Source organism: Sceloporus occidentalis, unplaced genomic scaffold, assembly GCF_023333645.1.
Source record: "Sceloporus occidentalis isolate IW3139 unplaced genomic scaffold, rSceOcc1.0.p SCAF_63, whole genome shotgun sequence".
Lineage (NCBI taxonomy): Eukaryota > Metazoa > Chordata > Lepidosauria > Squamata > Phrynosomatidae > Sceloporus > Sceloporus occidentalis.
Genome location: NW_028317043.1, coordinates 2,828,319 through 2,972,497, shown reverse-complemented (window position 1 = coordinate 2,972,497; position 144,179 = coordinate 2,828,319). Strand labels below are relative to the sequence as shown.

Here is a 144,179-nt window from a genome sequence, read left to right as displayed (position 1 = left end):
ATCCTGTTTCCATCTTCCCCTGGGTTTCTATGGCCAGACTCAACTGCACAGTTCAAAAGTGCAACCTTATGAGACTGGAGACAGCTTTCACATCCCAACGGTGGTTTATCACACCAGACTTAGTGACAAGATCTCTGATACTTGGGCACTATCACCAATTTCCCCTCTTTTTCTATGAATCTCATTATTTCTCAAAGAAGATAATACCCTTGTTCCTTTTATCCCAGAAAAAGGGCTCCTCTATGTCAAACTGTTTTTCTCTCTATACAAATATTTAATCATCTCCAATCTGCCCTTCTGCGCTGCCTGTTGGTTCCTGTGGATGTAACCACTCTGTTTGTTTTAAGTTTTTAATAAATGATGCAAAATTTTGATAACATTTTTTACATGAAAGCTTTTAATGGCTGATTTATTTTCTCTTTTTTTACGAGATGAATACCGAGACAATAACATATTTTGATAAACTTTAGGTCACTTTATTTTTTTTAGTAATGGAATGTATTTTAATGACATTCTAAGGTTCAATTCATTTTAATAACAGAGCTTATATTAGGAAACAATGTTCCATGATAACATTGTTAGTTCTAATATGAATATGCAACAGCGAATTCAAGAGTTTATTCAATGACTTGTCCAAACCATAATTGGTATTAACGGTGAATAAAAAAAAAAAGCATGATTTGCGATTGCATTCAAATATGCAGAATCAAATTCTAGACTTAAATAAAAGTCCTACATTGAAAGCAAAAGAAAACCAAAAGCGCCGCAATTAAGGCGGAAATTCACCTTAGGGCAAAATTTGAAGTCCTCTCCCCCTAATGGAGGATCAGGGAGAGGACGTTACAGTAAGTGCCGTCATTTCAGGTGAACATTCTGGTGCTTTTGGTTACGTCCTCTACGCAATTGGAGGATCGGGGGAGAGGATGTCACAGGAAGCACTTCCATTTTACCCTAAGTGTTTAGTGTTAGTGTGTGTGTGTGTGTGGGTGAATGTAGCATATGGTGTTAGAGTGAGTGTGTGTGATGCTAGAGTGTGTATAAGTGTGCAGTGTAAGAGTAAGTGCGTGTTATAACCAGGTTTGCATAGGGATGGGCATACCAATTTCAATTATACCCTTTGAACGTATGTACTGTAAGATGCACTGCATAAACAACCTACTAATAATATTGTTTACTATTAATTCTATAATCCTCTGTATATCTCTTAATGAGTAAGAATGTAAGAAAGCAAAAGTACAGAATAGGCTAGTTAATATATATTATTAATCTGTGTGCAAAGGATTCATAGTTTACTCATCAACTACATTTTCTTACTTATTACAGGAAGGGTGACTAGTATAAGTTTGTAAATTTTCATAACAACATCTGAGCAAGTAAGACTGATTTACTCCAACCCTGCTCTCTGCAGACATGTATACTTCCAATATGTTTTTGTAACCGTACTGATTACTTTACTGGAGGAAAACAAACTCTTAATTTTAACAACATAAGTAAATTCTTCATAATATCTTTCTTTGAATTTAGTTTCTAAAAGTATTTTGAGTCCATGACATTCCATCGCTTTTAATTTATATTCCTCAATAAAAAAATGTAATGGCCCACATGCTTGCAAGTTAATGTATGTAAACATTGTTTAATTCCATTCTTCGTTTGTTTATCCAGCATTCTTAACAGCCTCCCTAAAAATGGATAGAGTAATAATTATGGTTAAGCATTTTACTTGATGGAGAGGTTCATGTCTACACTTCTAAATATCTAAGTAGCACTTTAATTAGGTAATCACGTTTGAGCTGGTAGCAAGATCTTCCTTAGTGGGTGGCCCATGAGCCATTTGGGAATACGTGACTCTCTTGATGAGCCCCACGGAAGCCTTTAGGGAATTTCCTAAGGAAATATTTAGTTTGTGACTCATGTTTAGAGACGCAGTCTGCTTAAACTGTTGGGTGTAAAGAAATTCGTGAACCAGACTTTACCAAGTGGCAAAGCACACTTTTTGACATTAACATATATTTACTCTATAGCATGAGTGGGAATTCTACAGAGCTTCCTTCAATGCAAATAACTATAATTCACTAAGTGAATCGCAGTCAAAGTCCCTCGTACAGTAGATTAATCTGGCTTCAATGTTGAAACAACCAGTAATTAATTAAATGTGATGCTAAACAATAGATTTGGTATTTAAACAGGGTATTGTCGCTTAACTGGCCCAAGCTGAATTTTTCATAAACAAACATTAGAAAATTACCATAGTTGTAATTTTTTATATTATTACATATTAGCATTTAAACTTCCATTTGTCAACATTAAAATAATGTTGTGTACAAATGCTTATGACCATTTCTTGAAGCTGCCTAAAAATCCTCTGGTAGTAAAATAATAGTAAATTATGCAAGCACCAATTTCTTTCTGTAATAGTTATTGCATACAATACCTGCCAGCAAACTCCAATTTAAGTAGTCAAGTATTTTGTTCCCACATAATGGGAAAAGGGAAGTTCAAATGTTGGTAAGTAAGTTGAATACATTTTACAGACATCGTAGGTTATTTCAGGAGACGTATATATTTGTATAGTATATTTTTGTACATGCTTTGTACATTTTTTCTACGACCATTAGTTGAGTTGTAACTTAGTCTGTGAGTTTAATAATCTTTCATTTATACTTTTAATGTGCTATAGCAAAGAGAACATTTAAAAAAAAAAAATTAAGTTTTTAATTAATCATTTTTTTAATAATTCCACAAATGTGGGCATGACAAGGTAAAATATTCAGATTTCCAAGAGGCTTCCAGGTCATGAGAACTAGCTGCATAAATAACAAGGGAATAGGGTATGCCTACGGGAAGCATAGAAAGAAATGATGAAGTCACTGTTTTCCCCAAAAATATTACAAAAATATTCCTTAGCTCAGTACCTGAGGGATTTAATGAATCCTTTAATGAATAACTATATATATATATATATATTTCATTTGACTTCATCAGCTGAGTAAATGTACCATTATTTCAGTTATACTCAATTGAGAGAACTTCTGCAAAGCCTTATGCTCCATCTAACTTATGTTTCAGAGTTCCTCACCTTAGAACCTAGTTTCTATCTTTCAATGTATGTACTTTAAGAAGCGCTGCGTAAATCCTTGGCTTTATATAAATAAAAGATAGTAGTAATAATAATAATATGTGTCTCCAACTGTTACTAGATTACAACTCTCATAAACCTCTGGATGCTGAGTGTGCAGCTGAGGTTTGGGAGGTCCATGTTTGTCTGTCACTGATCTATCATACAATTTATAAACTTGGAAACGTTTCACTCACACCAAGTTATAACTCTTTTGCATATTAAACTTTAGCAGCGTGTGAACAACAACATACAAGAGGACGTAGGGTGTATATTTAATGTGCTCTTTGCATTTTGCATCACTTCGTTTTTTACTGTTTATGAGATACATTTGTTGTTATTCTTCTTCCTGAAGGTCAATTTTCACAGATGATGTAATGGTCTTTGAGGACATGTTTGAGAACCACTGATTTGCTACTATACTATCTCAATTAATTTAATTTCATTTAGTACCAACTATTATTATTAGGATGCAATCACTTAGTAACGGTTAAACGCTGTTTGAGACACTGTGTTCTTTGACACACTCCACTTGTTTCATCCTTTCTGAAACAAAACATACACCTTGACAACACATTATAAACGTCAAGTGCGTAGCTCGTAAACTGACTCATTCTCAGCATATAAAACTACGTTTTAATGGAAACAGGGAGAGTAGCTGTGAAAAGTTAAATTTTAGTGATCTGGTCTTCATCATCCTCATAGTCTTCCTTCCTTTGAATTTTATAATCCATTTTCCAAACATATATAAATCAAGTAGGTTGGGACACATAGTACTTTCCTGTGTACATTGGGAGATATGTTTGCTAATAAAATATTTCATGCATGGAATTAATACTTTAGAGGCCATAAAATGGTAGTGTTTTTATGTTCTGAGTCTCTGTTTGATATGTTTAATTATTTCATAACACACTTTAAGTTGTGGGAATTGTTTGATGCCATCGTCTACATATTGCCCTATAGATGGTATTTATAAGACCCATAATTCCAAGGGAAAATGAAGGATGTAAAAGGGATCCTAAAATCTAGTTTCCATACAAACCGGGAAATTACCTAGCAGCACCCTATATCAAGAATATTGGTATGTGTTCACCCCACGGCACACCAAGAGCATAACTTCCATGGGGCAAGAGGGGCAGCTGGGGCTGATATACCAAGGTAAGGTGAATATGGTATGGACCAGGGGAGGGACCCCTGACGCTGCCCCAGGCACCTGGAGCCATAGGTATGGATGCAAATACATCCAACTGGCATATGGAGTAGTGACATTTCGCAGAGCCTGATCACCATGGCAGTATGCATGAATATTCCCTTTTTAAAATGCATCCTTTTCTATGAGTTGCTCAGGCAGTGAGCTAAAAGGTTTCCCTGATAAGAACATTTACAAAGGTCAAAGCATATATGTCACCTTTCCTGACTTCAGTTCAGCTTACTAAAGATACTTGCGTCATTGGGTTTATGGACTAAAATAACCTATGTATGTCTTTTTAGGTACTCTCCTTACATACACTATATGGACAAAATATTGGGACACCTGACCATTACACCAGCAGGGACTTTGATGTCATTCCATTCTAAATACATAGACATTAATATGTAGTTGGTCCTTCCTTTGCAGCTATAACAGCTTCCACTCTTCTGGGAAGGCTTTCCTTAAAACTTTGGAGTGTTTCTTTGGGAATTTTCACCCGTTCATCCAGTAGAGCGTTTGTGAGGTCAGGCACTCATGTTGGACGAGACACCCGGCTCACAATCTCCATTCCAGTTCATCCCAAAAGTGTTCGATGGGGTTGAGGTCAGGTCTCTGTGAGGCTGGTCAAGATCTTCCACACCAAACTCATCCAACCATGTACCTTGCTTTGTGCTCTGGGGCACGGTCATGCTGGAATAGAAAAGGTTCTTCCCCAAACTGTTCCCACAAAGTTGGAAGCATAGCGTTGGCCAAAATGTCTTGGTATGTCCACTTCAGCATACCAAAACATTTTGGAAAATGCTATGCTTCCAACTTTGTGGCAACAATTTGGGTAGTATCTCAGTGGTAGTATCTCCCAAAGCTTCTGCTTTAGTGTAGTAATAATAACACTGATTAATCACATTGACAGGCTTATGTTTAGAATTGTGCTAGAAAAATATGTGTTTTATTTTGTATTCAGATCATACCATCTACAACCTAATTAGCACTATAATGAAAATACTCAATTAAATTTTGCCTTTACAAAACACACAATGTAAAAGTTTATTTAAGATCAATATTGATATGGCTATCGAAGTGAGATATTTTCCTACGGTTTTGTGGGAGACGAAAGAGCAATAAAACTCTGTTTTAATTTCTAGACAATTTAAATTTCCCAAAACATATTTTCCTCAGTCCGTGGGAACAAAACGACCGTCTCGACAAACAGTCAATGATATCACAAAGAAACATCCCTAGAAAGGAATTCAATCAACACTTGTGTGCCAGGCTTTTTTAATCTCCGTTATTGTAGACAAAGGGGGAAAAAAGAAGAGTACAACGTTTTGTTGAATAACAGTACATCATTCACTGGAAAAACACCAAGATAAATGGGCTGGGGCTTCGATTAGATGCATAAATAGGTTCTGTTATTAAGTAGTATTACCTATGTTGGTATCAGAGACCTTTAAATGGACCTTCAAATGATTCACTAGGTATACAAATGTGTTCATGCTGTATATGATAAGCTTGCAGCCTTCATTTAAGTGCTAATAAAAAACAACTTGATGGAGCTAGTTCTTCACTTATTTCATGGTTGATCCTGGTGTGTCTAGCTCTTAAGGCAACCAGGGTATGGCAAGTCCCAACAATTGGCCCCTGTTGTGGGTGTTCCAGGCCTGCTTCAATCAATACGCATCCTTTAACACCCTTCACTCGATTTGCATCAGGTTTGGAGGAATAATTGACAGGCCAGTGATGATTTTTTTTTTATATAATGCCCAGCAGCAAGGTTAGGGCTATACTATGTTTAATTTCCACCAGGCGTTGTGATGTCAGGAATGGTGCTTACAATAAAATGAGCCATAAAATTGGCATATAAATTGGTTTTCTGAGCTATGAGATCCACCAGGCTGTCTGTCCCACAGGTTAGAAAATATTTTGGCTTATAAACGGCATTTGTGACAACTTGGCTACTTAAACAAGGTGTTGCCGTAAAAGGGGGCAAATTGGGTACTTTTATTTTGGCAAGGCTCATCATGCTCTGGTGGACTGACTTCTTCATTGGAAGTGACACTAGAGATATGACATATAGGGTCAAGGTCTAAGGCAGTCATCAGACAGACTGTCAGACTCTGACTCTATAAATGAAGTCTATGCTTACTCGGCAGTATACAATTTAGCCATTTTATAGTAAAATAGTTTTTTTTTTATTCCTACTAAATATCTAGTAACAAACTAAACCAATTCCCTCCCAGTTTACCACAAGTTTTTTTTAAAAAAATATTTAATTTTTTTTTACATTTTCTTATTTTTCTCCTTACTTACCTACTAACAAACTAAACTACCCCAATTCCTCCTAATATTCCCTACCTATACACAAATTAAATTCCCAATTCCCTACAAATGAATTAATATATATATGGCGTGCCATCGCTGACCTAGTGTGGCATGCATTGGATTTTTTACATATTGTATCATTGTTGTTGTTATCATTTCTGCCTTTACATTACATTTTCCTCATATACCTCTTAAAGTCCATCTTCTCTTTCTGACATCCCAGTATAGGAAATCCCAGCATAGGAAATCTTTTTTTCTACCCTGTGCCATTTAATGCGGTTGGTTATCATGTAGCTTAAATTAAATTTTGAGGATGGGGAAACTGATAAATAAAGTGAATATATATTAATAATATAACAGCTGTGTAAACAGTAGTGAGAAATCTTAAAATTGCCAAGCGGCTGAGTACTTGAAGATAAATTAATGTGAAAATGGGTATAAACGCGTACATTAGAAAAATTGTAAATAACTCCGTGCCAGCCAGCATGCCATTTCATGCAAATTTGGTAGTTTGCTCAAGTTTTGTGGATTCAACAGTCCGTAAAATAATTTACAAACTTTGCAACTGAATTACACAGAACCGCATGGAAAGTAGGCCTTCCCTCCTGTTCCTTTCTAAAGTGTTTCAAAATCACAGTAATTTTTATGTAAACATCATGATTTAAAAAAAAAATTAATTAGTGAACAGTATTGTTCTTCTAAATTCCGTCCTCAATATATAAATAGTTATCAATATGTCACAAAGTCACATAGAAATTCTTGGTTAAGTCTTGCACCCCTAGACATGCCGATAACTATACCTCCCGAGTGTCCAAGATATGCAAGATTTGAGACTTTTTTCACCCCAGCACCTGTTAAGTGATATCGCGTCATCATCTCTTCCTTGCTCAGGAAACATGCGCTTCACATTGCATTGTACAGAAAGCCATACACTATATACTACAATAACAAAAGAAAGGTTTAAGTATCTTCTTATCTGATCTACTCGGCTCAGCCTTCACAACCCTAAAACATTTATCATATCCTGAAAAACGATACATCTTTCAGCTTGATAAGTCTAACATAAATAGATATGTTGGACAAAGCTAAATTCTACAGCATAATGTTACTCTTGGCTCATTATAACAGCATGTGGTTTTCTCCAGATAAAATCCAGATTGCCACAAATGCTAAAGTACAATTTATATGGCCAAAAGATTTTTATCAGAGCTGAGTGATATTTTGACTCAGACAGGCATAGGCTTTCTAGGCCCAGCTCAGGCTGCAAAACAAAACTGTTCTCAATTTTCCTTGTCGTGCGTACTCACGAACATCATTTCGGCAAAACATAAGCTGGGTGAATTTTGCTTTTAAAGGAACAGTCATGTCTAATTAAATATACCCTCGAAGATAGGGTCAGACCCTGTATTTCTAGCTTCTTCTAGTGCCCCAGATAAACTGTGTCTCCACACCCTTAACATACGCACTTGCTTGACAGCATAGTAATAAATATTACATGGCGGCACCCTTCCTTACAGCTCAAGGCACCAAGAAGCCGCCTAGTTTGACCATTTATTAGAGGCGACCCTGCTCCAGCTTCCCCACCCTCCGCAGGCGCACATAGAAACAAAGTTTCACAGCAGGTAAGAACCATTGGGCACATCTAGTCTGCTGGTTTTTCCCCACTGTAAAGACCTTAAACCTTAAAGTCCTTGGTCTCGCCTTATATTCAGGATAGCCTTATGCCTATCCCATGCATGTTTACATTTCTTCGCCGTATTTACCTCAACCATGTCTCCTGGGAGGCTCTTCTACTTATCTGCCAGATTTCCTTACATGACATCTATACTTCTGACCCTCTAGTTATAGATGATGTTTGGACCTTAGACCAGTTTTTATTTCATTTTCTCTTAACTTGCAGAGCATGATTAGCATTGATCACAGGAGAGGTCAATCCGGACTTCCCCACTAAAATGTTAATAAAAACATGTGGGAGTTAGCAGCTATACCTGTACATTGATACATTCATGAATGTGTATGATAGGTAAGTGGTCCATTTAATTTTTAATTTAGTCCATGCACGCACATGGTGTGATTCTTCTTTTCCCCAACCCCCGCTTACTTGCCATGCAGGAGACGTGTTCAGCAGTACACATCTCGTGACACATGGCATACTTATTCCCTGCAGGCTTGCTCAGTGAAACTCCAGGGGTCTACCAAAAAAAAGCACGTGGGCACATGCAGAAAGCGCTTCTATTCATTTCAATGCTTCAAGCAACCAACAAGTGTCACGAAGCACCAAATAGGCGCTACTAAGGAGGCCTTTTTCCTACAGCTCTGGAGCTGCAGCTTCTCATGACGGTAAGTGTTCATGGGGTATTTTTCCATGGGATTTGAAGAATGCATGTTTAATATCCTCCCAGGACACTGGAGTGTCCCTTTTAGAGAAAATAGAGATGAAGATGTGTTCTCTTTGAAGTCGTGCTGTAGTCAGTTTGGAGTCTGTATTCATACGGGGATCGCTATTAAAAGTGAAGAGTGAGTATACAGTTCCTAGTATGTGGTAGAACATTAAAACCCCCATCAAAAGCATCCTTTCATTTTTGTTCCGCTATTGAAAACTGACTTCCAGTGTTGCAACTACTGAGACATTGTTGGTCTGTTATTGTGAAGCATACTTGTACATAAATCCTTCCTTTCAACTGCCCCAAACCCTTATTTGCTAAAATACTTAAATGCAACTAGAAAGTGGGTGGTTTTTGAAGTCCGACTTCCTGTTTCTTGTCAAAATGTTTTTTCATTTTTGAGAGACGTGGTTAGTTTTGCCGTTACTAGAGCCATTTACTGCTTGATCAAACAGACTAAACTACAGAAGCTTTCATTCAGCGTATACTACAGGAAACTAATGGGATCTAAGACTGGCCGGTTATGCACACTGCTCTATGTCTTTCATATAAAACACTGAAAAAAATATATATATAAACTCGCCGCAAGCTCCGTGATTGAAATGCATAAAATAGACTAAGACAGACTGTAATATATCCGTTTTCAAGAAACGCGGTGTCTTGTGTCTAGCGAAGCAAAGCAAGACAAATTTTATAAACAAGAGCCTTAAAAAAATCAAAGCCGATTAAGAAAAATTTATATTTGAGTTTTACATAAAGCATGCATGGAGTGATGGTTGTATTTTGTCTTTCCTTTCTTCGTACTGGGAAAATTACATAAAACAATACAATGATTGACTTTATTTCTTTTCTTGTTCTAGAATGTTAAAGCAATGTGCTGAGCTGATACTCACACAATCAAGAAAAATGGCGTCAACAAATGATGGAACTCCTCAAGTAATCGTGGTGCACAATGTATCTTCCTACTCGGATCCTCTAGGTAGGGAGACTTAGTATGGGTAACTCTAGGAGATAAATGATGGACCAGATCCAACTCAAACTAACAGGTTGTTGATTTCTCCTGTGCTCTCCATCTGTGTTTTTAAGATTTGTAACCTGGATTACAACAAAGAGGTCACATTGAAGCATAGAATTGAAACATAGAATTGGATGGCAGATGAGAACCATCCGGTCCATCTAGTATGCCCACTTTTCTCGATGTAAAGGCTCAAACTTTAATCGGCCGATCTCGTCTTATATTCATATACCAATCCCATACATCTGTAAACTCCCTTACTGTATTAAACTCTATTACTTCTGATGAGAGTCTGCCCTACCTATCTACTACCCTTCCAGTAAAGTAAAAACATCCTTACATTGCGCCTAAGCCTCTAATCCTCTAGTTTTAGATCACTACCTCTTGTTCCAAAATCAGTGGCGTCTCCAGCTTTCATATTTAGAGGGGGCACATGGGGGGCCAGGGACCAAAGTAGGGGGGCCAATTATAAAACGGTACATATACACTATATATATATATATATATATATATATATATATATACACACACACGTTAGACGTGCATTTTTAACTACATAATATGCACTTATCTCTTTGAAGTTAGCCCCTGCTGCCGATATATAGAAATATTACACCCTGCTTCTGATATATATTAATATTAACCCCTGCTGGGGATATATGTTGATATTAGCCCCTGCTGGGGATATATGTTGATATTAGCCCCTGCTGCGGATATATACTTATATTATACCCTGCTGCTGATATACAAAAAAATTATACCCTGCTGCTGATATATATATAAATATTTGACCTGCTACCAGTATATATTAATATTAGCCCCTACTGCCAATATATATTATTAGTCACTGCAGCCAATATATATAATTAGCCCCTGCAGCCAATATATATTAATATTAACCCCTGCTGCCGATATGAATATAAATACTAGACCCTGCTGCCAATATATGTTAATATTAGCTCCTGCTGCCAATATATGTTAATATTAGCTCCTGCTGCCAATATATATTAGCCCCTGCTGCCAATATATATATTAATATTAGCCCCTGCTGCTGGTATATATTAATATTGGACCCTGCTGCCGATATATATTAATATTAGACCCTGCTGCCGATATATATAGTATTGGTCCCTGCTTCCTATATATATTAATATTAGCCCCTGCAGCCAATATATATATATTAATATTAGACCCTGTTGCCAATATATAAATATTAGCCCCTGCTGCCAAAACATATATAAATATTTGCCCCTGCTACCAATATATTTTATAGTGAAAAAATATCCAAGCATTTCCTTGGGCCCCGCTCAACGCTTCCTTGCATGCAATCACTCCCTCCGCTACCACAACAAAAAAAAGAAATATTTCCCACACTGACTGCAGATCAGGGAAAGACCGTGAGAGTCAGTCCTGCACCGTGACATTGAGAGGTCCTCTCCCCTGTAATCATCCCCAGAGTCCCTTTATCCCCTCATTCACTAAACCATACCGCTCTTTTACTTACACCCTGTAGTTCAGGTATAGATCAAATAAACAACACATGGAAACAGCACATGCAACTAAATGAGATATAAAAAAAACAACTTGTATTTGCAGGTATACATAAATAATGTATGGAAACATAGCATTGCAGTTATAAACCAACAGAACACACAAACCCAGCATTGCAGGTATAGATCAACTGGAAATCACATGTACACTCAGCACTGAAGGTATAGATCAAATAAACAACACATGGAAACAGCACTCCAGGTATTGATCAACTGAATAAGACATACAAATCCTATATTTGCAGGTAAACATAAATAATGTATGGAAATATAGCCGATACAGATGAACAGAATGACACAAAACCCAGCTTTGCAGGTATATATCAATTGGAAATTACATATAAACTCTGCATTAAAGGTATAGATAAAACACCCTAAATTACAGGCATAGATCACTGGTCACACACCCCAAAGCCAGCCCTGGTGTCCACACTGCCCACATAAAACCCGACCAGCACCCAAATTACATATTGTGTCAACTTTGTCCCCAAACAGCTGAACGTACGCCAAGTTTGTCCCATAAACACCTCTCCCTCCTAATCTATCCTATCTACCCCCTCTCCCTCCCAATCTATCCTATCTACCCCCTCTCCCTCCCAATCTATCCTATCTACCCCCTCTTCCTCCCTATCTACCACCTCTGCCTCCCTATATACCTACTCTCCCTCCCAATCTATCCTATGTACCCCCTCTCCCTCCCAATCTATCCCATCTACCCCCTCTCCCTCCCAATCTATCCCATCTACCCCCTCTCCCTCCCTATCTATCTCATCTACCCCATCTCCCTCCCAATCTATCCCATCTACCCCCATCTCCCTCCCTATCTATCATATCTATCCCATCTACCCCCTCTCCCTCCCAATCTATCCTATCTATCCCCTCTCCCTCCCAATCTATACCTATCTACCTCTTCTGACTCTCTAACCCCCTCCTAACTTTCTACCCCCCTTTGAAGTTCACTTACCTTGGGCTTGTCCAGCGGTGAGATCGCGAGGTCTCTGTATCCCTGGTTCTGCAGTGTGCGCGGCTTCACTGCCGGGCGCCGGATATGACGACATATACCGGCGCCCGGCTTGAAATGCCGGCACTGCGACCAAGGCAGAGGCCTCGCGGTCGCGGAGAAGAGTGAGAGGCGCCGAACGGTTGCTGAGAACTTAATCCTCAGCAACCGCTCGGCGCCTCTCTTTCTCTCCTCCGGGTCTATTAAAAAAAAAAGCCGGCGTTTCAATTGGGGGGGCACACCGGGGGGCACAGCATGATGTTGGGGGGCCATGGCCCCCTCTGGCCCCCCCCTGCCGACGCCACTGTCCAAAATTCCTCCTCCTTTGGAATAAACCTTCCTCCTGTCCTTCCTTATATCCCTTTATGTATTTAAATGTTTCTATCACACCCCGTCTCTCTTCTTCTTTCCTCCAAGCTATACATATCGATATCCTTTCGCCTTTGGCAATATTTTGTATTCTGCAAACTATTAAGCCACCCAAAACAGTGGTAATTGCAAATCGTAAGAATATGCGAGAATATCCTGGACTATATAAAAAGAACCATAATCAGTGGAAGCGCTCTAGGGAAATGTGATGCATGTTTGACAACTTTACGGGCTGGTCTAAATCGGATATTAATGTTTTTCTTTTAGTCTTTCGAGAGCAACCCACACAAAATTATCTAGAAATCTAAAGGGTTTTTATTTAATGGGACTATTGTTTCGAAAAGCACTGGGGATTCTACTGAGAATTAGGCTGTATTTTTTTTAATGAAATTTAAAGTGATAATAATAACATCTACTCTGCCCACACAATCGTAATTCACACAGCAGAATGGGTGTGTACATTTTTTTTAATGTTAATTAAATCCAGATGCATTTTTAATCTAAGTTACGAACCTAAAATGACTTATTGGGATTCTTTTTCTTTCAATTGAAAAAACACAGTAACTAAAGAAACATATTAATTACTACACAATATAATAATAAAATGGACCTGAGAGAATATTAGGCCAAGTGCACAAAAATAATTTAAAATATATATAGTCAAATATCCCAAAAAAGGGACATTTTTTTGGTGGGTGTAAGTAAAGATATGGCCAGAAGGTGGGGATGTATTTTATTTACACAATTTAATTTTTAAACCCATTTTGTAGTGTTTCCGACCAGAAATCACTGCCTGGCACCTAGGGTTTTGGGGAGTGCTGTCAAATTGTGTGATGTGCATTTCGCCAGCTCCATTAACACTACTGGTACAGCTAGGGCCCACAGCCCCAGCATTGTGTATGTGTGTGTGTCACTTTGTGTGTCTCTTACTCAGTGTGTGTCTGTGTTTAAGTATATTACTGTGTGTTAATTATGTTAGTATTTTGGAATAAAAACCAGGCCCCTACATTTTTGGCTGGCTCCTGGAGCCAAACCAAATTTTTGGACCCCTGCTAATATCTTTGCAAAAGATGGCAAACAGGAAAGGAAAGAAGGGCAGAGGAATTTGAGTCCCAAAGGCGGACTATCTGTGCTATAGAGAGGCTCTGGAGAAATGCCATCAGCATTAATATAGAAACTGATTACCATAAGAAAGAAGCACAAGTGTGAACGCATTAAAGAAGCTAAAACATTTTTTTAAAAATATATATATTTTTTTTTTATTATTATTGCCTGACTAAAAATTTAAATTTTGCAAAATAAGGGAAAAACATATATTAAAAAATAGTGTATCAACATAGACATGCTAAGATTTCCCAAGAAGTTTCAAGAACTGTGCTGACATGGCCACCATATTTCTTTAATATACTATATTTTATCGCACTCAATTCTTCTGCCTCCTCTGCCTACCATTTCTAGTCTCAAATAGTCTTCTGTAAAAAATATACCTTGTTGGCCTGTTTTGATTGCCCTCATGCAACTTGTACATACGAAGATATTTGTTATACTGTAGAGACACCTCATGGTGGATGATGGGTACTGTTACACCTGGCTCTTGGTGGTGGAGACATAGTGAACAGGGTGTCATCTCAAATGTTTCCTACGGAATATAAAGTAATCTAAGGAGGAAGTGTCATGTATGGGAACATTACACTAATTAATAACTCACATTTTATTATAATTGGTTAACGCTAAATATATTCTTCCCAAATTCCATATAGTTATATATTATATTATATTCAATAAAAAAAGTTTATAATTATGCTGATTATTGTAGAAATAGGATACTTTAAGTATATTTAAATATGTGAAAAAAGTGGACGGCGCTCTGATTTTAATAAATTGCAACCCAAAATTTGGGATTTATCTAAATACATTTTACTATAACAAAAAAAATAAAGTAAAAACAACCATTAAGTAAATAATTAATATAAAATACATACAACTATATTGGCAGAATATTAATGGCAATCTATTGCAAAAGGAATAACCAAATAAACTCACTTACACTTCTGAAGATATTATTATGATCCATGTCGGGAACACCATAGAACACTTGAATAGGTGAATGAATGAATTAATGAATTGAGTAAGTATGTGAGCCAGCAAACTAAAGTATAAGTGTTTAGGGGCAAAAATGGGACAGGTAGGCTGTTAAGGGGGATGAGGAGGCACAGGCAAGCTGTTTCAGGAGCAGAGGCCTACCATGTCAACGTTTGGCTTAGTTAATAATTGTTTTTCAGATTTCTAGTTTTTTTTCCTGTTGACATAGAGTTTACAAATTTGTGAAATAAATATTCTTAACATTAATTTTCCTGTGAATTTTTGTGTGAGTGTCTTTACATAAAGGATCTGCCCCGGGTGCCAAATACTCTGGGTATGCCGGTGGGGATAGGCATAAAGCTATTCTGAATCTAAGACAGAGTCAAGGACTGATTAAAGTCCGAATCTTTACATGAGGAAAAATAGGCGGACTAGATGAGCCAAATGGTTATCTGCTGTCAAATTCTGAGTTTCTATCTGCAGTCGGGCCCATTGGTGGCTCACAAGAGACTTCCAGAAGGTCTAAGGAGACCTCTGCAGGTGCATGTGGATTTGGCACCCCCAATAATATCAAAGTGATCAGAGGAGGCAGTGCGCTAGAGCATTCTAAACAGGTTGAGTAGTTTCGCCCCCAAGTTAAAAAAGGCATATTTAAATTCTTACTAATTACTTTGATCATGTGTGAGGCTGTTTGGGGAAGTAGATTGTTACTTTAAGGTGCTGGAGTAATTGGTGTGCTATTCAGCTGCTAGAGGGCCCCAGTGTATCTAAAACCTATGCATTGCATAACCAAACATTTCAATGATTTGGAATTCTAGGCACTTTGCCAAGCCTAGTAGAAGTAGAAGAGTTGCACCGTGTTAGCCAAGGGAATACAGGAAAGAAATAGAGTCAAGGTGATACCTTTATTGCAAGCAATTTCCTTCCTTTTTTCAGAAGTCTCAGTCTCCTTCATGCCCGTCTTTGTTAATGCTGCGCCTATTATTTGCCCTCCTATATGGCAGCTGCCTGTCTTTGAGCAGGGGTGAAGCTCATACCTCATACACACACGCTAACACCATATACTCACACACACGCTAACACCACACACACATAATCTGGAAGCCTCCTGGAGATTGTAACACTACAATGAATTTGTCACATGCCACATACCATGCAACACAATAGCGTATATATATATATATATATACGCATAATATTAAATGGCGCTCAACTTCCCATATGGAAGCAGTGTATTGCTGATCAGGCCACAAAATGCATGGCTTTATGTATGGGGCTTCTGCCACCAGTGGAGGATAGTATCACCCCTTTTAGTCTGACTGGGAGAAGTGACGCTGGTGCGATGTGAAGAAATAAGTTACAGCAGCTTGTACACATGAGCAAAGCAAGAACTAAGCACACCCCTGCAGTGAATTTTCATGCTCACTGTCTCGCCTAACACCTACCTACAAAACACACATTACTAGACACCCTACCAACTACATAACTATACCAAATAAAAAAACAAAACAAAAAATTTCCCATTTTTTGAACTGCAACTTTCGTATGTTTGTATTTTAAGGGAAAGGTCAATGTTTATCTTTATATTCATGAAATGATGATAAAAATTATTGTGAGACAGATAATTTATCTACTGTATCTATTTATAAGAGAGGAACCTCTGTCATTTTTAGTATGAAACAAAAAGTTTATTGTAACGGAATGAGATAAAACCAGAATTTTGTCAATACTAACGTACATTACTGTAAACTGGGTTTTAAGCTATTGTTGAGGCCATTTTTTTCCTTTTAGACTTTGGCAACTCTATTTCCCATAAACGTTAAATAAATATTGTTAAATAAAAAATGTGTAACCACTACCAGATCACTTGCACTTGACAAGTTTAGGCCACTGACATTGATTGGTAAACCTTTCGTGTTCGTTTTCATGTTCGCCCGAATACAAAGTCTAGTAATTATCCTGTGTACAAATAAATATACGCGCTTGAATGTACCTCTGCAAAACCTGAAATTTCAACGCATTGCCATGGCTTAGGATAAATTAGGGAGAGTTTATATGATCACATCCAAAACCATAAGATAAAGTAAGATAAACCATAATTATTCAATGGGTGAAGTCAAGAAGCTAAAACACAACTCTCCTTGGATAGACCTCTTTGAGAATAAAATAGTGCCCTTCATGCATTTTCAGAAATTAATTTAATTTAAGAATTGAATATTTCTTTGAGGAGTCCAATGAAAATCCAGTCTGAACTCTGGGAAATCCCTGAAACTAAAACGCATCTGTTAAAATTAGAGAGATTACTCCATCTCGCTTTTTCATAGTCCAAAGAGACAGCTTTTATCTGTAATTGTGCAAATGTATTTTTATTATGTCGTCATTAATTTATTGTGGCAGGTGCTTGTTTTGAAAATATAGAAACCGCTGCGATAGATACTCTCCACACCCATCATCTCACGTTTGGGCGGCCCGCTCTCGAAATAGTACATTGAACGTCTCAGGTTGGGCAGCACCAGTCACTCGTCTCTGCAACACCTTTACGTCAAACCCACGCTTTACTTGGCAGAGGTTACTATACAGAAAAACCAAAGGTGGAAATACTTATAGCAATAATTTCCCGCTTTCACGTCACACAGGTAGTGTTATTATCCGGTAAATCTACATAACCAGAGAAATGGTAAGACTCATTGTTTTCTACAGTTACATTACATGGGGAATTCTCAGGGGAACGGGGTAACTTCTCAGCATCACACAGTCTGAGGCCGATTCCTTCATATTCTACTCTAATCCTACCCCAATTGGCACTTTTATTACTGGTATATGATGGGCAAGGCGCTTGGGGCCTTGAAGCACTTAACAAGCTCCTCTTTTCTTGCTTCCAACTATATTCCGTATCAACACAAATAAGTAATGTAAAAAAAGGAAAACAGGTTATTGCAGATTGCTATGCATTCCCTTATGCTGTCACACCCTGTTCATAATACTCGTTGGCAGGAGACGAGTCAGCTCGGCACCGGATTAATCAGGTGATGAACATAACATACGTACATACCTGCTGTAGAGCGGCTCCTCTCTGCTGCTGTCGGACGACCCGCCACATGAATCCGGAGCTCACAGGCGGCGCAGGTTATGGCAGCAGCGGAGCGGCTCAGGCTACTACCACTCTGGAACAATTGCTTCATGCACCCCTTAGTTAAACTGGCCTTGATCATGGGCAAAAAATCAGAGCTTGAATAAAGGTGACTTAATCGGTAGAATCTTTACCTCGTAATAAATTATGGTTTTCATGAGGACTGTCATTTAAGCAATTTAGTTACCGTCATTTGGGAGTGACTGCAATAAAACATTTGTGATCGACTATTAAATGATTGCTAAGTCATCTTATTTATAAAGTTCCCAGGATGTTTATCTGGTAGTTATCTGTTTCCATGGATTCTATGACAGAAGCTACTTTGACATCTTCAATCAGTGGCAAGAATCATCAGACCACTAAAGAGGTGGGCAGTAGAGCCCTGCGTGGGACTGCTTTTTTAATCCTCTCCCGCTGATTTTTTGTCCAATCCCGTCTGCTCCCACAATGTGTGTGTTCCACTCCCGCAACACGTGTCCAATCCCGCCCGCTCCCACCACATATGTGGTCAATCACGCCCACCTCCTTACCCGAACTGCAGATTTCCCGCGCAGTCCCGCAAGTTTGCCTCCGCGTTGCTCCCTCACAGCATCTCTTCTCTTGTTCCACCCAGGAACACAGCGGAGTCGCAGGAAGTGACGTCACATCACGTGACTCCGCTTTGTTCCTGGGCGGAGCAAGAGAAGAGGGAGCAGCGCAAAGGCAGCCTTGCGAGACTGCGCGGGAATACCAGGATCCGCAGGTACAGTGCCTGACCGCCCGCAACACCTGCGCCCGGTACCCGCATCCCAATGCAGTCCTCTAGTGGGCAGCTGCAAGGCTGCAGTTTCTCCTTAGGTAAGTGTAAGGATGCATATTGAAGACTTACAGAGTACTTTAATATGCTTTCTTCTTTTTCAGGGGGTGTCAGGGACAGTAAGCTTTACCTTTTAACTTAACTGGAATCTAAATCCACATAACATGTATTAATAAAAAAATATCTTCCAAGCAGAACTGAATTGCACATCACTGCTGATTAAATATTTACTCAGGTTATTCATACAAAATCATGTCATAAATATGCCAAGAGGAAATAATATCATAACAAAGTCCTTTTACATGAAAAACAAACATTTACATAAAAAGTGTTTCCTTGTAGAGGCAGGACATTGATAATGAAAGCGTACACAGAGAACCATCATTTGCAAAAAAATGTATTTCACAAACATAAAGGTTATGTACATTGAAGTTTAACTCTTCAAATTGTTTGAATAAACCATCATAAACCATCTCGAGTGTCATTTGTCGCGCATACACAGTATGCAGTATTTAGCTCCTAGCACACATGGTGCATTTTATATACATATCCGTCAGACCTTCCCGAACAATAGAAAATGAACACACTGTTCTTATTTTTTTTATTTACTGGGCTTTATTCGCTAAAGGGGGAGTTTGCGGGAGAGTCAAGTCGCAACTTACTCATTATTCACTATTCATTCTGAAAGGCAGTCCTGCTAAGTCTGTCTAGCATAAGGGCAAAGTTGGCCCCGTAGACCTTTCTATACATTATACAGGCTTACCAAGATCTTCTTCCAGTAGAAGCTTGGTGTAGTTGGCTTTTGGTAATACACAGTATCACCGGGAGTTTAAATGCTCAACTTTTCTATGAAGTCCAATTTTGGTGAATAAATCTTTTTTTTTGGGTACAGGGTCACAGGCAGATAAAGGCCATGAAACTTTCTTATCATACAAAAATAATCCTTCACAGTACCAAAAGCAAGCAGCAAGGAGAATCCAGTGTTTGGAAAACACATCTAGTTCAATACCATTCTGACTCACACCTCATGTCAGTTCTTCTACTTTATGGTCCGGCATCAACGGTTTATGACATCACATGCTATTAATCTCGCCCCCCTGCTTCCAGGGGCAACAGTATAACAACCCTTATGATACACATCTCCACTCACACAATGTACAAGCAATGCACATATATAACGCCCCATTCATTCAACCCTTAATAAAACGCATTGTAACTTTTGCGTAGAGCCCTCTAACTTGGTTGGTTTTTCTTGGTCTGTCAACTAAGTTAGACTTTCTAATATACTATAATGATTGCTCCCCTTGACATAAATCTCTGGTTCAGTCTGCTGGATCAAGAAAACCAGGGCAACCAAAAACCAGGGCTACCGGGGGTTAAATAATGTTTTAGACCTCATAATTCATCCGTCAGGATGTACACAACAACATGGGTATGTTACACAGATACAAGAACAACATGAACTACAGTGCATTTCCATAGGAACATAATAACTTTCTCCAAATGTATTTAAAATATATGCGAACCTTCTAAAATGAGAGATTTTCTCCTAAAAAATAACATGGGTGTTCCCAAGGACCATTTGATGCATAAGTAGGATAATACACAATATTACAAACTATTTCATTGTGAATGCTCCAAATTAACAAATCAAATAGATCTAATATAATTGCAATCAACAGAAAGATGTGGTATATCATTAGAATTACACCAGTTCACAAATGGTAGCTTTGTGGAACCACCACGGACCAGAATTTCGCAGAGATGTCCCTCCCAGTAATAAAGATGAAGAATGAAATGCGTCGGTGAAAGTTGGTGCCAGCAATGCTGAGACTTAGCTTATTCTGCAAAGTTTTTCATTACAGACAGTCATATTCTGAAGTAGTTGGTCCGCTGACAATGTTAAAATAGCCAGCGAGAGCTCCAAGGTCAAGGGACAGGGAACGCTGTCTCCTGAGCACCTCTGAATCTTCACTCATGTACAGAGAAGTGTCTGTGGGAAGAAAAATCAGTCTGCTTTAATACTAGAAAAATGAAAATATTAGAACAGAACGAAATTAAGTCTGTATACTTTGACACCCTTTTATAACTGATACCTTTCATTGAGCCAACATAGGAAAAGACCTAATGTTAGTTAGAATATTTGTTTAAATCACCATGTTAGTTATGAAGAATTAGGAAAACCAAAATAAAATGAAATGTGGGGAAACATGAATGAGCGTTGTTGTAGGCATTTTGTGAAACCTCATTCTGTCACATTGGATTTTCCAAATGCAGCCTGGTGACACAAGGGATAGAGCTTTCGGAAACAAAGAGCTGGCTACATTCAGAATCAAGTGCTTTAATCAGCAGGAGGAACGATCAAAGCCCACATGCAATCAGAGGAAGTAACAGCTATAGACTAAAATTCCCCTTTTTTTCCCATGTTTCACTCAATAATTCCTAATTTCTGTAAATAAGTAATATTCAGGCAGTCTGAACTTTTTTAGGGCCCTTGATTGTCCAAGGACCATATCTACAAAATATGCACTTTGTTAATTGATACACCATGTAGTCCTCACACCGCACCATCCACTCAATGGATGCTGCAACAGATTGATCTGATACAATATTGCAGAATATGCAGATAATATAGCATTGTATTATAAGCTAATTATCATTAAGTGAAAGCACAATAATTATCGTAAGTATTCTGCTCCTTATAACACATCTGGAAAATAAAATTTCAGTCCTCTATGCATATTTATATAATTGTATAAAACTAAAATTAGTGCAAAAATATAATATAAGGTATAGAATTGTGTGGATTATCAAGAAAACAAAATGTCAATTAAAATAGCAAACCCCAAATTTGCACAAATTCAAGTCAGTAAGCCATGGCTTCTGAAATACTACATTATGTGCCTTTCTACATTGAGTCCTACAGATGCGTTCCTTCCTGGCTAAAGTTGAAAATAAAGATTGTTCGTGGCTTCTACAAAAACATTACATAAACTGAAAAATACAGGTAAAAGGTCAATAAAAAAGGTTTGTACCTGCAATATTTTCTGGCAGCTCTACTTCTTTCTTGAGCAATCGCTTTCGCTCGAGAAGAGCCGTGTCGAGGCTCTGGCAGCGCGGTTGGTCCTCCGGAGGAGGGTGCAAAGCCTCGTGTTTCAGGAGTTCAGCGGCAGAGAGACGCTTATTGGGGTTCCTTTCTAGTAATTCTGTGAGAAAGGACCTCATGGCAGGACTGCAGTCTTCTGCGATATCTTCTAATGGCGGGGCTTGCTTGTGTATCTGTAGAATTAAAATAGTCCACTGTTACCGAAATAAAAAACTAAAATCATAAAAACCTTTATTTTTTTTTACAAACCTACTTTTGTACCTATGTTAGCATAAAAATTTGCACTAACTGGTCTGAAGAACCACTTATGTTTCAGTGTTCAATAACATGTTACTAGGTAACACAATTTAAACACAAGGTTCATTTACAAGGAAACCAATTAGGTTGGCATGTAAAAAAAGATAAACCTACTATATAGAGGTATGACGGAAATGCCGAGCGTGGGTATCTCTTCACCCATGGAGGATTCCCAGTCTGCATGTGAATAATTGTTGCCCCCATGCTGTAAATATCAGACTTGGTTGAGTGCCCTCTGCACAGAACCACTTCTGGGCTCATATACAACTGCAACCAAACACACACAAAAAAAATTACAAACAGTGAAATCTGTACCCAAGTTAACCTAGTTTTTAAGCAAAGTTCTAAAAATCTACATTGCATCACAATGGCAAACAATCAATGTAACTTTGGTCAATCTAAATGACATTGACAGTGATCATTCACATATGTGGGTTTATTACAATTTTTATATTTTGTCACTTTAAATTTTTGTAATGCTGTCAAATATGTAGCTGAAAAGAATAAAAGTTAGAAAAGTATGATATTTTGGGAACAGTGCATTTATGTTTTTTGGGGGGCTTTATTTTAGCAACAAATCGGATATTGCTGAAGAATAGCATTTAACTTTCTTTCTTAATTTCTTAAAGCACCAATGTGGAGAATATTCAACTAGCAAAATATTTAAAAACTTAAATCCCTTAATTGTGTTTTTTCTTTCAAGAAATTATTCTTAAAGTGCATTCATGGTGATCCTCTCAATTCTGGAAATATATTGAGTATTAATTGATTGCAAGCTTTTCTCTTTTATGCCATCCACACCTGACCGCATTATTGTTCTACGTTAAGGCTGTGCTTTGGGGGTAATGGCACTTTAAGAACAAAAACGACATTGTAAATCAGTTGAAAAAAAAATCTGGATTAATGATCCCTTATATCTCAATTTATTAAATTGGTGAAAACCTCAATAAAAATACCTGTCATGAGGAAGTAGGATAAAATATATTAACACTGGCTAACATTGCTTCCTTCTCTAATTAATAGGACAGAGTGTCCTTCTGGCTTTTAGTTCTGCAATTGCCAAAGCCTTTCAATAGCTTTTGTGTTCAAACCAGGAATTCCGAACAATTGATTATGTAATTATTACCTCAGTTCCCCTCAAGTCCTTTGGATAATACACATCTCCAGTCATCTGGACGCTGAGTCCAAAGTCCACTAAAACGGCTTTTGTTGACATGAACACAATGTTGCTGGCTACAAAGAGATGGTTAGATACGTATAACTTATGGGGCTTTTGTTTTAAATGGCTACACTACTACTACATCTAATGTTACATGGCCTAGGCCAGAATACGCCTCTGTACATACTGATCATCTATGAACCTAAACATCCTCATGTGAACGCTGCTATTCTTATACAGTATTATCAGCAAAGGGGAGTCAGGAACATTACATGATTAGCTAGAAAGAACATAGAAATTGGGTAAAAACAACTATTTTTCTGTAGATTAATCCGCGGTACGTTCCAGAGACTTACGTTTGATGTCATGGTGGATGACATTTTTGGAGTGCAGGAAATCAAGCCCTTTAAGAATATGTTTGGTCACCCATATTATTTCAAACTCCCGCAAAGGACCACAGCTTTCAAGTTTCTCCATGACAGAGCCTCCTTCACCGGCCTCCATGTAAAGATGCACCATATTGTCACATAATATGGCCGCATACAACTCGGCTATATTCTCATGGCAAAACTGTACTTGAATCTCCACATCTGCTGGCTTGAACTGTTCCACCGGAATCTGAGGTGAGGAGAGAAGACAATCACATAGTTAGAGTCATGTGGAGAGTAGTCTTGGAGGACGGCAGCTTTATTCTATACTAACCAAATATCAACCCATAGGTGTGCTTCTAAAAGTAATAATTTGTCTGTTTGGTAAAATGCATTTAATGCAAATTAGGTCAAAATTACTATGGTGGAACCGTGAAACTTAGTATCATGAAACATACAGGGTCAGACTAAACAGATGAGTTAAACTCAAAAACCAGTAGCGCCTATCTTACTGAAGCTGAACTTTTCATTTGAAGAACTGAGTTTCCTTAGATCTTTAGATACTTAGCTTTAATAAATATCTAAGAAATCACAAAGGACAGCCACTAAAAGATAATGCTGATCGTTCCAACTAACTGCTTTATTTTTCTCATTTTATGAATGGAATTATGAATGGATTTAACAAATTCACAATCACTTTCAAATATAATTGAGTTTGCTTTTTAATTTCTGTGTGTTACATCTACTTAATGTCTATGTTTTGGCCAAGTCACGTCATTATGTGTTAAACCAATTAGTGGAAATCTAAGCGCCAACAGTGCTTTTGGTGTGTTGTATTTTTTAGCGCTTTGGCTTGGCTTGCGGCCTGGACTAAAAGTTGAGAGCCAGTCCCTATGACTATTTACAACGTCCCTATATTTCCATAGAGAAACACATTCTCAAATGAACATACCAGCTTGCATGCCATGCGATTTCTGGTTTCCAGATCTTGTGCCAAATGTACTTTTCCAAAAGCTCCACTGGGAACAAATTCAGAGCCAATATTTTTGTAGGTCATCTTCCAGGGAAATAACAGCACGTCCATGTCTTTTTGGTAGCGACCACCTTTAACCGTTAGCTTCTGAAAGGCAAAGGAACCAAAGAATTATTAAGCACAAGGAACAAATGTCAAACCTCTAAGCCAAAGTGCTTATGAGTTGCCGATTATATGCAACACATGATATAAAACTCACAATACTAACATAATTTAGTATTAAAAAAAGTAATTTCATGAACCAGTTGTGCTAATGGGCAAAGGATCTTGGTGCAGTGACATTTTGGTTCCTACAGAGAAGATTGTTCTGCGTAGACGAGTCTCGATGTAGAAATAGCTTGACACATGAAAACTAATAAAAGGTTACCAGAGGAAGTAAATTCCATTAGCAGAGATCTTTCTGATAAAGAAAAAGTATTAATAACAAAAGGTATGACACAATGCTTTGTAGTTTAATAGGGTGGCAGTAATGGAACATTTTACTCATATAATTATAATGAGAAACATGGAAAGGGAAATTTGCATACGTTAAAACAAGAGACGTCATTGAGAAACCTAAAGCTACGTTAGGTAATTATGAATCAGTGTTTTTCACGTTTCCTTCGTTTTCCTCCACGTCTAAATATTGTTATTGTGGTACAAAGTTTTTTCATATTATTTCAAAGCTATAATTTCAGAAAAATCATACAGAAAACACTAGTGCGTTTATTTATTAAAATAAAGTTTGCATGCGGGTTGAAATTGGGTAAATCAAGTGAGCATTATGGGCTGAGCTGGCCCATAATAAGGTATGGTTGAATAAGAGGTGACTTTCAATAAAGCTCCCCACATTACCCATGCATTATACAGGGCACCTCCGTCCTCCTTGCTGAAGATGTTGACTGGCACTAGCCCTTCAGAATTCATAGTGAAGTCAGTAAGTTGAAATGTTAAAATCTTTTGCAAACGCCCTGTTTCTTAAGAGTCCTGCCTCTAAACCCAAGACTATATCAGCCACAAACTGACCTAATTTATCAACTGGCAAAAACACCATTTCCTTCTGACTTTCAGAAAATGAAACCAAAACCAACAATTCTCTGCGCCATGCCCACTCTATATGGACAAAAGTATTGGGACACCTGACCATTACACCAACAGAAACTTTTACGACATTGCATTCTAAATACATAGACATTAATAAGAATTTAGTCTCCCTTTTTGCAGCTATAACCGCTTCCACTCTACTAGGAAGGCTTTCCACAAGATTTTGGTGTTTCTGTGGGAATTTTTTGTGGGGTTGAGGTCAGGGCTCTGTGCGGCCGGTCAAGTTCTTCCACACCAAACTCATCCAACCATGTCTTTATGGACCCTCTATGTCTAATTTATTTATTTATTTTAGGAATAAAAAAAAAAGATAAAAAAGATTTTCTCACCTTATTCAATACGATTCCACACTCCTGCTGGACATACATATGTAAATGACTTTTTGCATCCGACACCTGATTTACAAAGCTTTGTAAGTCCTTTGTAGTTCCATATTTGACAGACATCAAGAAGGAGGATTCTTGACCACTAAGAATGAGAGATTCTGACCTTTCCTCGTACTGGTAGTCTTCATGACGCACTGTAACTGTACTTTCTGAGTCAGCACAAGATTCCCTGTCCAGATACAAAGTTTCCATAATGCTAACAACATCAGACACATTCAAATAATTCAGTAATAAATCAGCATCCTCCTTCTGGTCACCGGTGGTACTCATATAATCCATGTTTTCCGCAAAAGTACCTGTCATACAAAACAAAATCTCAGTTATTCGAATGGTTTTATAATACTTTTTATACACACAATGCTACAACTGATTTTAAGTCCTTGACCTAATTTGCATGCGCCTACCCAGAATCCCCTGTTGTTGTGGCAGCACCATGAGATTTTTGAGGGAAAAAACTAGCCTTCTGGCTTGTCTGGTGTCTGTAGATGAGTGTTTAATAATACTTCTACTACCCCCTTAAATTTAAGTGGAAGGGTTTTCCATCACCTTTACCCACCATAACTTAGTCCTTGACCAAAAGGGGTTGCAAAATCCAGCAGTGGTAGAGTTACTCATGGAAACGTGGAATGAATAGAAATTCCGTTAAAGATGAACAGAAACGATACTTCAGATTGTACCTGTGTCATTAAATAACTCGATGCATTTCAACAGGGAGTTGGATTCCTTTATATAATTCATTATCCTCAAGGCAGGAAATTTTATACTTGGCAGATGCTGAAAGATACATTGCTGGACAATTGCCTACAGCGGGTTCACAGAGGAACGTTTTCTAGATCAAACAGATTTATAAAACCATATGCTGGTAAAAATCTGAATGAATAAAAAAAATGTTCAAAATTAACAGAACCAGTGGCCTCACTGGAGTGAAGGAAAGGGTCATATATCAGTACGGCCCCCAAAGATGAAAATCGGGAGATCCCGTTACCATTGTAGCCCTTATATACACAATGTGAATTTATTCATTTATGAACTGTAAATAAGACATGTTTTAATTAATGATAGATCAGACAGGTCTATCCACTCTATGGAAACAGCCACATGCATGTAGAGAGAACCTTTAAACCATGTGTAGACTCATGGGTCTACATAACATGTGGTCCCAAACAGGGCTACACTGACCAAGAAAAGTCATGGAAGATGAAGGTCATCCACAGCTGGGGTGCTACAATGTTTAGTCTAGAAACACACAGAAACATAGAAAGTACCGGCGGATAAAAATCTCATCCAGTCTCCCCAACAATACATAAAAAACCTTGAATTGAATGGCTACTAGTCCAGAAAAAATAGTGAAATCTGTAAGCGCGAGCAAGGAAGGAACACAACACGCATTGCATGTGCATGGCCATCAAAAAGTATTCTGCCCATTTGTAGCAGCTGTCAGCTGCATAGTCACACAGCTCCTGGACACGTCTCCGGCCAACAGCCCTACCTTTGTCAGGCCAACACCGTCCCTGGTCCCCGTTGTTGAGAGGCAAGCATCTGATTTGGTCAGTATAGTTATACAAAGGAACCCATGCCAAGCAAATGATGTCTTAAGCATTAAGTCAGAATAATGTAATATGAATAGAATACAATGTTTTTTTTGCTAGGTATAAAAGGTCCTGACCTTTCTAGGAAATGTATGTACCAACATCATAAGATCTAGACAGATCGGGGCTCCATTCATTACAAAAATTGGTCAAATTTTGACTAGCATTGCACAAGACTTCTCAGACATTTCCCATCAAATCAAACATTTCAGTAAGTACTGGCATGCAACCAAGACTTACAAGAAATGTCGAATAAAATAATCGCACGTTCTAAAAATATTTTTTTTTTGCTGAACATATTTGGAATCTTGGCCCATTTAACATTTTGAGTGTTGTTTTCTTTTTGTACCATGGCTAAATAACTGACTTTCTCTCTGCCTTATTTACTTTACAAAATGTTTTTACGCCACCTTTAAGAAGTTTTGTTTCTTAGATCCTAAAATAAGAAAGGCCAAACACTAGCCGGCCAATTCAAGAGAAGAACTTTAACATCATAAGCCTTATTTTTTTTAAAAACAATGATGGCATTGTATCCAAAGGGCAATCACCATGGCAACCTCCGATTTCTCTACAGTTGGCATATTCCTCCAGAACAATAAAAGGGATGATTAGCAGGCATTTAGAGAGAATACACAGAATAGAAAGTGTATACTTGTCAGCTATATCATTATACCCTTCTCACAAATTTAGAGTGTCTTCAAAAAGTAGTCTTCGGGTTCCTTTTGATATATTGTTTAGACGGGTGTTTTGGATTTGAATGTGACTTCAACGTTCAGACCTTTGTGGTTCAGGCGCTGATTATAACTGGGAATTCTGCAATCATACAATGGTTTCTCGTATGGGAGCGGAAATCCCAGTTTGGGTGAGGAGTCCCATTTGAGGCAGACCTGGATGGTCTATAAGGCCAACTAAAGTGTCTTCTGAGAGCACCCAGCTTCAATATGAGGTCAACCGTGTCAACATTTGCCTCAATCACCCAAAAAAACTGAATTGGGGATATGATTAGCTCCTATTACGTCAGCATTTACAGAGGTGTTAGAATTATTAGAGATGTTATAATTGGGAGTTTTTTCTAATGGACTACCACACCAAATCTTCAAGGGACTCTCCAGCCATCACATGCCCTTTAATGCATATAATAGCTGCATGGCCCCCTGTAAAATCTTCACATTGTTGCTTTTTTACAAATTCAGAACCCCCCCCATGCATTTGCCTTCATTTTCAATGACCACTTTCCAATAAAAGACACGCTAAACCAAAATGACACACATTCCCTACACACCAACCACGTAACTGCTCTGTGTAATAATTAAATGTGGCCGGTGACATCATATAGCTTGGTATGCAGACTACATAACAACCTGCAACTGTTCTGTACTCGGTCACAGAGCGCCAGATAGAAATAGCACCATACAATGTGAATCATTAGTGAATCACGTCTCGCACTGCCCCCCGCCCAACAATCCCCATGACTGTGTTGAAACCCCTTTCTACTAAACTGCTGAGCAGGATCTTATGACTTCCTGCAATTTTGCCATTCCCTGAAACGTGTTTATTCTCTCAATCATCCAAAAGACAGGACGATGTCATTTAGCAAGGCTTTGCATTTTTAAGGTTTATATATACATGAAAACTACTTTTGTATTGCCAACAGATTCTGTAGCGCAGTAAAATACGCAGTTGGGAAAGGTGTCCTGTAACTGTATAGATGAAACATACTGACATGACAACATGAAACCCGTGATGAACGCCAGCGTCCAAGAGCAGGACCCTCTTCTCTTTCTGTACCAGTATGTCTTAACGTGTGTTAATCTTAATGTCAAATTGTGTATTGCCAGTTGTATGTTATTGTTACTCTTTGCTGTCCCCCTATAGTAATAGCACCTCTGGAGTGCTATAGATACATGTAATGTATGTATAACCAAACCTATCCTTTAAGCCTACACAATTAAAGCCTTATTCTGGGGAGCCATGATCTTAATCCTGATCTGCTTCCATGATAACTTCTGTCTGTAGTGCAGGTGTGATGTCACCGCTTACATCACAGCCTAGTCTATTGAATAAGAAAGATAGTTTACAATAATTACCCACATTACATTGGGAAAGACCAGCACAATATCAATACCCATGTCTGCTATTTAAACATACATTTTGTGGCAGAAATATCTTGTCATTGATAACTTAATGTGCAGATAGTTTGCCATCATCGGTGATCAGCAACCTGGGACTACATTTCCAACAAGCTTTTAAAAACTGGAGCAACTGAGGACAACAACTCCCACCATGCACATCAAGGTATTGAGTACTTCTAACCAGTTTCCTGCAATCCCCCATCCCAGTTCTTTCTCACACATGGTGGCAACCATATAGAAAATGCTAGCCTTGGCATGTATTTGGGTCGCCCCTGTTGTGCCAGGACCCATATCTACATTAAGGTGTCCAGATTGCCCCTTTAAATAAGAATGGGGAATGTATACTGGACAGCCTTGTAGAAGGGGGAATCTGGCCACCCCATTCCACATGCCAGCCCGTGGCTTACCTTCCATATCCCATTTATGATCAGGCATGGCTCCTGGAAGTCACGTTCTGTCCATTGAAGAGACAGGGCAGAGCGCAGGGGCATACATGCAAACAGTCCAGTAGTCCGCGTGAACTGCCCGTGATCTGCGCTGTGCACGAGATCTGGAAACTCCAGAGCAGGAAGTTTTCTCGAGAAACTGGGAGGACACTTTCAGGAAATGATGAGAACGAAACATCGGGGCAGGAGCTTCAGTAAACAAGGGCTTTAACCCTTACAGCACCGGCGTTCACAGGGAAAGATCAACATAACCTCCCAAAAAACAACCTAAAAATGTGAGTGTGCCCGAGAAACTGCCCCAGATCGGGCAGAAGCGTCTGCTGTCAGGGCAGGATCGGTATATCTCGCCCCAGAAAACAGGCTCCAGAGACTGGAAGAAATGTGAGACATACATCGGAGAAGTGAACCGGGAGATGACATAAACTTCCAATTAGAATGAAATGGAAAGTGTAAACAAAAAGAGCAAATCCGATCATAGTATAACGTGTGAACGAAAAACGAATTCAAGCTTTCATTCCGAACATAAAGCACCGGCTCGTGTGTAATATATACACGATGTGTGACGTTTGCAGACATGCAGGTTTTATGATGTTTAAAGGGATTATTAAAGACACTTTCATATCTCTGCCCATCCACCTATCTCTGTCTACACTGATCACTGCTAACCCATACCTCCCAACTGTCCTTCATTAGGATAGACAGTCCCTCTTTTCACCTAGAAGCCCCTCCTCTTCCCCCTCTCCTGGTGTTTCAGGGTACTACAGCCCTAAAGCTTACAATAATTTGTATAAAAAAACAGCAAAAAATGTGGTTATAAATTACATTTTACTTCTAAGTGTCATTTCTAAAAAGTCTTGTAAAGCCCTGCCCTTAGCCACGCCTCTAACCACACCCCTAAAACAACTTAAAAAAAATTACATGTTGCTGACCACCTTCTTTTTAGTGCCTTTCTGCATTATTGGGGATGTATATGTTTGCTAGTAGGACTGCCTTGTAAACAAACAAAGGACAATCACATGCAAACCCTGCACTGCAGGTATAGATCAAATGAGAAACAAATGGATTAACAGAAATGACTATAACATTTTTTTTATAAATATCCTAACAAGATCTACAATTTTATAATAATAAAAAATGTGCGCATGTTTAAGTGTATAGTGTATGTAGAGAGTATGTATATGTGCAGGTAATTATGCGCAGGTGTATGGAGTTGGAATGATTGTGTGTGTGCGTATGTATAGATTATGTGTATTTGTGTGTGTGTGTGTGTGTGTGTGTGTGTATGTATGGTTGCATATGTGTGTATGCACGTGTATTTATTTGTGGAGAGCTGCCCCTGACCATCAACACACATCTTAATATAAGTCATACCACTCAACCACCATATTCATATCTGCCACCATCAACATAATATTCCTCCCCACTATGATTTCCACCCCCTATCATTAGTACCAAAATCGCCCTCCATCTCTATAGTCAGCATTATTCCCCCTTCATACCCTCCCCCAGCACACCCCGATTCATATTTTTGGATGCGAGTTAATCCCCTTTCCTCCCTGAGTCTGTCAGTCTGCCTGCGGGTCTGCGGTGCGGTCTTGCTCTGCAGATCTGCTCACCAGATATGATGTCATAACGGTGCGGAGCTGACTGGCAGACGCGCAGAGGATGGGAGATCAGTCGGCACAGATCTCTTTCATGGCCGTGGGGCAGTTATCCCGGGTAGGCCACCCTGGCCCTGTTTATTTCTGAATGCAGGCTTTATCTGTGGCTCTGTATCAGACGATCGTAATTACCCCTGCACTTAACCACAACCTTCCCAAGCCCTGGTCCTGTGCCGCTACAAAGAACATGAGAGATTGTGATCATGCCATGGAACGCTCCGTCACACAGTGGCTGTTGTGTTTGCTTGTTGCTATGTCCCGTGCTTTAGTAAATATGTTTAAGCCACATTATTGACGAGCAAATGTCCTGCTACAAATGTAACGCTGCTTACGGCTTACCCTGATTTATGTTGCCCAAATCAGATGAGGGAAGGGAAAGGCCTGTGATAAGGATTGATTATCGGGTTGAAGATGCTGTTCCACTAACACAAACATTAAAGGGGTGCGCCATTTAAGTGCATCTGATAGCTGTGAGGTTCCTCAGCACAGCCGCCATAGACTGCAATAGAAGATGCGGCACTCATTTAAGACACGGAATGCCACAAAATCACTTCATATCCCGGCACTCTGTGACGTAAATGCAGTGAAGATGCAAAGAATAAGGTACATATTTTCTCTTTTCCTCTTTTTTTATCAGTTTGTTATTGTGTGCGATTTTAAATGATTCTACTGACTCTCCTGTAACAGCGCTATGGAATCTGCTGGCGCCATATAAATAAATGTAATGTAAAAACAGGGCTGGTGTTTCAGCCTAAGCCCTGTTTGTCTCACCGATGCCCCTTTAATGCTATGAAATAGGTGTCTGCTTCTGTAACTGTTTCTTTCTCAAAGTATATATCAGAAGGAAGTTCTTATCTACTCAACTATAACGTGCCTGGTTCAAGTATGTTCCCAGATAAGACGGCTACATTTTTCTTTCTTACCAGACAATTTAAATATTGTCTTGTATTTCAAAAATGTTCTCCCTGCCCACGTCACTGATTGACAGTCATTTTATACAGCTCTCTGGTAATTGCAATACAAAAAAAGTAAAGACTGTAAAAATTATTATATATATTTTTTTTTTTTTTAAAGTCCCCAAAATGTTGTCCCTGTAGAAACGTTGAATAAAAATAAAGCATTTGTTGCCCATCAACCCAAAATGTAATTTAAAAATGTAAGATTATATTTTAAAATAAAATAATATTGGGCGAAGATCTGACACATCCTGAAGGAAATGATCAGCATAGGGGTTTTTGCTTAATTTCTTAAGAAAACAGTTGTGCAAACTTTACATTTACTATAAGGAAGATAAAATTACTACTTTAAATCCGGTGTGAAGTATAATTGTGCCTTACAAGCATTATGTATGTATGGATTTACTAATAACAATAGAATTGCATAATGCAGTGATGCGGATAGTTCACATTCCAGGTATGAATACTCTTGGGTTCCATCCATTGAGTTTCTCCAGAGTCATACCTGGGAACTCACTGGGTATGCCCCAATCAAACTAAATTACCACATCTTCAGGGCAACCTTCGAATATTACTGAGGGGTCCAAACTCTACCTGCTCCCCACCTAGTTCCCGTATGGCCCTGAGCTTGTGCTGCCCGTACTCAGGTAGGCATGCCTCGTCTAGTGTGACCTGCTCCCAACTCTTGAAGGAGAAGTTAGGGAGAAGCCTCAGGGGAGTAAACCTAAGAAATTCTCTAGTTAAGATCACTCATCCTCAAAAATCACCACTGAGCTGTAGCTTCATGATATGTTCAGCCAAATAGTGATTTTTGACACATAAGAAAGCACTAGAGTGTTCCAAGTCTTCTTATATGACTTGTAGGATTGTAGGAGGTTCATGTAGCTCTGTAGGACCCATATAGAAGAACTCAGGGGAATGAAGGTCTTTTTATGGTGGACCAACCTGTTATACTGGGTGATTTCTGGGTATCACAGCTTATGACCTGGCCTCCAGGGCAGCTTTTTGATCTCCAAGTGGACATGTGGTGTTTAGCTCAAGTCGCTTGCAACCTTTACTGTTGATACCCTGGTAGTTCCCATGTTAGGTAATGCCCTTTTTGGCCAGTGAACCTTATGGTGTACACATCAACGCGCTAATTTTTGTGAATAAAGGCAGAAAGTCGTGTTGTTTTGGTCGTGTTGTTTTCCGAAGTGCCACATGTTCTTGTTCCCCTATTGTTTCAAAGGCTGGTCTTCAATTTTAGAGATTACTTCAGAAAGGAAAACATTGCAAAAGCCAACCGAGTGACGTTGGCAGCGCAGACTTGCTGATCTTTCCGAGAACCAGGTCAGTTCAACAAATAGCATCTGGTTGATATTAAGGTTCAGTGAGCAAACACGCTCTGAATATTGCCGTGTGCAGGAAATAGTTCTGGGTACTGAACAACAGATACCTGTTCAGAGTAATCTAGAATTTAACCCGTGCACTGCCACCACACTTCATAGACATGAAAATATTCTAAAGATACTCAATAAACAAGCACTGATTTTGTTAAAGTTAAATTAAATACCTTTAAAAAAGGGTGTTTTTTCACTTTGTAACCCATATTACATATATGGAAACATATTAAATCCAAAAAAAAGGGACGTGAAATGGGTCACTATGACAGCTGTTTAGCACTAGTATTAGTGTTTCATTACATAGGAGCGATAGGTGTTAGAACAGTCATACCAGGCATGTTTCGGGAGATCAGGTTCTGGCAGCTGATTGTTGACTGATCCATAGCACTCCATTGATCTGGGTTAAGCTTTTGGCTTCGCCTACTCCCCACCTGGTTCTACCCAGATGTAAACAGCAAAATATTTTGTGCCAGACATGCCCAAATGACTTCTGTAAGCCTTATCATAGATGCTTGTGTCCATGTACTGTCTCCCTGGTTTCACTTCTCCTTTCATCAGGTTCCACCCTTCTGCACTTGAAATGCTTTGGGAAACTTAAGTAGCAGCTTCTTAGATACGAGAAGAGGGTATAGCCAACATGCTGCAGATGTCATAAGTCCTAGGAATATTCTTCCGTTAATCTGGAATGTGACTCTGATTTTAACTACTGAACAAAGACAGGAGGGTCCAAGCCTTTTCATTTGTAGAGCCGTTCATGTAACAGTGTCCAACATCCTACAAACACAGAAATGTCTTTGGCTGTATACGGCCATCCAGATGACTAACCCTGTTCTATACAGACCCTACTAACAAAGATAATTTGATCACGTATCGCTTTAAAGTCGGAAGCCAGCCGTTGTAAGGCTACATAATTTAAGGAAGTAATCAAATACCATTTGCAAGAACTGACCAAGATACTGAACGAGTATAGATATGAAGGGATTTCTCAATAACCAGAGGGAGGTTAATGGGCTCCCCGTGGTTTAAGAAGGCTTACTTCTTTCTGAATTAGCACGCCTCTACACAATTAATTCGATGTACTGACTTTTACGATCTTGCTCGTGTTTTAGCCTTTGTTTCATTGTATGTGGATATGGAGTGGAGTTAGAAAGAGGGGCCAGCTTTTCTGATATGCTGCCAGTAATTTGACTAATAAACCGTTAGATCATGTGTATAACTTTTTATAACACCAAACATGTTTAAAAAGACACAAATGAATCTAAGATGTTAACCAAAAACATGCCAAGCTTGTTTCAAACACATTACACTAGAAGGGAACTCCAGATGGGCAGTGGACCCCTTACTCTCCATGTCACAAACTTCACAACTTTATTAAAATTGACATTGTACAGCTTGACAATAAGATAAACACACTATACTGAGAAGAAGGCCTACATCTTGTAAGCTTACTACATACTAGGACTGGAGTTATATAGTAAAAAATAAAACTGTATCTACATGTACCGAGTGCTGACCCTTCACAGAATGATTTAGCATGTTGGTACTTCTACTAAATCTTCTTACAGCTTTCATGTAACCATAATGTTGCTGTTTTGTGGTAGACCCCAGAGAGTCAGACAACCTTTGCTACTTCCTTAACGTCAGGCTGATATGTATATATGCAAACACAATCTATGTGTCTATCTATCTAAATCTGCAATCCAAGAATGAAATCAACTCCAAAATATGAAACATTAAAGAGTCCATAGGTATATCGACCATGGGCCAGAACATTTTATATTTTTGCCGGGCAATAAAACCAGAGGCTGCATATACTTGAATTGAAGCTCGGCGAGGCACACTTGCAGGTAAGCCCATTACTCTGGTTTATGCAAAGGACTTTCGGCAAAACGTGTGGCTGTCACTGGGGATATTTACTTAAATCGCTGCTACTACCTCTCCTTTTATTATTATTATTACTATTATTACCAGGGAATAATAGAATGAAGGTTCCTACTACTGGTCTTAGAGGTCAGTAGATTATATATATATATATATATATATGTGTAGGTCTTTATGACCTAGTTAAGCTAAGATTTGTATTTATTTTTTGCTAAAAGTTTCAAGGGGCAGCTAAAATAACCTGTATATTTATTAAAAAATGTTTACACTCACTTAATATATGCCAACTTACAGTTAGTCACAGGGGTCCCAAGTAAGTACTATAATTACACATGTACATTTTCACCCCACACAGAGAGACATCAGATGCATTCACACAAAATTCTAACATGCTACACATCCAGGGTGGGGGCATACACTGTGATAGCGCAATACAGCGCCCTCTAGTGGCTAAAAGTTAATTCATCAACACAGCAGCACTACTTCAGCTTTTCACCCCCCTAACATTCATCCACCCAGCATCAAAGTCATCATCAGGTCTGGGACCACTTCTCTTTCCCAGTCCCATATTTCCCAGTCCCCTTTTTCCCAGTGCCCTTTTTCCATCTAGAGTCCACCCCCTTGTGCCCATCCCTCTTGTGCCAATACCTCCTGGTCCCCAACATCTTTCTGCATACCCCTCTGCCATAGACCTGGTGTGCTTACCTGGAGAACGCATGGCACCAGGATGCATCCATGGATTTCGCACCTCGCAACTTACAGGACTTAAAGGATCTATTGCGAAGGTCTTGGTGCAGATACAACAGCACACCTTCAGAGTAGAGGACTGCATTGGAAGGCGGGTCCCGCGGGACCCACCAAAAAACTTGCGGGCGCGGGCAGTCTTTCTGGGGCTGCGGGCGGGAGCGGGCGGTCAGGCACTGTACCTGCGGGTCCCGGTGATCCTGCGCAGGCCCCCAAGGATGCCTTCTCGCTGCTCCATTACATTGTCTCCTATCTTGCTCCGCCCATGAACAAGGCGGAGTCACATAAGTTGACGTCGCCTTGTTCCTGGGCGGAGCAAGAGAAGAGACGCTGTGAGGAAACAACTCGAGGGCAGCCTTGCGGGACTGCGCGGGAAATCAGGTAAGGAGGCGGGCGTGATTGGCCACAAATGTGGCGGGAGCGGAACACCCACATTGCGGGAGCGGGATTCAAAACAGCGGGAGTGGGATTAAAAAAGCAGTCCCGCGCAAGGCTCTACGTCAGAGGTCTAGTAGAGTCCACGCCTCAATGGGTCAGGGCAGTTTTGGCAGCAAAAGGGACCCTTAACAATATTGGTCAGGTGGTCATAATGTTATGGCTGAACAGGCAAGTATTCCAGCATTAGATCTTTTACCAACAAATTTATCGTTTACTTGAACCAGTGTTTAGTTAATAAACCCTTAGACTTTAAATAGGCAAATCAGGAAAGATTTAAAAAGGGAACTTCCATAGATTTAAGGTGAAGAATGGAAAATCAAGCACATCAATGGAAAACAGAAGTGCTAAAGATATAAAAGAAGCCACCTTACCAAAAGGGAACTTCCAGGAGATGCGTGCCAGGAGGAAACGGGAACACAAAATAAATGTCCTTCAGAATGACCGGAAGAAAAAGGACTTATGTGGCATTATCTTTTTGATTCAATATTGTACTTTAGTCACGTGCACATTTTTCCTTTAAGTACAACAAGGGCTCGCTCTGAGCACACTATACATGGCTTTTCCACATATACCGTATATATTGATAAAAGACTAATTGCATTATACACTGCTCTATGCATAAAGGGTTACACTGTATACAGCTGTATAAAGGGACTGTTCGTTCAGCCACGGGGAAGGCACCTGCTGTAGCACGCTGTGCTGCTATACACCAAATGCAAACACTAGGTTGCCAATAGATATGTGGAAAAGGCCATATGTTCATATGTGTATGTAATATATATATATATATATATATATATATTTATATAATGTGATACAAGTGATCCTAACACCAACTGATAAAACAATACTTGGAAAGTAAAGAAATATGACATCATTGAAATATTTTAATATGATCAATGGTCTATTTCATTTTATAAGTAATTAGATGAGTTGCATTGTAAATGGCACCGCTAGATCCATGTACCAGTAACAGCAATGATTGTATGTAACTTTCCATACACTGGCTGCTCCTAGGCGCACTCGTATCACACACATACGCAACGCTAGAACACTGGAGTAGTTTGGTAACGCCGGGATGCCGTAGCTGGTAGTGTGACCGCGCATGCGCGGTTCTGCTTGTTGCCCCCCTGTCATGGCGGCCTGCGTGAGAATCCGCTCTCTGGCAAGGGTCACCAGCCGAGCTCTGAGCACCGCCGGCGGAAGACAGCAAAAAGCGTTGGCAGAGGAGGCGACAGGTGAGGCCTGGAAACAGCGTACAGATTACGGTAACCTGGTGTTATTTTATGGCCATATAGGGTTAAAAAGGGAAGTGCTGCTCCCTCTCACATCACGTGTGTGTGTTCGTCGGTGACATTTAACGCTGAACTATATCAGAGTCTTTTGTAAAAAACAAGAATTGTCACCCAATGCAAGTATTCCACTTCCGGTATCCACAATTGTATTTTTTCCTGTCTTAACACGATTATTGTGCATCTACACAATTTCATGTATAAGCAGACCTTCTGATTTGCCTTGGACTATAAGCATTATTGTGATACATTCATACCCTTAGAAGCAAGGGACACCAGGGGAGGAAGAGGGAGCTGTTGGGGTTTTGGTCCTAATCTGGCCATCTGCTCTGGCTCGGGTAGCCCAGGGTCTGCCACATCTGCTGTGTCACCCAAGATTCAGGCAGCTGTTAAGCGCTGTCTGCTGCCTACATCTCATACTTGGTGGTAGAGGAAGGACATGGGCCGGTTGGATGAGATGTGGGCTTTTACTGTTACACCCAACAAGTAATGGTTTGAGGAGACGGATGGGCCCTGTGACAAATACAAGCAGCGGATAAATGGCGTTGATATTCAGATCGTCCGTGAGGTCTTCCCTGGGATTGGTAAATTATGCAGATTAATTCCATGATGTCATGTTTGTAGAAATGTAAAGGTACTGCAGAATAACAGTATGGTTATTCTGCAATATTCCATTATGAACGTTAAATGGGAAATAAAGTCCTGAGCTGAGAGCCGTACGCTGCTATTTATTGAGCTGCTCTGTAACTATCGCCACAGTTTATCGCCGTGGAAGTGGGTGCTTTGTATGCGGCCTCTAAAGTGGCCAGTAAACTAATGGGGGAATACAAAGGTGTATTACATCATCTCAAATCGTGCATATCTTTACCTAACTGCTTTTATCAACACACCTTAACCAAGCTCATACAGCAATGTATAAGCACACGTGGCTAAACTAAGCGTCTACAGGGCTGTGATTACCTGTGATGGGTAATTATCGATGCTCTGCTTTAATAATGCAGAGCATCGATATTACTCTTTACTACCCTTAACCATCTATTCTTACTTTTCTGTTGAAATGGTATGCAGTATGTACTTTCTCTTTGAATCCTGGGCTTCTGATGTCTATATAGTATCAATACAGTAGTAGTTTTCATCTGTGGTTGGCAGAAAGATTTCTTGTTTTCATCGGTTTGTGTCTATACGGCACTATCTGCCTTCGCGTTTCTGTCACCTACAGTAGTAAATATTATTTTTTTTTCCTTTTGATTATTTTTAGATCATGAAGAGGCAAGAAAAACTTTCACAGATCTTCAAAAAGAAAGACAAGAGCAGGCGGAACACACGGTGTTAATTAGCTGCCCTCCTAATATTAACGAAAATAAATTCTTGAAGTATTTATCGCAATATGGAAATGTAGCCAGTCACTTCTTTTATGAAAGCTATGTAAGTATCAGCAAGATAAAAATTAAAATACAATTCTAAATACCCATTTAGAAAAACAGCCCTGCTTAAATGTAACGTGTATTTTGCTCATTGGTGCAAATCTGCCCATATTGTCTTAACGTAACTTTATAAGAGACACTTAGGGATTTATTCACTTTTATTTAGTTGATTTAAAATTTTTCTTTATATTCACTTAATGCATAATGAAGGGCCTGCATAATATACTGTTAAAAGTGATCTTCCAGCCATCACGATAGAGTGGTTCATCAACATAGTGTTTGTGAAAATTTAACTGGCAGTGAGTATCGAATAGTTAATGCAGGAAGAAGAAGTTCATCATCTTGTTTTTACTCACTGTGTAGGAAATAAACCCTATTAGATATATTTAATTCCATTCTATTTCGCCGTCGGTACACCTCTCTCCTTAAAGTACACGTCAGAGCAGGCATTACAACAACTGCAGTGCGCGTCTATCCCGGAATAATCCCGCTATACTTGTATATCTTCAAGCTTGCTCTTTTTGTTCCTGTTGCGCAATGTTCCAGTGATACTGATACTGGGTTTGCTTGTACGTCACGATTGATTACATCACGGAACGCATACTGCACTTTATTACAGCCTTTTATGCTGATACAGGGTAATATAGTCTGTTGTGCAGATGTGAGTATGTGTCTCTTTGTCAGTTTGGTGTTAATGTGCTAATCATAGCAGTTTCTTCCTTTTAAAGGGAGAGTTGAGGTCATCACTCCCTCACATCAGAGTTCATTATGAGGGGCCAACACTAGCAAGTTTCTCCAGTGTGCCGTGATGAGCTGGCCCTGTATAATGCTTAATTCAGTGTGGTTGGAGATGTCTCACTGGTTTAACTATAGATTATACAGGGCTGGCCAAGTTCTTCCTGCAGCAGAAGCTCACTGCTGTTGGGCCTTCAAGTGAAGGATCTGAAAAGCAACTCTCTCGCAAACACACTATATACTCTCTTAGTGAATAAACTCCATTGTATGTAATTTCCCGCGTCTTTCATGTTTTTTTTCTATTATATGGTTTTGTTTGTTGCACCTATAATCGAGTTGACAATCTTTTAAATATGTTCTTTGTATTGGTCAAGGGTACCCATGCGGTGGTAGAATTTTTGGAAAAAGAAAGCGTAGAATCATTACGCGCTGCAACCAATGTCCCACGCGCCGACGACGAATGCATTGTACCGTTCAAATCCCGACTTTTCGTTTTCAAATCAGAGCGTGCGATGGATCGTGTCCCGGTCCACTGCCTTAAGCAAGCTGCGGTTCCTGTAAATGAATTAATTCAGAAGTTATGTAAAGCTGAAAACGTGAGTGATGCACCCCCATATCTGCTGCTGAATTTTTAGTTACAGGTAAACATAGAAACATAGAAAGTGACGGCAGATAAGAACCAGTAGGCCCATCCAGTCTGCCCAACCTCTGAGTACTTTCCTTTAGTACCTGCCCTTATCCTATATCTAGCTTGGCCTTATGCCTATCCCATGCTTGCTTAAATGCCTTTACTGTATTAACATCTACCACTTCTGCTGGAAGGCTATTCCATGCGTCCACTACCCTTTCCGTAAAGTAATATTTTCTGACGTTACCATTAAACCTTTTCCCCTCTAGTTTATGGTAGATGTTTTTGTTTTTGTTGCCATTTGTTCTGTAATTCAGATTTCAGGAGAAGTAATGAATCGTCTTTGCTGTTTAAGGAAAAAGAAATACAATGAATCTTAAATCACTAAATCATTATACTGTTCTAATGTTACTAGTAGGGAAGGTACATTAAAAGGAGCAGTTTAATGGCACTGACTCCTCCTCTATGGAAAAATGCATATTATACTTATCTTTTAATATTCATTTTTCTTAAATATAAAAAAAAAAAAAAAAACACACAAAAGATGCCGCTCAGCTACAGCAGCTCTCCTCCTTCATGGTCTGACTATTCTTGCCATTGATTGGCTGCTTGAAGCACCCAATCAGTGGCAGGAAATTGCTCCTACTGAAGTCAACCGGATCACTTTCCACACATTAGCATTGGGATCTTAACAGACCCAGCTCATACCGTTCACTAAGCTAACCCTGTAGCTAACTGGAGGTGAGCAGATCACATGCAGGGGGAAATGTTCAGCTGAACACATCTCCTACCAAGGCATTTAGCTGCAGGAGCGGAAGGGGCAGATTTAAATGGAAGCATTCTGCAGAATTCCTCCATCCACGTGAAAAAGTGAAGGGACCATATGATGGCTGTGTCCCTTTAATTACAGCAAGGGCAGCCAAAAGGGAATTATGTGCCGTGTAACTTCAGTTCTGTTAATGAAAGGGACATCTTTAAACAAGAAAGGCATCATGGGAGTTGTAGTTACACAGTTGGCTTCCTCCGATCTTCTACAATTGACACGCACGTAATTTTCTAACTAATTTATGCAAAATGTAGATGCCAGTTTGATAATTTTAGGGAGTCTTGATTTGAATGCCTAGATAAAAATCATTATATGTTGCGAAATATACTGCATTTATAAATATCAGTATATGGCACTCAGTTTTACCTCTCGTTCTTAACTTGTGCTGTAGCACTCATGATCATGAACTTAATTTTTATTTCCCATTCAGGTGAATGAACAGGCACAGGCACTCATGGAGGAATACCAGCTAACAGACGAGAATATACGTCTCCGCTTCCTCGTGTCTTCACTCATAAGGCATGTAGCCGCTGCCTACTTTCCAGAAGCCACAGTAAATCCCTATGGGTCCACGGTGAATTCTTTTGGCAAACTGGGCTGTGACTTGGATCTGTTTTTAGATTTGGATACCATTGGGAAAAGCGGGACTGGAAAGGTAAGCAGCAGGCTTGCTTAACTCTTTAATGTTTTGGCTTTGCTTTTCATTGAAAGCTCATACATAACCTTGTGGCAGATCTGCTTTAAGTGTTTGATATTCTGTTGGTTCATCCCAATTTATTTTAAATTAAAGTTTGGTATATTTTGTGCTCTTTCGCCGCTCATAATGAATTCAAAGCGTGTGATGTACGTCACCTTAAGAGTTATTTGCCTTTCAGGTTTCATGTCATCCGTTCAGGTCTAGTAAGTGACTAATGTGTTTAGATGTAATGTAGCAACTTCCGTTTGAAAGAATAAAGCTTCCTTAAAGTGTGTTGTGTTAAGGATGTTAAGTGTTCTAATGCCAATGTGCTAGGTACGCTATCCAGCACACAAGGGATTTATTGCTAATCTCTTATAATCATCAACACAGACAATCAGGTTCTTCATCACATGGTAACTGAGACACTTCCTCTGTATTTTGTTTAGCATTTTTTTTCTGAAACATGTACATTAACGTATGCTTTTTGCGTTCACCAATCCTACTGAGGATTGCAGTTATACGATTCCAGACTTGTATACATAAGTGCTGCCTACTGTTGGCATATAATGTTTTATGGTTGAAAGGATAGTGAAGCTGTAAGACACAATTCACTGTAGTTTTCAAAACTTAAAGAACAGATTTTTTTGTGTAATTCATCCTTTCTGTACTTGATGAACCTGCACAAATTTCACATCTTCTTGGCTCAGGTTTTAAGGACTTACCGATACGTCCTAAGGCAACTGAATGGGTCAAGTCTTCAGGGTATCTGTGAGGTCCGTGTTTTCCTGCCCGATATACAACATAAACACAAGGCTTCTATCAAATTGCCTTGTGGTCTTAATCACCCAGTCTATGAGGAAAAGGGACCTTCTTAACATAAGCAGGACATAATTAGCACAACCGTAAAGAATCTGTTCTCTGTGATGTTTGGGTTTGTAATGGAACCAAAATATCAGAGCTACCTGCAATGGCACCCTACAAGTCTATGCATACAAAAGCCACCCCCCAAGAGACTTCCCCTTAAACCCCAAAGGTAAATTAATAAGGCAGTTACCCGTCGTATATCATGAAGACCGATAGGGGAGGTTGTCTTTCACTTTTTACTTTACAATAGCAATGACATCAAAACAGGAACTGCAATTACTTTATGGTACTCTTCTATCATGGAAGCGCCATGTAACATTATAATAGAAAAATAACATTGTAATAATAAAATAACATTTTGATAAAAACTTTTATAATTTTCTTTTCTATTGTTGTGCTTCAGTCAGCAGGACCTTTTACCTCGGAGTATTTGATGAAGCGCGTTCCGTCTGGGAGAGTAATGACGCAGAGGATCCTCTCTGTCATCGGAGAATGTGTAGACAATTTTGGCCCAGGATGTACGGGGGTTCAGAAAATATTAAACGCACGTTGTCCTTTAGTGCGGTTTACGCATCAGCCTGCGGGACTTCAATGTGATCTCACAGCAGACAACAGGTAACGCAAACTAGTCGGTCGTGATCTCATTCCTCTGTCGATAATGTAGCAAATCGTTTTGACATTGTTTGTATTTTTGACGCATTCCACATAGTTTTTTTGCACTGCTCATTGGTGCAAATGAATGTCACCAATATATTATATTTACAAATGATTAAATGAAATACAAATAAGCTTTTTCTGCGGTTGAAAATGTATATGTTGGTGTTCTGAGCAGACATTGGAGAATACGGGGGCTAAATCGCTCTTTACATTGTGACCAGGGCGTGAGATGCAAAGGGATCTTTACTAGGTATTTAGCTGGTCCCTAAAGTTAGGATTTAGTTTACGAATGCTTTAAAGCAGATTAGCTTTTTTTATTGTATTTTTGTGTTGGGGTTTTTATAAGACATAATAAGTTTTGTTGTATGAAATATTTTGCTTGAATAGATTGGAGATATTTCTTTATGTGTGAATATTCAGTTGAATTGTTTGGGCAAGTCATAGAATAATGGCGTATTTGTTACTGCAATTCATACTCCATCAGCGATAGAGCTGCCAATTACTTTAACCCACAGACTTATCTTGCATTGTTTTTCTTTTTACCTTAGAATTGCCTTGAGAAGTTCCGAGCTGCTTTACTTATATGGCCGTTGCGACCACAGAGTTAGACCTCTAGTCTTCACATTACGATGCTGGGCTCGTGTCCATGGAGTAACAAGTGCCATTCCAGGGGCATGGATAACAAATTTCTCTCTTACCACCATGATCTTATTTTTCCTCCAGAAAAGGCGTCCCCCCATTATACCAACACTGGACCAACTAAAAAACCTTTCAGGCAAGTGAAAACTTCAAAATTTCACCTAGAATCTCCCCAAAACAAAGCACAGTAAGGTGCTAAGAGATATTCTATTGCTTGCCCTGATGATTAGAGGGGCGGGGGGGGCATGATGACTCCAGCCTGATGTCAGACTTTTGCCCTGCTTTCCCCCCCTTAACTGGGTCTTTGCACATTTCCTTAACTATGGACTTGAGAACCTGCATCATCAGGGGCAAATCAGCTCTTTTACCTATGTTTTGTCAGATTTTGTCCTTCATACAGGGAACTAAACACTATGGCTTGCTATAGGAGCCAAGCTATTGGATTGCAGTGCCTAGGGACCAATGGTGTAATGCTACGTCCCCGTAGAACCATCCCTTAAGTCATATAGATGTAGTAATACATCCTAAAGTCTTCTGCATCAGAAGGGGGATCGGCAGTCGATTGACATCCTAATCTCATCACTTTTACCTGCAAACAGCTGTGATGTCTGGTAGCTGATAAAAGTACTTTAGGATCACTTTGTAACAACGTAAGCAGCTGAATGGTTGAACTGGCAGTGCTGGCATCCCTGGTATTGTGTTTTGCTACTATGCCAGTACTGACACACGCAGGAAAGATCTCTCGTGTTGACAAAAACCATACAAATGCAACAGATATAAATAATAAACAGAAATGAAAACCAGGTGAAATAAGTTTATCAGACATAATTAATTCAAAGTGAAGTATGGAAGTGAAAATAATGTAATTAAAGCGTAACGACACACTAAACGTAAAGATATATACCGTATTGGCTCGGATATAGGCCACACTTTTCCCCCACTTTAAGTCTTTAAAGTGGGGGTGCGGCCTATATTCGGGGTCTAGCGCCCGACGCCCGGGACATGCAGTCCCGGGCGCCGGGCAGGCAGCGGGGTTAGGATACAGATCCCCCGCAGCGGTGCAGGGGACCTGCATCCTACTCCCCGATACGCTCAGACAGCCTCCCCTGCCAGCACTTCCCAAGGGGGGGGTACCGGCACGGGAGGTTGTCTAAGCGCATCGTGCGGTTGTCTAACCGCACGATGCGTTTTACCTCTGGCCCCCCGCCTGACTTACCGGAGCAGACTTGCGGGGCCGGCGGGGGACATCTACGCAATACGCGTATACAACTTCCGGTGCCGGCACATCCGGCACCGGAAGTTGTATACGCGTATTGCGTAGATGTCCCCCGCCGGCCTCGCAAGACACCCGGGAGTCAGCTCCGGTAAGTCAGTCGGGGGGCAGAGGAGGACAGTGGCAGCATATCTCGGGGAGGGAGGAGGACAGTGGCAGCATATCTCGGGGGGGGGCAGAGTGGCAGTATGTTTTTTGGTGCTTTTTTAAAGAAAAAAACTTTTTCTTTAAAAAAGCACCAAACTTTTAGGGTGCGGCCTATATACGGGGGCGGCCTATATCCGAGCCAATACGGTATATATATATTTATCTCTCATCATCTCCCATTGCTGAAGTGGTAGAATTGCCTTTAAATCACCTAGATTATCTGCTTTTTAAAAACCTATCCTTTTGTAGTGTGTGTGTGTGTGTGTGTGTGTGTGTGTGTGTGTGTGTGTGTGTGTATATAATGTCTAGTGTGTGCGTGAGATCCATATTTTATAAGCGTAACTGGCTTCCTAATTTTCCATTTAATTTATTTGGTTGTTATGGAAATGTGATAATGGTTGCATTAATTAATACATTACAGGTTTAGACGTCCAGGTTCCATGGTTTAGATTCTAGTCTACCATATTTAAAAAAAATAATGTTTTTTGTTTATTTTAGGTAAAGAAGACAAGCATATTGTTGATGGTCATGATTGTACATTTGTCAGCAATCTTAACAAGATCAAACCATCTGAAAACTCAGAATCTGTAGGCAAGTACTTGATTTGTAAAAGTCTACTTTTTATTGTTTTATTGCAAGACTAAACCTAATGAATTACTTTATTTTTTCTTAGATTTACTGCTCAGCGAATTCTTTGAATTTTATGGAAACTTCGATTTTACTAAGAATTGCATCAATATCCGAAAGGTAAAATCTGTACTTCTTTTCTCTTCCCATGTAGTCATGTCTCACGAACCTTTTGATTAAATTTATTACATTGTGCCACTGAGAGGCTGATCTGTGTTTCAGTGTTAGCACAGGAGTTTTTTTCCAGGTGAAAGGCTATAGTACTATGAGAACCTATCACTTTCTTGAATTCTCATTACTGTAGACAATGCACCCACAGGTAGGCTGTGTGTATTCTTCCCCAAGTGCATCTTAAAATTGGTGCCACTTACTTTAATCCTGAATCCATGCCCCCTTTTTTTTTTTTTTTTTTTTTTAGGATGCTCAAAACTGGAATAGCTATCTAAAAATACATTATGCTCCCAGGGAGGTTAAGATATTTATTCCAATTTATTTAAGCATGTGCACCTTAATGAAGTCTATTCAGAATAAAACCTTTAAACTCGGTGACGTTGTGTGTATCGTGAAGGGCCAGCTTTGATGATGTCTTGCAGGATTGGCATAACTATCCCTGCTTAGTTGAATTAATGTGATGTAATTCATGAACTACTCTTAACTTAGTGGGTTCGTCCTGCAAGGATGGAGATTGCTACAAAGTTTGGACCTTGACAATGCATAGTGTAGGTTGTAATGCTTCATGATTCTCATTCATCAACTTGCCCATAAACCCAAAAATATTCCAGGGTCAGCTGGATGTAAATCCTATATTCTCTTAATTTGTCTGCAGGGAAAGGAACAAAACAAGCCTGATTCTTCGCCTTTATACATCCAGAATCCGTTTGAACAGACACTAAACATAAGCAAGAACGTTAACCAAACCCAGTTGGAAAGGTTTGTCGCTATAACACGAGAAAGTGTCTGGATTTCACAAGAACAATTGAACCGTCCTTCGGAAAGAGACAATCATCCTTGGGGTTTGGCTGCGTTGCTGCTGCCTTCACTGTCTCAGGGCATTGGGAAGGGAAAGAGGAAACGGAAGAAAGGCATGGCGAGCGACAGAGTCAAAAGTCTTCTGGAGTCTTTGAAGACTGATGGGAAAGCTAGGTAGCTGCCTGTAAGGAAATCCGATGGTACACTAAACTCTGAGATGTTGATTTATTATGATGACTCTGCCCAAACTTCAGATGTCCAACTGTCCAAATGAACCTGAAGTCTTCAAAAACACTTTTTTTGTAAACAGACGTGGTGTTGAATTAGTGTGTATAAAATAATTAATGACTCCTTTCATATGTAACTCATTTTTATATTGGGACCCAACAAAATGTTGGACAAATCTAATAAAATTGTTGGGTTATTGTTCAGAAGTACGTGTGTTAAAAATGCATAAGCCTTCTATCCACATGGTTGAAATTTGTGGCATCCTTGCTGGTAGAATTAGTATAGAAGTGCCTTCCTTGTCCATATTTGATGGCGCTATATAAAACAATAAATAATAATATAGAATTTTCTCCGCATGACATGAATTTGACATCGGATAAGAACCATTCAGCCCATTTAGTCTGCAGTTTTTCCTCAGCAGTTTGATAAACTGACCCAAACAACAAATCAGACTTGTTTTGGGTCATCATCCAAACATGACACCTATGAACATGGGGCTTCTGTGTGCTGGCGTGTTTAGGCAGTCAGCATATACTATATGACATCCACGGTGATGTAGCAATGTATGGAAATCAGTGGTGAAATTACCATAGTAACTTTTTTTACCGTTTTCCCGGAAACACTGATTTTTAGAGTTTGTGTGTAATGTGTACAAAGAATGGCACAAACACGTACACATGTTTGAACCTTCAATGTTTTTCTTCGTAATGAATAACTCTGTTAATTTAGCTAATTGTTTTGGATGTGTATCCCCTCTCCCCGCTCCAAAAAAAATATTGCTGTTTTTTTTTAGGCATTGAATTTCTTCTTTAATTTTTAATGCGTTAATACAAATCATGCGGTGTCTTTTTCAAGGCCATGTTTTTTTTCCGCTGGCTTTCTTCTGTCCGATCTCATATAACAGCTTTGCATTTTTAAACGCCAATCAGGCATTCCCTTCCGCGTTGCGTCACTGCTGACATCACCCAGAAGGTCATCGGAGGACAGGATATCCCCTGCAGGGTCTGACCACACTCTGCAGCGATATCCAATCCAATGAGGCACAGACACTGTATAGAGATTGGTGCAGGGGATTGCAGGGAGGGGAGTAAGAAACCATGTTTCTCACCCTCCTCCCATGCTGAAAAATTAAACAGAGAAAAAAAAATGGTTAGTGATTTAAACAGTGAGCTAAGTGATGTAATTGTGGCATTAATAACATGTTCACGAGGTCCCTAAGAGGACCTCTAACCATTTAAAAAAAATATATATATGTATAAAAAAATATATAAAAAAGATACCAATACCTTACATTGCCCTAACACAACATCTACCCAGTATACCCCCCCTGCCTCCGTTCACAACCCCCAAACTTGTTAAGCCATAAGCATAAAAATTCTACGAATAATGTACACCTTATAGTATTTTCCCTATAAGTGCTGGGAAAGTATGGAAAATCTATATAAATTAGGACACCTGAATTGATATGCTTGGGGGGGGGATTTTCCATCACTTTACCTAATTTTGTAAGGGAAAATGTATACAAAAATTAGGTGTAAGAGAATAATTGCCGACAAAGCACAAAAATGGCAAAATTGCTCCGGGATTTGAGGTACCAAAAACCCCTGGGATTGAAGGGGTTAAGGAACTTGGAAGGTAGGTTGTTCCAAACATCTTGGAGAACTAACCACAGTTCTAGTGTGGAGCCTCAGGCAAATAAAAGGAAATGAAAACAAGAAATGCATTTTTCTCAATCATCATTTTTATTAAATATGAAAAAATAGTTTACATGTGAATTAATATTTACTAGTAAAACTTTTTTCCTATAGGGTAGTCTTATATTCAGGCTTTTTCATTTTTTTTCTAAATTAATATTCATATTTCGGGGGGTCGTCTTATAATCGAGCAACTATGGTAGTTAATGACTGTGGCTGTATGTTCCCTTGCATTGCATTATGTTAAATGATAAAATGATAAACTATTAACATGTCTGTTATTAAAAAGATTCTTACTTTACAGCACCTTTTCTCAGCTGCATAAAAGTTTTGCTTTTTAGCTGTAATGAACATTTTTATCAGCAGGGGGTGCTAGAACACTGCAATAATATTTACAGAACTGTTACTATAATCCACTGTTTCAGAAATTCTAAGTTTCTTCTGAAAAAAATACATGATATGCAGACAAAAAAATAGATTTTTAATACCATATTCTTATAGGTATTTAGAGAAAAAAAATCAGTTGCCTTTTCTTTATTAGTTTTCAGTAAAAAATAATCTTTTTTACTTTAGTAGCTTATTTATATAGCATCAACAATACTTTTCAATGTGAGATATACATAACAATGACATATTTAAGAAAGAGAGAAAGTAAATATAGTGCTTGGGTTTCCAAAAGCTACTATATATTTCTGTTCTGTATGATTTGTCTTCTGAAACAGAATGTATAATGCTGAGGGATTATTACTTTTGTTGGATAATGGTTGCGGTGCCATCCTGAGCTAATGTGTTTGGCTCGATCAGCATGATGAGAGTTACAATCCAAGGAGCATTGCACAAGTTAGCTACCATTGAATCCATTTTAACAAATAGGTTACGTAGATACAAAACGAAGGTTTGGGTTTTGTTCAGACCCCGTGTGCGCATGTACAGAAACTATTCCCATCGATTTTCAATAGGAACACTTTCCCGTCACTGGTTGGCTGCTCCAAGCTCTAGTGCTGTAGCTTCTCCTTAAGGCAAGTAATATTTTTCTTAGGTTGAATGAATGCGTATGAAGTTACTTACAAAGTACATTCAGATGTGAAATAGGAGCGTCCTCTGAAACTTAAATATTTAACATTTTTGCACATCAGGAGTAGTTTTGACAATTCAACAATCTAATTAAAATTCACCATAATCAGACTGTGCAGATGGAACCGTTTAGTTTTTGAACCAAATATAGTTTCAGAAATGGGCAGATCAAAGCTACTGCACCAAAAAAGCATTAGGAGGGGAAGTTTTTTGTTTTTAAAGTAAACAGTCCAGTGCAAAGACTTCATATTATTGTAAGAGGCAGCGGCTAAACTCTGCAAAAAGGGTGTCAGGGTCAGTGCAATGGGAAGTGATTTTCTTTTTTTTTTCTCTCTACAGTAAGAGATATTTCAACTGAATGTTTCAAAGGAAGAACACATGAAATTTTACTATATATTGCCAGATAACGTGGCGGCCATCCACGTCACTTGACAGAGGAACAAAGAATTTCATGGCAGATACATCCCATTCGACCCATTACTTTCCCCATTGTTTCTTCTGTAAAGACAAATGCCAATCCCATGAATGTTTTCATTCCCTCACCCTATTAACTTCTATCACTTCTGATGGAATGCTATTCCATTTATCTACTACCCTCTCAGTAAAGTATTACTTCCTCACATTACATCTTACAATATCCCCCGGATATAAATATACACACAGTCTATATATTCCAGTAATCACAACGTGCGTACACTCCCCAGATAATCTCACCCCGTAAATACATTCCATACATCTCAAGCATTCCTCTCGCTTTCTGCGTCCTCAATATTTCTCCGCTGTATGAAATCCTTTTGTGGAAATCCTTAAAGGGAAACTGCTGCCATGACTAAACCTAAATCAGATGATTTATTATTTAAAATGTTATATTGCATTTTCAATCAGTATAAATGTCTTTTTGGAAAGAGTTTTTTGCGTTCTATTATCAATGTCCTGTCTGCACCAAAGTTTCCTACTCTTTATAGTCTTAGGCTGCAGAACCATACCTGGGAGCTCTCCAGCTCTTGCTCTGAGATGCTGGGTGAAGTGCCCCTTCTCTGGCCCCACTTCCTGCCTATTTACCCTCCTACCCCTTCCAAGTATTGTGTGTTTTGGGACTATGTAAAGAGTCAATGTAAGAAGGAGGAGGAACAGTGCAAGCTACACGGATAATGAGAGAGGGAGCGCATGTGTGTTTGTATGAGTGTGTAAGTGTATGTATGTGTAAGTGTATGCTTTTAGAGTGAACCAATGTATATGTATGCTTGTATTTATGTCTAAGTATGTGCATATATATTTAAGTGTATGGTGTTAGTAGGTTTTTGTACACATGTATGTATGTGTAAGCGAATAGTCTTAAATTGAGTGTGTGCGTGCATGTACGTGTAAGTGTATGATGTTAGTGTCTATATATGTGTGTATATGTATGTTTAGGAGTATGGTGTTACAGTGAGTGAAAGTGTGGCGTTAGCATGAATGTGTGTTAACATATAGTGTTAGAGTGCTTGTGTATTTTAGTGTATGGTGTTGGTGTGAGTTTGTGTGTCAGTGTATAATGTCTGTCATGTTACAGAGCAGGATAAATTCCCTACTTCCATAATTTCCATTAATTTCCAAAAAAATATAGGAAGCAATTATTTGTTAAGCAAAGAAGTTGAGTGATATATGGAGCTAAACCCATAGAAAATCCGTGGTGGGAGCTGAAGGTTTGAGTTGCCAAACGTCGGCCTCAAAACCTTTATGACTTGGCGAGGATCTGAGTGGGACAAAATCCCTGAGATGTGTACAACCCTGGTGTCCAACTTCAAGAAACGTCTGACCTCTGACTGCCAACGAGGGTTTTGCCACCAAGTACTAAGTCATGTTTTGCAAAGGGGTCAAATCAATTTATAACTTATTTGAAATGCGTTATTCTGGATTTTTTTGTTGTTATTCTGTATCTCAAACTTACAAAAAAAGCAGGGGATCCTTCACTGTACAAAAAAACCCCATTCATTTGTGTCATACAAAAAAGTGGTGCTCATTGGTTTGATATCTATGGTCTGTGCTCTTCCAAAGAGTAATTGGCCACTTTGCCCTCCATTATCCCAAATGTGCAGGGATATTTTTGTTATTATTAAAGCATAGTATGGGAATATGGGGGGTTGTGAATGATCTCTTGTCTTCCTTAGGGACTCCCCTTAGCTTTTCATGCTTTTTTTTATTTAATAATTTATTTTTAAAAACGTTTTCTTTTATGTATTGCTGTGGACAGGGTTGCTGACTGACAAATCACTTAATTTCCCTCTGAGGATGCAAGGTGAAACTTATGAGTTAGAACTTTGTTCCAACTCCCAAGAGTAAGCCGGTTCATGAATGTGTGAATTGTTAGCTTTTTTTCCAAACTGGATTAAGTCAACTCTCCTGCAGCTTAATGTATGCAAATTGAATGTCAATTTCTGCAACTGCTAATGCAAGGGGACAATAGTAAATTTGCGAGTTCGATTTTAGTTCGTCTTCTGCAAATTTGCTGTTCCAAACTTTTTTTTGCCAACTTGCTTACGTTTAATTAATAATTTAGTTTAAACTTTGCAGCATGATGTCCCCTTTCTTTCATTAAGATCTCTATGGATCTAGTGTCTCTCAACACAGATTATCCTAGCTGTTACTCTTCCGATTTTTTTTAATTAAACAAAATTGGATTATTTGGCATTAAAAACCTGTAGTTTATGTCTCTGTCCCCATACTGCATATATAAGCAGCAGTCGGGATGAGGTAGTATAACTCAACATACAGAAACACTGCTTGAGGAACTGTGTGATGTTCTCTTTGTCGCGCTCTACGCTGTAACAGTATTTTCATTAATTAATATTGTAATCAGCTTTTAAAAACAAACTATCCCCTAAGTAAAGCTCAATCTATTAAAGCCTTACATCTTCAAAATAACTTTTATAAAACACACCGCATGAAGTTAATATGTGTATTATTTTGCATACTATTCCGAAAGTTTATAAATTTTTTCTTGCATACGTTGCAATAGTTTTCCAGATTTTTCCCGGATTTTAAATAAAAAAAACCCACAAAAATAATGAATTACCAGGCCTCTTGATACATTGCATCTGCAACTAAAGAAAGAGCTATTTTAAGTCTTGTACTTTGAGGTGTCTGTAGCAATCACTTATTATGCAAGTGGAACAGAGCTCCAACAGCTTGGAAGTTCAACAATATCTGCAAACTTAAATCAAGTGTTGAAGACCTACAACTTGCATGAAACATCTGCTATTTTATCATGTCAAGTTATTGGGTTATATCAAGGTCAATATTTAAATGGTGAATGGCTTTTGTAAAATGTAACCAGATGTTTTTGAGATATCTGTCTGGAGTTGATCCCTCTGGGAACTGAAGAAGATAGATTTTCCTTCATAAACATTTCCTAGTTGCGCATAATTATAATTTCTTTTGTTTCCATGAATTATCAGGTGTTGTGCTTTTTCCATCACATGCGGCAAACTGGGAATTAAAAGGCTCCCTAAAATAGATGAAGTCTTGTGTTTACAGCTAACGTGCTGTATGAATTCTGTTTCATAATTGGGAATCAGTATACTTACATTGTTTTATCGTGTCCATAAAGTCATACAGAAATCATTTCTAAAGTAGATATTGATTATTTGATGAGCCTGTGCTGCAGTATGTGCTGCTTTGATTTGTTTTATTGTCTATAAATATATGTTGTCTGTCTTGACCATTGACAAGCCTTATTGACTATGAATATTTTCTACCTGTCCCGACTCTTGTCATGTTTCCTGATCATGTACTGCCTGCCCTCACCTTCATCCTTTGCTTCATATCATGGCGTTGCCTGTCTTGACCCTTGCCCTTTCTGTTTTATAATCTTAAGCTTCCTTCCATGACCGTTGGTCTTTCTGCGTAATAATCTTGTGCTGTCTGTCTTGAACTTTGTTGTGTTTTGTCATTTTATAACTATGTGATGGATGTCTTGGATTTCCTTATCATTTTTAAATCTGTCGTAAACTGTACTGCCTGTCTTGACCTTTGCTTGTCAGATAGTTGGGCTCCTGCCTAGACCCTTGCTTGTACTATCATGTACCCCTTGTAATGTCTAGACTCCTGGCTTACTTATTGCACCCCTTGAGATAAGTATTCCTGTCAGGGGCAGGCACTTCAAGGCTTTGTAGCAGTCATATGACTAAATCGTCTTGGATGCTAGTGTCCATCTATGGACACCTTGCCTATCCCTGGTTCCTGTGAATCTTCTAAGGTCTATTAACTCATAACCATGAGGGGGATGGCCATCTGGTGAAGAACATCACCCAGGTATTCAGGGATCTCTTGCCAATTCCATTTAACCTGGATTGATACAGCTGTGGGGACATCATTTCAGTTTTGTTCTAAAGTTCCCCATCTTGGGTTTTGCTGAAGGTCGTGGAAGCGTTTCTATTTTCTAGGAAGTATCATATCACGTCAAAAGAGCAGAAGGCTGTTTCTGCACTTTAAAGGAATACTCCAGCCATTTTCCTGTTGTCCCTATTGCAAATGCATGGAGGTGGGTTTGCAAAATCCAACTTTCTGGGAACAATTTGAGGTGACATCCAATGCCTGATCCTCCAATCAGGGGAGATGATATCCCTGAATGTACCACCCTATTGCCCTGAGTTCACCTAAGGGCAAAATAATGGCATTTTCAGTGATGCCCCCCCTCAATTGGAGGATTGGGGTGAGACCATAGAGACCCTGCTGCCAGGATGTCAATAAACTGAAAAGGCAAGTCCATATTTTTCAAAAAATGGGCTCCCAGTTTGATAGCGATTTATTCGTTCTACCTGGGATTTATTTCCCCATTGGAGCTAAAGCAGTGAATGTTGGCGATCAATCAATCTTATTGTGCAATTTAAATAGTGGACAGAAAATAGTTTTTTGCTTCTACTATTTACATAATCTGTTAGTCTTGGCTAATAAATAATCTTAGAAACCATTCATATTCTAATAACTCTTTTTTTTACTCTACATTCCAAGGTGTTCCAAGAATGAAACATAATTATATTATTAACATGTTTTGGTTTAAGTAGTATGACGAGTTAGTCTTGTAACTATACATTGAGTATTTGCTCTTGAAAGTGTTATAGTCAAAATAAATGTGAAATATAAATCACATTCACAGGTGCACCCAATAACCCAAATTCCACAAACTTGGAATAATATTCTCTCCTTTCTATTTACAGTGTCTGGTTTGGTTTGGAATTCCAATCATACTTTCTTCTTATTACGGAACACTGGGCTGTGTTATCTCTCTTCCCTGGAATTTTCCTCACTTAGTTGGAAAGCTTGTGGGTTTGGGTGTGTAGATGTTGGTGCAATCTTAATAAAAATCTGTCTCAGCACTTTTTAGCTATGCAGATTACAAAATAGTGCTAATATCAGGGTACCAAGTCCTAATACTAGTATTCTATTATTGCATCTCTGTGGGGTTTGTGCTGCTAAAGAGAGATTATCAGTCCTTGCTACTTTTCACAAAATCATTATGATTGTCTAAGGCAGGGGTGGCCAAATTTGGTTAAAGTAAGATCCACATATGATAGTCTTTAGATGTTTGAGAGCCGCCAGACATGCATATTGTGTTACAAAATTTATAATATTCTTCATTCATATGTAGTTTACAGACTTGTGCATTCAGATTCGTATGAATTGCAAATTTACCAACATTTGCTGATTCGTACAAATTACCTGAAAGGAGACCAAACCCCACGTTAAATGGCAAAAATTAAGCAAAAAGCTCAAGAGTTTCATCTGAAATCCTTGGGTTCTTTCACTCCCACTGTCTCACAGTCTCTGTATGTCCTCCTACCTTCTCTGCCAACACTTCCGCTTCCGTGTCTCGTATCTTCTTCTTTTCTCTCTTCTTTCTTTGTCCGCATCTCCGCAGACATGACCTCCAGGGGAACTTCCGCCAAAATGTTGATGCTCCCAGTGACATCCTCTCCCCTGATTGGAGTATCAGGGGAGAGGACATCACTGGAAGCTTTATAATTTTTCCTTAAGATAACCTTGTGTGAACTTCTGCCAAAGAGGATGTCACCAGATGCTTTGTCATTTTCGCTACCTTTGCAGGAAGGTTATGTACGCAGAGATGCGGCTGGAGAAAGATAGAAGAAAGGTGAAAGTGAGTGAAGAGAAGTTAGAGAAGAGATTAAAAAAGAACAAGAGGAGGACCTGCGAGGTGCAAAAGCGTAAGTGGTCAGCAGAGAAGGTAGGGAGCATTCAAAGAGTGTGAGAGAATGGGAGTGAAAGAGCCCATGGATTTCAGAAAACATTTTTTGCTTTGTTTTTGTCTGTTTCATTTGGGGTATGGACTTGTTTTCAGAGATTCATACGAATTCATGGCAAAATCTGCAAATTTGGTTAACTTTGCAATTAATTCATACAAATCTAAATGCAAGTCTAGTGCTGGGGTAAGTTCTTTGTGTGCAATCTGGATGCTTGGCAAGTCCCGTGTGCGTAATTTGGATGCCAGGGCTGGGCTTTAGGGTTCATGACCTATGATCTATCCCTGTAATTTAGGGTTTACGTGCATTATGTGTTGTTTATTTGATCTATACCTGAATTACATGGGGGAGGAAAAGACAGGTGTGGCACAGTGAAAGAGGGGACAAAGGGACTCGTACAGGACACCTAAACACCTAAGGCTAGCCTTTATGTTTTAGTTGCTATACATTATTATTATTATTATTATTATTAAGGATTTCCCCATTTATGCTATTCTACCTTGTAGGCAATTGGCTGCTGCTACTTCCACTGATTTGCTGCGGAGCATGCCCAAGAATTGTGCTTCTTGCTTATGCTGCCTGGTTTCAGTAGAGGCAGCCAGACGAGAGGACAGAGATTAAATGATTCAGAAATCATATGACTAAATGACACAGAAGTCTTGTTTACAATAACTAAAGAATGCATACACAGATTTGCATGCAGTAACGTGCATTGGCGTCCATGCGAAAATGGACACAACAGTCATTAAAATATAAAAACACGGGCACTAGACTGCTTCTTTAATTTTTATGTGAAGCAAGCACAGACAGGTTCTTGCCACAGAAACTGGAGGAGGTGCCTTATGTGATCAAACCTTTAGATCAGCTGAGGTTTATTTGTGTAACATACTAGAGAGTCGAGACTGTAATTAATGTTTTATCTGGTGGGATAGTCTTTACCCCCAGATTCTCTCATCTCTTTCCCCCATGAACGAGTGTCAGCTCTGTGAATCAGTAGGCCCAGGTGCAGTGTACAACTACTTGATTTTATACAGTGAATTATGTGAGTTTCTGCACACAATGCTGCTAAACATCTGCAGATTTTAATCTTGCCTTTTTGGAACAAGATTAAAAGCTTGATTTAGTTTTTGTTGAGTGACTCTAGAGGATTGTCTATTAACCGCCGCTTCCAACTGTAATTTGTGGGTCTTATGTCTATGGTGGATTGGACGTCTGCTTTAAGTATATGGGATTCGTCATATATTGATTAATTATAAGTTTTTCTGTTGATTTATGAACGTGTGTTACATCCTTCTTTTTTTTTTCTAGTTACGGATGTGCAACTGAGCTTTAATGAGTCACTACCCCACAGTAAGGTTGAATAAGAGACACACCAAGTTACGGGGTTTGTGCAGCATTTTAATGGGGTTTATTCACTATAACTGGCCTTGACACGAGGGTGGTGGATTTAACTCACTATACATAATTAAGGACCAACAACAGTCAGCTTCTGCTGCAAGAAGGGCTAAATTGGCCCTGCATAACGGGCAAGGAATCTTTCAAGAAATCAGCTTTAATTATATTACTGGGCCAACCATACTTGTCATATGTTGGTCTGAAGAATCTTTTACACAATATATTAAGTCATATAATAAGAACTTTGATGTGAGTTTAAATTTTTCTTGGATAATAAACCTCTCTATACTATATGTCTTGTAATTAGACGAAGCCATAACTTTTCATGGAGATCAAGCAAAGATACAATGTTTTTTCCCCGTAGACAAAAAAACCATTAACAATTATAAAGGTGGCCTACCCAGTCGCATTGTTGCTGCATATTGTTGTGGCATTTGTAAACACTGGAACATATCAGATAAAACAGACCATGTAATTAAGGCAATTTCACATAAACAGAGTTGTAGCAAGTTGAGTTTTCCCTAATCGGTAAAAATGATGAGAACATTTAGTCTTCTTTTCTAGAAAAAAAACTTCACTGTCCCTTAAATTACTAGAACATTCTACGCGTATTGTTGTATAATCACTAGCTTTATTGTGATAACTTAAATCGGGTTATTATTATGAGCGCTGGATGTAATTTTTCAGGAAGTTATGTTATTTCACTAGTAGGAAAGTCACTGTGATTTTGTTAGTGGAGTTTCTGCTCCAGGTGATTTTTTTATTTTCTTAAAAATAAATATCCAGATTTAGACAAAGGATATATAAAATGTAACATTTAATTAATCAGTTCAAACAGCCAGCCTCCCTGGCTTCTTCCCAGTGTAACATGCGTTGGGTTTTCGTTTGATCACTATAGTTCAAGAGGCTGATTAACCCGTTAGGGAAGTGGCGCATCACTATTTTCTGATGATAGCTAGCTGTACCGCTAATTAGCATTACAGCCTTCAGTATATAGCTTTGCTTTTTAGGTAGGGCAGGTACGGCTTTCTGGGGTAAATGCAACCCTTACCGATACTAGGTATTAACTCCTCCTACCCCATGTTTTATATCATTTTTTTGGTTACCCCTACTTTGTTCCTTATTTTGCCTCCTAGACTTTATTGGTGAAAGGTGATAGTAGGAATGGATTTGGGTATTTTGCTTTCTTTTTTTCAGCTGACTGTTTCCCTCAGAGTTTTACCTGATTAATTAAATATTACATTATATATATCCTTTTGCTCAATTTGTCTGTTGATTTAGCCGTGTGTGGGAAAAGGCTGACAGCTCTTTATCAGCAGATTTAGGTAAAGCCTAACCCCAATCTACTAACATTACCAGCTGGATTTTTGTTAAAAATATTTAAGAACATTAAACATATGAAAGAGACATGTACTCAAGATGAGTTTCTCCCCCCTGTGGGTCTTCCTTGGCAAGAATTTCATTAAACCAGACATAGAAAGAAGATACAAGGAGCCGTGGGCGGAGGAAGAAGACAGAAGAACAAGAAGATGCAAGAGAAGAAGTGGATATGCAGGGAAAGAAGATAAGGAGACATTCATAGAGAGCGTAAAAGAGTGACTGAGAATGTAAGAGAACGTGAATGAGAGTGTAAGAGAGAGTGGGTACGTTTGTGAGAGCATGAGTGAAAGAACTTAATTTAAACATAAATTCTGAGCTATTTGCTTGTTTTTATTTGTTTTGTGTGTGGGGGGGTCCCTGTTTGTTTTCAAAGGTTCATATGAATTGACCAAAATTGGAAATTTTGTTAAAATTTTAATTTGTACAAATCCCAATGCATGAGTCTACTAATTAAGGTCTGAGTTTTTATTTGTTTTGTGGGGGGGTCCCTGTTTGTTTTCAAAGGTTCATATGAATTGACGAAAATTGGAAATTTTGTTAAAATTTTAATTTGTACAAATCCCAATGCACGAGTCTACTAATTAAGGTCTGAGTCTTAACATCAGGAAAAATGGGCAGAATAGATGCGTTGGATCCAGAGGAGAGCTGTCCCTCCCGGTAACTAACATACATTTTGGCACACATATTTACACACACTCCTGCCCTAATATGCAGTCATCTGCACCGGGAACCATTGGGTAGCAGTGTGCACAACCGCTACTTGTTCCATCCCATTATGATGGTTTTAAGGGGTTAAAATACATAATATACGCAATATGAATTCTAACGTGTTAAAATATATTTCGGTTTGGCACTGGAACGTCTCTGTAAGCTAGTTCAACTGGATTTGATCTCATTTTGCTTTTGTAAATTATTTAAATAATATCAAATATGTGTCAGATAGAGAGGACCAGACATTGGTAAGGTTAAGAACACATAATGAGACTAAATGTAATCACACGCACAACAAAAATAGGTTTTAATAGCTGTGACTTTACAATATGGAATTATGTGATTCCTTTGCAGGGTGGAGATTGTTGAGTGGGCTGAAGGAACAATAGGAACACCTAAATATGATTATTCTAAATGTCACTGAGCATTACGTACAATGTTTTAGTACAAAGAAAAAAAAGCCAAAATGATTCTTTGGAGTGTTTTGAAAATCGTATGATCCAAAAAGTAGATTGTTATAGGAACTACAATAAGAATGTGTATGATTATAGTGAAGTGGAAACGGTTAAACAGAACAGAGATAAGCAAGTACTCAAAAACCAGCCCTGGAAATAATTGAATACAAGCCCTGAAAATAATTCAATGCCAGCCAGCCCCAGCTGGGCCACTCCAAAATTAAAAAAATGGCTGGTTCTTCTTAGACCGTTCTGCTGCAGAGACGAGTTACATAACACGATATTAAGTGACCTTGGGGTAAAAGTGCTTTACGCACACAATGTGTAAACAGTGAGGAAAAAACATCCGCTAAGGTAAATGGTTGAGGGGAGGGAGGGTAAGGGATAGAGGCCCGGAGAGAATAAAAGAGAGAGCACGCAAGGGAGCAAGAGCAGCATGTTAGAGTGTATGTGTAAGTGTGTATGTTTTAGCATGAAAGTGTAGGTGTGTCATAGAGGGAGTGTGTGGCAGCATGAGTGTGTATGTGTAAGTGTTTTTGCATATGTACAGTATTAGTGTGTGTTTGCACAGTGGGTGTTAGCATGTGTGTGTGATAATTGTGTTAGCTTGAGTGTTGTATGTGTGTTGTGTATGAATGTGTTAGTGTTTATTAAAATAAATTACAGATTTTTTTTTAAACACAGAAATCACTTTCACAAAAAAATAACAAACAGTGAAAAAAAGCATGTAGTTCTCCCACGAAAATATTTAGAAAGAATGTGAGCTGCATGGATGGTCAAAGAGAGTGTATGTATGTATGTACAGTATGTATGTATGTACAGTATGTATGTGTAAGTATTTGTTGTTGGAGTGGCTGTGTGTGTGTATGTATGTATTTGTATTGTATTATAGTGAGTGTGTGTGAATGTGGCTTTGTGCATGTATGTATGTACGTATGTATATATGTGTAAGTGTAGAGCTGCCCCTGACCATCATCATACCCACCCATATCATAATAAATTCGTACCCCCCCACAACCATTATCCCCAACCACCATGTTTATACCTGCCACCATTGTTTCCATCTACTACCATTATCGCCCCAATCTGCACCACAATCTTCATACCCCCAACATAACTTCTCATCATCTCCAAACCCACCCAGCATTATTTCTCCATCATCTTCATACCCTCTCCCAGTATGTCACTCTGCACATGAATCTCCTCAACTACTGGTGGTCCAGTCTTGCTCTGTGCTTTTGCTAGTCAGCGAGGCACCGTATATGACATCATATCCAGTGCAGTGCCATCATCATTCAGTGGGATTTTGGATTGTGATTGCGGCTGAAGAGGTGGCTGCGGCCACACATATTATCAAATCAAACGCAGGGGAGGGCTGGCATCTTCTGGCCCAGTGGGGGGGATAAAGCCAAGCCAATATTTACATATTCTCGCACTAACACATACAGCACTGTGCAAAAGTTTTAGGCAGGTATGAAAAATGCAGGAAATTATGAATACTATCAAAAATAGTCATGTTAATAATTTATTTTTATAATTTAACAAAATGCAAAGTGAGTGAACAGAAGAATTTTTTTTTTTCAAACATCTTGAGGAACCATCCAAAGTTCTTCTGTAGATTTAGGCCACCTCAGTTACATCTATATCTTCAAATCCTAAATCCTAATGTCTTCTAAACCTAAATGTTCCCAATCTGAGTATCTTTTAAACTAGAATCTAACCCTAAATTGTTATAATTTAAGTAAACTTTACATAAATAAATGGGGTCCTGCTTTTATAGAATAATTAATGAGGTCTGCGAGTTTAAGCTTTCTTTCTTCCAATGCAATTTCTTTCCAAAGAAATCTGTTCTAAATCAGTAAAACACAAAAGTTATTCCCATTTAGTGCTATTTAAAGTCCACCTGGACGTTTTATTTTCTTGTGGGACAATAAACTATTTACATATAAGATAGTATTAGGTAACTGGTTTGGGATGTTTAATGACAATGCCAGATTGTCAATGAGGTGGTTTAAGAAATGTTTATGTCCACAAAGATATTAAAACTATTTAGGATCATTACATGGTTTTGTAAAATGTGATTTACAGCCACCGTGGGGATAATGCATGACACTGATCCATGGAGCGGAGCATGTTACATGTTACATGCAAGGGTGCACACAAAGAAGCCATTCCAATTTACCTATAAAGGTATTTAGGCATATTATTAAATATTTTTGCTTTTGCAAACAAAATGGTTAAATTCAATAACATATACTACATGATGGTGGACACTTTAATAGTAAAAGTTTAATTAGTGACGAAACCTTTTCCTCATTTTCTTCCAACATATAGGCCGCCATTGTTGTCAGTCAACAGGCAGTATGATCAGGAGTGAGGGTGTTTGTATAATAGATTGGGCTAACATAACACAGCTAGAACACATACAAATGGCTAATATGCGGCTATCTGAAAACATTCTAGTAATACAATTTCGTGGTTATTATTATTATCTTTTATTTATATAGCGCCAACAATTTATGCAGCGCTTAATACGATACATATATTCAAGGGGTCTGACAAGACAAGAATTGACAGACTAAGACAAACCGATACATTAGGTGGAGAGAGCCTACAAGTGTTATGCTCTATGGCTCACACCTGGACCTGTTGATATTCACTTTGCAGCTCAGCCTGACTCCTAAGTCACACCATGATATATTCAACCCTTTCCCGAACACAGCTCTATATACTCAGCTCTACGTTCTTCCTGATCCATGGGAAGGCCGTGCCCTAGGCGCTACAGTAGAAGACCATGTTTCTACTGAATTGTAATTGAGCTGTGTGTGGTCCCAGCCACAGACCTCTATTACTAAGAGGCAACTGCTGAATGTAATCTAACTAGCTATTTGGTTGTTTTAATCAGTGTTTGGAAGAGATATGTTGTTCTAAACTTACGCATTCTCTGTTTTGTTTTTTGTTTTTTCCTTGTGGGTCAGAGAGAAGAAACCTTTTGTCCAATTCTGCAGGAGGAAGCCAAGTGAAATAAACCTAACCCCTGCAAGAAATTGATTATTTAGAAGGGCTCTTTCGCCAAGATATAACATTAACTACACTCCGGTATTTTAAACAAATAAACATTACCATATCTATTTTATTATCCCATCTTAAGGTTTACTCAAATTAAAAAAAAAAATAAAAAAACAGTTTTAGTTTTTATTTTAACAGACAGTTTCTGCTTTTGTGTGATATGACATTTAAGGGGAACCTGCACCAATACTAGTATCAGATTAAACAAGAAGGAGGCCGACACGATTCCACTGGTCTTCGCATCTGGAAAAGTGACGGAGACTTTACTATTGCCAGCATCAAACTCCTTAAACTCCATTCATGGCACACATCTCTTGCAGAGCATCCTCGTATCCACATGACACCTATCCGTGCAAAACAGCCTCACCCCTAATGGAATGAGCTTGTGTTATTTGGTCAAAATACAAATCCAGTGCTAAAGTCTCATGTTTATTGGAAGTATGTATTCGTTGGTTCAGATTCGAGTGCTAGTAATCTCTTCTTCTTTGTTCAAGCAACCCAATGGCCCAATCAATAAGAATCTATAGCGATACTCACTTTATAATATATGTAACACAGCCAGTTTTATATGCAACCAAAATGTATGATTATTTGGCATGATGTTGGATAACCGCATAACTCAAGTTCTGTATCCTCTCTGGGGCAAAGGAGCCACACGCAGGTGTTTTACGCTTACAATGCCGTTTGCTTTGTTTCCTTAAGATGCAGGTGTTTCCTCCGCTTACTTTACTTACATATCTGTACAGAGATATCCCTAAGGTACAGCCCTAGACAATCACTTTCCTTGTAGCCTTACACTTAAAGCAGCCATAGAAAATCATTTCCTACTGGCTGCTTTCCTAAACAAGTCTTTATTATTATCTGTAATTAATGAATTATATATAATATGAAAATCAACTATATGTACATAAGCTGGGAACTTTCTTTCTGGAAAATAATAACTGCACATTGTTTTTATGAAATGCATCTGTTGCATCAATGCAGTGCATATGATGTATTTAACATGTGCCACAGAGAACAAAGATGAAAAAATAATAAAAAATTGAATTCTACATCTGGTGCTAGTTAAACATAGAAAATCTTAATCATTTGCCTTTTAATGTAGATGGCTGGAATCAGATTACATATCTTGCCAAATAAATGGCAGTGTAAATGATTGTATTATTTTGGTTGAATATAAATGTGAAAAAACATGTGCTCTGAGATACAATCCATGGTGGGTGGCAAAATAAATAGTAGCCTTCTAGATAACATTGCTCACTATACATACTTATACCCAGGCATAAAATATTATTCCTTATAATGGAATGCTTTGCCACTTTCTAGGTTGGCTCATAAGATGGGGTAGAGCTTTGTTAAAGAGAATGCATGGAACACACGAGTGCAAGCTTGGCCGTTTTTTACAGGGGTGTCCATCCTGCGGCCCTTCAGCTGCTGCGGGACTACATCTCCCATAATGCTAAGGGGCTGACTGGGGCGTATGGGAGATGTAGTGTCCAACCTGTGTCCCTCCAGCTTATTACATTAAAAAATGGGAACTAGGTGTGGGCTGAATTTGGCAAGAAGTGGGCATTACTAAATGCTTCTTTACAACCTATAAAAAAAATAGCTACTCTGAACCCTATGTAGCTCCTCTGTAAATTTGTATCCAAAGCCTTTACGGGCACTTACTCCCAATTTTACTCAACATAGTTGACTTATATTGTTGGATTGATATTAAAAAAAACATTTGGTTTAGGGTCAGTGACATGTTAGTGAGAGGTTATCACACTACCATCATGGCTTTGTTTCAGGTAGCCTTAAAGACCAAGTAGAAGCATTGATTATGATGGACTGGATCTAATTGTCCCCAACACCCTTTGTTTTTCATTGAAGTGCTATGAATTCCTTAGAATTTCTTTAATATAGAAACCATCCACACTGTGGATACATTACATGCGCCCTTCTTAAAAGTGCAATTAAATACGGAATACCAAAAACATCTCTGCTAACACTTAAATACTTCATACATGTGAACCAAATTAATAACCTATAAAAAGCTGCGTGCTTATTCTTTTGTGATAGTAAGAGTAAGTTTACAACTTTCCTTCTAAAATAAAAGCATATGGGATACAAATGCAAAGTTATGGAATGTGGTTCTAATATGAAGGTGGGGAAAAAAATGTATACTTTGCCAAAATAAGGTCATTTTGTTTTTCATAAATATTAAACAGATGTTAATGCTACAAAAATGTAGATGGCCAATAAAAAGTTAAGGAGACATTTTAGTACTTGGTGAAATTGGGAATTCTATATCACGGATTGATAATGAGGAGATTAGGTATTGGAATTTGAGAACCTTCACCATATGCGGCTTCCTGATGGTCTTTGACAATAACTTTTGAGTATCTAACCAACTTTCACGGGAGGACAGTAATTGTTTTCCAGCTACGGCCCTCACTAGTCTGTTCTTAAAGAGAACTGGGTTGTCAAAGTGATGCAGCCCATGTCCCAAATCAAAACTTCACAAGTTGCTGCCAAATTCACCGTGGCCTTGGATTTTAAACCGAATTGAATAGGAAGATGCTACTTGCTCATTAGCTACAAGTTCCTAAAACATTTTGTTGATCTCAGCAGCTCTCTGTAGAATCAATTGTGAAGTTACTATGGTTCAAGCAGAGGCCAGGTGGATCGCAGCCAAGTTTGCTTTGCTGAAACCGGCAATGGTCAATGTATCAATGCATACCTCCCAACAGTCCTGGGCACACTGCCTTGGATAGCCCCACTGTCTTATCTTTGCAAGGAGGCTTTCCTAGTTGCCCTATCTCTTGTCACCCTCCCCACCAATACAGCAGGCCTGATTTTGGGGATACGACAACGTTTTTTGTATGGACACAACTAGAAAGAGGGTAAAGAAATTATTGAGCTGAGTTAAACTCATGTGATTCTTGAACCATGGAAGGTGAGTCTAAGCTGGCCCAAAGTGGAAAGAACGGAGGTTGTTTATATATTAAGATGAAAAAACTTTCTGTGACACCCTCTGATATGTCTTACTTTTGGAGTTCGGAATACCCTACTGCATGTTCTCAATGTTTTTTTCTTTTAACCCTTCCCTTCCAGTGACATCATTAACAAATGAGTAGTTGCCTTTTGGCTTGTTTTGTTTAGTATATGTGTAGCCAGTTTTGATACAGAGAGAGTTATTTCCAGTCTGTATGAATGTTTTTGGGGTTTTTTTTCTTCATTTAGGGGTCTCTTTCACAAATTCCCATGTTCCTATAGTATTTATATCACTTGATGTCCATATGAAAAGATGCGGATGCACGATGCAGTAAAGCCGGTGCCCTGAGAGCTTAAACTGTCTCCTGATATTTTATTGAACCGTTTTTGTGTGAGAAAATGCTTTGTCTCCGTGATCATTTCCACAGCCCCAATAGCAGCGCATGTCTTGCAGGACGACACTGCCTCTGCTACTCTTTGAACTGAAGCCGGTGTCTGTTGTCAGGGAAAAAATCTAATCTTCCGACTCAAGTCACTCCCTTCTGTCCATCTGCTCGGAATGCTAATTTTCAAAGACTCCTACATAGTATATATTTTTGTAGTTCCTGTATATCGTCCCTTTCATGTGGGTTTAACCCCCTAGTCATTGACATACATATATCATTTTATTAGGGCCTTCCTAGCCACAGTTCATGTGTAAGAGAATCGGGGGGGGGGGGGGTAGATTTCCAAATCCAATATGAAAAAAGCTACACAGGTTTTGTTTGCAAAACCATATGTATACGGCCTGATTTATTTTTACCTGCTGAACAAATGCAAGAGCCATGTGTCTCGCACAAGTATGATCATCCAGCAGCAAAATCACAAATGCATCCCAGTATATATGAAATGCGAATGGAATACTATCGAGAAACACAAGTAAATATGGTAAAATTTGTAGGCCCCGGCTCGTGTCCATAGATGCACTATATAGACAAAAGTATTGGGACACCAACACCTCCAGGACATTGTATTCTAAATACATAGACATTAATATGAAGTTGGTCCCTCCTTTGAAGCTATAACGGCTTCCACTCTTCTGGGAAGGCTTTCCACAAGATTTTGGGGCATTTCTGTGGGAATTTTTGCCCATTCATCCAGGAGAGCATTTGTGAGGTTAGGCTCTGATGTTGGTCGAGAAGGCCCGGCTCTCAATCTCTGTTCCAGATCATCTCAAAGGTGTTGGATGGGGTTGAGGTCAGAGCCAGTAGGTTGGTGGACGTGCCTTCAGTTCTACCTAGTTCTGGTCCTGCCCTCTCTGCCTCTTGCAATACCCCCCAAAACAGGTGTGCCAGTTTTGACACCTAAAATGCTGGCAGGCATGCAATGGTGGCTGCAGAAATTTCTCGTGATCAAATTTCCATGCAGGTGCTATGGGCAAATTTCTAGTGGGGAAAGTGAATCAAGAAAAATACTATTTCTTAAAAACTATTACTTCCTCTTTATTACACCTTTACATGATAATCTAAAACCTCACTAATCTCAAATTCTATCTATATTTCATTTATTGACTTTTTGTGTCCGGTTTAAACTATTGAGTTCAGTGTGTAAGCGCCATATTAAACAATAAAACCATCAGCTCTCTCTAGCATTTTATTCATAATCACAGAACACACCTCTCCACCTCCCACATATACTTGTCCAAAAATATCACAAATGCTTTATTCTCTCCACAGGCAAATGCTGTATTACAGAGTCAACGGAAAATATTTTCCATTTTTTTACCAAACAGAAAACATATTTTATCCACTATATGTGAATTGCTGAGATTGAACCGTAAATAATTTATGTATGATAGAGATAACAATTGTGTTTACAACAGAATTCAGAATATGCATGGGAAAAAAATGTACACTAATTATTAAAAAGAAATAACGCATTAAAAAAGCTTGCAGGGCTCCAGGCCGCTATTGGAGGAATGTCTGCTTCAAAAAATTCTAAATGATTTTGTTGTTATGTCAGGCTTAATGATGTTTGATGTGTCCAGTGTCATTGTCCATTCTTAGTGTTGGGTTTAGTCTAGATTGACCATATTTCCCCATTTTCAAAGAGCTGCCCCCCTGAAACCTAATGCTAATATTTTAAAAATATCTTGTGTTTACCTTTCAAATGATATTTAGTGTCATTAAAAAAAAAAATAATAAGGAATGATAAAACTCATAAAAAGCACATCTCACTAAATAAATAAAAATTTTTGTGAATTTAGCTGAAGAGACAGAAGCCTCAGGACCCCGGTGCGAGAATCTGTTAAGGGCCCCCCCCACCCAATCTACCCTCCTCTCACACCATCTACCCCCTCTCCCCCCCTTCTCAGGCTATCTACCCTATCCCTACCCCCTTCTATCTACTTTTTTGTTTTTGTTTTTATTTCCTTTTATTCGCCAACCTGACCCCTCCAGTTATGCACATCTGCCCCAGGCTTGCCACTCTGCCCCCTGATATGCCTTTTAACACCCTATATGCCTCTCTGCCTCCAGAAATGCCTTATACCCCTATACGCCACCCTGGTTAAAAGGCATATAATGGGACAGAGTGGCATATAAGGGGGTATAAGGCATTTCTGGAGGCAGAGTGGCATATAGGGGGTTAAAAGGCATTTATAGAGACAGAGTGGTATATAGGGGTTAAAAGGCATTTATAGAGGCAGAGTGGTATATAGGGGTTAAAAGGCATTTCTGGAGACAGAGTGGCATAAAGGGGGTTAAAAGGCATATCATGGGGCACTCTGCCTCCAGAAAAGCCTTATGCCCCACTATATGCTACTCTGCCTTCCTGATATGCTTTATACCCTCCTATATGCCACTCTGCCCCATGATATGCCTTTTAATCCCCTATATGCCACTCTGCCTCCAGATATGCCTTTTGACCCCCTATATGTCACTCTGCATCCAGAAATGCCTTATACCCCTATATGCCACTCTGGCAGAGTGGCATATAGGGGGGTATAAGGCATTTCTGGAGGCAGAGTGGCATATAGGGGGACACACTTACATACACACACATGCCTATTTTTTGTTTTTAACAAATACAAAAAAATATTATAGTTTGTACAAAAAATACATTAGTTTACTGACCTTCTACTTCTCTTGACTTCCTGGTAGCTGCACACTGTTCTCCTCTATGCTGACAGGATGCCACTGACCTGATATCCGGTGCTGCAGCAGTCTGAGTGCGAGGGGGCGGAGCTTCCACCTCACGCTGCTCCCATCACTATGCAGCCATCAGACTGCTGGGAATGTAATCTAAACGGCCGATGCGTGCTGATGCCGCCGGCCGGAGCTACTTTAACACTTTTTTTTTATTTATATGGTAAGCTGGATCGGCTTGCCATATAAAGTAAAAAAAAAAGTATTAAAGCAGAACCAGCCGGCGGCATCAGCACGCATCGGCCGTTTAGATTACATTCCCAGCAATCTGATGGCCGCATAGTGATGGGAGCAGCGTGAGGGGTGAAAGGTCAGTGCGAGGGGGCGGAGCTTTCACCCTTCACGCTGCTCCCATCACTAGGCGGCCATCGCACACGGCTGCTGGGTGCTGATGCCGCCGGCCGGCGCTGCTTTAATAAATTTTTAAAATTTAATATGGCAATCCGGACCAGCTTGCCATATTAAATTAAAAAAACAAGTATTATAGTAGCGCCGGCCGGCCACATCAGCACCCAGCAGCCGTGTGCGATGGCCGCTTAGATTAGATTTAGGGCAGCCTGGGGGCCATTGTCCCCCTGCCTAGCCCGCCCCTGGCGCCGGAGGCGGCTTCCAATCCCGCTCCGCCGGCCGAATCTGCGGGCCCACCGGGAAATTTCCCGGTATCCCGGTGGGCCAGTCCGGCCCTGCTTGGGCCCCCTTGAGTGGCAGAACTCCAGGGCCCGGTCGCAGTCGCGACCCCTGTGACCCCGGTAGTTCCGCCACTGTGAAGAGATAGCTTAGCCCTTATCCGCATAGGCATAAGAGCTATTAATATGTACATATGCCCACAATTCTCTCTGGATGGTATTCTGTAACAAAATAACAAAACATTATAGACTTGCATGTTGACACCCTGGGCATACATGGCCAGCTATATTGGCACCTACAAAGTTCAGTTAAGTACAGCTTTGTATACATACATTTGTTAGTGATTTGTGGCCAACAGTATTTTTGTATAGATATCTCCTTAATGTCCATGGACCTAATTTAAATAATCTGGTTAGTTGTATTCACTTTACAGTTGGTTGTCATGTTATGATGAAAGATTTGATGTCACCAACTAATATTAGTTGCAATGCGTATGGCCAGTGATGTAATGTGTTCTGGCACAAGGGCTAGACCCCGGATTACCAGGGAACTCTGCTGGCTAGCCATGCATGGGGTAGGGCCAGGGCCAGTGCCAATTAGCCTTCAAAGGCCAGAAAAAAATATAGGACCTGGGCAGAGTGGGCACTTGGTATAAACTATCATAAGTTTCAAAGTTAGAATAGTTTTTCAGAAAAAAATGTCTACTTTGTGTGCACAAACAGATGAAATATAATAGCATAACTTAAAGAATGTACTCGATATGAAAACAAACAACTCAATTAACTTGAATGGAGGGTGTAATACAGGCTTAAAACACTGGGGGGGCACTAGTCACAGGTGTATATAAACACTGTGCAGATGAAGATGGATTTTTTTTTTCTTTAGGTTTTTCTTTTTGGTGGTCTTTAGAAATGGCCAGAATTAATATTTTAGAGCTTCTTGACCCAAGGACAAATAACTTTCCTTAGGCAATACAGGGCCTGTAGGGGAATAACACAGAAGCCATATGTGACTTGGAGAAAGGAAAGACAATATGGCCACGATTGTTGGATGTCCCAGTTTAAGCACAGACTTTACAATGAAAATTGTAATAACAATTTGCGGCCCTCAAGAACTGGGGCTGTGCAGTCCTGGTTGCTGTAGATTAAGAGCCTCAAATATGTGAACTGTGTAAATTTCCATGGTAGATGCAGATGGTAAATTATTATAGGAGAATTTCAAAACTCTAAAAAAAGTATAAACAACGGCCCAATACCTGTTATACTTATTTAAAAGAAATCCTAAGCAAATTTGCAGGTTTTTTTCTTTTTTTGATGCACATTTTGTGTATACACTACTACACTAAGATTTATATATATTGTTAGCGGGACCTAGTCAACAACCGTGGCCTGCTGATTGCGTATATGTACGTCAGTGTAACAACAAAGAAAAGTTGTTTTAACTTTCATGCATCTTTGTCTGTGGTTCCATTCCTTTCCCCTTAAGTATTATTCCTTGGAATGCTACTGACTAGAGCGTTGGCGTCTCAGGCTGAGCGGTGCTTTTACTGTCTAGGCGTGAATTTAAAAAGTTCCCGAATTGTCGAAGGAAATTGTAGTAATCCTACTGAGCAGCCAATGTCTGGCCAATACAACGTACTATCTTTACATCATTTGGCCTTAGTAGAAACCTCTATATATTTAGTATGTTACTAAAAATAAAATGTTTAAAATGGTCTATTTTAAAGGTCTTTTATGAGTCCATTACACAGGGCCTAGGCCTGTGAGACTTGGCAGCATCCCCCATCCTTTTGGGGGAACCTTGCAACAGTGTTGCAGGCTCTAAGGGTTTAAAGAGTATCTGTAGGTACAGTTCAAGCTTTCCCACCCGCTCTCGCCCTGTTTTGGGTCAAATGTAATTTGTTGAGGTTTGGTTGGTTGCTCCCTGTGTTTAGTGTTGTTTCTCGTTTGTATTGTCACCGCGGGGGTGTTTCCCCCCCTGGCTAGTGCTTATAAGGTTTATGATCCTGGTGTTTTGGTGTTTGACCAAAGGACTTGGGGGGGGGCATGACCTGGAGATGGCTAACGGCCTCGGATGGACTAGGACCCTTGGGCAGCTGGCAGGTTGTTTGGGTCATGATTGTATCATGTTGTATTAAGTTATGTTATGTTTTGCTGGTCAAAAAGGGGCTATGAATAAAGCTGTGGCCTAAAGTCCCACCCAAACCAATTTGGCTACTGTGTCCTTATTGCATAAGTGTAAAATGAGTAGGTCAATGCTATATGCCTAATTCACTCCATAGGCTCAAAAAGTCACAGACGTTGCATGCAAACTGCTTTATTATCTGAAAATTCTTATCTTTTTTACTTTTAAAACAGTGTTTTGGTTTCAGAAAGCAAGATGATTAAGTTGCTCTGTGTTACTGATTCCTGGGTGGTGCTACCATGTAATGTAACACAATAGGGAGGATAATAATGCTGTTTTGGATAGCTTAATTCTTTCATTAGTAATCACACAACTCTCCGACCAGTCATCACCCCATTTCAGACCAGTTTCCTGACTAAAGAGAGAGCGTGGCCCCTACAGGCCTCATCACCTGGCATCTGATGAGTTAAAGATGGCTCAGTATCCTGTCATAACAGAGATGCCAGGCTGTGTTTCTCTATCATTATGTGACTGCATGAAACAGAACCTTCCAATTTTCCATTGTCCTCTAATGATTGCATTGCAAAAACACAATCCTCGCCGCTAGACAATAACGGTGGACCATTTTTCACACCAGAAAATTTATTTTTGTGCTTAAAAACTCATCCAGAAAACAGGGTGGTCACAATCAATGTCGACTTGCAAACAGGAATTACAATATCACTTGCCTTGAATAGAAGTATATATATATATATATATATATATATATATATATATATATATATATATATATATATATACCGGTATATATATATATATATACATATATATATATATATATACATATATATATATATATAAATATATATATATATAGTGTTAGCGAAAATAGTTATATAAACATAACTAAACTAAATGGTGGTTATGGGTTTCATATACCAAATATGTCGACGCTCCAAGAGTATTGAAGTCAAAGTCTTCAAAGAAATGTGTTGGTTAAATATTTTTTGGAAAAAAAAATATTTTTAACATTGCAGCATAATAATGTATTTTATGAGCATATGCTTTGCACGTGTATGCAACTTAAATACCTGATTCTTCTCAGTAATATTTTTACGACTGTTAAGAATGTTTCCCAACAGGGAGGGACAGATATACACGACGCATAATCTCAAGAGTTAGGGTTCATTTATCATATATCTAATATATTAAGCCTATAATACACTACAGCCTATAGGATTATTAGGCAGGTGGGGCACAGGGTATAGTAACCCTTGAGGGTCAACTAGTGTATTATCGTTTAAGGACAATATATTGTATATGCTACAGAGGTGTCTTGCCCAATTAGAAGTAGTGTATCACATAATAACAATATTGACTTACAGGAACAGAAGGTATGGAGGGCCATTCTCAAACAAGTTTAGCGTTTAGTGCCACTCTTAGCAATAAACCAGCCATGTAAGTGTAACCCAGTATAAACACTAGTTGAACAAATAAAAAAATAATAATAAATACCACTTTCCATTACCAATAAGGGGTTAAATAATACCAAAAGAAATCTCAAAGTCTGGATAAATCTAAAAAAAACCACCTGAAACAGCTTTATAAAATGTGACAGGCCTTCTAAAGGCTGACACAGGAGATGACACTAACAAGAATGGTCTTTTCCGATATAGAAAATTAATACACATGAAAGCAAGAATATATTCCCTTTGAAAGCTAAGCTTTAAGCTAGAAATTTACACATGCTTTAGCCTTTCTAGAGCCAATGACTATCACAACAGCCTTGCATGTTGTATCCAGATGTGCAGGTGAAAGGAATTGCAAAACATTCATTTGAACCAATATTTACGGTAATATGTATTTGTGCTAAAAAGAAAAAAGAAAAAAACAATGCAATCACACAAAATTCCCAAAGCATAAGAAAAAAGTACTACAGAGTCATTAAAAAGTTTGAATAGTTTCGTTAAAACACTTAGTAGTTTCTATGACCTTGTTTGTTAAAGGATTAAACTTTGAAGGTCATGTTTTTGAGGAAGGCTGTACACTAACAAGAAATTTTAATCCCTTTCATAAGCTACCTCACATGGTGAAATGCTCTGCTAGGTGCCAATGAAGCCAGATCCCATGTAATTACTGGTTATAGCCCACTGGTGATTGGGTATATTATCTGGTATAAAAAATGTTAAGAAAACCAAAGGATAATGAAACACACATCAAAAACAGGATAAAAATGAGGGGAAAAGACAGAATTCTGTGTCTAGGTTATAAACTAGTTTCCGGAAGTCCCAATTGTTATGTTACCTACTAGTTATATCCAGTTTACTTACCATTTCTGATGAGAGGCTCTTTTACTTTTCTACTACCCTCTAAGTAAAATAAAACTTCTTTACATTACATTTTAATGTGCAACTCTCCAGTTTTAGTCTATGGCCTCTTGTTCTAACATTACTCCTCTCAAAAAACCTTCCCTCCTGTACTTTAAAAGTATTTAAATGTTTCTATCCCATCTCCTCTCTCTTCTTTCCTCTGAAAGATCCATATATTAATATGTCTTTCTTGATAATTGATAATTTTTATCCTTCTCCTCTGAACTCCTTCCAGTAAATAAATAATAATATTAATAAAGTCAATGCATGATGAGGATACTACAAAAAATATGGTATGATGCAAAATCGGTTAGAACAAAGTCAAGGCAGAAGAAAGTTTGGAAAAGTATAAGTCAGGGCAGGCGGCAGCTAAAGGTTATGAAAAAATGGACTACAACAACGAAGAAGACGCTTACTCGCATTTCCATGAAAAGAAACAAATCTGATGTTGTATGACCTGTTTATATGGCTTTTTATATAAATCATTGTTTTAACAGCCTTGTGTGGCTGCCTTCTTGCAGTTTCTCTTTTTTAGGGGTAACAGTGGGGTTCCCCAAAATGCTCGGGTTTTTGGGGTTCGGGGCTCATCACCCTTCATAAGAGGTACTTCTGGTTCAGGTAATCTTGAACAACAAATTCAGCTAGGAGCAAGTGGTAAAAAAGGATTATTGGAAAAGGGAATAAATTCATGAGCCAGATACCAAAACACTGAAACACGGTTCTTGAATGTTTGCATAATGTTTTGGTATCAATTGCAATTTTTTTAAGCTCTGAGGCTCCACGCATCCATGTGACCCCCCCCCAACTGTGAACAGTTTCCACAAAGTAAACCAGATCTTCTGGTCTTCATCTTCAGAGGTTGCACTCCTTGAAAGGATATGCAAACCCTTCTTCCATCCCACAGGCTGAAAGCCTCCATGAGAACTTCTTGGTTCTTCTCCTTAGAGAAGTTGTCTAGAGAAGGGGTGTCCAACAAGGGGCAGCACACCTCCCTCACCAAAAAAAGGAGCTTTCCCACACTGCTGCTGACAACGGGCAGTTTCCTTCTCTTCTGTTGATTAGACATAATTATGTATTTAATGTCAATAAATCTTCAGGTCATCATGTACTAAACCTACCAGGACAAAGAACAAGAATGGAAATCAATGCACAGTGTGTGCCGGGAATGACAGGGGCGCCTTTGATCTTTGTGCTGTGGGGTACCAGCTATGTAAATCCAGCATCGGCACTGCTGGTGGGCTCCTTGTTAACCTGTGATCCACTGGCCAGTTCATAAACCCAGCAAATGGCCACCAATATCTCATGCAGGTCCATCATTCACAGGTATAAGATACTGTATTGACAAGTTGTTGTTAAAATATCAAAGACTATATTATACAGCGAAGCTTTAGGTTGCTCAGAGACGAGTAAAATAATCAACATGGTAATTAGCATTTTCCTACAACAGCAACATAATTATGGCCCTCAGTGTCCAAGCTATTTTGTTGGCAACAACATATAGGGTGCTGGGTCAATAGAACCCCAGCTCTGTTACGTTAGCTATTGTGGGCTATTCCCTCATGTTGGCTGAGCATAATTGGAGTTATAGCCTACAACCGCTTGACTCTAATAACATCACTTCCCGATCCATGACTTTTAGAAACTGACATAATGGCACTAGGAATGAGGAAAACCAATAATCAATTCTGGATGAGTGTGATGGGAGTGAGCTGGTGTGGCATAGCATACATATGCCTAAGGGGTAATCAGCTCAGCTTTTGGTTCAATAAAGCAAAATATTGACGCATTCAGCTGTGCATAATGGGAGTTGCAGTCCAATGCAGCTTCTGTGGCAGCCACTATCTATTCCTGTCCTGGATTCTATGTCTTCCTTTTTAAACCCAGGGAAAATAAAGCAAGGTTTTGAAACAATGTAACAGGAATCATTTGTAAAAAAAAAACAACAAAAAAAAACTCCCATTATAATTTTTTTTAAAAACATTGTCTCATTATATGGGAAATCCTAAAGTTCAGTGTTTGCACCTTTAAAACTTTCCTGCTGTCTGCAAAATCATTAGGTTGCTGAGGGAAGCTTATCCTCTCCTAGTTCCTTTCCAAGTGGCTGCTTCTACTAGGCATGCCCAGCTGAAGCTTCATGCAGTGCAGTATTTACAATTCTGGAGCTGCTGCACAGCAAGTAGACATCTGAAAGCATGGGGAACTCACAAGGTAAGCCCTTAACCTTCCTCAACATCTGCAAATGCAGACCAAGTTCTATGGGGGCAGAGATGCCCAAAGGAGAATTGTTTATTCCCTCTGAATACCAACCTCTGGAATAGAAAAAAAACCCCAGCTCAGTGTTACTAGGGGAAGGCAGCCAGTCAGGAGCTGCCTGCAGCTCTTAAGTTTCTCTCTGGATTTTGGGCTTGATTCACATGTAACAGTGGGCTGTGTGGACTGTATGTTGGCAGATGGGTGTCACACAGCCTCTGGTGGCTGTCTCTTTGCATGGACACATGTGTTTGTGTTCTACATCTGTGTGTGTACGCGTGTGTGTGTGTCTCTGGAGGTAACCTTCTCCAGAAACCACTGACTGTTTGAAGGACTGAGACAGTGTCTGAGTCGTGGCTGACAGAGACAATCTAAGGCAGAGGAACTCAAAAAGCAATCTGGATTCTACCTCCACCCACACCTTTGGTATTCTGCAGAATTATTATTATTTAGTCTGCTTTATTATTATTGTTGTTGTTGTTAAAAAACATTCTAAAATTGTCACCTTTTGTGGGCAAAGTCCTGGGAGGAATTATAGATTTAAAAAAAAATAATAGAATTATGCCTCTTATTTTGCAGATCATTTCACTACCCAAAAAAAAAAAAGAGAATATATTGAAAGGGCAGGGATACAATATAATCATCATAATCTAGCTGGATTTATGCATCCTTGGCAATGAAGTTTATATACACAGTAGGTTATAAATGGACACAAAGTTCTCGCTGATCTGATACGCTGGCACAAAATGACCTTGTAATGTATTTTCATGCATTGGTTGTATTTAAAAAAATAAAAATTCTGATTGGAGGTAATCACATGTGCGCTTGGGTTAAAAGGGGTTAAAGCGTTCATTTATTTTTTAACAACCGCTTGGGATTTATTCAATAATTTAGGATCAGAATTTTTTTTTTTGGAACTAAGGCAGAGCTCATTGGTTCTGCTTAACCAGGGATTTTCAGTGTGTTTCACTTTCAAATGCTGGCACACTGCAGACAGTCTGTCCTGCTGACTCCATGCTGTATGCTCCTGGTGGATGGGTGTAAGGGATCTGCAATTCGTTACCTGGAAGCCCGAAAAGCACATATGGGTGTTTCAGTGCCGGTGTTTGTTGTTCTAGATGCCTCCTCCTACAGGATTTCGCTTATTCCAATATATATGTATATGTATATATATATATATATATATATATATATATATGTATATGTGTGTATAGTTAATCTATTCTGCTCCACGGTTTGTGGTAGAAGAAACAAATTCACTTTTATGCCCCCTCCCTAAACAATTTTAGCAAAATGTCTGCAGAGTTGCATGCTAGCGGTATCTAACACAGTGGTGTGCTCCTGCATCATAAAAAAAATTGCCTGGAACATCAGAGAGATGAAGGTTTCAAAAGGCAGCCTTTCTTAGGAACGTTGCAGGCATTTAAAAAGTCCTCCATGTACGGGGAATGAAACACATCGGCTATTTATCTCGGTTAAATGGGATCTTGGTAATTGCTGCCTGGGGATTTTAAATGTTTTGAGATGTCACATCTGACTATTGCAGCCACTTGCTGTAGTTTTTATCTTGCTTGGATAATCTCTGAGGCATAGGTTGCCACCTAACTGCACCAAGATTTCCATCACACACACACACACTCACACACACACACTCACACACATACACTCATACACAAAGCAGTAGGCAGCGAAGGCATATTCATGTTTAATGGGAAACAAAGTTGCAATCGTGCATAGTTTCTGTGTTTTAATTGTTTTTTAGGTGAGTTGCAGCGGGACGTAAGATTTTATCTCACAGGTTTAATAAGGTGTTATGAAGGGTAGGCGCTAGCAAGTATCTTCTGTGCGAGAGGCCGGGTGGGCCTTGTTAGATAAGCTCCTAGATGGAACTACATCTTTAATCAGATCTGCTCTTCGTATTGGCAGACACTTTCAGGTTTACCCCTTCATAATGCAGGGTTAGGGCAGAAAATTACAACCACTCCACCTATCTAGTCTGAATATTTTCCTGCTGTAAAAACTTTATTTGATCCTTGGCCTTGTTTTATGGTCATGATAGCCTTATGTCTACCCCAAGCGTGTTAACATTTTACCACTGTACTAACTGCTACCACTTCTCATGGGAGGCTGCTCAATTTATCTACCGCCCTCTGAATTAAGTAGGACTGCCTTACATTATATTTAGGCCTCCGACCCTTTAGTGTCTTCTCTAGTCCTTCTGTCCTCTCCATAATGGGCTGCATAGGCTTCTCTTGTCCTCGTAAAGAATTGTTTGTTGTCTACAAAAAAGTTTTGTTTTTGATGTGTTTTATTTGTTAGTTGTGTATGTAAAGTAAACAATTGTATGTATTAGTATAGTACTTATACATATAAGTAAGCAACTGCATGCACATGTATTGTGGGTAGGGAAGTGGCATTTATGGGGTTTATTCACTAAGTGGAAGTTGACAGGGGAGGGCCACTCTGAAAGAATGGCTGAGTTGGTCCTATATAATCATTCATTTAGTATTTGATGCATTTGATCATAAATAAAAGATAATAATAATGGCTCCTATCTGCTGCCATATTGTATGTGTCATTGCCTTGGCCCCTTCTGCCCCACCTATAATTACTTTTGTTTAGTTTTTCAAATATTTTTTCTTACTTTAGGCCCTGAGAACAACAGCCTTTGGGACGCCCTAAATGCACCCAAAACCTCTGCAACTCTTCTCATGCGCCTATGTGCGGGGAGTCTGCCGGCCCCCGATCGCTCAGTATTACAGTATCGATTTACTTATTTTTGTCCGCTGTCGATATAAACTTAATACAGAGATTATTTTGGTATTTAATGATAAACCTCTAGGGGGAACCGTTATAACCCATGTAGCATCCGAATGACTGCTGATAATCGTATCGGAGCTCAGAGAGAAGGAGATGTGTTAATGTGCCACTCCTGGACTGCTGCTTGCAGGACACAAAAGCATCATATAATACATTTTATCGCTGGCCGTAAGTCATCCAGGAATAGTGCAGCCGTTTACTGGGTAACCCTGGTGCTGCGCCACGTACTCTGTATTAGAAACATCAGTACAGTTCCATGTCCAAAGCCTTCCCAGAAATACATCTTTAATAGTCTAATTCATATTATTTTACTAAAAATGCTTAGCTGTGAATTGACAAAAAAAAAATCAGGCAGCGATAGGTTGTTTCCATAGAAACTAAAAACGCCTCTTTAAAGTTTCTGTGTTTTGATGTGATTAATCTTACATAGGAAAGAATACAATACAAATGCTAAAATGTACTTGGTTACCATACTAAAGAGAGTGAATAATGTTTTAAGTGCATTAAGTCATCCAGGTCTGTCCAAGAACTTACCGACCAACTATATAGCTTCCTTATTTCGCTTTCACTTATGAGATCGTTTTAGATCTGTTTTGGGCAGAAGCCTCGGATCCTCCAAAAGCAAGAACACTTTACTGTCTATGAACGGTTGAGTTAAACTCAGCTGATGCCAGGTGAAATTATTCATCTGAGTTTCTCATGGAACCCAACTGACAAACCCGACTCAATAAATATTACCGTAATATTAATAATCTTCTTAGATCACCAGTGTGGGTATCCAACACAATAAACCAGAACATATGGCTGATGGTGACGTATGGTGGTACAAGGGCCATTACTTTAGCCATTCATTCATTTTATATATATATATATATATATATATATATATATATATATATATATATATATAATATATTATTTATTTATATATATAGCGCCATCAGATTCGGGAGTGCTGTACAAATCTATCTATCTATCTATCTATCTATCCATCTATCTATCTATCACTCTATCAATCACTCTATCAATCTATGTATCTATCAATCTATCTATGTATCTATATATCTATATACATAAGTACACTTTTATATACTCACGTTGACAAGTGATCTGTTAGTATGGCACATAACTAACTCAAACTACACTGCTTTTTTTTTTAAGGAGACCTCGGGAAGTTCCTTTAAAGTCTTCTCTTCCTGCTTTGTCACAGGAGCCTGCTGGCCAGGAAGTTTAGCAAACACCCCCCACCAATGTAAAAGCAAATGATTTTAGTTTTTTTTTAAATATGGATTTTATTTCACTTATTTACTTATTAATTTCCCTTACTGTATTACATCTTTCAGCCGGGAGGCTGTTCCATTACCTACCACCTTTTCAGTAAAATAAAACTTCCGTACATAACATCTAAGCCTCTGATTTTCTAGTTTTAGATTATGATCTTTCATGATTTTGATTTCAGGTTAAATCAATCTCTCTACCTCTCCCTTCTCTCCTCCAAGCTATACGTATTGAGATCACCTGTTTCCTGATATTTTTTATCATGCAAACTTTTAGTATATTTTCACACTACTTTGATAGCTTTTGTAATTATTGCTTTTTAACCTAATTGTTGTTAACCAAAACAACGATTGGGGTTACTAATGACACTGGCTGTGGTCCAGCCTAATGAACCCTAAGGGTTTAAGAGGAGGAGGAAACTCTGCAGGAAAGAATTGTTCCTTTTGTTATTTTCTGGATGGGTTGAATCACTAAATTTGTTGGGTCTCTCCATGAACACCCTTTTATTTGGATTTCAACCTGCAATGTGGAAAGGATTAGCTCATGTGATAGTTATCTCATTCAGTAAAGTTATGTTCTTTGTTAAGATGCATAGTATTTTCATAGGAGGGCGAGCTGCTGATTCACTTCTTCCAAAAGGGAAGTCAAATGCAATGTTTTCTAAAATAGAACATATCCAACACTCAGTTGTGTCTAATTTAGCTTTACTTTCAGAGTGTTTTAAGTTTTAACAATCATTTTCGGTACTAATATTCAACCTATACAAGGTTATCTATATATACCCATTGTACAGCGCTACGGAATTTGATGACGCTATATAAAACAATAAATAATAATAATAAATCTCACTCTGCCATTACCATGGCTGCTTGACCCAATTATCAACAATCAGCAACTTAATTATCCAAGGGAGTTGTGAGGATGGCTGCTTTATTCTGTAAACGTCAGTATAAACACGTATTTTTTTTGTAGTGAACTGTAAAATGTAGGGATTTGGAAAATTATGGAATCATTTTAAACTTTTTTTTTTTTTACTACCGAAATAAAGTTTCTTTCAAACCAGTTCTCAAGTTCTAATTTTCCAGGTTCCATGGACATTTGGTTTGAATATAAAGGTGTAATGTTTAAAATTGGGGCCTTCAGTTGTCGTTAAGGACTGAGCTTCTTGTATTGTTTAATTAATTTAAAGTGATTTAAATGGTAGATCTATGCTGGCATTAATCACTAAACAGTGATTTTTAGATTACATAAAACGATTCACCCCTTGGTATTAACTGTGCATTAGAAACGTAATCCATATGAGCTGTCAGATTTCTTAGGTAGGTGTTGTTGCTCTGTTTACTCTGCAGAATTACACCGTTTTTTATATTATTATTTATTATAATTTTTTTCTTATATTGTGCCAACAATTTACGCCACACTTTTTATGTGTAATATATAAATATTATCACTGTTATTTGGTTATATTTATTTACATAGCACCGACAAGTCATATAGTGCCTTGCAAATTATATGAGGCATGACATACTTATATTGACATAGACATAGCATACCTTACAAGTGTTTTTTGGGCTCCATATGACTTCTCAGCCCAAGCCATAGGATCAGTGATTCCACCCTACTTAGTACTACTACACTTTACTTGCCCCCCCCCCCACTGTTGGAGGGCAAGCCGTTTATGTTCTATAAGCACCTCAGTTGCCTCTATTAGCTCAAATTTACTTGGTAGGAACATCACAGAGTAGAAAGCAATATAACTCAGAATTGTGGGCTTTTTCCACAAAAGAATTAAAGTGTTTCTAAAGCCAGCCTTCAAGAACCGCTCATGGTCAGGTGTCGATGGCTGCATTGTGTTAAATTGGAACTTTCTTAACTGAAGCTAATTAAAAAGTGGGCCTTCTTTTAAATTGGTTAATTACATAAACATCTCATAAAATCTTCTACCAAAGGTCGGTATGCCTTTTAAAGAAGTCATGCTCTAACACAGAAAGAGTGACAAGGTCGCAGGAATGCAAGGAATGGAGCCTTTGATGACAGGGAGGCCCAATACTCAACTATTATCTCAACAGCGATGGTACCTTTCCCCTTTATGGAATCATTCTTTGTGTGGACCAGAGGTTCTTTATCTTCTTTCTGTGACATGATTTAAACAATAGGAGATGTGTGTTTTTAATTCAAAGGCTTTACCCAATAAACCACCATTTGTTTACCTCTTTTCCTTAGGGTTTAAAAATTCTAGATTGTAAGCTTGTTAGCAGGGCTCTCTCCACCAAATGTATCGGTTTGCCTTAGTCTGTCATTTCTTGTCTTGTCAGACCCCTTGAATATATGTATTGTATTAAGCGCTGCGTAAACTGTTGGCACTATATAAATAAAAGATAATAATAATAATAATAATATTTATTGTCCAACTATCTAGACTGAGATCTCAGGCTTATCCTGCGAGTCTGGAAGAATTTGGAGAAGGACGTCAAGTTTATCTATCTTTATTGGTTAAAATTCCGATTTTTCCAAAATCAAATAGTTTAGAAGTGGGAATGTTTGGTTATTCTTAGCATTTTTGCTGCCAACGTATGAATATGTTGAATGGTCAAAGAGACACACTTTAGTTTTAAGGGTTGTGTTAGAGGGAAGTTTAGGGTCAGGACTAAACTAATGTTTAATCTAATTTTTTTGCATCCTCTTTTTGTGTTGTTTATGATGGCATACACCGGCCTAGGCACTGGGAAGCAGGATTGCGGGGGACAGTAGCCCCTCTGCTGCATTATTAGGGGGCAAATCTCCTATTATGTGATCAGGCTTCTCCATGTATCCGGTTATTCAATCCACATCAGCCAATTATTGAGGCCTCATTTCTACCTATAGGTCTTGAAAAAGTCCTGGAATGTCAGAGTCCTGCTCACTTTTCAACTCCTCCTGGGGTTCCTTTAATGTTTCAGGCAAGTGTTGATGCTTTGGTATCAGGGAAGAATAACTTACATACCTCACTGCGATTTATTACAAGAAGAAATCAGTTTTGTGTTTTGGTAGAGATAGTTTCCAAGGTTGTGCAATTAAGATAAGAGGAAAAGAAATGTTGTTCGTAGATACAAATTATGCGGTCTATGTGAGCTCTACCGTGGCGGTTTCACTGTGATGTGTTACAGGTTATATGAACCAGCATTGGTTTTCTTACATTTTTTCCATACTTAAAGAATAAAAATATGTAAAGAATGGTGTTACGGAATAGCTTAAACATTTTGGAAAATTAGCAGATATTATGTACTTGAATGAGTAGTCATGTCCATACCTTGGAACTTGCTGGGTTTCACCCAAGAGCTTCTGGGTAAAGTTTTGCTTTTCCAAGTATCTTCAATTTCTAGGCACTGGAATGGAATTTAGCCATGCCCACTCCTGCCTACACACCGCCCACTCCTGCCTACACACTGCCCACTCCTGCACAAACCCCACCCATTTTCGATTCCTTTAAAGGCTAACTGTGGCTAGCCTCACTCTAACGCATGCCTAGCCCCGCTCCATGATTGCTGCCACGCTTCCTGAATGGGGGCGCTCTAACGAAACAATCTTGGGAATCCAAGGTTCTGGGATCCAAGCTTGTCTCACTACCTCTACGTCAGAGACATCTGGGCAAGAGTTTCAGCAGAAACTACTGTTTGCTTACCACCTAGTAGGCTCCTGAAGTCATGGGGTCATTCACAGTTAGGAAAGTTTTTTTTTTGTATAAACATTTAGACATCTGTTACACAGATTAATGTGTCAAGTAATAAAGTATCTGTATATTGCTTTTTGCAGAATATTAACATAAAAACATTATATTAACCATTGGGGTGTCACATTTAGTTGTAAGTGTTAAATTTAGCAGAGTAGGTAGAAGAGCACCTTCAAATGAATTCTGCATATGGTGATGTCTGTATAGATTGTCCGTAGAACTAGCTGCACTTATTAGATATGGTTATGTTGTTAAGTTTTTGGGATGGAACTGTTGGTAAATAGTACTCCATATATTTGCCCTGCACGCGGTATGCCATCTGCACCCTCGCCGTAACGTATTTTTGGATAATGTGAGTTGCAGCTTTTGTTTTAAAACTGGTAACCAAGTTGAGTAGCTGCTGATTATGTGGTTCTTCGGCTGATTAACAGGGTGGAAACGTGTGTGTTGGTCTGTATCCTCAGGAAGCAAGGTCTGTTACAGAGTGATGTCACCAGAATTATAACAAAGCGTTCCTCTGGGAAAACACCTTAAAGGCAGCATTACTTTGAAGATCCCGGTGTTCGGCTTGAGTGATAGGGAGAGCTTTGAGCTCAAGCAGAATTGGTAGATAAAAACTGTTAATGAACACTGAGCCCCAAACCAGACTTATAGATATAAAATACCTCCAAAAATAAAGTTTTTTTCTTTTTTCCACATACATCTAAGTAAAATATGCCCTTTCGCATTAAAAAGGACAACATTGGTCGCTTAACTATTTTCTAACTTTTAGATGATCAGAACACACAGCTCGGTCACTATCTTTACGTCCACAATGATTCCTTCTATAGTAGTTGCTAAATTCAAGTAATCCAACGCCAGTAAATGATGGTCTTGCATAAGATTCACTTCCTATAACAGTATTAAAGGGACACTCCAGCCTCCATGTCCATGTTAATGCATACAATTGCTGGTCCTTTTAAAATGCATGGAGGATTCTACAGTAACCTTCCATATACGTTTGCCCCTTTCCCCAACCCTCCAGCTGTTCCAAGCAGCCAATCAGTGGAGAAATCACCATACCACAAAGTAGGGATCTATAGCACTGAAGCTGCAGCTTCTCTGTAATGTCATTTTAATTTTACTTTTCAAAGAGTGCATATTAAAGTTCTTGTATAGTATTTTATTATGCATTTTCCTTTGGTGAGACTGTCTAGGGCATTCAAAAATCCTTGAAATAAATCTAAGCCTGATTTGGAAGGATTACTTAATTTGAGTACTAGACATTTTTTTTTTTCTTCCTTTGAAATCCGAGTTAAACCTCACAGAATAAACACCGCAGCTTGGCCTCCTGTCTCTACTCCAGATAGTTGGTGTTGATGAACAAACCATGTGTGTTTGACAAACTTCTGCTTTCTAGCTGTCCCGCATGTAAGTAGCGTTACAACCCCTCTGCAAAGTGATGGCTTTAGGTAGTTTATTTGAGATTTTTTGCAGGTTAGTATCCCCAAGTAGCTGAGTGTTGGAGGGGGTTCAACATTCATCCAGCGGTGATCTGAAGGATTAACTTCAAACGTAAAAAAATGCTAACATGGCCATGTATGGTGACTTCTTGGCCCTGTAGACGGGTCAGGATGATACTTCACGTGAGACACTGCTGTCCACACCTCTTTCTCTGTGGGAGACCTCTTTTGTACAGGGTTAGATAAACATTAAAGGCTTAGGTAGTACTGATAAGACTTACTAAACACATTAAATATTTAAACGAATAATAACGTGTGTTTCCAGAAACCTACAAGACAAACCCCAGGTTCCAGACTGGACCAGAGGCACCATAAACTTGCAAGAGCGTCTGCTTTGTTGTGGGCTATAAATATAATATTTTAATATAGCATGGCAAAGCTTGTGAGTGTGTGTTATTATAACATACTTCCTAAATGTCCCTGTTCAGGAGTGACAGTCCCTTTTTTGGAACATAAGTCCCTCCTTCCTCCTCTAATGCCTCCCCCTGTTTGCTGGATATGAGTGTATGGTGGTGTTCTACAGTCACAATAATCTGTGTAGAAACAGCAAAAAATGTGTTTATAAATTAAATTGGGTGAATAAAATGCCAAATTCATTTTCCAAGTGCCTTAGTGACCTACTGACCTAAGTTACATACAAAGTCTTGTAAAGTCCCCTCTGCTGGTCGCCCCATTACCCACACATTATAAAGTGTCCTCCTTTGCCTAAGTGTTGGCAGGTATGTTATAAGTATATGTTTGTGTGTATCTACTCTGGGGTGGCCAGGTGACAGTCCTGAGACCGGGCTGCATTAAAGGTCTACTCCTATTTTCATGTTAAATACAATTTGGAGCCCATTATTTACCTGATATGAGTTAGAAATTGAGACTTCTGACTCACATCACTTGTTCTCTGTCTGGCTTAACTGAAAGCAAATAGCATTCATACGTATAAGAATAAGAAGTTAGAACCATTCAGCCCATTTGTCCTGATGTAGAGACTCAGACCTTTGTCAGTTCTTTGTCTTGCTTAGATGCAGCAGCCATATGCCTATCCCATGCACGTTTAGATTCCATGACTGCATTAGCTTCTACCCCTTTTGGTGGGAGGCTGTTCCATTGATGTACTACCCTCTCTTGCACATGCTCAGTAGCACCCTTTATAAATCAAAATTGTGACTGTAGAAAACCTGCATGGAGGAAGAACAGATTGAACAGATTACGCCGCTTCCTGCACTGGGAGACCCCAAAGACCACCGTATGCTAATTTGTGTCCCCCCCATTACTGAAAGGGGTTAACTTGGATACCTGAAACGTGAAACTGTTTACCAAAGTATGTTCAAAACTGTTATCTTTCAAAAAAGATTTGTCCCCTCTCCACCAGGTACAAGGATGTGCTTGGGGGGTTTTATTTCAACATACTATGTTCTTCAGCAGTGGGAGAACTGCATACCTCTCTATTAACCTTTTCATCACAATTAACCCTTATAACGACATGCCATCCTCATACAAACTACTAATCCCTTTGCATTATAATACAATAGGAGCTGAGGGGTAGAGGGGTTCCCAAAGAGGGACTGTCCCTCCTAATAAAGGGCACTTTGTGAGTATGCACTTGCAGCCCGTGTAGTCACACTCACAGCTAATTCTCATACATGTACCAAGTGGATTAAGTCAATTAACTGTGACGTTGATCTTTTGTGGGATGTTAGATCACATTTTGCTGCGGTAAATGTGTGTATATTTGTTATAGCGAGTTCTTGCTTCTTTTTAAAGTAATGTTAAAAGATCCCTTACTGTTTGTGTCTTGATGTTCTGTGTCATATTGTGTTTTCATGCATATAGAACAGCCTGCAGCCCCTCTTTCCTATGTAGCACTTTGTGCTTGACACACCATAGGCTTTTTTTTTCTGTGGGTATACTACCAAAATACTCCAGCAAATAATAACAGATTCCGGGTAGCGTTCCCTGTTACCTGCACAACTTGCATGACTGAGCAACTTGTCCCGCATCCGCCAATGGATCTAGATAAGATAAGACTGCAGACAATACATCAAAACTAAGGCGCAGATGTGGAATGTCACAAATATTACATTTATTTTCTTAATCAAGTTCAATCATCTTTTCTGCTAGGTCACCTAAATAATACACACCTAAAATACTATACAGGAGCTTATCTGTTTAATAAAGCCGTTGCGAGTTGAAGTCACATTAAATTGGTAACTCACAGGTTCTCAAATGACAGCATGACTACAAACGTGGCAACTCAACTCAAGTTAACTATTTGAGGGTAAAGTAAAATTAATATTAGTAATATAATAATAATAACAATAAAAATAATAGTAATCATCATCATCATCATCCTGCATGTCATACCACTGCAAGTCATGGTTTTTTTTTTGTTAAAAACACCATTTTCATTTACAAAATATAGAGACTTCAAAGTCCCTATAAATAATTCTGTATGTTGCTTTGCTTAACAAGGTACAGCAGTGGAGGATTAATAACTTTAGTTGCACTATTCTTTTATCTCACATTAAGCTTTTATTGAGTAATTTTGTTGGCTGTTTCCTGGACTGCTTCCTGATCCTAAGGAACCTTCTGAAATAAGCAGAGTCAGCATCATAAGCATTGCTCTGCCTGCACACAGAACATTGTTATCTTGGCAGAGACCTCATATTACTCATCAAAGCATCTGTGTACAATTTAGCATTCGGTAACTGAAAAGAGTATCAAATGAAAGAAGTTGATGTGAGGGATGTAGGACAGAATGTTGCAACCACTGGGATATATTTATTTTACTCTGCTTTGTTTTAGTGTTGAAGGATGCTTGGAAAGCAGACTTTTTCCTGGTATAGCTGCTAGTACGGCAAGCACAGCATGTTCGGCGTGGAGGATCTATTAGTGTCTCATGGATACAAAGTGTCTAAGAACTCACTTTCCTCGTGCCAGTCCCGGAATGACGGAGACCACCAAGAAGATAACAGGTCAGGCAGTGGGATGGTGAATGGTTTTAAAACAGACCAGGAGGTCTTTGCCGCCAACCCAAATCCACTCGCTAAGAGCTCCATCATCAATGATCATGAAAAGGGTTGCGTGAACAAGAGAAGGCAAATCAATTCCACTGGACATCACAAAGGCCAACCATGTTTTGAAGCATGTCACAATTCAGAAACAGGGTAAGAATTTTAAAATATGATTTTGTGTTTGCTTTCAAATAAAATATATGTAAAAAATAAATTTCCATACAAATCACAGATGATACGAAGAGTGTAGAGAGTTTCAAATATTTAATTGTTTATAAACCCTTTGAATGAATGAGGGGATCCTATCCAGAGCTGAACAGGGTTATGCCTATATATATGCAGGGCGTTGTAAAACAAAGGGTTAATGTGTGAGTCTCAAAGGGCACCATCGCACTTTATTGGCATTCACCTATATATATATATATCTCTGTAGCTCGTAAAACGGTGGTTACAATAGTCTATCACAAATGGGAATTTACTACCGCTGCCACTTACAAAAGATATTTATGTCTGTAAAGACATATGGACGGTGTCACGTAGATGACATCGCACAGACATACAATTACAGGATGCACATGTAGTGATGGAGGGAGGTGGATTAGGATTAACATGGAGGGCCACACATAGGTGTTAACAGAAATTCTGGGTGGTTTTTCATGTAGTAAATTTTTTTTTTCTAGTTTAGGCATGATTTAACCATTCTATGTAAAGTATTGCTTGCTCATACCATTCTTAACTGGTAAAGTAGACTTTAACTGTTTCATCAATTATAGTTTTGTAAAAAAAAGAGTGGTGACTTTGTTCGGCTTTCGTGACATTTCTTTAGGTTAGAAAGCTTAGATGTAATTCTATCATGATAAAAGATAGAATTCTTTCTTCCTTCTCCACAGTGATTTAAGAGGAGGACCTCAGCAAACTCAAGAGTGTCGGAGTCTTTGTATGCACACTTTATATTACTATAAGAGTATACTGTATATATATATATATATATATATATATATATATATATATATATTTATATGGGTATTGCAATATAAAATAATACTTTTTATTGGACTAACATTCCATTTTAAGGAATGTTAGTCAATTCAAGTCAAAAGCAATACTCAATATTTCAAGTCAATAATAATAGAATAATACCTTTTTATTGTCGAGCCAAAAACCAGTACTAACCACAAAACATCTAAGTAAGACATGGGCAGTGGTATAGAGATTAAGGAGAAAGATAGAGGCTGATAAGGTGCAGGTCATGGCAGTTTAAGGTCATAAATTAGTTTTAAGTATTGATTGTCTCTGAAGTTGTTTTTCTTCACCTTAAACTGCTGTGACCTGCACCTTATCAGTCTATCATTCTCATTAACCCCCCTACTGCTGCCCATGTCTTACTTAGATGTTTTGTATTTCTTTTGACATGCCAAAGGGAGGTTGATACTCTCGAAAGCCCACTGTCCTTAAAATGGAATGTTAGTCCAATAAAAAGGTTTTATTCTATATTGCTATATGCATTTCTTTCTCTCTCTGTATGTATATATATATATAGAGAGAGAGAGAGAGAGAGAGAGTGTGGCAATAGCTGCTAGTAGGAAGACCATTGTGTAGCAAACAAAGAGAAACAATAACTTAAAAAAAAACAGAGATAACTTAATGGGGAGGACTAGTTTGTAGGACAGTCAATCCCTCTGCCCCTCTTTCTGTCAATGATGCCCTTCTTCTCTGAGAGTGAAGAATGTTGGCTGGGTATGAGTGTATCTACAGTACATCCCAAAATAATAATTCCTAATCAAGGCATCTGAATGATCAACAACCTCTACATATCATCAGGACCCAATCAACTCATCCCCATCCAAGCCATCCTCTCCTACTGTTTCACTTTCCCCTCAGCCGAAGAGTAGATTGTAACCTCACAGGAACAGGGCCCTCTTCTCCTTTTGTACCAGTTTGTTGTGTGTGATTTTAAATTATGCCAGTGATTGTAGTAGTGCTACAGAATCTGCTGGCGCTATATAAATAATGTAATAATGTAGTGTGGAATAGAAGCAACAAAAATATGTTAATAAGTCACACCTCTAAAAACACAAAAATAAAGTATACATCTTCGCATATCTTCCAAGCTCCCCACTGGCACTTTTGCTGATAGTGGGGATCATGGGCCGGGTAGGGAGATCAGATTTCCCCTGACCGACCCACTGAGCTGTGAAATAAATCAAAGTCTGTGCTTTTGTTGTGCAGACCTCAATTGTATCCCCCACATGGACATACATCACGACATATTCATGCTGAGTGCTTCAATATGACATCATAACCCAACGTTCTGTTTCAATACATCACAGAATAGTAAGGTAGGTTGATTGTCCTGCCCTTGCTTCTATCTATGTCCCAACCAGCTCTAACCTTGGCTCCTAACAAAGGGTCTCCCACTTGGTTGAGCATGGTAGGAGTTATGCACCGACCATAATGGAGTGCTCTATTTGATGCTCAGGCATTTTTTTTAAACATGTAGGGTATATTTAATTTTGTTATGAGGCCATCCGCCAAAACAAGAAGATTTCAATTGAAAAGCACATGATATTTCAGATACACCTTTAAAATAAAACAAACACAGGAAGTATCCAGGATATAAACAGCCATTGGACAATTACTAGCAAAACATTACTTCCTGCTAGGCTGTACAGGTGGTCGAGATAAAAACATTATTATGTATTTTCCAAAGAGTACGATAAAGCTATGACCACAAATGCTATTAAAAACAATAAACACCAGAACATTTTGTAACAGACCGATTCCATTTGAATGACAAAGTGCACATTTCATGCAGTTATTTGCCACACATCTGTATACCTCCCAAGTGCCTCGTTTCAAAAGGGCACTGTCCTGTTGTCTCACCAAGCTGCAACGTACCCCATTTTTGGAGGTTGTGGGGATCATGGGCTGATTAGAGAGTTCCTCTAATTTTCCAATACCGGCTCACTGGGCTGTGCAACCCCCATGTGGCCACCATGCAAAATCTTGAAGCTGAGGAACATGATATGACTACTTATTTCAGCATTCTGCTTCAGTACATCGAGAGGTGACTGAATGGGTAGGGGTGAATAGTCCTGCCCCAGCCTCACCCGCAACCATGACCACTAAATACCCATTGCGGGACTGTCCCGGGCAATCCAGGACATGTGGTCACCCTACGATGTGAACTGGGAACTCTCTGGGTTTGACCATCAGCGGGAACTCCCCCAACGTCAGCAGGAAGGCCCGCGGACGTCAGCGGGAACTCCCATTAACGTCAGCGGGACCGCCCACCGATGTTACGGGACCGCCCACTGACGTCAGTGTGCAGCCCTGGCCGCGTCCCGCAAGGGAATGCTCCGGGTAGCCGGAGCCCAGAAGTTCCCAGGTGTGACGATGCGCACATCCGGCCAGTTCTGCCCATAAACCCAGATTCACCATCCTGTTGTCCTGTTATTTGAGTGAATGCATACGTAAAATGACAGTTTTCAAAACTGGCTTTAGAAAATAGAAAACTTTTATGCTCCACTAAACTTAGACACCAGATGTAGTGTTTGTGATCCTTCTTGGCAGCCTCTCAAAACAATAGGAAATAATTTCTACGGCAGGCAAGCTGAACCCATCATTTAGCATGAAAAACTATACTAATAAATGGAGAAAAAAATCCTTTTTTATATAATAATTTGCATACGCCTAGTTTAAAGTTGATGGTTTAATTACTAACTTGAATCCTTTTGTTACTTGCGTTATTAAATGAAGCATTAGAAACAACCTTTTACAGAAAAAATCTTTTAGTCGAGTAAAACTCTAAAACAACTAAAACACTTAATTGTCGTGGGAAACTAAAAGCAGGCTCTGGTAGGTCTGTACAAACTTTTAAAACTAGATTATGATTTAAACATTTCAAATTTTGGATTTGTGTATACATTTTAGACTATTTGTCTGTATAGAAGAGCCTGCACTTTATATACCACCAATCATGTAGGTTGTTGCCATAGAAACTGGAGAAATATCCTAGAAGTTTTGGGGAGGTTTTGTATGTAATTAGACTTTAAGAGGAAAGAACTAAATTACAGATCTGCTATGGTTTATTTGGGGAACAACCTAAGGAGTTGAATTCATGTATTGTATAAGTGCAACAGCAACGACCCCCTCTTTTCACCCTTCCTTTTGTTTCAGTTGCCCGTACTATTCCTTTAGATTGTAAGCTCACACCACGGGTTCCTCATAAGACCACCATGGAGCTCTGCACGTTCATATGATGCTTAGGCCTTGATGAAGGAAGCATTAATGGAGAGGTCTGTGATGACAGCCGCACCGACCTCAACCTACAGGCCAGGGTGGCTGTTGATAGGGCCCATGGAACACCCCAAGGATAAGCCTTGGCCCAAGGCAGCTGCCCCTTCTTCCTATACATCATGAAGGGCCAACTCCAGTGAGCGTCTGCTGCAGTTATATGACCCTGTATAATGTATACTTAAATCCTTGCCCCGTGAATTATGTTATACATGACCAAGTTCAGCTCTTCTTGCTGGAGAAACCTGCCAGTGTTGGCCGTTTATAATAAACAGTGAAAGGGGGGAGTTGAAACCAGACCTGTCCTGCAAACTCGCCTTTTAGTGAATAGTGCCCTTTGATCTTTGTGGTCCAGTGATCATATGACCAGTTACAGCCCTGTTGTTTCGCACAGGACAGCCTTGATTCTGATGGAACCAGCACCTCGCGTGACGCTCCATGCTGTCATGCTAAAAATAAGGTGATCTGGAAATCATGATGTCATTAGCGATGTAAATGGGTTAAACAAACACTTCATATCGAGTTTGTTACAGTAAAAATAATATATTTTGTTAAATCAGCATTTATGAATAAATTCTCTCAACCACACGCAGCACTGCTGCATAAAATGATATATGGAGCAAACCAGATAGCTTAGGTGGCATAATGGCATTTTGTGAAATATTTATTCAGCAAAAAAAAAAAAATGTTCATAAAATATATGCGTTTCTCTAAAACTAGGCAGGCAATTAAGATCCAGTGGGTCTCCCTAACCGTAATTCCTGTGCGGATCTATTTTTAATTCTCAAATAAATGAAGCTACAGCTTGTCCGCCAAGGTTTTGTGTGTGGATATGCTAAGCCATTGCGGATATAAAGTACTAGGGTGTTACTATAATAAGCTTCTTAATTATCTGTCCATATACTGCGAGGACCAAGCACTTTACATTATTTCATTACAAAGGTCTAGGCCTGGAACTCTGTGTGTCAATATATTAAATACAGATTCTTTGTTGGTATGTATAATCTATTCAGTGTTCTTTGTAACTATCTGACTTCTCTTGCATCTGGTATCTACAAATGAACTACGTAGGCATTATGAAAACTGTTCAGCGCTATAACAGCCGAACAGAGAAAGAATGGACTGGGAAAACATTATATGTTCTTCATCAATCACTCATACATGTTCTGTTTTATGTAGGAGCCAGCTGTTTTGGGACTTGCTTAATTCATGCTTAAGGGACACTCCAGACATCATATAAATATGATAGTTGGGTGGTTTTCTTTACATTTTTGTGAGGTCTCCATTGGAAATTCCTCCATATGCATTAGTGTTCTTCCCCCCAACTATTTGCCATGAAGCTCTTGAGGGCAAGTTTGCCAAGTTTTTTTAAAAACTGAGATTTATTTTACCACCAACTTTGGAAGTAAAGTTCAAATATGGGACCAACATAGTGCTTCAAATGAGACATGGGGTCAGTGAATCGATTGGTAAGAATTCCAGGTTTGAAAAACAGAAATCTTTATATTCAAATTTCCTCCAACATCCCAAAACATGACATAACTGTGTATGTGGGATTTGTCTATGTCCAGAAAATGTTGTTGAATGCAAATTAAGATTTTGTTTCTGTATTTGTCATTTTGGGTTTTTGGTTGTTTTTGCCAAAATCCTAATATCTTATAGCGTATATAAATGAGAATAGTTTCCTAAGCCAGAGTTGTCCTGAACAAAACAAAATACATGGTTGATGTGGGTACAAAACATGATAGGGGTTTACAGTTGAACTTAAGGGGTTAAAGGATGTCCTTCTAAGTGCAGCACATTCACTTTTTATGTTACTTGACAAGGATAAAATTGACTTGTCAAAAATGATATTCAGTAATTCTCTCTGGATGATTAATTTCTAGCGTACCTAGGAAAGACAGAAGACTTTACCATATTAAAAAAAATAAAAACTGCAAGAAAACATTTTTCCTCCCGGATTTAACATTAGGTCTGAATGCTAATATTGCCTTCAGTTACTTTTACAATGAAATTTGCGGTGACGATATTAGGTAACTTGATTGGTCTCCACAACATGTTTCTGTATTGACTCGTTACAATATGGCACCGCAGTGCAGATTTCTTGTTATTTCTTGATGTTAGTTACATGTTTTTAGTAATGTTTATTCTGACCGAGTTTAATCTGTGATACATAGTTGCCAAAGTGGACACCAGGAGTCAACAATTTATGTCGTGGTGGCATGAAATTGCAGCAATCAACTCCTGAGCCAATCAAAAACCATCTTTTACTGTTTGGTTTGGAATTTATAGGGGAAATAATATGGAGATTTTTGTGTGTTTTTAGCACTGTTTCATGTGATCAGACGTACAGCTTGCCCTAGACTTGTTATCTACTAATAACTGAACTCCTGCTTAAAAAAATGTAGGTTTCCCTACATAAAGTGTAATGTGTTTGTTTATAAACCTAACTATAGAAAAACTACAAAAATCAGACCGATGTCCCAAAGGGAAAATGCGCCTAGACCCCTGGCACTTTTTATTTTTAATGGAATATTTTTTTTAAAACAATTGGCAATCACTGTTGCATTATTCTATGAATTTCACCCCCCTTCCGTGCATGGAACTCATTTTATGTGTATTTCCCCTCTACACTCTTTATCATACTATGAGACCCCTTAAGTTGTAGGTAACCTATTTATATCAAAGTGTACATGTCTGCCTCGGGTTGCGTATGCTGATTAGTATCTAGCTCGTATTTTATCACAGACATGTTTATTCTTTTATGCTGTTAATATACCCTCAATCAGTAGCTTCACATGTTCTTGTCCTGCAGAGTTCACCATGTAAGGTACTGTTTATAATCTATATAGTTACATTCTGATGTTAAACATACCTCTACCTCTTACTGTGCCTTAATCACACTTTAATCAAACCGCATTCTACGAGTTAGTATGGGAACGCATTAAGATCCAGTGTACCAATATCACTCATAAATAAGTGCTTGCCAAATATATTTGTTTAGGCAATGTCGGTTGATAAGATGAACACACTCTGTATTACAATGCCTGTTACTCTTTCAGGCAGATGTCGATTTCATGCTTCCACAAGGAAAGTCAATTTGCACAGTGTGTTCTCAAATGCATAACATTTTCCATCTTTTATCTGATTGAAAGGCGGAAGAACCTGGTTCCTCCAATTGTGGCAGAAGGTTACAGCTCCCACTGTACCTTTTTTATTTTATGTATCACCGCTAAAGAATGGAATTTGGGTTACATTCATGAAGGACCCAAAATGCTTCTGAACCTGTATGCATATTATTATTATTTTATTATTTATTGTTTTATATAGCACCATCAAATTCCGTAGCGCTGTACAATGGGTAGACAAGACATAACAAATTGACCAACAGAGACAACGGGTGAGGAGGGCCCTGCTTAAACAAGCTTACAGTCTAGAGCAGGGGCGTCCAAGTTTTTTCTGCAGTGGGCCACTTCATCAGAATTGTATATGTGGGAGGACCGCACTGATTTTTCACTGTGAGAAAATATGGCCTTTAATAAAATATGCTTATTAAAATAAAGTAAATAACACAAAACCTTTACTTTTCCTCTCACTGATTCCTGGGCCTAGAAAGTTTTGTGACTACAAATTCAGGATTCAGGATAATTAAAAATTAAATAGTTCTATTTATTCTAGGGATGCACCAAAATGAAAATTCTGGACCAAAACATTCACGGTTCACTTAGCGAAAACCGAAAATGACCCCCACCTTTAAAAATAATAAAAACTCACATTTTTTATAATAGTAGGTAACACACCACAATTGGACAACAAAAAATTGCAATATGACTTGGCATGATAGGAGTGTGATTGCTAACAGCAGTCACACTCCTATCATACCCAGGCAACCAGTAAATGCTGGTACCTAGGCATGATGGGACTGTGCTTGCTGTGATTGCTGTTAGCAATCACACTCCTATCATGCCAAGTCAGCCAGTACATGCTGGTACAGGGTGGCTGTAAGTGATGTGCAGACCCCATACTGCTGGCAGCATCAATACACAAGGGGGCAGCTAGCCAGGTTTCATCATGTACTGGCTGACTTGGCATGGTAGGAGTGTGATTGCTAACAGCAATCACAGTCCCATCATGCCTAGGTTCCAGCACTTACACATCCATGCTATCACACACACTCATTCATTCATATACTCATTCATTCATTCACAGATTCATTCCCTCAATCAAACTGATTCAAACACCCTCCCCCACCCCCTTACCTGCACTGCAGCTTCTCGATGCCGCTCACAGACTTCAGCAGTGGGCGCAGCCTCCCTCTGCGTTCTCTGGTACTGCACAGAGGAAGCAGGACTGGAGCAGAGTCATGTGATGTCACGTGAAAGACCCTCCCACAGGTAAGTAGCAGGGCTCTTGTTGTAGCAGGGCTCGAGGTGCGGCCCGCGTAAGATTGGTTGCCCTGGCTGCCGATCTTACGTGGGCCGCACCTCGAGCTCTCGCGGGCCGCATTTGGCCCGCGGGCCGCATGTTGGACGCCCCTGGTCTAGAGCATTGAGCTTATAACAGTTTTGAATGGATCTAAAGTATGTCTGCTCCGTATTGGTCTGAAGTCTACCAGGACTAACAACAGTGCTTAAAAATGTACTCCTGTCTTGTGGGCACTTACTTCTTGGGCTGTTCGTGGTTTATTTTTTTTTTTTTTTACAATTTCAGATATAGCCAACAGGCTGTCGAGAGAAACAAAAATATTAAGCTGCATTTCCACCTTAACTAGCTGGTTTGTGTGTTTGGTGCCTTTTGGATAATGTGTTTTAAATAGGACTAAAAAAATTCTCACCTTTTTATTTTGTTGCAAAGTTAAGTAGGATATTGTTTCACCAATTATGTAAATTCACCTTTCTGATCAGTCAATCATTGGGGAAACAATCTCTTAACTTGGCAACATTGTAACAAGTTAAGCAATAAAATCTTGCATGTGGTTTCTAATGGAAATCTAATGGAAGTTGTACTCAAAAAATGCATAACACAATCACTAAATAGTGAAAAAAGTATATAATTTATTTTAAAAAAAAACAAGTAAAAGTGTATAAAGCACTTACATGGCTGTTTAGGCAAACATGAGAGAGACAGGAAAGCAGAGAGGTCCCCAATGTTTTGACCTAATTGGTCTTTATCAAGGGCGATCTCTCTCATGAGAGATTAGAGAAACAGCATTAAATATCAGGTGTTTCAGAGTTACATGTGCTAAACATATGTGTATGTTTAGTGTATGCGTATGTTTTAATAGTCAGCACTTGTTACTTGACTAGTGCTCTGTTAGTTGAATAATAGTGAGTATGGTTTAAGTGCTTGTTTTTTTCCCATTAGTCTGGAATTTGGACAGGTCATTGAATTTGAATTACTTAATTGATTAATAGAGCCCAGACCACAGCATGCGCTCAGTCTGTGCTCCCCTAGTTCATTCACAGCATCATCAAATGTGTTTAACTAGGTTTCTGAGCCAGAACATGAACCAAGCTTGATGTACCCTCTATAAACATGGGGAGGGAAGATACTCTTTTAGTTGCTTTGGTTTCCCATTTGAATCAGGGTCATAAACCACCCCAACTAAAGAAACCCACGCACGCAATGTGCTTGGGGCCACACTGAACCTTCTATCACCAACATTTCATTCATGCCCATTACATTTAAAAATGTAAAAGCAAATGATGGTTTATTTAGTCTGCATTGGAAAGGTAATTTACAGATAGTTTAAACAGTGTAGAATTTTGAAGTATTTAGAGAAGTAGCCAAAACATCATTGAAATCATCTAAAGAATCAAAACCATTTGTGAAGTATTAACCATCATGCACTTTTAACATGCAGAAAAAAAATCTGCACACATGCATGTCCTATTTGTGTCAAATCCAATTTTTGTCAGTTGTAATTTTGCTGGTGGCAGAGATGTGAAGTGAAATGGTGAATGGCTAATTTCTGGACACTAAACCTAAATTATTTTTAACATTTAATAATTCTGATGTGGGAGTTTTGATAATAAATTATTTTTATTTAAAAACAAAAATCGCATTAGATACAATAGTTTGTAAAAGTAATATATAAATAAACCTCACGTCCACACTGGATGATCTGGAAAGTAAGTAAGGTAGGTCATGTAAAAAGAGTTCTTGAAATATTTAATCAAGAAATGGAGACTAGGTTTAAATTTATTAATTTATGTTTTATTTTTTAAACTAATAGAATTAATGTCTGAATGTAACTTACACTCAAATACATTACAAATGTGTGCTGAAAAGTAAACAAGCATTGAAGTTCATCTTGAACTCTTGTGACGTACCAAGATGGAATTATGCTGGTGGGAGAACATTACAAGTTATTACAGACTGTGATAGCTTCTTGTACTTTATTTTTAAAGGTCCAACGCTGCGTGCCAGGTATCTCAGCCTAGGCTCTGTTTACAATTATTGATAATCATCTTCTTTACAATGGTGCCTGATATTATACTATCACCATATACTGTATAATAACCCACTGGCTGTCAAACCCTACCATTACCAGAACTTAAGCTTACTGAAAATATCCCAGGACATCTTCCTGTAGCATTGATCATTATTTTTGTGCATTGATCCTTACGAAAAATTACTGCAGTTTTTTCTGAAGTAATACTGCAGTTTTTTTGGACATGAAAAAACTGCAATACTGCACGTTTACTGCTAGATGCCCTTTATCAGAATCCACACACCTGCGGACCTCAGCCCCCAACCTAACCCTACCTTCCTTAATGAGCACACTTCATTTCTTGCACATGCAGGAGGAGAAATGTTTTCCTTAGAGACAGATTTCACTCCAATATTTAGGATAACACAGCCAGTCCTCTTATGTGCTCAGCTTGGAGGGTGTACGCTGCCCTTGCACATCCTTCTACGATATGGCACATCCTTCTGCTAACCTTCTTATCTTTTCTAACAGAGTAAATAGTGTAGGTTTGATTAGATTCCTTTCTCCCATTGACTGGTTGGAATTCTTTAGCTATCATAGAATTTGTTCTTAAAATGCCACTGCATGTTTACAATTATATTTAATAGTTTCCAAAGTGGTAAATGGGCCTGCTCACTCTTGTGTCCATACTCATTATACACTGAATTCTCAGTAATGTATTTCTTACATGGCTGTACCCTCCAATATTCAAGGTGTCCAAAGCCAGACACCTTGGTTGGGAGCGTGATTAGAGGTGAGACAAGAGTTTAGTTCTGAGAAATCTGAGGGCAAGGCCACGTAACTTTACATGTCCCGCCGTCTTGTGATAAGGCAGAACTATGGATATGATATATTTTAGGATGATCTCTCTCTTTTTAATTAGTTTCAGTCATTATTAATATAATCCCTTAGGTCTATATCCTCGTAGATCAGCCAAAAGTTTAAAAAAAAAAATTGTTTTATTTTTATTTATTTTTTTTTGCTTTTTGCTATGGCATAGTTTCTAAAGCTTCAATTATTCACTTTCCCAACATAAGCAGCCCTTTAGGACTGATGCCATGATGAAAGCTGCCTCTTTTATGATATGTTATAAAATTAAGGTCCTGACAGCCTTATAATATGTTTTTTTACATATCTATAATGATTATGTGTGGCCTATAGCAGTGTTTGTGATATAGTGATCCACCCCAGCGATCTTTAGGATGGCTCTATGAGTTTTACAACTCAATACACTTCCCATTTCTGAAGACTTTATTTAAACATGTTGTTTTTGTTGTAGGATCCCCGACAAAACTCAAATGGAAAGGTCTTATTGGACGAAGACTGATAAAGATGTTCAGTACTGGAGAAGAAGAGGCCAGGACTTCAGTGTGTTATTAGGATACAGAGATGATGGAGTGGCAGGAGGCAAAATAATATCCTCACCTGATTCTGAAGGACAACAGGAGTGCAGTAACATAGACAGAAATGCTAAAGAAAGTTATAGTGGTATCCTTCAAAACATGGAAAACACAGGGAACAATGCTGTCTATAAGAAATGGAAAAAGACACTTGAAGAGCAGCCAGAAAATGTAAACAAAAACACAACGAAAGATTTGAAAATAAATGAGAGAGATTTGTCAGATGGACACAGTGAAAAAACATTACAAGAATTCATCTCATGTTCACTTGGAGACAATGTTCTAGGGCGTGCTAATAAGTTAAAATCACAGTCCTTGCCAAAAGTTATTTCACCCGACAGTGTAAGGCGCCTAGAAGTCCACTCCGTCGCTAGTGACGGTTCTCAAAAGAAGGAAGACAAATGCATAGTAAATCCTGACTGTAGACGTAATTCGTTCTCAAAGCCCAAGTACAGTAGACCATTGAAACCTCCTTCGTATGAACTTCACCAGCAAACGTGGGGGGCAGCTGAATCCAATGGAAGTCCGGATAATCAAAAAGATGATCGCCCATCCCTTTCCAGCTCTCTTGACTCACCCCAGGACAGTTGTTTTCAAGAGTCAGGTCTTGAACCGCCAATTTACATACCACCCCCGTCTTACAAGTCTCCACCTCTTCAACATGCTACTAATCAATATTTTAATAAAGTGCCTACCACTGCCAACCACTGTCACCCAAATCACCTGGTGGAGAAAACCAGCACGAGTAATAAAGCACCTATAAGCTACCCAGGAAATTTCGTTCCTTACAATAAACTGGCCAAACATGGGCATGCGGACAATTGTAGAGAATCTGTACAGTATATTTCTTTTGAAGACCCTCGTATAAAGCATTTTGCAGGTGGACAAGATACAGAAAAGCAAGAGTGTAGTAAAAAGCGCATGGAATTAAGAGAATCTAAAAATCAGGAAACCAGTTTTCAGAAAAGAGACAGAGTCAGTGCCTTTACGAATTCCAAAAATGCGGGACATAATAATGTAAAAAGAGAAGGTATCAAGCACAAACAATGGTTGCACATTTCAATCCCTGATCAGATGTGTTATTCGTTGCCTGAACATAGAGAAGGGTCCACAGCATGTAGCTTACCAGACGAGCATGAACCTAATCACAAGCTTTCACTAAAAAAGACACACTCTGACAGTGCATGTGAAACTGTAACAAAAGTGAGAAAGTTTGAGCCTGAGGCCTATCTCCAGAACAGAAAGAGTTCAAAGAGAAGGCTAAATGAAACAATATTTTGCTTGGTCTCTATTCCGGTAAAATCAGATTCAAATGCACCAGAAATGTCTAAGAAAAACAAAGATTTCACAGACAGCACAGTCAGGATGAACATGTTAAAACACACCAACGAGGGTCTGCATGAGCAAACGCTTTTAAGTGCGTCTTCCAGTGACTTAGAGCTACAAACACTTACAGGAAGCATGAACAATAATATAGAGCTACTAAAACAAGCACAGCCCAAAACAGAGGAAAATAAACAAGCGAGTGACCTCAGATCTGTAGAGCAGAGGAAACATCGAGAACTTGTGTATTCTGGTTCTTGGCCAGGTGATCAGTACAAGGATCAGCAAACTCAAACTGTCTTTACAGATATACAAAATTCACCACGTTCCGATAGTTCAAAAACAAATGAGTTGCACGATAAATGCTTGAAATCTCACTGTGTTCCTGTTACTGGGCCAGTCGACTCAAAGCTTCCTACAGAAAATGGCAGACTCAGCATGTTCAGTATGAAAGGCCAAATGAGTCTCAATCCTTCCAGCAACAGTGCATTTTCAAGGACATCTTCATTAATGACAAATGTAAATAAAACAGAGGCATGCCAAAGGCTTCCATTTTCTAACGAGATTACAAATGAAAAAGGAAACATGGCATGTGGTAAGAATGAGCTAGAGGATGGAAATCCTTGCAATAAAAAAGAAGTTTTTGGTCAGTTTCTTTTAAAACCAGTTAGTCGCCGACCCTGGGATGCAATAAGTGAACTGGAAAGTTTAAATAAAGAATTTCAAGAACAAGAACGTACATGTGATGGTGACAAGAATGTAGCAAAGGAGCAAATCAAAGGTGTTCCAATGGAATTGTCTACAACAACCAACGTGCCCAAGAATGGAATGATAAATCTCCATCAGCATGTGATAGAAATACAAGAGATTCCATTGTTCGAGCTTCAAGATAACAGTGAATCGGAAAGTCGAGGCACAGAAAGGTCAATACATGATAATAAAGAGTCTGGGGCTATATTACAAAAATGTGCCAAAATAAAAGATTTCAGAAGTAAGTCGGGAAAGTCGTTAGATGAATGCTTAAAGACAGAACTACACATCAAACACAAAAGAAGTGGTAACATCACACATACAAATAACTTTGTTATAACCCATGTGGACCAATCTGAAAAGAAAATCAAAACACATTCAATTCAAGCAGACCATGACAAATTTGCTGTAACAAATTTATACCATTTCAGAGAAAACAAAAATTGCATTGAAAGACCAACTGTGGATGTTGAGAAAATGACCTCCACCAGATTTGGCCAGATTGATGATAATACATTAAAGAAGCTCTCTCTTGCCGATAAAAGCCATGGTCTTTCTGTTCCGGATTTGACCAAACATTTGGCCAGTGCAAACCATAATGGAGAGCTTCATGAAGAGCATCAAGGTGTGGAAATCCTAGAGAATGAATCGCTTTTTGAAAGAGCCGCCAGAATTCTGGGAATTGAGGTGGCAGATGACAGTTTAGTCTCTACTGAGAGTTCTGAAACTCAAAGTCCAGAAATTCTGGTCTCCAAAGAGGTAAAAGACACAGATAAAGTCAGTGAAATATCCTTTTCTACAAGCAAAACCCCAGGAATTTCAAACAATGGCCTTCATTCCACTTCAGACGCAGAAGGAGCCACACAGAAATTAGTAAACCTTGATCAAAGCCTCCGGGCACCTTTGGTTTGTTCTCCAAATAGTGAAACGAATGTTTCCCGTAGTGCTGAGAAAAGATTGAGGAACACATCGAAAATGATTGAAACATTACAAGGAAAGCTTGCTTCCACACCGGTTCGCACAGCTGTGGATCGCCTGGCTCGAATGAAGGAAGTTGACTCGGTATCGCGAATAAGAAGACTAAGCATTAAAAGCACAGATTCAGGCGATGAAATAGATGACGACAAGCACTTGCACAGACAACAGGATTCGGGTCCGCATAAATTTTCAGCGGGTTCCATTTATAAACGGGTTATATCTCTTGACGAAAGTTTATTAATCAACACAAAGAGCAGGGAAACTTTAAATCTGCCATTTACTGGTAAGAAAAATGACATCTCCCATGCTATTTTTACTCCTGTGTTTTTAACTATGTAATGAGGAAGCTATCTTATTATATATATATACTCTATGAATTGGTGTAATTCATGCCATGACCTTCACTGCAAACTATTGATATAGAATATTAAGTTAAAAATGCAGCCTGAAAAACAGGACATTTCCAACCATGTAAAAAGTAATCATTTTTTTTTTTATTTTTTTTTTAACAATGTTGTATAGATCAAACCCATATCACTAATATTTGCAGGCCTACATTGATCTGACTTGAGGCAGTGTAGCAGATGGATCCATTATCGTACCAGGGATTACCCTCTAAATGTATAATCTGCCACGGCTGGCAAATATTTCCTAGTTGCCCCCCCCCCCAGTCAAGTCGTACTGGTTTACCAGCGTTCCCAGGGAATAGTTTTCAGCACGGCTGCTGTAGTCACCCGAAGTGAGCCTGGAATGGCTCTGATTGATTGGAGTGGAATCTCAGAATAAAGAACAAACTGTGATGAGGAACTCAGATCTTTTTATTACATTTATCAGATTTAAATTATGTTTTCAAAACTATTGTGCTGTTTTCTTTAAAAAAAAAAAAAAAGTTCTAGTTTTTGCATAAAATAATGTTTCCAAGCAACTCCATATTAATCATTTGAATGTGTTCTAGCTCTGTTGTCTTCTAATCTACTAGACAACACCCCGACTCCTTATCATACTGCTTGTGGGAAACAATAGAATGACCCAGTTTTAATCACCTAGTCAGACAGTAGAATCATCTCAGTGTGGGGATTGTGCAGTGAATGTTACACAAAATATCACATCACTGAGGCTGAACTTGATGGACACGTCTTTTTTCAACTATGTATGCAACTATGTAACTGACAACAATGGCAGCCACCAGGTCCGCAGATAAGAGATGTTTATTGGAACAATTAAGTTGATAAACCGGGTTTTTGTGGATGCCAGCCTACATTACTGTATAAAATACTTCCATGGGACTCCCCATTTAATAATTTGTCTTCTCATTACCGTACCTGGGAACGCTACGGGTTTGACCCAAAGTCTCCAGGAGAAGCTCTGCTTTCCCAGGTCCCCGTGTTAGCTTCTTTTTTTAGCAGAATTGTGCTTGTTCTAATCTAACAATTTTGTAAGATTATTTTCACTGACTTCTCTGCTGTTTTATGTTGCAGATGCATATGACCCAGCCAGAGTGGAAAGAGTTTAGTGTGTGGATCGTGTGCACGTGATGTCAAGAAACATGAAGTTACTGGAATCGGAGGCCAAGTTTTTATCAGCGAAATCAAATGAGAATTGTGGGGCTTTTTGTAAAAGTTATTAATGGCGTGTATATACTGCCTTTAATACTGCCAAAACATTATTATTCACAATATACTCATATAAGATATAACCCCGAGAAAGAAAAAAAATCAGAGTTACTTGGAGCACATTACTTTGATTTTGACCAATGCAGTTCACATTAGAAGCGTTTTTCGGAACTCCTGATACAATTCTGTTGTACATTTTGAATGTAACATTGAACCGTGCACAACTTTAACGATGCAGGCAAATAGTTATTTAACACTCTACATAATCTGAATGTATACACACTGACACTTTGCATAGGACTTTGAAGATTATTATTTGTCTATTAGAAAAATACTTTAAGATTATTATAATTATCATCATTATTTTGCTTTTGTTATGCCTTTGTTGCTAAATGGGTTTTTTAGACATTGCCGCATTACAATCAGGTGGTAAAACATGAAACGAGATTGCAACGTTCCGTAATAATTGGACTTCATTAATGCTTTTTGAATGACAGAATATTTTAATGGTTGAAAAAAAACTAGTTTTAGGGATTCAAGAATGTTATCCAAACAGCTGCCTTGCCAGGATGAATAGACCTAATTGGAAATGTATCCTGTTGGAGAGAAACATCTTTTCAAAAAATATTAGATTTTATGGATGAGAACTGTTACTGTCTTTGAATTAATACAGAATGAGTATGTACAAAAAGGTGATAAGTATTCTAACCCTTGCAGTCTTTATCAAGCGATGATAAAGGCTTCCAATGGGTGGGTAGAAACGTTGACCCCTTTTTTGTATTTTAATAAATTCAATTCTATTGTAGTTATATACATACACCCAACAATACAGAGCGTGGGCACCAATAGTATACAAAATAAGCAAATTTCTTTTGACAAGCGATTCTACCGCGAGAAACAAGCTTTGATGTGCGTAATTTCTCTGTACAGAAGGAACCTCAAGGGAGAGCAGACATGTCAGAACCCTTGAAATTTTCCACAAGAATACGACGTATAACTCGTTCTATCCAAACGGACACGAAAAATACTTTCTAGAAAATAAGGCTTTTTAGCCAATGAATGGACAGAGCCACAAAACCAACAAGCCACGTTATTATTACACATCTAAGAACTAAGGGGAGAGCCAAAAAATCTGCTTTGTTATGTGAAAGAGATAACTGCTTCTAAAAATATTCTTGCTGCGCTGTGATCTTTAAGATTAACTGAGACAATGTGGCAATAAAATGGCCCAGCAGATACATTTAAGTTCTAACTCACAAACCTGCCAACACTTGCCTTGTCTGATTACGTTTTGTGGCACCAGTTAAATCCCTTTACAAAAAGTATATCTGGCTTCGGGATATCTATCTATCTATCTATCTATATATATACTGTATGTATATATGTGTGTATATATGTGTGTGTGTATATATATATATATATACATATATATATATATATATACTGTATATACGGTATATATATATACATACATATACATATAGCAACTTATCAACGTATAAGGAAAATTAACCTCTGGAGTGCCAGATAGTTAGGCAGGGCATGAGGGTAACTTCGTTACACTCATCTGGCAACCAGATTTTTTCCGGCCAGTGTGGCATAAAAGCAGGCAGCGTTCCACATACATATGCATATTCCAGATGTATTATCGAAAGAAGACAATTAGATGAATTCCAGACATATCTAAGGCAGTTGTACTAGTTTTTTTTAATAATGCACCTTGCTAAAAACATGAAACAGAGTTTCATATTATAACGCATTTTTGTATAATCTGTTTCATATAGCGCAGAATATTTGTATGGTGCACTGTAAACTGTTACAACTGTTTTCACTGAAGTTACTTATGTAGATACAAAGGATACGAGAGCTGAGTTTATTAAGAACATGACATTATCTCAAGTCACATAATATCTTTTAATGTTCAGACCTGTTCGTTCAATGCCACATACCGGTATGGCAAACCAAAGTATTGATTGAGATCTTTAATTTGCACATAGATCTTACCTAATTTTAGCACACTTCAACAGATAGGATGAGTATAAAGAACAGTATAAGTATGAGTATAAAAAAAACAGTAACAAGTCCTCAAAGAATTACAAATCAATTCGATTTAAAAAAAAAAAAAAAAAAGCCTTATTACACCCATGATGTTGTTTAGTGATCAAACCCATAGGTGGCGCTACTATATAGTTACGTAGCTTGAGGCCTTTATGTGAAGATGTATGGAGAAGACATATTAAATAGATATAGATTTGCAATATTAGTGCACAGGTAAAATGTTTTGTTCTTTAATTAAAAAAAGAAAAGACATGAATGTATCTGTAATTAAATCTATTAGTGATATTAGTTATATCCCCATTACATTTAGAGCCTGAGTTCGGTGAACCAAAGCCCAGCAAAGACCACAATGAATGATCTTCTAGGTTTATTCACTAAAGTGAGTAGAGAGCAGTAGAGTTGCAGTTTCAGGTCAATCAACTTGGCCATCCATTATAAAGGACCAACTCCAGTGAGCTTATTCAACAAGAAAAACTTGCTTGGGTCTGTATAATGCATAGTTCAGGTTATCTTTAGAGACAACTCATCAATGTAAATATGCATTACACAGGGCCAGCTCCACAATTCTTGCAAGACTTCCCATCGTTGGCCCTTCATAAAGTATAGTGAAGTCAGGGAGTAAAAACTGCATCCTCCAGCTTTAGTGAACAAATCCAAAATGATGTCCAAAAATAAAACATGAAGCCAAAATGTGTCTAATCATCCGCATTCAATAAAACTGCTATATCCATGTTCTATAAAGAGTTAGTTGTTGGTCCTAAATGTAGGAGTAGAGGATGTCCACGAGGACAGCTCTTCTTTATGAGATATAACACTGTAATCCATTTTCTTCCCATTGCTTTAACATTGTGAGGGAGTAAGACAGCTGGTAAGACTATATATATATATCATAAAGTCTGACTAGTCCTGCCTTGAAGCCCCTCTCAGCTTTTCTCAGGCTCGCAGTAGTACTGGCTTTCCAGCAGACTGTTATCCCATATCTTCCAGGTATATGTTTAGCTTTGCATTACTTGCTTAGTTATCCACCATTAGATAACGGCCCTCTCTTTACTTTTCTTTAGTTTTGGGTACATTCGTAATAAGTAATGTCTTACTTGATTTATGTAGAACCTATGTCTAACATGCATTTTTACTTATCAACCACGTCATCTTGAAATAATGAAATCCATCATTAGATGATCACATACATATATTATTTTAAACATGTTGAGCATTGCATTTAGCCTTTAAATATAAGCTATACTAGGTGTGTGTTTCGAGGCCACGCAGTCCTGAAATATATTCTTAATACATGCAAATGTCTGTCCTGTGCATTGTCCAGCAATTATAAGTGCCTGTTTTTTTTGTCTTTTTCAGAGTTATATTAATCAAGAATTGTTTGTCTATTGTATGTAGCCATGTAGAAATCGCTGGCACAATACAAATATTAATAGTCAGAAATGTTTTATTCCTTAATATCAGCTATTTAATGTTTTAAAGGGTTAACGTTATTAACCTAACATCCTTATGCAGCACAAAACATGCATACATCCATTGTTCTTTGGTACGTATCCTAGAACACAACGTTCATCAAATGGTTAATGGGGTAGGCTGGAGATACAAGAACGCTAAACTCAGCCACGTGAAAAATAGATCATTTCAAGAACCCAACAACCTGGAAAACTTTTATGCAAGTAAATTACTTTCACTGTGCCACAAAATTGTGTTGATAGGTACCTAGATGTAAAAGTCACATATAAAAGTGGTTAGGTGCAAGCAGGGCAGTGTTAGGAATTATGCCTCCTGGTATTTGTTGCTGTGGACGCTTTAATATCTCTGATATAGATATCCTAGATAAACATTTAGGGGGCGGGAAATTAATTATTATTTGAAGTCTTATTTTCCGGCAGATGGGTTCGCTCCATAATGACTCTCCCATTTGTGTGAAATGGTATGTAGCTGGTCATAATGCCTAATATGAGAGTAGGAGTAGCAAAGCATCATAGGACTTGTAGTCCGTCGGTAGATAACAAATACTACTATGCCCCCTAGCCTTTAGTAGCTGCTTCATATTAATATTGTTAATGGGTAGTATTTATAAAGTAAACAATATCATTGAAACTTTTCTTGTTACAACTATTTTTTTACTTAACAACGAATTAATGAAATCTATAATCATTACACGATTGCATTGAGTATGTGTATAAATGATATGTAAGCTTTTTAGTTGATCAGAAATGCCACTGATATTTTGCACTTGATGTGACCTATTTTGTTTTCTATGCTGTAGGAACAAAATTATTTGTATGGCAAATATGTACGCGAAAAAAAAACAAAAAAAAAACAAACAAAAAAAAGCTAATTCAAATTATCTATTGCTTTTTACAAAATATGGTCTATTTTTCTAATGTGTACACATGCCACAGGTTGCCAAATAAAAAATATTATATGTAATAAATACAGTATATTTGTTTTGAGTCTTATCAAGATTATTGATTTATACCATAATTGTAACATAATCACAAGTCACAGATTTTCTATTCAATGTCGGTTTTGGCTTTGTGTGAGAATGCCTGCTCTGGCCTTATCTCACTTCAATCATGTGGACACCCCCTAACGCAGGGTAGTTCGGTGGAGGTTTTTTTTTTTTAAAGAAAAACATTCCATTTTCATTAAGTATTCTCTGGAATTGTTCCACAATATCTCTCGATTTACTGGCCTGCCTTAATCCCTGCATTATACATATGCCATTTCACAAATACTTTCTAGGTTTTAGAGTCTGGTTATACTCAAGCACATATTGTGAAATGTTTTGGCAAGTATATGGGGGGTATGGCCAGCCACCGAGAAAGAATATCTTAACCCTTAGATATCACTCACATGGTGCCGTATACAAAACACATATATACAAATTAATAAAAAATATTTTTTTTTACTAATAAACCTGTAAGAGGAAGATTACCCTGTTACGCCTAACATCTGCTTTTATAATAATTATTATAATATATAATTATAATTATGTATAAATATAATTGTTTTTTAATTTTTATATTTTTTTTAGATTTTAATTATTTAAAAAGTTTAGAAAAAACTTTGTAGATGTGTCTAAATAATAACGTCACTGTATTTAGGGTACAAATTCAGATGTTAACATTTCTAGTCTGCAAAAGATAATGTTAGTAAAAATAATGACAAAGAGATTGTAACCAGCTCTGCTCTGTATCCATTTCTTAGCACCACAAGTTTAATAAACAGATGATTTATTTGCCGTATTTATATATATATAAAAAATAAAAATAAAATTGTACAAGCAGGGCCGGACAAAGACAAGGTGGCCCTGGCATTTTAAAGCCAGCAGCCGCTTGACATAAGTGATGGCTGATGGCTGGATGTGCACGGCCATATTTATACTCGTACCAGGCATTTGCGTATAAGTGGGGCCATGTGTATAAGGGTTTAACCTTTTGGGAAAAATACAAAATTGTTTGGAATTTTTTTTTCCACAGGGCTATAGTTGGCCCTGCGTCAAGTTTTAAATTATTTTTCTTAAAATGTTTTTATAGCTGGCAGCCCCACCTATGACTGAAATACTGTCAGTAAAGAGTGACTGACCATTTTCCATTCCCATAGTTTACGTTATTTATTATAGTGAGCAATTTTTAGTGTTTCATTTCCTTTGATATTGTTGCTTTTCTGTTGTGTCAGAGAAAGTAAACTTTTACACAAATAGAGTCAAGTTATTTTGCTACGCAAGCACCAGGCGAGTGAATAATGCCAACACCACTGACACTGAGAAGATCAATACTTTGAGATGCATCCACCGGAGATCTGGCGCCATTCAGTGCTGTGCAAGTCCTGGCAAGTAACCCTTTAATATAGGGTCCTTACTAACATTTGGTAGACAATACGTAATAGCCTCTAATCAGCCCTGTGCTATGCACATTCTCTTAAAGTTATGCAATGAAAGCCCGTAAAAGTAAAGCAGAAAAGATTAATCAGCATCGAAATGTCCCTTATAGTCTTTGTGCCTCTAGACACCCTAGTGGCTGTATGTGGAATTGCAAATGAACATACGAACAGGCTGCTGTCAGTGGTCCAAAATGTTCAAGTCCGAGCAGCCCAGAGGGCAACTACCTGCTTGACCCCTTGCCAGCCCTCCCCTGAGTCTTTTCATAGATCTTTCCATTTATATAGTGCTACTTTAACAAAATGCAACGATGTATAAATATACCTACAACAATTAAGTAATAAAAAATCAAAATAAAATGCTACAACAGACTTCACATGCAAAATTGTTTGAGGATAATAATATAGTCTGATTTACATTCACCGGACTATATAGATTAGGGAACATCTCAAGTTTTAGCTCTCTTATGCCATTACAAAGGAAAAATCTTCATCAACATATCAGGCTTATCCTGCCCCCAGAGCAGTCCAGAACTGAAATGTGATTCAAATATCCCCTGCACGAGGGAACCAACAACCCCAGACATATGTTTCGGCCTTCATTGGCCTCGTCAGTGGGGTCTACTTGCTATCCCTCTAGGCACAAAAGGGCAAGGAGGTCCACATCTAGCCGGAATAGTCCGGCGCTCAACATGAGATGCCGGCACCGCGACAGAGTCACGCAGAGTAAGGGGCGTCGAGCGGTTGCTGAGAGCTTCACGAGCAACCGCTCGGCGCCCCTGCCCGGCACATAAATGAAAACGTTGTTTTTTTTTGTTGTTGTTTTTTTTTTACTTTATTTAACATCCGCCATGTTAAATAAAGTAAAAAAAAAACCCTTTATTTAACATGGAGGATGTTAAATAAAGTTAAAAAATCAACAACAAAAAAAAACAACAATGTTTTCATTTAGATGCAGAGGGGGCAGCAGCGGACCCCGCGGCGGCGGAGGAGGACCCCGCGGCGGCGGCGGAGGAGGACTCCGTGGCGGCGGCGGCGCCCCCTGGAGTGTGGCGCCCTGTGTGGTCGCACAGGTCGCACACCCCAAAGGCCGGCCCTGTGTGTTTGTCTTTCTATGCATGTGATTGTAAGGGATATGCACCAACAAAATAAACCAGCTTTAACTCATACCATATTATAATAAATAAAAACACTGACTACTTGAATTGGAGAAACAGGCCGTGGTCCTTTATTTAGCTTACAATGTAACATCAACCAATTACCGTATTTGCTCGATTATAAGACGACCCTGATTATAAGAAGCCCCCAAAATCTAAATATTAATTTAGGAAAAAAACAAAAAGCCTGAATATAAGACTACCCTATAGGAAAAAAAGTTTTACCAGTAAATATTAATTCATGTAAACAATTTTTTCATATTTAATAAAAGCTATGATTGAGAAAAATATATATTTTTTTATTTCCTTTTATTTGCCAACCTGCCCCCCCAGTTATGCACATCTGCCCCCAGGGTTGCCACTCTGCCCCCAGAAATGCCTTATACCCCCTATTTGCCACTCTGCATATAGGGGGTTAAAAGGCATATCATGGGGCAGAGTGGCATATAGGGGGTTAAAAGGCATTTCTGGAGGTATATATATATATAACTGCTAACAACAATCACACTCCTATCAAGCCAAGGCAGCCAGTACATGCTGGAACCTGGGGATGATAGTAGTGTGAGTACAGCCTCCCTATGCCATGCTACCACCACCACCCTTACACATCCATGCTATCACACACACACACTCATTCACAAACATTTAAATACTAATTCATTCCATTAATCACACATACTTGCTCAAAAACCCTCCCCCACCCCCTTACCTGAACTGCAGATCTCTCACTCGAAGACTTCTGCAGGGGCCCGGCTGTGCGAGCAACTTCTCTAGCCCCGCCCCCAGAGGAAGGGGGGGGAGGCAGAATTATGTGACACTCTGCTAGCTTCCTGTTCTCCTGCTGCTAGTAGAAGAGATGCTGCTCTCGACCAAAGTACCGGTAAGCAGCCTGGCCCCAGTGGACATTTTTTTGAGGTCTGATGAGAAGACGACCTCGATTATAAGACGAGGGGTATTTTTCAGAGCATTTGCTCTGAAAAAAAACCTTGTTTTATAATCGAGCAAATACGGTACTTAATATCAACATAAACATTATAACCATAAAGCACTCTTGGCCCAAGCCCCAGAGTGCAACCATACTTAAATACTCAAAGACCATCAGTCAAAATACCACTGGTTCACCCTCTTTCCTCCTACATTTTTTTTTTTTTTTTTTTTTTTAAAAAGGGGAACCTTAACCCAAATAAAAGCCACGACAAAGATTTATTTATTTTTTTGGGTGGGAGAGTGCCTTAACACCACATATTCCTTTAGCTCACATTTTGTTAGGCATTAATTGAGAGGTCTTTGTTCCTCACATTAAAGGGTCAAGAAACATGTGAAGTTTTTAATCATCCAATAATACAATCCAAAATTGTGACTTTTATGTAGTCTGGTAGCTGCATTCATGGAAAGCTATTTAAGAGTAAAGAGCCAATGCCGTCTTTAATGCAGGGGAAAAGGGGCAGCTGCTTTAGACCCCAGATAACCCTAGGGGCCCAGAGTAGCTTCCCCCCTTTCCCTCCCATTGGTTGGAGGTCGTGATATAGATATATGCAGCCTCTACCATAGACTTTTACCATATTGATTCCTCCAGTGGGATTTGTGCTAGGACATGACATTATATCCTGGACCCCAGCATCAGAGTCCAACTCTGGACCAGTTATAATAAGGCAGAGGTCTGTGCTGAGGACTACAGGCGCCTCCATCGCACAACCAGGGGTTACATAGTTACATAGTTCGTAAGGTTGAAAAAAGACTAAGTCCATCAAGTTCAACCCTTCTACCTAACCTTCCTATTCTTGACCCAAAAGGGTTGTGGAGCAGAAGAATCCAGAGAGCATATGACTCCAGACCCAGACTATAGTAGACCTATGATCCAGGGACTGTCCACCTCTGTCCTCAGTTACAGTTACAGATTAACAGAAGAGGATGGGATTTGTTACAGAAATATTAATTTTCATATATATACTAAAATTTGTAAAGGAACAACATTATCATTAAAATAACAGGATTTACGTTTATTCTTAATAAATACTCTGCAATATAAAATGTAGGAAGTATTGAGAAAGATCATCAAGCATTGCACATTTAATGGTAAAGCTGAAATATACTTAATGTGTTGAAGAAATTAAGTGGTGAAGATATTTTTTAGGTGTTGTGTACACTCTTATCTCCCTTTTTTCCGTTCCAGCAACTCATCCCACAAATTCCATTCATATTCCTCAATCTGTTGTAACAATCTCTTATCTCAACAACCTCTTCTATTGCACTCACCCACACACATATAAACCAAGCTTCCTCTGCAACATATGTCAACATACATTTTCAAATTTCAGGATATCATTCTTCCTTAAAGAAGAACTGTCACAGTGACTGAATTCATTTGCATACACAGATTTTGATTTGTTAGCAGTGCAATTGCTCTAGAAATGTTTTGTTATCGGAAAAATAACCTAAAGGAAGCACAGACCTTTGGAAGATTGTTATTATTATTATTAAGGACAATGGGCGATCCCTAAACCCATTGAAAACAATGCATTTTGAGCCTGTACATGTACAGGCTTTGTCATTAAGGGGTTAATCTTAGGGGTTAATATAGCGGCAACAATTTACGCAGCGCTTCTTACAATACATATATTCAAGACGAGAATTGATAGACTAAGACAAATCAGACTTTTATCTTCTCACTCCACCCACAAAGGCTGCCAGAACCAATCAATAGCAATCAGCAACTTAACAACATGGAGAGATAACAAAGAGGAGGAATAATCACACAATTACCAAGGACAGGAAGTTGAGATGGCTTCTCCCAAGCTATACACATAAGGCGGATTTCTCATAAGGTTTGCTTATTTTTGCCGTTGGTTTATTTTGTGTATAGAACCGCAAAATGTAATGCTGGGAAAATGCAGCAGATGCACTTTAAACTTTTAAAGCCCATCAAAAGGATTTGCAGGGTCTTAAAGTTCTGTGTTAACAGCTGCTTCCAAATGTAAGAACATTGAACATAATAAAATAATAACATAATCAAAGTGATAATTGATAAAAACAAAACTGAGTCTATCAACATTTGAATTACTCCACTCCTTCCCTCCGTTGTCTCATTTTAATTCACCTCTTTCCAATTTCAGCTCCAAGGTGAAGCTTCAGCTTCTGCTCATGTTTATGGGCTTTTGGTTGCTGTGTGACAGATCCATACATTCAAACGGAGTTGATTTTACAGGTAGTTCCATATTTTTGGGGCCAAGGTTTTACGGGTCAGTGAGTAGGCCAATGCCCCGGCCAGTGCCCCGTACCTCCATCTAAAGTAAAAATGTGTTACCCGAGGGTATATGTGATATTATTGAATCGACACACCCGTGTCATTTAAAATGTGCCACTTATTACAGAACACGGTTATCAAGAAGATGATAACGTACATATTGATAGCTGTCAATAAACCACTAGAACACGCGGCCTACTGGTTCACTGCTTCTAAACCAACTGTGGATGAGAACCACCTGTCAGTTATTGGAGAGTTTCCGATATAGTAATTATTTTTATCCATCTGTCTCTGGGGTGACTTACTTCTCTGAATAGATAGAACCTGTGGATATGAAACAAAAAAGAATGCAAACTGACATAATATTTTCTTCTCCAACACACATATTTTCATAAGAAGAACTCATAATCAGATCTCAGGTCTCCTCTTTTTTCACAAATACAGACTCCAGAAGCACAAGGGAGAGCGGGACCCCCACTTGTCCTAAGAAAGGGAACCAAGGAGCCCCCAAAGACAGCCCCGGTGATTAAACCTCTTCTTCTCTTTTAACTCACTCAACTCACAACGGTGGCGGTTTGTTTATCATTACTCCATAATCTGGATTAACACATGTTTTGGTGTATGATTTATAATTTATCACAATTATACTGATGCCATCTTTTTGAGGATGTGGGGTTATCACTGGAGGTAACTTTCAGCTTGACCCGTAGATTTGTTTAGAATACTTTTCGCAGACAGATTTAATCTGGCTATTTGGCTTGTTTAAAATCTGAAAACTACAAGCAAAGATATTCAGACATGGCAATGTTTGCAACAAACAGGAACAGGATGTGAGCATACAATGCTTTGTGTCACACAACCCTAAAGATTACATCCCATGTGTAACAATGTGGTATATAAACAGACATTTATCTCTGCGGTGCATATCCACGAGACTTTTAAGAACATCTATACATGTGTCTTGGTAGCATATCTAAAAAATGACCTCTGAACATTTGTGGGAACATTTAGCAAGTTTTTACATATTTTATTTGCTGATTTATTGATATACTAAAGAAAGTACTTGAGTTCAAGATAGAACTGTTTTTTAAAACTATATACACTATATCAGGGGCATCCAACCTGCGGCCCTCCAGGTGCTGCAGGACTATATCTCCCATAATGCTCTTTCAGCAAAGGGGCTGGCTGAGGAGGATGGGAGATGTAGTCCTGCAGCAGCTGGAGGGCCGCAGGTTGGACGCCCCTACACTATATGGACAAAAGTATTGGGACACCTGACCATTACACCATCAGGGACTTTTATGACATTGTATTGTAAATACATACAGACATAGACATGGTCCCCCTTTGCAGCTATAACAGCTTCCAGTCTTCTAGGAAGCTTTTCCACAAGATTTTGGAAATTTTGCCCATTCACGCAGTAGAGGATTTGTGAGGTCAGGCACTGACGTTGGACGAGAAGGCCTGGGTCTTGGTTCCAGTTTATCCCAAAGGTGTTCGATAGGGTTGAGGTCAGTTCTCTGTGTGGGCCAGTTACCCCTGTTTAGAAGGGTCATGCAGTGTTTTCGGACCAAATCCCTATGTCCTTTTTGCCTTCCAATTATACTCCTCAATCCTAGAAGTTTAGAATGTTTGCTGGGCAAGAGCAAGTGTTCTACAGGCCTACAAAAACACAATATTGTGCATACAGACAGCAGAAAAATGTGTATACATGTCAAACTTTGTAAAAAAAATATATCCTTGTCTTCTAAATGCATTAATTACATAAATAGCTATCAATAGGTCACAAGGTCACATACAAAGTCTTGGTAAAGCCTTGCCTCCTTCTCACTAGACTTGGGCACCAGGGGGCTCTTCGTGTTCGTCTTCGTACTCGTCTTCGGAGAAAAAAAAACTTCGTATTCCGCGAATAGTCGCCCGTTCCTGTCTTCTTTTCGAGCAAATATTCGTGGCCATTCTTCGTGCTCGTTTCATCTTCGTTTTCTCCCGGGTGCGTAGCAGGGGTTAATACAGGGTTAAGAACACATCGGAGCAGCAGCAGCAGATGCATTCGCGCCGTGAAGGAACGTGTGTGCGACTCTATTGGTCGCTGGAAGGGGGCTGGTCTGGCATCAACAAATGAATTGCAGAACTGCAGAATGCGCCTCATTCGTTGATGGCAGGCTAGCCCCCTGCCGAAACGGCCAATAGAGTTGCACACACGTGCCGAGGTGTACTGTACACAAAATGACCTAGACAAATGCTCCAAGGAACTTGGCCTCCGTTTATCATACACAATCACACATCCATAGATGTTTAATAAAAGAATAGGGATTATTTTAAATTGATTTTGGACCACTTGTAATACATGCCTAACATTTGCTACCTATTTATAATGGCATACTTTGCAACAACCCAACTTTTACTGGACAGGACTGGAAAAAAGCAGAACTGTCCACAAAAATGTTGGGTGTGTTGGCAGGTATGCGAATGGAAAAATGTTGGACAAGAACTAAAAAATAGCTTAGGGTTAATGTACGGTTATTTTTAAGATTATTAGCAGTGCACTGTTTTGGTTAAAGATGTATTATGTCTAAATAATAATTTTATTTTAATTTTTAAGGGTTTATTGAATTTTATTTTAAAGTTATATTTATTATTATTTACTTTATTATATTTATTTAATGTTGTAGTGCTACCCTACCCAGCTATACCTATGTGCACTAGCATACCTAGTTTAGCTAAATTTGATGGGACAGGAAAAAAGCAGGACTGTCCCTGAAAAAGTTGGGTCTGTTGGCAGCTATGTGGATGGAAAAATGTTATAGGGTGAAGTGTGAGTTATAGCGTTAATGCTAGTGAGTGTAGAAGTGAAGGCCAGGGCAAATAACAGGAGGAAAGGTCCTTGTGATTTGTGAATTGTACATGTGTGTGTTATGTGTGTTATGTGTTATGTCACTGTGTTATATGTGTTATGTGTTATGTCACTGTGTTATATGTGTTATGTGTTATGTCACTGTGTTATATGTGTTATGTGTGTTATGTCATTGTGTTATATGTGTTATTGTGTGTGTTATGTTTGGTAGGTTGTGTAACAGATGGAAAAAAATGAAATGGAAATGGAAAAGGAAATGGAAAAGGCGAATGAGTGGGCAATTGGCGACCCACTCACCTGTTTCACCCCAGGGCAAAGCATCCAAACAACTGTCAGTCCTAGACGTTTGGCAGCGGACTTACAGAACTCAGACACAAGGCCCTAGCGTAAGCTGGCTACACCGGCGGAGGTAGCAGACGTTGCCACACCACAAACACGTGCAACCAGGGGGAGAAACTACCTTAACCCCTTCGTGACAAAGGCTGATTCTATTTTTTGTACCCTTCGTGACAATGGCTGTTTTATCGTTTCTGCGGTGTTTGTGTTTAGCTGTAGTTTTCTCTTAACCCATTTACTAAACTCACACAAGTTATATATTGTTTTTTTCAGGACAAGAAGGGCTTTCTTCAGACACCATAATTTTTTTCATATGATGTAATTTCCTATAATAAAAATAATAAAATATGACGAAAAATTGAAAAAAAAACTAATTTTCTCACTTTTATTTGAAAAATCTTTTATTCACCATAAAAAACTACTGAAAAAACCTGCTAAATAGATTCTACTATTTGTCCCGAGTTTAGAAATACCCAATGTTTTTATGTTTTTTTGCTTTCTTCTACACGTTATGGGGCAATAAGTACAAGTAGAGTTTTGCTAATTCAAAACCATTTTTCTCTGAATCTGGTAATTCTGTCTCTATGTGGTATTTGGGGCATCTTTGAAGCCAGCAAATTAAATTTACCCCACCAAACCATATATTTTTGAAAACTAGACACCCCAGGGTATTTTAGATGCTGATAGTTTAACCCTTTCCATGCACAAATCCTACCACCAACCCTTGTCAAAGTTTGTGATAGTAATTGTTTTTGGTGTTTTTTTCACATACTTTGTACTTCAGGTGTGAAATTACAGCTCCTGGTATATGTTGCTGTCACACAACACCCCGATATGTGTTCAGCAACATCTCCTGAGTACATTGATACCCCACATGCATGGGTTTGTCAGATTGTTTGGGGGCAAAAGGGCCACATTTGGAACATGAGCAATTCAAATTCAGTAGGAATTTTACATCTGGGTAAAGAAAAATGCTTGTACCCAACTATCAGTAGGGACAGGTTACAAGAAAGCCTGGCCTATCTCCAAGAAGGGATTTGATCTAGCACCTTAAGTGGTCCCTCATGCCACGGAATGGACACAGGGTTCACTTGACAGTGCAAATAAAAACGCTTAAAAATGGAGGAGCAAATAAAAGCTAAAAAACAGTAAATGTAACAAAAAAAAAATATAAAAAAATACAAAAATGGAGCAGGAACAAAAAAAAATAAAAAATGGGAAACTGTGTGATACAGCTTGAAGCAGTCACCGACACAGAGTGCAGGTTTTCCAGGGCAATCTGGACAGTAAAATGTGGTGTCCTTTCTTTGCCCCCTGCTGTAGCATACCCTGCATCTCTTTTGGGGATTCTGCTTCTTTGCTGTAGGGGGGATTTTAAAAATAAAATGGGTAGCCCCAATTCTGTTGGTTCCCATCACTACTTGGGGACCAGGTGCATCACGGTACAAGATACCTGAAATTACTTTGAGCTGAAACTGCAAAAAAGACAGCTTCAGCCCAGTGTCTGCTTTTTTGTGCAGCAAAAAAGCGTTATAGGTTGCAATTTGCATTAGATAAATTGCAACCTTCTTGTACCAGGCCTTTGTCTTCCTCATAATGAGGTAGGGCTGTAGGAGTTGATCTGACAGATCAACTCCACCCATGTGCTTGTTATAGGCCCTGATGCACACTGGCTTTGTAGTGACCCCAGCTCTGCCACGGACAGAAACCTCCACGGTTCTTTCATCGTGGATGGTGCTCAGCATGCACACCTCTTTTCTGTCCCTGAACTTCAATGCCAAAAGCTCCTCTTGGCGTAGAGCTGAGGTCTCCCCCTTTCCTAGCCGGGTTCGTACCAGGTGTTGTGGGAAACCCAAGCGGTTCTTTTTTATAGTACCGCAAGCTACCGTATCGAAACAATACAGCAGCTTGAACAAAGGGACGCTTGTATAGAAGTTATCTACATACAAGTGGTAGCCTTTGTTCATAAGGGGGAATATTAGGTCCCAAACAATCTTGGCACTGGTGCCCAGATGGTCTGGGCAACCTGGAGGGTCAAGGTAGCTATCCTTACCCTCGTATACCCGGAAGGCATGAGTATATCCTGTCTCGCTCTCGCAGAGCTTATACACCTTCACTCCATACCTAGAGCGCTTGGAAGGAATATACTGCTTGAATCCCAACCTTCCTTTATATTTCATCAGGGATTCATCCACGCAGATATCCCTTCCAGGTGTATAAACCTCTGGAAACCTGGCAGCGAGATGGGTAATCAGGGGGCGGATTTTGTAGAGCCTATCAAACTGGGGGTCATCCTTAGGGGGGCACAGGCTGTTGTCGCTAAAGTGCATGAAACGAAGAATCATTTCATACCTTTGCCTAGTTATAGTTTGGGCATAAATGGGGGTACTAAAGATGGGGCTGGTGCTCCAGTAGGAGCGGATGGAGGGCTTTTTTATAATGCCCATTAACATTGTGAGTGCCCAGAATTTAAGAAATTCTGGCACGTCAATGGGAGTCCATGGCTGTTTTGCCCAAAAAGAATTAGGGCTAGCAGCACGGTGCTGCTGGGCATAAATGTTTGTTTGTGTGACAATGTCTCCCAAGACATCGTCTCCCAAAAAAACCTGCACAAATTGCAGTGGAGTGAATCCTGTAACATCAATATTGATGCCAGGAATTCCAGAAAAAGGAGGGATAGCTGGCTTGTACCTATTAGGCGCTACCCATGCCTCTGGTGCACTGCCACGACTACGTGTGGCAGGCGTCCTAACAGCCACAGATACATCACTAGATGTATCTGTGAACTGACCAACGTCAAAATCTGACGCTGTATCAGTGGCCTCAGAATCTGTGGCCAAAAAGGCATACGCCTCCTCAGCCGTATACCGCTGCATGGTAACAATTGCAGCAAAAATAGTGGGGAAGGAAAGGGTTAATGGCTATAATAAAAACTAAAAAAAAAAACTAAAAAAAGTAAAAAAAATATGTAAAAAAAAAACAAACCCCAAAAACAATTGCCACTATGCAAGATCACTGTTTATGCTGTGATCAATGGCAATGAAGGGGTTAATATTATATGGGTGGCTCTTATAAGAGCCTTTGGATCAATATATATATATTTTTTTATTAGAGAATACCTGAAATACCAGAACACACCGATCTGTCTCTCTCCCTCACTAGAAACAAGTGAAGGAGGGAGGCAGATCCAATACTGATCAAAGGCAATGTTTAGAAAACATTGCCTTTGATTTAGCAAATCATGATCACTCTTATGAGTGATCTGACCACTAGGGGTGTTATTCACTGGATGTCCATGACATCCAGCAACACCCCCCCGATGATGACAGCAGGCTCCGCCCCCCGGCTTGATGGGTGCCGCCATCTTGAAACACCGCGTGTGTTTCGAAGACGCCGGCACCGGGAAGGTAAGTTAAGCATTTAGGAAGCGATCGCGAGTCGCTTCCTTTGCTAAACAGGTGTTGCAAAGATGCCTCGATACTGAGGCATCTTAGCAACACCAGCTAAGCAAAGGAAGCGACTCGCGATCGCTTCCTAAACCCGTTTTTCGGCGGCGGGCGCCGCCATGTTTGAAAGACGTGCAGTCTTTCAAACATGTTTTTTTATTTGCTCCTAGGAGCGATCGGGGAGGGCCGGGAATGTTTTTTTTGGTGTTGCTCAATGCCTCGATGTCGAGGCATTAGAGCAACACCGTTTGAGTGAAAAAATCGATCACGGATCGATTTTTTCACCCGTTTAAAGACGTGCCGGTCCTGGCACGTCAATTGTCATAATCGTCACGATTTTCGGTGACGTGCCCGGACCGGCAATTGTCATCAAGGGGTTAAACATTAGAGAAAAAAAAAATTAACTTTCCAAGCTAAGAGCTGGGTAACCCAACTTGGGCAGATTGAATTTAAGAAAGGCAATCTGCTCCATCAGATGAGGTGCCATGCGTGAGCGCTGTGGACTCAGTATGTTTCCAGTCATAGAAAACACGCGCTCACTTTGAACAGTGGTTGGCGGACATGATAGAAGCTGCTGCGCAACCCATGAGAGTGCAGGCCACACACTCTTCTTTTCATCCCAGTAGCTAAGAGGATCAACATTAGGTGCAGAAGGAACTTCACAGAGGTAAAGTTTGACCATTTCAGCAGCACTACTCTCCTTTCTGCTGCTAGCTCTGTCAGTTGGTCCAACTATACTCCCAAGTGCCTCTTCCCAAAACGCAGCTGCTCCACTCAGCTGTGTTGTGAGGCTTGTGGCACTGCTGCTGATGCTGCTGCTAGGAGTAGCAGACCACATAATCTCTTCCTCCTCCTGCACCTCTCCCTCCTCGGACAGCATTCCCATTTTACGCTGCCAGTCACACACCTTGTTGACCAATTGCTCCTGGTAGCTACTGAGAACATTGAATTTCAAAGCTAGCTTTCCCTTAATTCTTGGATCGCAAAGGCACGCTAGCATCATTTCGGGACACTCTTCCATGCGTTTGCGAAGGTGTACTTTTAGCAGATCCTTCAGCTTCCTGACTATGGCTGCTACGTCAGGATGTAGAGTGCCACCTTGAACAGCCTCACGGTTTTCAAGGAACACATCCATCTTGCTGCCTAGATGGGAGAACACTGGGATTACCTGGGCCAGACTGGCAGTGTTTGAGCTTAAATTTTTTGTGGCATCCCTGAATGGTTAAAGGACTGCCACTAGCTGGGCGATCACTGTCCAATCCTCCCTATTCAATGGAGATGTAATCCCAATATTGTGCTCTGAGGCAAGATTATGGATTGCTCTCTGCTGCTCCAAAATCCTCTCCAGCATGTCTAACATGGAGTTCTACCGTGTACTGACATCCTGACGTAGGCAGACCTGACCTCTCTTGCTCTTCCCTCAAAAGTTGGCTAGCCTTAACACTATGGTGAAAGTGCCCAGCGATCTTTCTGCAGCTGCCACATTAGTTCCTTCTGACATTGCTGCCTTCACTACAAGATGGATGATGTGGGCTGCACAGCGCACACCAACAATATGACCATCTCGCAGCGCTTTCACCATATTGGCACCTCCGTCAGTTACCAGAAAACCAACTTCAACATTGGTGCCCGCCTCTGCTCCCACCCAAAGGCTAAACATTTTCCTCATTGCATGCAGAATATTTTGGGAAGTGTGCTTTTCATCCAACACTTCTGCATGGAGAAGGAATGATCGGTAGCCTGCTGCAGCAGCTTCCTTGGGCACACCGGGCTGCCACCAGTGTGCTGTCAAAGAAAGAAAGGCATGCTGCCCACTAGGTGCACTCCACAAATCTGTTGTGAAATGAACAGACTGACCAACAGCCTTGGAAAGCTCCTCTTTCACTGCTGCAACACAGGACCGATACAATGAGGGGACAATGTTCCTGCTGAAAGTGGAACGTGACGGAACTGTATATTGTGGAGCCACAGCCGCCATCAATTGTTTGAAAGACTCTCCTTCGATCATAGAGAAGGATGCCCCTCCAACAGCAATGAACTGACCAATAAGTCGCGTTACTTTATTGGCCTGCTGTTTGGGCATTAACCTTTTGGATTGGAATGCCACAAATTGTTCCAGGGTGGGATGGACATGCAGTGCTCCAACCTGCCTTGGTCTCTGGCTGCCAGCACTAGCTGCTGCTGCTGCTGCTGCTATTGGCTCAGAAGAAGAAGCTGTTGGGGTTTTTCCACGGCCACCAGCTATGCTGCCTGCACTAAGTTTTACTTCTGCATCTTTCCCCAATAGCACAGCGTTGTGTTGAGTGCTGAGGTGATGCTTCATGCTAGCACTGGTAAAATGGCCAGACACTTTCCCTCTGCTTATTAGCTTCCCACAATGTTTGCACTTTCCATAGCGCCCTTCTTCAACATTTTCAAAGTGCTCCCAAATTGGGGCGCGCATAGCCTTGGAGTGTGCCTTGGGTGCTGCTCCTACTGCTTGGGGTGGATGAACAGAGGCAGAACTAGTGGTGGTGGGACTGGTGGTAACAGTACTGGCCATAGTGGGACTGCTAATTGCTTTAACTTTAGATTTGCTAAGTTTTGCTGCTGCTGGTGGTGGTGATGGTGATGATCGTAGCGGAGAAGGTGGAGGCTCAGGGGAAAATTGTGCACTAGTCATTTGGACACTGCTCACTGAGGAATCTGATTCCTGACCACTCATTTCCTCTACTTCCTCTGGCTCATAGTCTAGTTCTTCATTAGCCATATCGAATGGAATTCCTGCTAGGCTGGAGCTAAGACTGATATCGTCGTGAGACTCGTGACTAGTAGTAGAGCGAGCAGGAAGAACAGACTCTGTACTTGGCCTCTCAGTCTCAGGCTTCTCTGCTACCTCGCTAGGTGGAGTTCCACTATGTGTAGCCCTCTCTCCAACTGTTTTCACAAAAATATTGTAAGGACTTGGTGGCTTGCTAGAGGTACTAGGAGGACATGGCGTGGCGGTACCGGTGGGAACAGTAGGCGCAGCACTAGTGGTGGTAGAGGCGGTAGAGGTGGGGGTGGGGGTTTTCCCTACAAAGGAATGAGATCGCTTTGGTTTTGGACCCCTCTGAGTCTTGCTGCTAATTTGGCTCTGCTTGGTACCTTGCATGCTGCTCGTGGATGGGGAAGATGCTGCTTGGGGCAAAAGGCACTTCTTTTTACTCACTGGGCTAGTAGAAGTACTAATTGTGCTACCCTTTAACTTTGAACGTGCTTCTGGTGCTTTAGGCTTTCCGTAAAAAACCATAGAGCTTGTGGGCCTAGCCGCACTACTACTGCCTGCTTTTGGTGCCTTTCCTTTACTTGATGATCCTTCAAGCAATGCTTCCCCAAATGATAAGCGAGAACTTGGCCTACTTGGCCGACTAGACTGACGCAAAGGCTGCATCTTAGAGCTGGTGGTGGTGCTGGTGGTGGTGCTGGTGGTGGTGGTGGTGGTGGTAGATGGAGCTTGTCCCTCCTTAGTCCCAAAAGGAGGATCCATTTCAAATTTTGTGTTGTGTGTGTAGTGTAGTGTTTAAAAAAACTTAAAAAAAAATAAAAAAAAGGAGGGGGGATAAAAAAAATTAAAGACTTTGAATTTACACGGGCCTAAGAGCCTATCCTACTACTATGCTAAACCTAAAGCTATATTAGTATTCTAGTCTAACTCTAGGCAGACGCTCTCAAGCCCACTAAGCTAAAGTGAGGTTAAATTATATATAATATTATATTATTAATAGATTAGAATTACTTATATTATGGATTATAGATAGGATATAAATTATGAATTAGAAAGAATTACTTATATTTATTATAGATTATGAATTAGAATTTATATTATATTATATAATATAGTATAGATAAAATTAAGAAGATTAAAGATTAGAATTATTTTAGTACTACAGCTAGTAGCTTGAAGCTTTGCTTAGTACAGTTGTTATCGTCACACAGTCAATTTTTCTTGAAAATAAATTAGAAATAAAATAAAATGTCACAGCAAAACAGTTAGCTTCACTGCTTGCTGAAACACACAGCACTTATGCGGCTGCACTCACTAGCCCAACAAGTTCACTTCACTGATGGACTGAGGTGAGCAAAACACTAAGGGTACTTTTAATAAAATTAAAATAAAATGTAAAATAAATGAGAAAATCTTTGCAAAACAGTTAACGTCACTGCTTGCTGATCAAAAAAGAACACAGCACTTATGCGGCTGCACTCACTAGCCCAACAAGTTATCTTCACTGATGGACTGAGGTGAGCAAAACAAATGAAATAAAATGAAAGATTATTAATTAAGAAAAATTTACTTGGTCTCTTGCTGTTGCTAAAACAAAGCACAAACTATAGAGCTGCAGCACCAGTACTAATAAGATTAGCTGAACTATAAGCTAGTAGTATAGTAATTATTAATTATATTTTTTATAGCTAATTTAATTAACTATTAAGATAAGAATTATAGAATTATTGATATTAATGATTTTAGATTAGACGTAGTAGATGTCTTGAATGTCTACAGTACACTCTACACTAGTATACTATTACTAACGTAACTATAGTATATATAACTGACAAATATATATATAATTTTATAATGTATTCAATTATTAATTATTAATATTACTGGTTTTAGATTAGACACTAGTAGATGTCTTGAATGTCTACAGTACACTCTACACTAGTATACTATTACTAATACTATACTAACTATAGTATATATAACTGACAAATATATATATATAATTTTATATGTATTCAATTATTAATAATATATTCTATTAAATTATTTATAAATTATATTATTTAATTTATTTAAGCAGGACAGGCAGTAGGCTCTAGTGCCAGCCCAGGGCAAGGGCACCCCAGTGCCAGTGAGGCACTGAGTGCACTGTCAACTCAACAGCACTACACAGTTGATGACAGACAAATTAAATTAAAAAATTATTAAATTAATCAAATTATTATTATTAAATATTATTAATTCAGTAGAACTGAAGTGAGGATGAAGTACACTGTGAGAAATGGCAGGCTAAGGCTTACCAGTCTCACACAGAACAGAACAATCTCTCTCTGTAACGCTCGGATGCAGCACAGCAGTGTTGCCAAAGCAGTCACAGCGAAAAATGAATGGATCTCTCAGGCAAGCTCTGGTCTTATAAAGGCGCCTTCAGAATTCAAAAAACAGCAGCACAGGCATTGGACGAGACCCTTAGCGTGACATCACAAGAGTGAGCTGATTGGACAGACGAGATCAGCTCACTCCTGTTTGAAATTTTGGCAGCTGTGCGGCAAAAACGAAGACGATCACAAAGAATCTTTGATTCTTCGTGGTCGTGAGTCTTCGTCTTCTACGTTTTGCCGGCACTGTATTCTCTTCGGCGCGTCTTCGGCACGAACAAAAAAACGGCCTCTTCGTGCTCGTTTACATGTTCGCCCGAAGACGAATGCGCAAGTCTACTTCTCACACCACTACTTGCAAACGCAAACCACAAGGACCTTCCTGGATCAGCGACTCAAGATGTGCTCTATGTCAAATAAAGAACGGAAGATATATATCTTCGAAATCTGGTACTAGATTCTCCACAACCAAAAGGCAATTCAATAAGAGAGCTCAAGAGTGGCATCTTCTCACAACCAGCAGCAGGGACCAACACTGAGTGATGAGATTACTTTGGGTGAAGATCTCCCTCCAGTGGAAGCTTTTCTTCATGCATCAGGAGCAATCCTTTCCAACTTCTATACAGATCAAGAGTTGGAAACAGAGCCCTCTTTGAATCATATATATATATATATATATAGTGTGTACATAACTATAACGTAATACTATTCTGATTCTAAAATGCTTAAGTGGAAACATTATAGATTTTGTAATTTCAATGTAATTATGAAAAGTGACATATTTTTCATTTCCAACTTGAGCTAATAATGATTCTGATTTATTTCCATAAATTACAGAGCACTTCAAAGTACCATATATAAGTATGTATATATATGTGTATATGAGACAATAAGTGTCCCATGCCAGGCAAATTTAAATGAGAGGCAACATGGCAGCTTCAGTCGGAATTCATATGTGTATAAAATTTGGAATGGTTTTTACCACTAATCTACAGAAAAAGCTAGAAAGAAGAGTATAGGAAGTGGAAATGACAATTACCATCCATATGGGGAATATGATCATTTTAAAGACATAAAGTATAGTTCAATAAAGTAAGGTATTTGGGAGGAGATGTAATATGGCCCATCTTGTCTGCCCACATCTAGATAACTAAATTGTACATCATAAGACTGCGTTGAATTCTATATGTCTTTATATACAATTTGGGTAATGGGTTTGGTCTGATAAATTAGTATTTTCAGGGCTGTTCATATATTTGTACCTATTGTATTGTATCACATTTCATTCCCGTCACACCTCACTCCTATAACATATCACTCCCTCACACCTATCACACCTCACTCCCATCACACCTCACTCCCTTATACTTCCCACCTGACACCATTACTTTACTGGATCCTTTCTTTATAGCAGATCACACAGTGTGCGACGAGCAGCAATATTACTGCAGGGTCACGCAACATGTGTGACCCACTGGCTCCCTGGGCCAGCCTGCTCCTGCTTTTTTCAGTAAGTATATAATGTTCATTATGATTTATAAACACTCTTATATTTCTGTAATGAGCTGAAAAAATCAAGGATTTGAAAAAGTGACATATGCTCTGCAAAAATGTTTAAAGTAACATGTTTTTAATTTTAGGTTTCAAAATGTAGAAAGCTCGTCGCTCAAAGCCTCTCCATTGCTTGCTGTTGCTTGCTATAACCACATCTAGTATGTCTTCACCAAATTGTAGGCATAAATATAGAAATTGTCCTCCTATTTTATGAAATAAACAAGGGCTTTGCTTCCGTTTGGTATGTAGCCATGCCAGTCTTTTTGAGCCGTTGTCTTTGGCATATTCCGCTTGCTTTCGTGGTAGGCTATCCACAACTTCTCCAGGCTCACGTTCAGCTGGAGTCCAGCATGATGTGAAGGTCTCCCTCCTTGTAGTCGTCTAAGAGTTGGTACATGTATAAGAGAGGGTCGTTTTAATAGGATCTATGAAACATGGATGCATTATGGGGAAATTGTGCTAAAGTCATTCATCTTCACTCATCCTTGGAGCCTTCTTCTGTTTTTCCACTGCTTCACTAATCATTGTATCTGCTGAAGGCAACTCTTTCCAGTAGAACTAAAAGAGCTGCAAACTCACTATACTCTCCTGAAAAATGCATTCTGTCCACAGAAATAAAAGAAATAATAGGAATAAAAAAAGAAACTATAGTCCAATGTGCTTTTCCTCATGACTATGATCAAGGCTTCGTCAGCTAACGGATTTTTTTTTTTTCTGTGGTCCAGCGAAATTTGTTTTTTAGGACAGTACATTAATTCATAATATTATTTCTGTTTGTTAAAGCCCATTGAATCACTCTATTACTTTCGCATACATTTCTATGAGCATGTTTTTAGTAGTCCTCCAGGTGCATCTTTCATAGCAAATCAAGCAGTTTTCATATAATCAGATTTTTTATGGGGAATCTATCAAGATCATCGCAGTTGTAACTGAAGCTGCCACTAGATGGCATCTAACCACCAACATTCTAAATTATTTCAGTTTTAGAGCAGATGTGCGTCAATATTTTTGCAGAAAGATCCTTATTTGAGTGACCGGCCTGCTTTATCCACGGATAACTATACCATGATACCATGTCAGTTTTATAAAGTTACTATGGAAGGTAGTTTTCTTCATCAAGTTTGCTGAAACCCCTGCATGTGCCGCATCAGCTCTGGATCAATGAGCTGTGGTCTTATAAACTTGGGTCTCCATTCATCTGTTTATATGTGGGCAGCTGTGGTGAAACCTCTATTCTATCTCCAATGTGGCTGTGGTGGCTCCAATCTTTGCAAAGAAACGGACCAACTTTTGTCCATATTCCAAACATGAACCCCAAATCTCCTCTTTTTTCCTCTTTTATTCGATTACACTAGTCTTTCAAGGTCATGGTTTGATACATCAATCAATGGCAATTTAGGTAAGTGTCTTAACGGGCAGCGACTGATAGGTCTAGGTCAGTTTACAGGAGCTTAAGGTGATTTTTTTCTGCCCCAGTGTGGCACATGTTATGCTGTGCTCTAGATTATCATTCTTGAACTAAATGGCACAGTCTTGACAAGGAGTTAATGTATGTGCTACATGCCAACAGTCCCGTCATAATTCATAAATAAAGAAGCAGATTTGGCTGAACTGTCCCAGCTTGGTAACCACATTTTACTCCTCTTTGTGACACTGGAGACCCAATGCAACTTGGGTACCAGAAACCCTAGGGATGACATTGGACAGTTAACGCAGTCAGATGAGAGGAGCCTGGAGGAGTCATTCTGGATCAACCTCCTCCAGCATTTACAGTGTGACCTCAAACACAGACCCCAAATCCCACCACCAGTTCCAGGCAGGAAGGATGAAATTAGTGGGTGTTTAGGCTGGTCAGACTGGGTCAGCAAAGTCTAACCAGAGAGGGCTCCAGATGGGAACTAGGCGTTATTTTTATGATTTTTTCTTTTGTGGATGTTTGTTTGAAAATCCCTGGTCCTGAAGCTTATTAACCTAAAACTTACATTATTGACCCTCAAAAATAGTTATGATTAAAACAATCATCTCAGGTTCTTCTGGGTCACATCAGCTCATGGTTTACAATTCTTTAATGAATTGGCTTTGAGTTCATCGGTGCAGTAACTATTCCAACAATTTCTGCTCAAAGCTAAAACCTGGCAGTTGGTTTATTTAGAATTTTAGCCTAATTAACATTTATAGGATTTTTTCCTGACTTGTTAATACATTTTTGACTATATAAAAAAATTAAAAAGGCTAATAAAAATTGACTTCCCCAAATACTAATTTCCAGGCCACTCATGCATATTTTTTTCACGGGTCATTTCATTGTATTTTATCACAAAACAGAGGGTATATAACCAAGAAAGCAAATATTGCTTACAAATGTCTAAGGCTTTGCTTATATCAAAATACATGCTAATATATTCCTGAACTTACTTGTTTGTTTAACTGAAGAATAAAAGATTAAGGATAAGAACATAGAACGGAACTTCAAAGGACAAGGGTTTCCCTGTAGGGTGAGAACCACTTCAAAGCTGAAATCCTGACCAGCTGTGACCTTCAGTACATGACTTCATGGTTCTTTTGTGCTGAGGACAAAGATTGAGACCGAGGGGTCCATTAGGAACACGTAGCGTTCATTCCCACTATCCTTCAACATATTTTTAATTTAACAGTATTAGAAATCATACCAATGTTGTTTAAACGGAATTTATATGCATGTTCCTCTCTTCTAGAAGTTCCAGAGTGTTCTACAGTCCTAAAACTCAAAATAATATGTAAACAGAAGATCTGTTTAATATATTACATTTTGTACGTAAAATATGGTATTCCTCTTAGAGCCTCTTTATAAGCTGCTTTCGATAGGTCACATGACACATAAAAAGTCAGTACCATAAATTAGACCTTTAGGAATTTAGGGTCTTGAATTTAACAATGCATACCACCCTAGTGCCGCTTGAGATCCAATTCCTCTTTTGTATTCTTTAGCTCCGATGTTGCTCTTCATCTCCTGATGCCCCTCTTTTCCGTGAGCTCAGAATGTTTGGAGGATGTAAGTCGTATTTCAGTGTTCTACTGTTCTAAAAGTCAGAATAATGTATTTATTTTTTTATAAATCCATTTATACAAATAAAAAAGAATATTCTTCTTGTAAACACCTTATTCATTTCAACCGCTTAAGGACCTGGCTGTTTTTTTCATTTTTGTACCCGACTGCAGTGTTTGTGTTTAGCTGTAATTTTATTCTTTCTCATTTAGTTTACCAACAAGTTATATATTGTGGGTTTTTTTCAGGACATCTAATTTATTAGAAAACTGCTTGTGACAATTGCCCATTGTATCTTATGTGTAGTATACCCACTTGCAATAGGGGATTCATTTATGTTTGTTCGTTGGGATATTACATTGACTTGCTATTTTTGTCCATGTGCTTTTGCTTTCATCTGGCCGGAGTTACTACCGTATTTGCTCGATTATAAGACGACCCTGATTATAAGACGACCCCCCAAAATCTGAATGTTAACTTAGGAAAAAAGAAAAAGCCTGAATATAAGACGACCCTAAAGGAAAAAAGTTTTACCAGTAAATGTTAATTCATGTAAACTATTTTTTTTAATAAAAGCTATGATTGAGAAAAATATTTTTTTTGTTTTTATTTCTTGTATTTTCCAACCTGTCCCCCAGTTACGCACATCTGCCCCCAGGCTTGCCACTCCAATATGGCACTGTGGCCCATGATATGCCTTTTAACCCTCTATATGCCACTGTGCCCCATGGTATGCCTTTTGACCCCCTATGTGCCACTCTGCCTCCAGAAATGCCTTATACCCCTATATGCCACTCTGCCTCCAGAAATGCCTTATACCCCTATATCCCATTCTGGCATTTAGGGGGTTAAAATGCATATTATGGGGCAGAGTGGCATATAGGGAGGTATAAGGCATTTCAGGAGGCAGAGTGGCATTAAGGGAGTTAAAAGGCATTGTATAGAGCACTCTGCCTCCAGAAATGCCTTATACCCCTATATGCCACTCTGGCATTTAGGGGGTTAAAATGCATATTATGGGGCAGAGTGGCATATAGGTGTATAAGGCATTTCAGGAGGCAGAGTGCTCTATTAAATGCCCCCTTAACGCCACTCCAGAAATGCCCTATGCCCCCATTTAACACACACACACACACACACACACACACCCTATACCCCCATTTAACTAACACACACACACACACTCTCCCCTCCCCTCCCCTCTCAGCCCTCTCTTACCGGTGCTTCCAGCCGGGGCAGCGGGTTGACGTCGCCTTCTGCTGCAGCCGGAAGGAGGTGGAGTTGGCAGCGGGGGTTTGTATGCGTCCGTCGCGTATACTTTCCCCGGCTGTCAGAGATCAGAGTTCCCCGCACCGGTGCGGGGAACTCTGATCTCTGACAGTCGGGGAAGGTTTGCGCGACGGACGCAGACAACCCCCGCTGCTAGCCACACCTCCTTCCGGCTGCAGCGGACGTCAACCCGCTGCCCCGGCAATACAGCAGGAAGCACCGGTAAGTGTGTATGATGGGGGGGGGGGGTGAGACAGGAGGATCCAGGTCCCCTGCAGCGGTGCGGGGGATCTGGATCTTAGTCTCCTAATCAGACTCTATTTGAGGTCTGATTAGAAGACGACCCCGATTAGAAGACGAGGGGTATTTTTCAGAGCATTTGCTCTGAAAAAAACCTCGTCTTATAATCGAGCAAATACGGTAACTTTCATATTTGCCATGTGTCCCTCATTACAGCGCACAAGATTTCTAGGTTTACAGGTTATTGTTAATATGGCACAAATGTGTCCACAGATGATATGAACTAAGCTTATATCATCTTTACAATAGGTTTGCATTTAATCAAAGCACGGTGTGTGTTGAAACATACCCACTCAGCTAATAAATACATGTTTTTGGAAGGCCGCAAACTTCTTACCTCATCTCACCCTTCTCTGTGTCAGAGAAATCTTGATTATAAAAAATTAATCACATGAGCAAAACCCCTGCTGATACTGTATGTCTCCTATTTGTGTTCCAGGAGGTGAGTGCGATAGTAAACTATCTATATAAATGATTTATTGATGCATTTATGATGTATCAGGCGTTTTGATATTAACATGCGTGCTGATATTAACATTGGGGTTTTCCATCAAAGCATTGCTAGTCAGCAAATCTACCAATAACAACTAACAGATAACCTAACTAATCTTAAACTAAAAGATGTTGTGCTCATTATGAAAGAAATGAGGAATGTTTGAAGAAAACATTCTGCCACACTTAAAAATGGTGAAGCCACTTTTCGCTTCACATTCAGAGATTTTGTGGTCAGTAATGTTACCAGCACCATACCATCTATATCTTAATGCACTTGGTCTTTGGCATGGGAGGGTTAGCACCTTCTGGGCTGGGGGCAAGTAAAGCAAAGTGGCCCCATCGGCCCCCTTCTTCTTAACTAAAGTACACAGTGGCACACATATTTGCACACACTCTCACACTAATGCAAATGTATACACTCACACTTACACACACTCATACACACATACTCCATCTCACACTAACACACACTTACACACTCATGCTAATATACATTCCCTCTAACAGACACTACACATACATACTCATGCAAACACACAAACCTTTACACATACACATTAATGCTAACACACACTCCCTCTCACATACACATTCATGCCAAAACACACACTTAGACACATTCATGTTAACTTTATCAAATAATTTCTAATCCTGTTACTAGAGACTTTGAGACTTTCAGACTTACCAAAACCAAATTTTTGAAAAGATCCTACCATTTCTTACTTACACACACCCGCTACACTTTCCTGGCTAAAAAAAAGTTTGTGTTTCAAGAAAATATCTATATCCATGTATACCAACAACCTTGGATGCTACTTCCACAAGTGTGTTGCCATTTTCTGTAACATTTTTTTTTTCCTTTCCTGAAGCTGAAGTTCTTTTTTTTTAGTATACCTCATTGCAATGGGCCATGTCATTTATTGAATATATTTCACATAAAACATTGTGTGTCTAATCTTGAGCAACTGGAACTTAGTGAGTAAGCCTCGTAGTATAGATTATCCATGAAAATCAGACTGCACATTGAATATATGTGAATATATTTGTTAATTCACACTGTATTTTGTGTATAAATAACAACATTTTATGGGTAGAGGCAATCATTTTAATAGACACCTGCACCTAAAAAAAACTTGCATTTTTTCCCCCAGATTATTTCAGGGGGTCAGCTGCCTTATTGTACGAATGGCACACAGCAACTGTCAAGAAGATCTGAACAGGAGAGCCTTTTCCCCATAGATGGTGAATACATTAGTTTATTGGTTAAAACCAGAGTTACCAGCTTATTATGAAGGGTTAACCCTAGTGAATTTTTACTACAAGAAGAGCTTGGGTAGTCACTGCATTAAGTGGAAAATGCATTTTGTATGGAAAAACCTTTTGAGGGTTAGCATTTCCTAATGGATAATGAATCAACAATTCTCCTGAAAACTCCAGCTTTCATGAAAAACTTTGTAGCCATCTCCCTCTGTTGTTTGCCAGGTATGCAAAAAAGAGGAAATGGTGTGAAATGTTCCAAAAATTGCATTTTCTGTAAATGTTTCCATCTTGATGAAATAAATCTTTTTCACATGCTATATTTATTTAATTTATTTCATGTGTGAATAAAGTGTTCCATTACTTATAACATAGGAAGGTGCTTTCAAATGGATAGGTTAGCAGAAGTATCACATATGGCATAATTTCATGAAAACCTGACTTTAATTATGAAGCGAAAACTGTTTTTTTATTCACCGCACCTAGAAATAATTGGTTCATTTTCATGCCTTAACATTTAACTTGTTTATTGTAATCCCCGAGTTGTTTATGGAAAGTCTCAAAACCTTTAACTTTGGAATCGGAAAGCCTCATGGACAACATTTTGAGAAAAAGAGTGCGATGTACAAAAGTCTAGATGTTTGGCACGTGAACTGTATTCTTTCCAACATTTCAAATGGATAATAGAAGGGCATTTTTGTTTTATGGAGTGCAGTTAAAAGTGTAGCTAGGAGTTGGGGCTTCTCTGAAGAGCATGTGTCCACTATTTATATACGGTACCTATTATTACGATTTAAAAAGATTTTGGCCTCTAAAATGTATCATTTTATTTTGTTTCTGTTGGCTAAAACGCTTAATGATTTGCAAAGTTAATCAAAAAAGATTTAAAAATGTCTACATATTTTACAGTCCCGTGAACAATGTTGTGTGTTTTCCAATAATATGCAACTATAAGTATAATACAAAATCTAAATGATTGTGGATTCTGTTAGCGTTAGAGGAGACGACAAGATGCTTTGTAGCGCAACTCATTAAAAAAAAACATTTTCATTTCCCCCATTCCTTAAATAACCATGCATACTCTTAAATTTGTTTGTAGTCATATACACCGATCAGCCATGACATTATGACCACTGACATGGGAAGTCATAATCTTGTTTCATGGCACCTGTCAGTGGGTGGGATATACAGAATTTTTTGTCCTGCGAATTGATGTGTTAGAATCAAGAAAAAAAGGACTGGGTCAGAGCATCTCCAAAACTGCGGCTCTTGTGGGGTTCCCGGTCTGCAGTGGTCAGTATCTATCAAAAGTGGTCCAACAGGTCATGGGCAGCCAAGGCTCATTGATGCACGGGGGGGGGGGTCATACACTGTTATTTGCATCAAGGGCTGGTTTCCTGAGAATTGATTTTTTTTTGAGAGCGAGTGTGAGAGAGGGTGACCATTGAACTCTTTCTCACACTCGCTCTCAAAACAAATCTGTGCTGAGGTCCTCCTCTGTGCCTGCACCCTGGTTCAAGGCCCAAGGCAAAAAAAAGACCTAACAGGCCCATTACTCTGTACAGCTTCTACCCTGCTCAGTGCTCTGCTCTCTGCACCACCTCCCTGGCTCCACCATACAGCAACACACTGTTCATGGACAGTTCACCCGATCTACTACCGTATACTGACACCCATCACACACGCTAACACCGTACACTATATACTGACACACACAATCTAACATTGTACACTGACACAAACTGTGCACAGTTTAATTTGTACACTGTTGCCCCCACACACATTTATTCTAACCCCGTATACTGACACATATTTTAACCCTGACCGCCTAGACCCACAGTCACACACATACACACTCATTTTAACCAAGGACATGCACAAACATGGTTCGTGGCAGACATTTTAACAGTTGTTAGAATGAATGAATAGAAAAGTCAAAATCTAAACATATACACATACACTAACCTTAGAAACACCTGCCCATCACACATACATACACATTCGCACATACTGACTCACACCTTGTGTGCCCTTAGACACACTTGCCTCAACATATACACATATACGCACCTTTTTCTCCCCTTAAAATTGAATTAGTCCAATCAAAAGGTATTATTTCATATTGCAATACTCATTTCTTTTTTAAAATTCACACTACTGGACTAACATGGCAATCTCAATATATACCATATATATATATATATATATATATATATATATATATATATATATATATATAACCACTTTATATATGTTTAATGGAAACCATTATGTAATACCACTAATGGTTTTTCACAACCATTATGATCCAGTGTCACCCAGCAATTTTTATTGACATAATTTTACAATTATGAAGATTAACAACATCCGCGGAACATCGTAACATACTTAGTGATTATCTTGAAGGAATATTAAAAAATACATATTACAAAATGTTACGATTCTGGTTGTCATAACGGATTGATGCTATAATTGAGCCCGATATAATAATATTATGTAGTGCTTAACCTTCTAATGTTATTTTTCCAGCAGAAACAGAAAGATTGTGGTCATAGGAATGTTTAGGTAATTTCAATAAGCGCTAAACCTAGAATTTCATTTTCTCCATAAACTTAAACATCTGGATCGAATTAAGCCCCCTTTCAGTGACTTCATCGAGGATCTGTACTGTGTCCCTCAGGGGAATTTTTTTAAAGAATGAAACCAGCACTTTATTATTCCACTCTTCCATATAAATACTTGTATCTCTAGTGTATTCCATTATGGTTAGTGTTTTATATGTATTTTGCTCTTTAATGACTTTTGAATATACGTAGGTCAAAAAGATTTTCTCTGGAAATAGTTTTAATGTTTATAACAAAGACATCTATATGGGCTCTCTGCATCCACAATCTTCAAGGAAAGTTGGAGTTTCAGTGGAAACATACATTTTGTGCCAGCGGTCCTATGATTTTACAACCCTGTAGAAATGTAAAATTAAAATAGTTCTAAATGACTAAAAAGATGGATAGAATAATCTTCTGTGTTAACCATTAAGCATACAATTTTATAGCATTATTTTTGGGTTTAATTGTTTAACAATGCATAAAAGCAAATTATTAGTGTGATAAGGTGAGCCTTTTGGAAGGTAGAGTCATGGTCTTTGAAGCAGCTGATTTGTTGTAGAGTACATTAGTTTCTTGAGTATAAGATGATCCCAATTTTAAGGTGACCCGCCAATCTTTCGGTCATAATGAAAAGAAAACCAAAGAAAAATATTCTCAATTATAAGGAAGTCCAGGCTATTTTCAGATAACAACTTCTACATTAGTCATTTTGCGTTTGTTTCTGGATAGGGAAACTGGTAATAAATATGTATGGTCAACCATCTCTCCCCAAACCCATGGACTTGACTGAGGGTATTATAGGAGTCCATGGTAATTTAACCCTATGTAACAGCTAATTCTGCTGCATAAAACTATTGAATGATTCTTTTACCAGGGGATATGCTTTCTGCAGAGATATGACTTTTAATGAAATTACATTAACCCCTTAATGAAAAAGCCCGTACATATACGGGCTCAAAATGCATTGTTTTCAATGGGTTTAGGGACCGCCCATTGTCCTTAAGGGGTTAAAAAAAACATTGACACTGAAAAATTATTACACAACACATAAATATTTTACTACTTATGATATATTTTTGGATAACAATGGGAGTCATGGTTGGTTCACTGGCAAGTCAGCCACAAGATATTGCAAGCAGCAGTGGCCACTTTGCACCTCCTGGTGGTCTAGCAGGGTAACCGCAGGGCATGCATTTATCTGCACGTCTCTCTCTTCTTGCATGCCCCAGCAATCAATACGTATGCATTACATGAAGTGTGAGTTATACGCAATGTTTATAGCTATGTTTCAGCAGCAGGGGGAATGTTTAACAGCAATGAATCACTAGATATAATAAAACATACATTACTTTAAAACTCAATGTTTCCACCAGCCTATTGTACAATTGAGAGATTTCGTGAGCATAGATTAATAATTCAAAGACTTCCATTCAATTCATTCATATTATAATTAATCACATCTTTTATTTTTCTGTTTTTAACATCTGTGGCTCCATTTTCCATTACATATTTATTTGTATGATTTTATTTTTTTTAAAAAAGCATTAATGGTATTTCACTCCTTGGACAGCAGCTAGAAGTGACAGACAGGCTACATGGTTTACCCTGTGTGTCTCATTAGATTTTATCAATCACATGAGCCCCACCTTCCACTAAAAGGTTAGTATGTACATATCAAAAGAAAGTAGAAATGGATTGTATGATAAAAAAGGAGATGGTTCATAGAGATGGTTTCTTATTTGAAAATATATTCTAAGTTTTAATTAAAATGTTTCTAAAACGTAATTTGTTTCAACCCATAACTATATTGCATTATTAGCCTGAAAACAAAAATATATTCCTTTAACGCCAGCATAAAGAGATATTAGCAAAAAATACCAGTAAAATGCTCACACTACTAGCTGCACCACATTGGTTGGAATGAGCTTCTGTTGTGGCAACATCCATACTAACATCAGGCTGTGGTGTGTTCATGAGATGTTTCAATAGGTGAGTACATGAATTTGAGTGTTCTTGGATTTGTTCTCTGGTAGTTGGAAAACCTACTAGTGCTTTTTAATAATTTTAGCATGCGATTTTTAACACTATAGTCACATTATCAAGGGTCAACTGGAATGCCCATCCATTGGTGAGCTTGCTCTGCACAATGCATAGTTAATATGAAGGTGATATCTTGAAAGTTGTATAAGTAAGTGAACTATGCTTCATGGAGGGGCAGCTCAGGCCTTCATTAAAGAAAATCTCTCCAGGTTTGAGCGATTTATAGTACAGAGTGATATTCTTCAGCTAATTTAGTGACTACACCACAAAGAACCTGATTATCCATCTTTGTTCACCAACAGATGCATCTATTCCTGTGCTGCTACATCATGTCTATTATTTTAATTTATACAATGTTACCCAACGTGTTATGTATACATTATACTGAGATCCTGAGAAAGAGTATCCATAGTAAAGAGGAAAACTTTCCTGATCTCATTTAAAACACTGCTAAGAACAACCTGAGAATAACATTACTTCCCTAGAATTCTATAAATTGTGGTAAATGCATAGCCTCCTGCCTGTGTTCCTTTTTATCGCTGAATACAACGAGACTCCGTACAAAGGGCAAAGCATGATCACATAACCGATAAGGGAATTACCCTATTCACTAAAAATACATGACGCAGTATTACCCAAAATGCAACTGGTTTTATGCTCCGGAGCATGTACTGTCTTCCCATATTTGAAATATTTTAACCTGTTTTTAGCTGACTGTTCTTCTCTAAGGAGTTTTCACCTCAAAAGTTCACTAAAATTATTATTATTTAAATTATTATTATTAAGAATATTATTATTATTATTATTATTTAAAAGAAGACCCAAAACTTTTAAAAGTTAAATGAAAATTGTATTAACCTCTTTAGTTCATATGTGGGGAAATGCATCAGGTTCTGTACTTGCTATCGACCTTGTGTACTTATCCCAGATGCCATACGCAATGACTGAAGTAATTAAGCAACATAACCTTATTTGTCGACATTTAACAGTTTTTTTCAGAAACACAGCTCTTAAATTTTGCTCTTGTATAAAACAATAAATAGAAACATTTCACGCATGTGATATATAGCCTGTTTACTGACATTTACCGCTATCTGCGTAATAAGAGAGCATTGCATCTCTGCACAACCAAATGTTAATATAATGTCAACAACAGGCCTCAGTCAATATTTATGTCTGCAACCTTTTATTTCTTATTTATGCAATAAAAGATCTGGGAAAGCAATTTAGGGATTAAATGTTGCCAATAAATCTTATTACAGATGCAAGCATGAAATGGCTTTCTGTAGTTAGTTCTTATTTATTAACAAGCATCGGAACCACTATTCAAAAATATATTTGTTGTTGTAGAATTTAAAGGCACATGAGTATAGAAAACACCTCTAAATATATATTTATTTTATGGGTTTTTAATGTTTTACTTCTATGGATCTAGGAAGCCCCTACGAGAAGACTAGTTCTTTGTGGACAATGTTCGTTTTATGCATTTTATATAACAATAGTAATTTAATTAACAATAAAATTATCCTCGTCCCTTGTCTGACCTAAGATGTTATATGGGGAACCAGAAGAAACAAATAAAAATATCTTCAGGTGTAATTTCCTCAAATAGGGAGACCCACAAGATTATAGACAAGTTATCACAATGCAATGTTTGTTTAATACTCTGTAATAAGATCCTCCTAGTAGATACAGAACAATAATCACTTTCTGGAGGCATGCCTTTATATAAAGTAAGATATTCATTTTGCATGGAATAATAAAGAGTTAATGTTTTGTAGACTCCAAATGTATTTCATGTCTGTCACAAGCAAGGCAATGGGAAAGTTGAGATAAGCCTTCCAAGCCAATCTTCCATGTTCCACCTGTCGATGAGCACAGTATCTATTTATCCATAGACAACATGAATACAGGTAGCAGAACCAATCAGGGAGTGATGAGTAATTCAAAGTAGACGTACCATAGTGTCTGGTTCAAGATGACCTAATAACTACATTAAAACGATCACCTTCAACATCCACATCAAACAATGGAATGGTCAAACACTCCCCTCTCAGATGCATGGGTTAATTGTAGAAACCCATAAACACATATACAACATATATGTCTATGTTGTGACAATGTCATGATGTCTTTTTGATGTCTTCTAAACATGCGTGGTCAGTTCCCAACGTGTTCTTTGTTTTGGATATTATGTCATGTTTTACAGCATCTTGGTAAATCATAGGCCA

General features: G+C 38.8%; 3 protein-coding genes and 1 non-coding gene across 4 annotated transcripts; 2 read left to right on the top strand and 2 right to left on the bottom strand.

The window, feature by feature from the left end:
• Positions 1-20,811: 20,811 nt before the first annotated feature.
• On the bottom strand, positions 20,812-26,663 carry LOC149287190 (mitogen-activated protein kinase kinase kinase 8-like). The gene is made up of 7 exons (XM_089493184.1): positions 26,328-26,663; positions 24,835-25,002; positions 23,871-24,132; positions 23,482-23,588; positions 22,470-22,622; positions 21,988-22,231; positions 20,812-20,945 (listed from the first exon to the last, which is right to left on the bottom strand). The coding sequence occupies exons 1-7, from the start codon at positions 26,661-26,663 to the stop codon at positions 20,812-20,814; spliced, it is 1,404 nt and encodes a 467-aa protein (XP_089349310.1).
• Positions 26,664-38,748: 12,085 nt separating this feature from the next.
• LOC149287189 (poly(A) RNA polymerase, mitochondrial-like) lies at positions 38,749-48,551 on the top strand. Its single transcript, XM_089493183.1, has 9 exons — positions 38,749-38,851; positions 40,164-40,330; positions 41,439-41,660; positions 42,949-43,173; positions 44,465-44,676; positions 45,267-45,493; positions 47,276-47,368; positions 47,451-47,524; positions 48,231-48,551. The coding sequence occupies exons 1-9, from the start codon at positions 38,749-38,751 to the stop codon at positions 48,549-48,551; spliced, it is 1,644 nt and encodes a 547-aa protein (XP_089349309.1).
• An 8,921-nt stretch (positions 48,552-57,472) lies between these two features.
• Positions 57,473-106,024, top strand: LOC149287188 (junctional cadherin 5-associated protein-like). Its single transcript, XM_089493182.1, has 3 exons — positions 57,473-57,572; positions 101,173-101,191; positions 102,514-106,024. Exons 1-3 carry the CDS (start codon positions 57,473-57,475, stop codon positions 106,022-106,024), a joined length of 3,630 nt encoding a protein of 1,209 aa, XP_089349308.1.
• A 15,781-nt stretch (positions 106,025-121,805) lies between these two features.
• On the bottom strand, positions 121,806-121,935 carry LOC149287187 (small nucleolar RNA SNORA35). Its single transcript, XR_016277509.1, has one exon. It is a non-coding gene; the product is annotated as a small nucleolar RNA SNORA35 (small nucleolar RNA).
• Between the last annotated feature and the right edge of the window lie 22,244 nt (positions 121,936-144,179).

Bases quoted from the DNA above. Each gene is read 5' to 3' on its own strand.
- LOC149287190 (XM_089493184.1), bottom strand. From the start codon at position 26,663: ATGGATTATATGAGTACCACCGGTGACCAGAAGGAGGATGCTGATTTA. The intron at 24,133-24,834 runs GTATGTTCATTT...TCCTCACCTCAG, and splicing joins ATCGCATGGCATGCAAGCTG to ATTCCGGTGGAACAGTTCAA. The intron at 22,623-23,481 runs GTAATAATTACA...GTTTGGTTGCAG, and splicing joins AGGACTTGAGGGGAACTGAG to TTGTATATGAGCCCAGAAGT.
- LOC149287189 (XM_089493183.1), top strand. From the start codon at position 38,749: ATGGCGGCCTGCGTGAGAATCCGCTCTCTGGCAAGGGTCACCAGCCGA. The intron at 40,331-41,438 runs GTAAGTATCAGC...GTATTGGTCAAG, and splicing joins ACTTCTTTTATGAAAGCTAT to GGTACCCATGCGGTGGTAGA. The intron at 47,369-47,450 runs GCAAGTACTTGA...ATTTTTTCTTAG, and splicing joins TGAAAACTCAGAATCTGTAG to ATTTACTGCTCAGCGAATTC.
- LOC149287188 (XM_089493182.1), top strand. From the start codon at position 57,473: ATGCGGCTGGAGAAAGATAGAAGAAAGGTGAAAGTGAGTGAAGAGAAG.